We start from the raw sequence: 129,607 nt of genomic DNA, 5'->3' as shown, positions 1-129,607 counted from the left end.
ATATGTATATATATATGTGTATATATATGTATATATATGTATATATATATGTGTATATATATGTATATATGTGTATGTGTGTATATATGTGTATATATGTATATGTGTATATATGTGTATATATGTATATATGTGTATATATATGTATATATATGTGTGTGTCTGTACATACATATATATATATATATATATATACACACACACATACACATATGTATAAGCTGGGTGTGGTATCTCACAACTGTAGTCCCAGCTACTTCAGAGGCTGATGTGGGAGGATTGCTTGAGCTGGTGAGGTGGAGGTTGCAGTAAGCAGAGATCATGCCACTGTATGCAGCCTGGGCAACAGAGTGAGACCCTGTTTCAAATAAATAAATAAATAAGTCAAGAGGAGCACATCATAACAGAGCCCTTCCTATGGAGCTGAGGAAGGTTTAACGAGGAAAATAACATAATCTTGCCTGAAGGCCATAACGCTGAGAATTTCAATGAAAAGCAAAAAGATTATTAAAAATAATATTCAGAGCAAATCCAAGGAAGATGGACAAAATGGGATGAGAGAAATGGCATATCACCTTTGGTGTCTGAGTATATGGGGTGGACAATGGGTACGGGTCAGGAGAAGGAAGATGTTAGATTGTACAGCAAGGGTATGTACCTTACATTCAGTGGACATGGCAAAGCAGCAAATATTTATAAAATAGCATGATTACATAATCAAATTCATATTAAGACTCTGGCAGCGATCTGAAAGATGCATTGGAGTAAGAGAAGACCTAGGACTCAAAAGCTATTACAGGAAAGACAACAAAGACCTGAATTGAAACAGTAGGAAGAAAAAGAAGACAAAGTTTAGCTATTTCAAATGATGCTTCAATAGGATCACAGTCAGAGAATTGCCAATTTTTCTGGTCCCCTAAACTGTCTCTAAAATTTCTAATTAGTCTTGAAATTTTAAGGCAAAAAGGAAAGTTAAGAAAGTAATGTAATTATTCAATATAATAATTCTTAATAAAAGCTCATCATTAATAATAAAATTTAAGATAGAGGAAGGTAGTCAAATTGGATTTGGTCACATGAATGTTGAGGCATTGGTGAATTATTCAGAACAGATGCTCACACATATTGGATATTAAGAGTTAGGACTTAGTAGACAAGTCAGGGTTGGAAGTACAAATTTGGAGATAGTTTATGCATAAGTAGGAGAATGAAATCACTGCCAGAGAATATATGGAGAAGAGAACAGTGTTGAAGAATACATCAACAGAAGGAAGTAAGCAGAAAAAAGGAGGCAGCTGTAAGGCAAAGGTGTGGATGGAGAGGCAGAGAAAAAATAGTGCCCTAGAATCTGAAAAAATGGACAAGCTATCAACAGTGATAAATGCTAAAGGGCAGGAAGGCTAAGGATTGAGCTATCATTATGTTCAAGGATTCAACTTCAGTGGACTGGTAAGAGCAAAGTAGATTGCCTCAGGTTGAATAGCAAATGAGAAGTGAGTTTGTATCGTTATTTCCATACTTCCATAATTTCCAAAAATCACACTTTGTGTGAAAGTAAATTATAGCCTTAAGAGTGTTCAATATATTCTCTAAAGAGATGGAAATGTGTGACATAATTAGAATGTGCAAAAATGTGATAACTCTGGCTCTTGAAGAGGTAAGCTTCAGCTATCTAAAATGTCACTAAAATGAACATCTCATTTCCTCAACAGCAATGTCCAAAATACATTTCTGTTTTTAATTTTTTTAATACTGTACTTAATGCATGAGCATCAACAGTAGAAGAAATAGAAAACCACCATAGCCAGTGGGAGATATATTTAGAATCTGCAAATCAAAGGATAAAAACTGCAGTACTCAACAGATTCCAAGAAAATAGTATTTTATCTTAATGTCTATTTTTCACAATACTAAATTAAACAGCACCCTTACATTAATCTTAACACTAGTGTTCTTTAATTCATTTACTAAAAAACCAAACAGGATTTCTGATCCTGTTTTGATCTTAGAAGTAGATAAGGACACTATTTATATTAAACTGAACTCAAATCCAAACTACTGTCAAATACTTTTTGGTATTCCAAATTTGGTAAATATTGGCCAGGCATGGTGGGTTACACCTGTAATCCCAACATTTTGGGAGGCTGAGGCAGGCAGATTGCTGAGCCCTTCTGGTATCTGCGGGATACCGGTTGGGGCAACATGGCGAGACCCCCATCTCTACAATTAAAAATTACAAAAATTATCCAGGCATGGAGGTGTGCACCTGTCATCTCAGCTGTTCAGGAGCTGAAGTGGGGGATCAATTGAGCAGATTGACAGAGTGAGACTATGTCTCTAAAATAAAAAAATAAAAAATATGTCCATTAAAGTCACTTAGTGAGGCCCTGGTTGGTGCCTTAGAGTGGGAATTCCAATAAACTATAAGGATAAATGTAGAGATATTTTTATCAGATTTAGTCTCTGCTGTAGCCAAAGAATGGTACATGTAGACATTTACACATAATAATTGTTTAATGGATGGATCACAATCCACATCTGTCTGACCCTAAAGCCTGTACTCTGTCTACCATATCACAGTGTCCTAAACTAATTGATACTAAGAATCATCCGGGGTATTTGCTAAAAAATAGATAGAACCCCCCTAGGTGTTCTGATTAAAGGCCTAGAAATGTTTATTTTTAGTAACGACCCTAAATAATTATTACCATTGGGCATATCCAGACCTGCAGAAAGGTTCCTTCTTCTGCCCTCCACATTCTCCCCACCGACTCAATATCTCCTCCCGCAAATAATACACATTTACTGGGCACTGTTCTAAATGTATTGATTCACTTGATGCTCACAACTACCTTATGAGGTAGACACAATAATTATCCTCGTTTTTCAGAAGAAGAAACTGAGGTATACAGAGTTTATGAAACTTGTACAAGGTCACAGAGCTCAGAATTAAAAGAACGGAGATTTGAACCAGACTTTCTCCAGAACCTGAACTTTTAATCATTGTATTATTCTGTCCATACTCACTTATCCCTTCCTCCCCAAGGTGCTAGCCCCAAAAGTTCCCTTTGGATAATAATTTCCACCACTGGTAATGAAAACTTATTGTCTCTGTATACTTGTTTACAATTTCAAACTGGTAGATTATAAATAAAGTCCCACAAGAAGGTATTCAATTGGATCTTTTAAATATAACCAAAAGAAGTAGCCATTTATAAGAAAAGTATTACTGCAGCAGTATCATCCCAGTCATAAAAACATAATATAAAATAGTATATGTAAAATAATTTTTAAAAGGTAGACATATCCAGAAAGATAAGCAAATTATGTTGTACCACCTGAAAGATAGTTTAAAATAATAGTATATTTGGCATTTAGAAGGCTTGAAGGTAATTTGGGGGAATATATAAATTAGTTATTCATTTACCACTATGTTGCCAAGCAAGATTAAAAGAAAGAAATTTCTTATTAGACACTGTCAAACAGAAACCCAATGAATATTTAATAAATTTATTGTCTGAATAATTCAATTAAAATCTAAATCTCCTTTTAATAATGATAGCTACACCAAAAGAATTTAGGCAAATAATACAAGCTCAAGGCAACCAGATTAGATTTTTAAACACATCCACCTTATCACATATAATAGGTATAATGAAATGAGGTGAGTGTCTTTTATCACCTAATTCCTACAGCTTTTTTTTTAATGCTTTTTCTCCAGATGCTCAACTTTCCTACCCACAAAACTATGAGAACATGTATTTAGGCACTGCCTTTTTTTTTTTTTTTTTTTTAAAGTTCTTAGAATATATCTGTGTATCATTGTTGAATTCTCCCTAAGGCAGAACAGGATCCCAGTGAAGATCTTTCTGAAGTGGCTGACAGATTAAGAGCTGGGGTGGGAGCCCTGTCAAATGATTTATTATTGTGGCTAGCCTGTAAAAAGTAAAATAGTAATAACAACCTACCTGAAGCTTTAACTCTGTTCTATACATGATAGATACAAGAATGAATGTCGCAAGAAACCTCAAAGGCTTTCTTTGACATCAGCAGCAAACAGAAACAATTTAGTAGCTAAGGCCTTTGTTTGCTGTTTTGGACACTACAAATAAGCAGTGTCTTGCTCTGTTAATACATCCTATTATCTGTCTCTGAAAAATACAACTGCTAAATTAGTGACATCATGGAAGAGCCATAGAATACAATAGTACAGTGACTGTTCTTGATATTCTGTAATTGATGATGTGGTAGCTTACAGTCACTGGCCAGCGCTGGAGGCTCCAAGTTGTTTATACCTCTACCATCCTGTGTTTTCTCAGGCACTCAGAAATCTTACTACAAACCCTCCAACCACTAGCCTTAATGTGTGTTTTGCTTCCTGCCTGCACATCTCCACTTTGCAACTTACTCCTACTACAGCAATAAAGTCTTAGCTTCATTCAGTTCCTTTCTCTCCCACTCATTCTCACTCTCCCTACTTCTCCCTGCAAGTGGTCCCATGGCATACCATGCATCTAATCCTCTAGAACTGTAAGTAATAAATTATTCTTGTAAAGGCAATTGCCTCTGTGTTTGTCATCTTACCATACCTGATAAAAACAAACCCTGGGTTCATATTAAAATAGTCTAAGCATATTGTTTAAAATGTTCCTATCTATATACTCCATTTCGTTGAATATTTCAAAAACTATCACTAGTTTTTGCATCAATAGTCTTTCTTGTATATATGTATTATATATTCATTCATTTATTTATCAAAATATCCACACAATGCTAGGCCATGCAGGAGAGACAGCCATGGAAGACAAAACCCTTGCCCTTGTGGAATTTATACTCTAGGAATTACAGTGATGAGTGAGGTGAAAGAGCGTATATTTTACTTCATTTGAATCCCTACTTTTCTTCTCAGTGTTTCACCTATACAAACGTTCCATAATATTTGCTGAATAAGAAAATGATTTGGCTAGGCGTGGTAGCTCATATCTATAATCTCAGCACTTTGGGAGGCTGAGATGACAAGATCACTTGAGCCCTGGAGTTTAAGACCATCCTGGGCAATATACTGAGATCTTGTCTCTATGAAAAAAATTTTTTTTCTATAAAAAATAAAAATAAAAGGAAATGATTCATTGCCCTTGTGCATCAGAAGCCATTTTCTCTATCCTTTATTATTGAATAGTTGTTTACAGTTTAGAGACTTTCAATGGGCTTAACTCACTTGTTGAATATCATAAAGTAGATCAATGTTATATGATACAGTAACTCAAGCAGTTGGACGTCACTGAATGAACAACCTTACTCACTAATCACTAATAACGCCTGGAGCCGACATTATTTAACACCTGTCATACATATCACTAAAAAAAAAAAGAAACAAAAATTAAGAACATCTGAAGGAGGAGAAAAACATTATACTTCTCTACCCTTGATTCAATAATTTAGCAAATATTTTCATATTAAAGCAGACTGGATATGTGTGAGATTGGAGGTAGGGGAAGATGAAGGGAATGATTTCAGGGGCATTGATACAATCAAGAACACTGAAAGTTAAATAAGTCATGGAAATTGTTGGCTAAGGCCCTTAAGAGGCCCTAAGGAGGCTGTAAGGCCCTACAGCCCTACGGGGTAGTTACTATCTCAGTGGGAATTTAAACTATGTCCCAGAAATTAGCTCTAAATCTCCAGTCTACATCTTTTTGCAAGTAATTATTAATATTTTGTATTTTAAACATACATAACATAAGGAAGGACAGGAGTCTGGATTTTTTCTCAGTGTCTCACTTTCTTACCTATAGAAGGGAATCAGCTTACCTACTGAAGTGCACATTACTATTGCACACTCAACATTCATCTGTCTCCCTTTTCTGCTTTTTTAACACAGCCCTAATTTCATGCACTTTCCCCAGAGTGTCTGTGGCCTTTAGGAGAGAGTGGCCTTCTCCTTAGCCCTTGGATATAAATTTCAATTGTCCTAATCCCACCATGGAGGCCTTCTCCACCCTCTCCCCACCCCCCAGCAGGCATGAGGGAGAAATCTGCTGGGGGGAAATAGTTTCCTTTGTCTTATAAAGGGGCAGAAGATAAGAGTGCTCCCCTTCATTGTCTCTGAACATTATCTGTAATCTAGAACTGAGGGAATCACTTTAGGACCATAAAGGAGGCCAGACTAGAGAACAACACACTTAAAGATGGCAGAGCCAAAAGAAGGAAGAAACCTGTGTCCTTGACAACATTGTCCAGACACAGGGTAACCAACCCTGGTAATGACTTTATCTCCATGCATCTAGCTATTAGGATTTGTTTTAAAAAGGCGTAAACAATAAGGACATTTAGCAAGGTTCCTGTTACTGCAACCAAAAGCATTTCAACTGATAGGCCTTTTCTCTTTCAATAGTTTCACCCTTACATAGTAGGTTTCTCAATATAACAAGGGGTGTTAGGTTGGATAACTGCCAAAATTTCCTCCCATGCTCAAGCTGCTTAATGTCTATTTTCCTTTTCCACCAATCTAGTCCTTCTGTCATGAATACTGCGGAAGTATGTAATGCCAATTCCAGACTTAGGCTTTAAGAGAATTAGCATCTTTCCTCCTCCTTCACTCTCTTGGAAGCCAGTCACCATGTAAGAAAGCTTAGGCCAAACTCCTGAATGGAGAGAGTCCTTATGGAGAAGAATCAAGTTAGCTCCAGCTAAGAGGCAGCACCAAGACTTCAGCAATGTGAGTGAAGCCATCTTGGACCTTCCACCCCAGTTAAGTGAAGATAGCTGCCTCATAAAGCAGAGACTAGCCATCTCTGCTAAGCCCTGCCTGAATTTCTGGCTACAGAACTGTGAGCAATAAAACATCTGCTGTTTTTAGTCACTAAGTCTAGAAGTGGTTCATTATGAAGCAATTGATAATTTATAAACAAATTAATATTATTTGGTTTTTTGCTTTGTAAAATTACTATAGTCATTTCACAATGATAAAGAATTATTTAGTGAGTCACTAATAGCTTTGAATGTTAATAAATATTTTTCTCAAATATGTGTGTTTTAACAGCCTTGGCTCATAAAAGAGAATTTATTTCTATGTATGTATGTATCGCCTTGCTATTATCCTATGCGCATTTTAAAAAATATAACATTTTTAAAATATGTAACATTTAAACACGTAAAATGTAACCTTTTAAAAATAAATACAAATAAATGGGAAACGATTTGCAACTGAGCTGCTATTCTAACAAGCAAAAAATTGTGACAAATAAAAAAAGTTTTTTAACCCCTTAATTTTTTAAATGGAAAAAGCCACCTCTGAAGAACCATAAATGGTAAATAAACATGAAGGGGGATCATCTTAAGCTTACAAAGCTAAAACATAAGGCATCATCTTTCACCGACTAAATGGCCAAAGAAAAATTTAAACAGTAAGACTTAATACCAGCAAGCTTCCATTGCATGGGAAGACCCTGCGATAGACTCCTGGAGTCAATGGCATCAGTCTCCTTCAACTATGGGGACGTAGGCGTCCCTGGTCACAAGCTGCCTGATTTTGGGCGCTGTCTACAGCAGTAAATTGGGGATGATATAGCCACGCCACAGAGCGGTTGTAAAGACTCCAGTGATACTCACAAGCAAGAGCAATATAAGTGACTGTTCAGCCTGTTCATCCTTGCGTTTACTTTTGTCAGAGATGCCGGAAAATAACTGGAATTACAGAAAAATCTGAATATTTTAATGGAAAATCGGGACAGGGATTCGGAAATGAGTTGACACCAACAATGGTGGGTGGCGGCGGGAGCAGGACAGGGAGGGGACGGCCCAGGCGGGTTGCGGAGCTCTACGGGTGCGCCCGCTCACAAGCACCCCGCCTCCTGGCTCATCCTCGCCTGGGCTTGGAGGTTCCGCCGGACTAGCTGCCGCTGGGAGTAGGCGGTGGAAACAGTAGAGTCCGCGACTCTGATTGGCTACCTGAGACTGAGGGGCGGGGCGGCGGAGGCTCCGGAGGGCGCGAGAGCGGAACACCGAGGCGCGCACTTCCGGTCTTTGTGGCTTGCAGCTAGGGGTCGGCGGCTCGTTCCCTGGCCGCTCCTGGGCTTCGTGGTGAGGGACGCGGGCCCCTAGGAGGAGGGAACGGGGGAGGGAGCGCCGGCCGAACAGTGGAGGAGCCCAGCTCCTTGGCCTGCCCATCCCCAGGTCGCGGCCCCTTGGCCCGCGCGGCGTCTCCAAGGGACTGGGGGACTTAGAGGAGGCCAGCAATCAAACCCCTGCTTTCCAGGGGAAAACGCAGTTCCCCTGACCGCGTGACCTCGCAAATGCTCCGGGTTTAACCGAGGATATAAAAATAGAAGGCTACTTAGTGCAGCTGGACTGGTTAATAAATCACAAATTTGTAGGCTACATATTCTAATTAATCTCTAAAGTTAACCATAGGGTGAGGAATGAATTTTACTCATCTGTCCAGACAAACTCAAGGGGATACACTCCTGTCGATATCTCACCATCCTAAAATCTGGTCAAGTTTGGTCTATGTCACAAAATTTAATACATCAATATTTGTTACCATATTTTGCTTTTGAACATTTTTACTCCTTGGATATTCTCAGCTTTTTCAGAGCTGATGTTGATCATTTTGCTTCTTTTGGGTATGTGATACCTATCATGTTCTTGAACACATAGTAAGCATTTTACAGATACTTCTTGGTTCTTGGTCAATTCCTCAGTAGACTCATTCATTCATAAGCAAAAAACTTAACCTAATGCTCAGTAAGTGCCTCAGTGTTGAAGTAATTCAGTAAACACCAAATGTGATCAAATAGCCAATATTTACATCAACTCATGTTCAGTGTGAACTTAAGAATGTTACTACCTTAAATGAAAATTAACATGACCTGCTTTAGGTAGAAAGTAACTAAAAATAAACGTTGAAAATCAGTATTGCTAAATTCTGCCTAAATATTGTTACCCTTGGAAGTCTGATTCTGAAGCCTGTATTTTATTTAAAAGAGAGTTCTACAAGTTTTATTAATACATACATGTCAAAGATAGATTTTTCTCCTTGATACAATCAGAATCGAAAGATAATTGGAAATTTTCTCACTATGTGACTGATGTTAATGTTGCATTCACAGTCTGGCATCTAAAATAGTTATGTCTAACATTAATGGTAGGAATTCTTCATAATGGGAGACACTGATTGAGGTTAATGATTTTTAGTTTGTCATCTCATTATTGTTTTAGTGATAGCCCCAAATCTGCTCCCTTTCAATATATTACTAAAGTTACTCATCTTTGTTATTGCAAGTTCTTAGAGATTTTTGTTATTGCCGTAATTTAACTGCTTTTATATTCTTCAGGAAAGAAGTGATCACTCACACTCCTCAAGCACAGAACCCAGGTGTACTGAGATTATTGCTAAGCTCTTTCAGCCAAGAATGGCTGTGGAATCTGGAGTGATTTCAACCCTGATACCTCAGGATCCTCAGGAACAAGAACTAATACTAGTGAAAGTAGAAGATAACTTTTCCTGGGATGAGAAATTTAAGCAAAATGGGAGCACTCAATCCTGCCAAGAATTGTTTCGTCAGCAATTCAGAAAGTTTTGCTACCAGGAGACACCTGGGCCCCGGGAGGCTCTGAGCAGGCTCCAGGAGCTTTGCTATCAGTGGCTAATGCCAGAGTTGCACACAAAGGAGCAGATCTTAGAACTGCTGGTACTAGAGCAGTTCCTGAGCATTCTGCCTGAGGAGCTGCAGATCTGGGTTCAGCAACATAATCCAAAAAGCGGCGAGGAAGCTGTGACCCTGTTGGAGGATTTGGAGAAGGAGTTTGATGACCCAGGGCAGCAGGTGGGAACAGAGAAAAGTGATGTATTGAGGGAAAGGGAAGTTACAGCCTGGAGCGTGTAATGGTATCATGCAGTAGGATAAAAAATTTACGTCTCTACTGAACCCTAACCTGAAGTGACTAATAGAGCCATACCTGTCTATACCCTTGAATGGTCTTTTTCCCCTGTCCTTCCTCCCTGTAGATGTCCTCACTGACCTCTTTGAGATTTTTACTAAGCAAGCTTCCCTAGGAATTTTCTCACAAAACTAACCATATTTTACTGATTTCAGGTCCCAGCTAGTCCACAGGGACCAGCAGTGCCATGGAAGGATTTAACATGTCTCAGAGCATCCCAAGAATCAACAAACATCCACCTCCAGCCTTTACAGACACAGCTGAAATCCTGGAAACCGTGCCTTTCCCCTAAAAGTGGTGAGGAATAGGAAGTCATCTGGAAACCCTTGACACTTAGGCAGCTGTTTTTGAGAATACAGAATTAATTGCACTTGACAAACTTGCCACATGTGAGCATCACCTTTATTATTCTAAACCAGAGGTGCTCACTTTAGCAGCTTGGTATTCAGCACCCTTCATGAATTGCTGTCAGCCCTCTTATGACACTTTCCCTGTTATTTATTCACTTATTTCATTATTTTATAACTTTATAAAATGTTAATACATGTCTGGTGCTGTGGTAGGCCCTGGGTCTCTGTCTTAAAGAGGTTTCAGGTCTGGGTGGTGATGGGCAAGTAAAAAGGCAATTGCAATGTAGTGTAGTAAATTATAGAATAACAGTAGGCACTGGGTACTGTTGGAGTGCATCTAAAGGCACCTAACCGAGTCTTAGAGGATCAAGGAACACTTCCTGAAGGAAGAAAATCTAAGCTAAGACTTGAAGAGTAGGAGAAAGCCTATGAGTAAATATGTGGGAGGAGGAGTAACCCAAGTAAAGGCCATACCATCCCAAAGGTGGGAGAATACAACCCATTCTGGAAATTGCAGGTAGTTAAATTTGACTTGAATGGAGAATTGACAGGGGAAAAATGGTAAGAGAAGAACCAGAGAGGAAAATAGGATCCAGGTCCCCGCTTTATGTCGTGCCAATTTGTATAGTTTCTTAAGTGCAGTGGGGTGCACTTGAAGGATTTTGGACAAGAGAGTGACATAGTTTGATTTGTAGTTTAGTTTGATTTGTAGTTTAGAACTTAGCTGCAAATGAAGAATCATGTAAGGAAGGCAAGAGTGTAGTCCTATTAGAGACTGCTGTAATCCAAGTGACCACAGTGTATTCAATCAATATGTGTTATGGTGAGGGGTGGAGAACATAAAAGCTGACTCCTGTTCATCAGCATTTGTTTTTATTTTTTTTTTATTTTTTGAGGCAGAGTCTCACTCTGTCACAAGACACCAGGCTGGAGTGCAGTGGCACGATCTCAGCTCGCTGCAACCTCTGCCTCCTGGGTTCAAGCAATTCTCTTGCCTCAGCCTCCTGAGTAGCTGGGACTACAGGCATGTGCCACCACGCCCAGCTAATTTTTGTATCTTTAGTAGAGACGGGGTTTCACCATGTTGGCCAGGATGGTCTCGATCTCTTGACCTCGTGATCCACCCACCTTGGCCTCCCAAAGTGCTGGGATTATAGTGCGCCCAGCCTCATCAGCATTTAAATTGCATTGCAACATCTGGTAATTGTTAAAACTAGAGTGTGATGGAGAGGAATTAAGGATGATACTGAGGTTTCAGTCTTGAACAGTCTGGTTAATGGTAGTGCTGTTCATGTAAATGAGAAAACATAAGGAAAAACAAATACATCTGATGATGTGTTTAGATTGGTACATTTTGTTGCTTGTTAAATATTCAAAAGTAAAATGCCCAATTAGCATAAGACTCTAGAGCTTAATAAAATAGGGGTAAAATTGGGGATTTGGGCAGACATTAGTCAGACAATAGCTTACAATATAAGTTGTAATGGAAGCCAAGGGTAGAGAGTTTGTAGAATAAGGTTACCTGAGAGCCCAAAACAGAAGCTGGAGAAACGCTTGTGTTTGAGTGATTCACCCTAGAATCTAAAAATGAACAGCCACAGAAATCAGGCTAATAGCACTGGAAGAGAATGTCTCTAGAAGGAAGGTGTGATCCTTAGTGTCAGTGCTACAGAGAGATTAAGTAATAATCCAGAAAGTACCCATTGGATTGAAGAGCTATGAAGTTAGTGACCTTGATGACAGTAGTATCAGTGAAAGTAGGGGACGGGGACACAGTAAGGCAGAAACCAGATTGTAGAATGGGGATTCTTTCGCTTGAAAGGCTGCAGACAACTCTTTCAAGAAACCACTATGAATGAGAGTGAGTGAGGTTGCTTAAGAGAGATATGTAGGCAAGAAGGTTGATTTTAAAAGGTGAGAGACACTTAAGCTTCTTTAAAAGCTGATGAACAGGAGTCAGTTGAGAAAAGGGTTGTAAATAGTAGAAAAATATTACAGGTAATTGATCAATTGATGTCTCAAAAGAGGCAGGAAAGGATGAAATTCAAAGTGTAGATATAAACTATTATTAGATAAGAAGAGAGACCCTCTTTTGGCCAACTGAATAAAAAAAGATACTGGAGGACAGTGACATCTTTGTAGGTAGAAGCGTCTGTTTTCTCTCATGTAGAAAGTATTGAGAGTGACTAGAGAAAGGTAATATCTATTTTTTTGCTATTTATTGTTTCAGATTGTGAGAACAATGAAACAGCAACAAAGGAGGTCATCTCAGAAGAATCACAGGGACTCCCTCAGGAACCTTCATTTGGAGGAATTAGTGAGCATGAAAACAATTTAGAGTGGAAGCAAGGAAGTGCTTCAGGGGAGAAACTAAGATCCCCTTCCCAAGGGGGCAGTTTTAGTCAAGTGATCTTCACAAACACATCTCTAGGAAAGAGAGACCTTTATGATGAGGCTGAAAGATGCTTGATTCTAACTACAAACTCTATAATGTGTCAGAAAGTTCCTCCCGAAGAGAGACCTTATAGATGTGATGTATGTGGGCACAGCTTCAAGCAGCATTCCTCTCTAACACAACATCAGAGAATCCATACTGGAGAAAAGCCCTATAAATGTAACCAATGTGGGAAGGCATTTAGTTTGAGGTCCTATCTTATTATTCATCAGAGAATTCATAGTGGTGAGAAAGCATATGAATGTAGTGAATGTGGGAAAGCTTTCAATCAGAGCTCAGCCCTCATTCGACATCGGAAAATCCATACTGGTGAGAAAGCTTGTAAATGTAATGAGTGTGGCAAAGCATTCAGTCAAAGTTCCTATCTCATTATTCATCAAAGAATTCACACTGGTGAGAAACCTTATGAGTGTAATGAGTGTGGGAAAACCTTTAGCCAGAGTTCAAAACTCATTAGACATCAGCGAATTCACACAGGAGAGAGACCCTATGAATGTAATGAATGTGGAAAAGCTTTCAGGCAGAGCTCAGAGCTGATTACTCATCAGAGAATACATAGTGGAGAGAAACCCTATGAATGTAATGAATGTGGAAAAGCCTTCAGTTTGAGCTCAAACCTTATCAGACATCAGAGAATTCATAGTGGAGAGGAACCTTATCAGTGTAATGAATGTGGTAAAACCTTCAAAAGGAGCTCAGCCCTCGTTCAGCATCAGAGAATTCATTCTGGGGATGAAACTTATATATGTAATGAATGTGGGAAGGCTTTCAGGCACAGATCTGTCCTTATACGCCATCAGAGAGTCCACACTATAAAGTAATTTGTGAATACTGTAAATAGTGTAAATACTTCAGTCAAATTTTTATGTTTGTTAGTCAAAAGAGTTTACTTTAGAGCTAAATGCCATAAAGGTTATAAAATACTAGGTCTTGAGTCTAGCTTGCTTTGTGCAGCATTTCCCAGTGCTAAAATGTTCCTTGAAAGCTTTTCCTGTGACTAATCGGAAGACAGAAAAATCATTACTTTCTGCTCTTTTCTTATCGTTAGGAATACTCAGGAAATATGAAAAATGGGAATGTAACATTGAAACCTCATTTTCTGTGAAAATGTCATGAGAAGGATATGGCAACCCAAGCTCTGTCACTGCATCTGATTGTTAGTGTACCATCTTAGGGGGCTGATGTGGACGGTGTGAGGCACTTAGTCTCAGAACTAAAAAAAAAAAAAAAAAAAAAAAAATTACTGACCCAATAACGAATAGTGACAAAGCAGCAAGAAAAGTGGGGAAATGGCTTCATCAATGATTTGTTGAGCCCCAGGCAGGCCAGGAATTAGATAGGCATGAGAAAGAATATAAATTAATTTACCCAAAGGTTATTTTTGAGTAGCTAGTTTACGCCAGGGACTAGAAATACAGTGGAAAACAAGACCGTAATCTCTAGAGTCTAATGGGCAAGGCAGCCAAACAGGCAGTGACAGTGGAATGGTCGTTGCCATGTGACCTTAAGGAGCACCTGACTCAGCCTTGGATAAGGAAAAGGGGGAAACGGCCTGAAGGATGAGAAGGAGTTAGCCAAGGTGGTAGGCCAGGGATGAAGCTTCCCAGTAAAGAACAGCCAAAGGCCAGAAACAAAAGTGTGGAGCATTCCTTGAGCTCCTGTTGTAGTGACGTCTTGTCTGTCAGAGAAGTCTGGGTCTGGCCAGACTCTTAAGTGTGCCAATAGAGAACTTCCTGTTAACAAACAAAACCTGGAGCCCTTGGACCACAGGGTAGTCAAGAGCTTTGTCTTGGTTTATGTGACCCCAGAGAAAGGGCAACTATGTGGTTTCCTTTCCCAATTTGTAGGCTAGCCTAGAACTTCCATGAGGGTAGTGGTGGGAATGAAGAAGGGAAAGAGCCCAGCCTATACCTCAAGAGTCTGTTAGTGTTAAGACTCCCTCTCCCAGGCTTAAGATTCTTCTTTGATTCTAAAGACAATATCAGATTTCTTCTAATTCCAAGGCTCTGGATCAGAAGCTGCCATATCATTTGTTTCTGGGCCTGTATCCCCACAAATCCTAGTATATTCCCTTGGGCTTTGATGCTCAAAAAATATTTGTCAGTTGCTGGGTCTGTGACATTCTTTAGGTACCTCGTACATGTTCAGTTTTGTCTTATGTCACCAGTATTTCATACCTTTTGCAAATTTTATTAGTGCTAAAAGGAAGTGACAACTGAAACTAATGTTCACAGTCAGTCGAGACTTCCCATTTCTGGGGGGACTAGCAGGAAAAGAATATTTAGACTGATGCTGAGTGCAAGATGGAATATTGTACATGTTAACCAGCAACACAAAGACTTATTCAGAAGACCTAATAGGTTGGAGGAATAACACACCTCACCAAAAACAAACCTGTATGGAAATCTAGAATCCTGTGCATAGAAAAAGAATTTTCATAAGGATAAAAAGAAGCAAAGAGAAGTAATGCTGTTATTGGGGTATACATCAGTGGACATGTGCTGACCAGTAAGAACAGCAGGAGGCCTAAAGGCCCAAGTTTGGGGAGAGAATATGGAAAAAAATGGATGGCATCATTTGGAAAAGATTTAAGATATTAAAATACATGGTAAGAGCTACTCAACTCTTATTTTCCTCCTTTTCCACAAAGACCCGAACAAACTGAAAAGGTAGGACATTAAGTAGGGGAATTGTATGTTGCAAAAGGGAAATACTCTTTATGCAAGAAAGCTCTTCTGTATGTCAGTAAGAAATGTAATAAGCCAAGCACAAGAGGCTCACAAGTATAATCCCAGCACTTTGGGAGGCCAAGGCTGGAGGATTGCTTGAGACCAGGAGTTCAAGACCAGCCAGGGCAGCATAGCAAGAACCCCATCGCTACAAAAAATAAAATCTGCCAGGTATGGTGATGCATGCCTGTAGTCCCAACTACTTGGGAGGCTGCGGTGAGAGGTTTACTTGAGCCCTGGATGTCAAGGGTGCAGTGAGTTGAGATCACACCACTGCACTCCAGCATGGGAGACAGAGCAAGACCCTGTCTCCAAACCAAAAAAAGGAAAAAAAGAAATGTAATAGATACTTGCTAAGGGCTTTGTATACACTTATTAATGTTACTTCTCATCACAGTACATAGGTAGCAGATGAGGAAATGAAGGCTAAAGGTCATATATCTATAAAGTGGGGAAGTCAGAATTTGAACTCAGAACCTGACTGTGGAGCCACTTCAGTATACTGTCTCCCCATAAGTTCCAGTAGAAAAAAAATGCTACTTAAAAGTAGGAAAATCACAAAATAAGTGCCAATGAACAATACATAAATGTTCAACCTCACTACAGTTAAAATGTATATTAAAGCAAGAGGTAAGATGATACTTTTCTTTATAAAACTGACAGGGATTCAGGGACATTGGGACTCTAATGCTGTTGGTAAGACATGAATACATACTGTCTCTGGCAATCAATACCAGAAGCCTTAAGCATTGCCTTTTCACTTTGTACCTGGAGATGTATATTTCAGAAACCATCATGAATGTATGCAAAATCCTAAAAGCTGTTAAAACTGATTTCAACAGGCTGGGTGCAGTGGCTCACGCCTGTAATCCCAGCACTTTTGGGAAGCCAAGGCAGGTGGATCACCTGAGGTCAGGAGTTTGAGACCAGCCTGACCAATATGGTGAAACTCTGTCTCTACTAAAAATACAAAAAAATTAGCCGGGCGTGGTGACATGTGCCTGTAGTCCCAGCTACTCGGGAGACTGAGACGAGAATTGCTTGAATCCAGGCAGTGGAGGTTGCAGTAAGCCGAGATTGTACCACTGTACTCCAGCCTGGGTAACAGAGCAAGACTCTGTCTCAGAAAAAAACAAAACTGATGTCAACTAATATTAAATGAAGTATTCATGCTATATTGTTAAGTAAAAATATTACAATATGTACCATATGATCCCATGTAAAATATATATTTATGCATTAAAAATACTGAAAATATTTAAACTCAAAGTGCTATACTGGTTATCTCTGGGTGCTGAAGTTGTAGGTGATGTAATTTTTCTCTGGTGTTTTTCTGTGTGTTTTCCAAATTTTTCTATAGTAAATATCTAATACTCTTAGGAGGAAAAGTGAATGGAAGTCCAGGATACTTGAGAAAATATTTTAAAAGGCACTTGCTGGCGGGCACAGTGGCTCACACGTGTAATCCCAATTCTTTGGGAGGCTGAGTTGGGCAGATCACCTGAGGCCAGGAGTTTGAGACCAGCCTGACCAACATGGAGAAACTCTATCTCTACTAAAAATACAAAATTAGCCGGATATAGTGGTGCATGCCTGTAATCCCAGCTACTTGGGAGGCTGAGGTTGCAGTGAGCTGAGATCGCACCACTGCACTCCAGTCTGGGCAACAAGAGTAAAATCTGAAACAACTTGCTTTTCATAGCATCTCTGTTTCTTCCAAGTCTCAGGAAATTAGCTAACTTGTTAATTCCGATCCCTTCATCATTGGTAAAATGACAATGGCAAACATATCCATCTCACACATAGTATATTAAAAAGTCTACAAATTATAAATCCTGGTGCAAAAGCAATTACTTGCCTGAAAGATTTACAGTTCAGAAAAGCAATAGCTTTGAAGTGGAGATCTTTGAAGGTCTTTTATTATTAGAGCTTTTCCATGTATTCTGTAGCCATAAGCAAGTCACCTTCCAACTCTAGACTCTCACTTTAAAGAAGCTGATGTATTCAACATTCCATTTTTTATGAAATGGAAGGGGCACGAATATAAGGTGGATGTCAAAGGAAATTTTTTCTTCTTTCACCACTCTTGGAAGAAAAGTAATTCATGCCTTTCCCTTCTGCTCAGGGCTGTCCTGTTTCTCTTGGTATAGAAGCAGTCTGGGGAGTAATAATGTCTACCTTAAATGAATCTTACACAGATTTTAGAAGATAATGTGCAATTTAGGCAATAACATTGGTTTCCTGCCTTTCCCCACCTTCCTCATTTCCATAGCCTGCGACTAACACATCCAGCTGAAAGGATTGGAAATTTAAAGCAAATCTGACCCTCATCTCTCTCAGCTCATGGAGAACCTGCTGAGGGAAGAAGGAAGTCATGGCAGGTCCACAGGTCTAAGTTTGGTCTTTCTCAGCAACTAGTGTTGAAGATTCCAATCTGGTACATGTGGCCACCTCCTCTTAACAGGACGAGAAAGTCCTCATTCTGATGGACATAGGATGTGTTTATGTTTAAAGATGACCCTTCTTGCTCTCATTCCCATTGTCTTTCAACAACAACTGAATCTCAGATGCCCTCTCACTTTGGTTAACCGCAGCCCCAGAGACTGGCTATTTTAGTTTACTGACATTTTTTGGCCCAGGAAATAGAAACTGAGAACACCAATTCCCTGTCTTCTTCCCACAACCTCTTCCCCATCCTCGTATCATTAGCTCCATGCATGTTGTGTTCCCTATTCCTGAGTGAATAATTTCAAAGCAAACTTTTAAAACTCAAGTTTTATTACATCTTTCATTACATTCTAATAATAAACAGTTGAAGTATACACTCAAAAGTATAAATTTTGAAATTAGTTACCAAAAATTATTTACTAAACAGTTTTACTAAAAATAATAGGATTGGGAAAAATAAACACTAATAGACAGTACTCCAAAATGTTAACGTTTCTATGGACAATGAGATTCAGGGTGGTTTACGCTTTCTCATTTTCTGTATTACCAATATTTAGAATTCACAGTCAGGAGAGAAACCTATTAAATGATATTTAAAACATTAAATCTGATTGTCACCTATAGGAAAAGGCAACTCACTATCCATTTGAAGGATCCCTTTAGACTTCTGATCTACCTCACTTGATAACTGCACAACCTCTAGACACAAAGGGAATGAATTGTCCCCTAAATTTCACCTCCCCTATTAGCCACAACTGCAGTGATATGGTTTGGCTCTGTGTTCCCACACAAATCTCATCTTGAATTGTAATCCCCAGGTGTTGAGGGAGGGACCTGGTGGGAGATGATTGGATCACAGGGGCAGATTTCCCCCTTGCTGTTCTCATGATAGTGAGTGAATTCTCATGAGATCTGTTTTTTTGGTAAGTGCCTGGCATTTCCCCTGCACTCACTCTCTCGCCATCTTGTGAAGAAGATGCCTGCTTCCGCTTCACCTTCAGCCATGATTTAAGTTTCCTGAGGCCTCCCCAGCCCTGCAGAACTGTGAGCCAATTAAACCTCTATTGTTTATAAATTACCCAGTCTGGGGCAGTATCTTTATAGCAATGTGAAAATGGACTAATAGAAGCAGTGATTACAAGTCTTCTTTAGAAATGACACCATCTAGGCCGGGCGCGGTGGCTCAAGCCTGTAATCCCAGCACTTTGGGAGGCCGAGGCGGGTGGATCACGAGGTCAAGAGATCGAGACCATCCTGGTCAACATGGTGAAACCTCGTCTCTACTAAAAATACAAAACATTAGCTGGGCATGGTGGTGCGTGCCTGTAATCCCAGCTACTCAGGAGGCTGAGACAGGAGAATTGCCTGAACCCAGGAGGCGGAGGTTGCGGTGAGCCGAGATCGCGCCATTGCACTCTAGCCTGGGTAACATGAGTGAAACTCCGTCTCAAAAAAAAAAAAAAAAAGAAATGACACCATCTAGAAGGACATCTTAGTAGAGGAATCAAACTTTCTCTTAGATAATTAATTGCCCTCAGCAATTGTGGGTTAATTAAAAATGCCAAAATAAAAATTAGCAGAGAGACTTACAGGCAGAGGTTATAGCACATACAATGAAGATAAGATAGCATCTGGAGACACCCCTTCATCAGGACTCTTCTCTGAAGCAGGAATTAGTTACCATAAAGCCTGGCTCAGAATCCCCATGTGTTTGGTTTCCCTTTTTCTACTTACAATCACAGAGTTGGGGAGCCTATCCTAGACCCAGTGTGACCTATGAGACCCTAAAGTGCTCAGAATTAGTGTGGTGGGAGACTCCGGTGCATCTGATGGGAAAAGGCATGTATGCACACAGGGAAAGAATGCGTATCAGAGGCCCGAGAGACAGTGGGGACTGAAGTATGTCTTATGACTCTGGGACTCAGGAAGTGGGAAGCATAAAGGAACACAGTGATCTGCAGGCATGTATACACATAGGGAAAGAATGCATATCAGAGGCCCAAGAGACAGTGGGGACTAGAGTGTTTGTGTCTCATTACTCTGGGACTCAGGAAGTGGGAAGCATAAAGAAACACAGTGATCTGCCTTCCCAGGCTCCACTATTCCCTGCCCCCTCCCCTCCTTACCAGGCTTGCAGACCCTGAGCTATTATACTTGAGGGCAGTAAATATTTGTTGAATTACTCCCTTAGGTTCCTTTAAAAAAAATAGGTCTATGACAATTTCTGCAGTAGAGTCGTGATGAAGGGGTGTCTCTAGATCCTGTTCTTCTCTTTTCCCCTGCTCTTGCTACCTTCTACCCACCTTTAGGTCTAACTGCGATGTCATCACATCCAGGAAGTCTTTAGTGATTCATAGACCATGTTTAGGTATCTCTGCCATGTACTTTGACAGAATCCTGCATTTTTCCTACCAAAGCATTTATCACACTTTACTGTAATTACTGTTTAGTATATATGCATATCCTATTAGCCCTTAACTCTTGGAGGGCAATGACCATGTTCACCTCAATGCATAGCACATAGCAGGTGCTCAATAAACAAGTAGACCTGCATTGACCTCAGCAGGAAACTCAGGGTTGAGGAGAGAACTGGCAAGGGGGCAGAATGAGGCAGCATTCCTTAGGTACTATTTAACTGCCTCAGATACTATTAAACTAATAGCATAATTCAGTATTTCACAATCTCTGAATCCAACATTTCAGATAGTTGGGTAACTCTCAGCACATGCCTTCACCCGCCAAAATACAAATGCTCTTTCCAGGTACATTTGCCATCTTATAAGATGCTCTTTCAAGATCTGTCCCAATCCTGACACTACTGTGAAGATGCCCAGTGGAAACTGTATCTGAGTTGGCAGAGAGTGGAGTGAAGGGGATACTGATAGGTCTTATCTGGAAATGGGTTAGGCATTTCAAGGAAATATCTACCATTCTTTTTGGAGAAGACCTGGGTAAAGTTTTCTTCCATTCAACATGTCAATAATCATAACAAACATCTTTGTGTGGATGTCCTCTTGGAGTACTGAACTGGGCTGGAAGGACAGAAGTCCTGCTCTCAGGAAACTTCTATTTTCTGTGGAGTCTCACCCCTACAGTGAATTCCTTGCATTTCACAATTGTACAACTCTTACCCACAGAGTTAAACTCTGGTGTGTGTTCTCTGATGCTGCATAAGGCCTGACCTATGCCTAAATGTTTTTCTACATTCACTACATTCATAAGGCTTCTCTCCAGTGTGAATTCTCTGGTGCTGGGTGAGGGCTGAGCTCTGATTAAAGGATTTTCCACATTCATTACATTCATAAGGTTTCTCCCCAGTGTGAATTCTTTGATGTTCAATAAGGATAGAGCTCCTACCAAAAGCCTTACCACACTCAATACATTCATAGCCTTTATCTCCTGTGTGAATTTTCTTATGCTGAATAAGGGCTGAGCTCCGGCTGAAGGCTTTCCCACATTCTCCACATTCATAAGGCTTCTCTCCAGTATGGATTCTCCGGTGCCTGATGAGCTCTGAGCTGCCCCTGAAGGCTTTTCCACATTCACAACATTCATAAGGTTTTTCACCACTATGAATTCTTTGATGTCTAACAAGGTCTGAGCTCAAACTGAAGGCTTTGCCACATTCTTTACATGCATAAGGTCTCTCTCCAGTATGAATTCTCTGATGTCTGATCAGCTTTGAGCTCTGGCAAAAAGCCTTCCCACAGTCAAAGCACTCATAGAGTTTTTCCCCAGTGTGAACTCTCTGTTGTGTAATATCATTTGAATTCATACTGAAACTTCCTTCACTCTCATGAGATTCAAGGACACTGTGTTCTGTGGGGATTCTTTTGTTAAAGGTTGACAGAGTGAAATGTCTTTCCTGAGAAGGAAGCTGACTGATTTTGTTCCCTGCAACATTACCCTTTTGCTTCTTAGAGTTGTCCAGACCTCCCAAAGCTTCTTCAACTATCTGTTCGGAAGGTGTTTCCCCAGGAAGTTTTCCTGGAGATATCATAGCTGCTGAGGCTACACATTCAATAATTTCTTGCTTTGCCATCAACACTTTGCCAGCCACCATCTTGCCGTCTACAAATGTGAATAGAAAGTGCAGGTAGCATTTACTTCCCATGACAGAAGAAAGGAAACTGTTGTAGCAGGAACAGAAAATAAACCTAATGAAATAGATATTTATCTATTAAAAGGACAATTCTGAAAACTAGATTCCCAATCTAGAAATCAGAGAAGTAGCCTGGGGTAGCAAAATACGGCCCCCTCAGAGAGTAATGTAGACAAAGAAATGAATTAGTATTGGAGAAGAGTGACAGTGAACAAGATATTAGTTAGAGGAAATAGTGACAAACAGTAATATTGCTGATAAACCAGGAAGCCAGGAGACAATCCTGGGTTAGAGAAGATGCATTTTTAGATAATGAGATAATGGGGGGAAAAAGTAAAAAGAAATGGTCAGGATAAAGAAAGATATCTAAGAGGCTTAAATCTGTGGTCTCCTAGCAACATCAGAGAGCAGAAGATATGATTAGGAAATACTCTGAGAGTTAGCACTGAACAGAGGTAGGGGGCAGGAACTAGAAAGCATTAAAGCAATTTCAGATTCTGATAGGTTTCAAATGAATCAAATCATTATAAGCAAACAGAATAAGACACAGACCCAGAGAAAAGACATACAGGTTCCTGACTCATTCTTGAGTCAGGTGGGAATTTTTTTTAACATTAAAAATTTTTTTCACTTAAATCATCCATGGATACAAAAGAATCTTATAGTTTTACTTCTTAAAATGTATAAGTGGCCAAAGAAAGGGGTGGAGACAACTCCTTCTTTGAGCATTTATACATAGAAACATGACTGCCCAGAGCCAAATCTTCTGGCTCTCACACAACATGCCCCATCTCTAGTAGTCTCCCATTATGAGTTACTGGAAATCTATCTTGATAACTACAGTAACTCATAATAGGAGGCTACTAGAGATGGAGCATATTATATCAGCCATCTACTGGTTATATCTAGGGATTTCTAGTGACTAGAAATGGCTGATATAACTTGAATTATTTTATTCTGAAAAATTGTTAAGTTGGCCTCATCTTCCCAAAAGTCCTCTAAATGTATATGCATTTTATAGATCAGGAAACAGGCTCAGAGAAGCTAAGTGAGGCCACAGAATTAATAATTGTTGGAGTTAGGATTCAAATAAACATTCTTAACATCAAAGCTTGCAATCTTTATGCTATCTGCCTTCCCAATTGGAAGGATGCAGGGCCATAGTTGCACTGAAATGAAATGTAACTTAAAAATCATTTAAATTTGGCTTTGGAAAAGCATTATATTTTTATATAAAAATGAATACCTATTTCTGATATTGAGTTCACAACATTTCAAACACAACAAAAAAGCATCACAGCTGATACCTGACAAAAGGAGAGGGCTGTCTGGCTTCCCGTTTCCCCATTCCTTACCAGAAATTAAACACAGACAACATCACCTCTAAAATTCATACTGCCCTTAAATTTTAGATAGAAATTTGAATTATTCAGTTTCACTTATTCAAAAAGAAAACATTTATGAAAAAATATGCTTGCATACAATAAAGGCATAAAAATTAAAAGTACCAAATACGTTAAAGTCAGAGACCTGATAACCTAATGATAAATTTTCTAAAAGTAAGAAATAGGTCAAATTATTAAGAGTACCAATTATAGGGTATAAAGTGACAATATAATTGTTAGAACAAAATTAAAGGCAATGAAAATCAGAAAAGCAACGTAACTTATCTTACTTTAAATATATCTTCAAATTCTATAACTATATAAAGTTAAATTATGAGACCAGAGAAAATCTAACCTCAGATGTATACATCAGGAAGACATCAAGATTTTTATTTGTTCAACTATATATTATTATATTAAAAAATCAGAATAGATAGCTAACTAGAGTAATTCTTAGAAAAGACAAATAGAGATTACAATCAGAGGCTGGGTGTGGTGGCTCACACCTGTAATCCCAGCACTTTTGGAGGCTGAGCCAGGCAGATCACTTGAGGCCAGAGGAGTCCAAGATCAACCTGGCCAATTAGCAAAACCCTGTCTCTACTAAAAATAGAAAAATTAGCTAGGCATGGTGGTGCATGCCTATATTCCCAGCTGCTCAGGTGGCTGAGGCACAAGATTCACTTGAACCTGGGATGTGCAGGTTGCAGTGAGCCAAGATCATGCCACTGCATAGCAGAAAGATACTGTCTCAAAAACAAAGAAAAAGAAAGATTACAATAAGAAATGGTCACTTGATTATTTAGAAATACTGGCATAGTGATAACCCAATGAATCCAATTAATATCTCCCAAGAATGAAAACGGATTCATAATCAGGCCCAAGTCTGGAGGCTGGAGGGTGGGGTACAAATGTATAGAAGGCTCTTTGGAGAAGAAATAAATTACAGGTTTCTCTGTTAGAAGAGCTCTTCTGTTTTTGTTTGTTTGTTTTTAACAGAGTCTTACCCTGTCACTCAGGCTGGAATTTAGGGTACAATTATAAGACACTGCAGCCTTGAAATCCTGGACTCAAGAGATCCTCCCCCATCAGACTGCCCAGTAACTAGGAGTACAGGTGCACATCATTCCACCCAGTTAATTTTTTAAATTTTTTGTAGACATGGGGTCTTGCCAGGTTGCCCAGACTGGTCTTGAACTGCTGGGCTCAAGCAATCCTCCTGGCTCAGCCTCCCAAAGTGCTGGGACTACAGGCATGAGCCACCACACCCAGCTAGCTATTCTCTTTAACACACCTCCTGTTACTCCCACTTGTTCTCTGGGGTGGCTCCTCAGTGAGTTTTGCCAGCTCAGCACTTCAGTGAGCAATTCCATCCTGTTTGGTTTAAAATCCTTTTAATTAGGGTTGTGGTCTTCAATTGCACATTGAGGAGTATGCTTTTAGCCTTAATGCTATGTCAGTGATGCCACTGCTCACCTAGTTCCCCTTTACCAATATGATGTCTCCTTCCCTCAGCCACTGTGAATTTTGGCTTCCTATGATCTGAATGTCTCTGTCTCCCAAAAATTCATATGTTGAAGTCCTAACCCCCAAGGTGATGGTATTAGGGAGTATGGCTTTTTGGAAGGTGACTAGGTCTTGAGGGCTTAATGCCCATTTTATAAGGGCCTAGGGTGCTCATTTGCCCCTTACACCATGTGAGGACACATGAAAAGGTGTCATCAATAAGAAAGTGGGACCTCACCAAATACCAAATCTGCTAGCACCTTGAACTTCTCAGCCTCCAGAACTGTAAGAAGTAAATCTGTGTTGTTTACAAGCCATTTGGTTGATGGCATTTTGTTATAGCAATTCTAACAGATTAAAACAGCTCCTAACTACACAGAAGTGCCTCCTTCTGTAGAGTTACCCTGGCTGATGACAGCCACTTGGCCCAGGAAGTACCTTCCTCCCTCATTGCCCCATCTCTGCCTCAAGAAGAGACAATTCTGCAGTGCAATTATGCTTCAGAGGCCCATGAAACACTCCAAGGATTAGACCAAGGCTGATTGTAACTGAGACCACATCACGGCTTGCTCTTTTCCCTTCCTAATCCTGCTTCTCTCCCTCCATTACAGATTTTTCCTGAAGAACACATCCTCAATAAATCACCTGCACCCAAATCTCCATCTCAGGCTCTACTTCTGGCAAGGCAAACTATAAAGCTAGTGAAACACCTACAAGAAACTTATAATTCAAGTTTGTAAAAATGGCATGATGACTCTTACAATCATAACACAGTGGGCCCCTCCAGCAACTTAAACCTCATGACCTAGGTGAAAGCTGTAAAAGGATCCACATTAAATCTTCAGAGGCAGGGCTGACTAGGACTTTAAGACTGAAAAGAGACTAGCATAAGGGAGACTTAAGAGGAACCCAGTCAAGGCCATTCATGACCATGGGACCAGGCATAAACGGAGAATGAGTAAACCTTGTTTAGGCCAAGGACATTGGAAAGATAGAACCACTATTACTGATAAGCTGACTAAATCAATAATATACTGCCACTATGAAGTAGTAAACAAATAAAAAGTTATGGCCGGGCGCGGTGGCTCACGCCTGTAATCCCAGCACTTTGGGAGGCCGAGGCGGGTGGATCACGAGGTCAAGAGATCGAGACCATCCTGGTCAACATGGTGAAACCCCGTCTCTACTAAAAATACAAAAAAAATTAGCTGGGCATGGTGGCGCGTGCCTGTAATCCCAGCTACTCAGGAGGCTGAGGCAGGAGAATTGCCTGAACCCAGGAGGCGGAGGTTGTGGTGAGCCGAGATCGCGCCATTGCACTCCAGCCTGGGTAACATGAGCGAAACTCCGTCTCAAAAAAAAAAAAAAAAAAAAAGTTATAAAATGTAACAGATAAGGGTTGGGGGGGGTGAATATATTTTAAATCAGTCAGATCCTCATTACAGTATTTTATTTTGTCTTGATCCCCAAACCTCAAATGAATGTGGAGAAACTGAAGCATGTCCAGAGAAAAGCGGCAAGATATCCCGACAGACAGAACACAAATGGAATCAGAGGGAGTGAGAGACTTAGTTAAAACAAGATCAAAGTGCCATGTACTCACTCCATTCAAGTATAAATTGTGTTTTATGAGGACTCTGTAAACAAACAAAAGAAAGTGGATTCTTAATAAATTAAAGCTGGGAGTATTTCATATGGACACAAGAAAGAACTTTAATACAGTATGTTTGCTAGGGCTTCCATAACAAAATACCATAAAATGGGTGGTAAATAACATAAATCTCTTTTCTCACAATTCTAGAGGCTAGAGGTCCAAGATCAAGGTGTCAGCAGGTTTGGTTTCTTCTGAGGCCAATCTCTCTCCTTGGCTTGCAGATGATGGCCACTTTTTTTTTTGGTTTTTGGTTTTTGGTTTTGAGAAGTCTCACTCTGTCACTCAGGCTGGAATGCAGTGGTGTAATCTTGGCTCACTGCAACCTCCATTTTCTGGGCTCAGGTGATCCTCCTGTCTCAGCCTCCCAAGTAGCTGGGACTATAGGCATGGACCACCACGCCCGGCTAATTTTTGTATTTTTAGTAAAGATGAGGTTTCACAGTGGTCTCGAACTCTTGACCTCAAGTGATCTGCCTGCCTCAACCTCCCAAAGTGCTGGGATTACAAGCATGAGCCACTGCACCCGGCCACAGATGGCCACTTTCTTTCTAGGTCCCACAAGATCAACCCTTGGTCTGTGTTGTGCCCTAATCTTTTCTTTTAAGGACATCAATTATTTTGGATTAAGCCCACCCTAATGATCTCATTTTAACCTTTATAAAGGTCCTATGTCTAAAAAAATACAGTCATACTCTAAGGTTCTGGGTGGGGGTTAGAGCTTCAATATACAAATTTTGGAGGGACACAACTCATCCTGTAATAGCAATATGAAAAAGTCCAAGAGGCACTTAAGAAATTACCACAGTCTCTGTTCCTCAAGATCTTAAAAAAAGAAAGTAGAAATAATCTATCTAAATGATTTCAACATTTACCTGATTTAAGACAGGGGACTTAAGGAGATGAATTTTCTTTTCTTTAAATTTAAGTTCCAGGATACATGTGCAGGATGTGCAGGTTTGTCACATAGGTAAACCATGGTGGTTTGCTGCACCTATCAAGCCCCACATGTATTAGCTATTTATCCTGATGCTTTCTCTCTGACCCCCATTGGCCCAGTGTGTGTTGATCTCCTCCCTGTTTCCATGTTCTCTCACTGTTCAGCGCCCACTTATAAGTGAGAACATGTGGTGTATGGTTTTCTGTTCCTGTGTTAGTTTCCTGAGGATAATGGCTTCAAGCTCCATCTATGTCCCTGCAAAGGACGTGATCTCATTCTTGTTTATTGCTGCATAGTATTCCATGGTGTATATATACCACATTTTCTTTATCCAGTCTATCATTGATGGGCATTTGGGTTGATTCCATGTCTTTGCTATTGTGAATAGTGCTGCAATGAACATATGCATGCATATATCTTTATAATAGGATAATTTATATTCCTTTGAATGTATATATCCAGTAATGGATCAAATGGTATTTCTGGATCAAATGGTATTTCTGGTTCTAGGTCTTTGAGGAATTGCCACATTGTTTTCCACAATTATTGAACTAATTTACATTCCTACCAACACTGTAAAAGTGTTCCTACCTCTCCACAGCATTGCAAGCATCTGCTGTTTTTTGACTTTTTAATAATCGCCGTTCTGAGTGCCGTGAGATTGTTTCTCATTGTGGTCTTGATTTGCATTTCTCTAATGATCAGTGATGTTGAGCTATTTTTCATGTTTCTTGGTGCATAAATGTCTTCTTTTGAGAAGTCTCTATTCATAATGTCCTTTGCCCACTTTTTAATGGGGTTGTTTGGTTTTGTCTTGTACATCTGTTTAAGTTTCTTGTAGATCCTGGATATTAGACCTTTGTTACATAGATTGCAAAAATGTTTTCCCATTCTGTAGGTTATCTGTTCACTCTGATAATAGTTTCTTTTGCTGTGCAGAAGCTCTTTAGTATAATTACATCCCATTTGTCAATTTTTGCTTCTGTTACAATTGTTTTTGACATTTTTGTCATGAAATCTTTGCCCATGCCTACGCCCTGAATGGTATTACCTAGATTTTCCTCTAGGGATTTTATAGGTTTGGTTTTATATTTAAGTCTTTAGTCCATCTTGAGTTAATTTTTGTATAAGGTGTAAAGGAGGGATCAGTTTAAATTTTCTGTGTATGGCTAGCCAGTTTTCCTATCACCACTTATTAAATAGGGAATCCTTTCCCCAATGCTTTTGTCAGGTTTGTGAAATATCCGCTGGTTGTAGATGTGCAGTCTTATTTCTCAGATCTCTACTCTGTTCTATTGGTCTGTGTCTGTTTTTGTACCAGTACCATGCTGTTTGGGTTATGGTAGCCTCATAATACAGATTGAGGCAGGTGGCATAATGCCTCCAGCTTTGTTCTTTTGCTTAGGATTGTCTTAGCTATAAGGGTTGTTTTTTGGTTCCATATAGATTTTAAAGTAGGGTTTTTTTTTTTCCAATTCTGTGAAGAATGTTAATGGTAGTTTAATGGGAATAGCATTGAATCTACAAATTACTTTGGGCAGTATGGCCATTTTCATGATATGATTCTTCCTAACCATGAGTATGGAATGTTTCTCCACTTGTTGATGTCCTCTCTGAATTCCTTGAGCAGCAGTTTGTAGTCTTCCTTGAAGAGTCCCTTCACTTCCCTTGTTAGCTGTATTCCTAGGTATTTTATTCTCTTTGTAGCAATTGTGATTGGGAGTTAATCATGATTTGGCTCTCTACTTGTCTACTGTTGTACAAGTGTGCAGTATAGGCATAGAGATATAAGAATCTCTGTATATAGAAATGATTGTGATTTCTGTACATTGATTTTGTATCCTGAGACTTTGCTGCAGTTGCTTATTGGCTTAAGAAGCTTTGGGGCTGAGACAATGTGGTTTTCTAGACATAGAATCATGCTATCTGCAAAGAGAAACAGTTTGACTTCCTCCTTTGCCTCTTTTAAGATGAATTTTCAAAGCCCATTTTAACGTAGCACCTGCTTGGTTCCAAAGATACTTAAGAAGGCCTGCTTGACTAATGATAGTATCAGGGTATGATCCCTAGGGAAGGTTGGGAGGGAGTTTCCCAGAAGAATTCAGTGAATGGATGATAAGGATTCCTTTGGTGAACTGCTGAGGTCCAGCATCGGGCCCTTGGGCTTATGTCCACATATACCTAATTTTATCATCATACAAAAAATAGATTTATCTTTTGGGATAGATGCTCATTAACCAAGCCCATGAAACTCAATAATAAAACCAGAATGAGAATTAATGAGTAATATAACAATCACATGGACCACACTGAATGAATGCATTTTCTTATTATACCTAAGCTTCATGGGAAGTTAACAAAATTGCTTGGTGAAGACGAAATCAGAAGTGTAGTCAGATGTAACAAAAGATTAATAAGAACAAGCTAATAGGCCTAATTTATCTGCTGCCAATAAGGATAATTTTGCCAATAACATAAAGTCTTTTCAGTTCTAATCCTTGGCATCTGTGACAGCTATCAATTTATTGCCTCAGTTTCAAATCTACACTTCATTGCCCTGTATGTGATAGTGGAACATTTGCCAGATGGCATGATGTGAGCTTATCAATGGAGGGGGTTGCAGAGGAACTGGAAAAAAGGGCTTTTCTTCCTGGTTCTGGCATGTTCTTTGTGTTTGTTTCTATAGCATATGGGACACCTAGCAGTGGACACCCCAATGATTTCCAAAGACACTATCCCTATGGGTAGCTTCCCAGCGAGTTCTATACCAGGTCATCTCCCCATGAGGAGCTTCTAGCACCCCAGAGTGTGGCTCCTCAATGAGTTCTGCTAGCTCAGCACTGCAGTGGCATCTCCATCCACTGGACTATAGTGTGCCCTCTCCAGCAAGGCCTGGATCTCAGCCCTGGCAGGGAAGGGGAAGTTGTGACACCCTCCTGCAGATTTGTTCCTACCTTGTATGTTCTGCTTCAGCCCTAGAGACACTCTATATCTATTATTCCTATATTCTTTGGAATTTGACTTTCTAACACTTAGCAGTTAATAATTCTTAATATTAAACTTTCCCTGTTCAAGTGATTATATGGTTTCTATTACTGATACAGTATTCATGTCCATCTTAGGGACTGCCTTGCCAATGAAACCAAAATTAAATAACAGAATATTGATCTTTGAATATTATGGATATTTAGCCAGGCATGGTGGTGTACAACTGTAGTCCTAGCTATTCTAGAGGCTGAGGCAGGAGGATCACTTGAACCCAGGGCTTCAAGGCTGCTGCTGCAGTGAGCTGTGGTTGTACCAGTGTACTCCAGCCTGAGTGATACAGTGAGACCCCATCACAAAAAGAAAAAAAAAAAAAAAAAAAAGGAGAGAAAAAAATAATTATGGGTATTATAGAACTTTACTAAAGACTTTAATTCTTAACCCAAAGTTATAAATGATACTTGAATTTCAGATTCTAAACATAGACAAAGGAAGAATATTTCTAGGCAAAGAAGCCTTTCCACAACACTTGGTGATAACCACAAGTGGCTGTCATTAAGAATGAACCATGCCACAGATGACAGTTCTCACCTCCATCCTCAACCCCAAATAGACTGGGGCTTCTCACCTCTCTCCTGGAAAGCCTCAGGCTCCTGAGTCTCACTCTTGCACTGGTTCTGTAAGGGCTTCAGCGGGCTATTCAGAGATTTCAGTGCTCCTGTGGATGTCATTTCCTGCCAGACCATTTCTTGGCCATGAGCTGTGTCCTAGGAGTAATCAAGTACCAGCATTATCATTCTGAGGATACACAAGTAGAAAACTCCTAGAGCAACAGGGCAGCATAAGAAGAATCAAAAACTCATTCAAATGATTACAGAAAAAAAAATAGGACTTAAGAGTCCTAGTGACTTGAACCCAATGAGTGAATAATTAATAACCCAAAAAAAAGAAAACGTGTAATTTTCTGAGAGCTGAGTCAACGCCCCAGTCACAATGGATTCCCCATTACTTAACAATAGATCAAACAAACAAAAATATCTACCTCTTACCTGTTGCCTTGGCTCATCGAGTTCTTTTTCCAACTCCTCCAGCATAGTCACGGCTTCCTCTCCATTCTCTGGCCGATGCTCTCGCACCCAAGCTTTCAGCTCCTCAGGAAGGATGGTCAGGAACTGCTCCAGCACGAGAAACTCCAGGATCTGCTCCTTGGAGTGCACCTCTGGCCTCAACCACTGACAGCAAAGGTCTCGGAGCCGGCTCAGAGCTTCCCGAGGGCCAGTGGAGTCAGAGTAACTAAATTGCCTGAACTGCTGCCGTAATACCTCTTGGCTCCAGGAGTTTCCCTGAAGGCCAAAGTCCTGGCCCCAAACATAATTTTCTTCTTCAACCTTGACAACTATAAGTCCTTCCTGTTCTTCTGGGGCACGGTAAGCCAAGACTGTGGCCTCTCCTGACATTCTGGGCAGAGATAGTCTGAAAAGCCTGACCAGGTGAGGCAGGGAGGAGATAGAGATTTGCGTCTGAGAGATTCCTTCAGAATTCCAACTCTTCAGGATGCTCCTGAGGGTGAACAATGCTCCTGTAACACAGGGAAAATATGCACTTGGAATATAAATACAAGTTTTTGAAGGTCAGTTGCCAGGAAGCATAGCACTGTACAGAAAACTAACAGGGGGCTTCCACATAAATGATATACTTATAGATGATTCAGGATTTTTTCAGGATGTGAAAGAGAAAGTGTGAGTATGGCCAAAATCAATTTGACCTTTAGTAATACTGTTAGGAACAACATTAGGGATGATAAAATAGTGCTTGTAGATTATAGAACACAAGAAAAACACTACAGTATATGATTACATCTCAGAAATAACCACCATTTTATTAAGCACTGGCTGGATACTTAACATAAATTTTATATGCTTTTCCTAACTCTATAAGACAATCAAAATTATGCCCATTTTCCTAACAGGGCTACTGAAAGTCATAAGCTGACCAAAGACACACAGCCAGTGAGCAGCAGAACTGGGCTGCAACCAAAGTCTTTAGCTATTTCTATTAGTTATGGGGTATCCCAAAAGAAGGGAACTCACACTTAATAACCACCTACTATGGACCAGGCACTTTACAAATACTGTTTTACTGGAGCTTAAGAATAACATCATAAGGTGTTATCATCTCAATTTTACAAATGAGGAAACTAAGTTTCCCAAAAGCCAAGTAATTTGTCCAAGCCTACAAACTGGTAAATAGCAAAGTCGAGATATAAACCCAGGTTGCTCAACTCTACAACACTTGCTCTTTTTATTTATTTTTATTACAGAATGGGTTGATGTCCAGGACAATCTTGGTGGATACTAAATTAGAAATGATGGTGAAATGTCAGGAAGGGACCATGGAGAATGGGCAAGGTCAAGGTACAAACAAGGAAAAAATATTCTTGAGTCACAAGGTTCTGAAACAGCACAAAGAAAAATGGATTTTTTCAACAAATACTTGAGCATTTACTGTGTGCTACGCAGTGTATTAAAGAGAAGTCTCAGAATTAAAATATCTGTCCCAAATGACTCTTAGTGTAGTATTGGAAAGCAACAGGTAAACACAGTGATAAATCCAAGGACAGAGGTAAGTAGTCAAGGTAGCAGAAGGGAAAGATGGCTGACCAAGACCAAGGAGAGAGGGATGGGAAGAGCCAGAAAGAGCTGCCTGGAGACATCTCAGCAGAGTCTGGTAAGAGTGAGCTAAGTGAGATGGAGAGGAAGGTCACTCAGGCAAAGAGAACAGTAGGTATGAGAGAATGTGGCCCACTGAGAAAACTGAAGGTAGTCTGGGGAGACCAGACTAATTGGTTGTTATTTCTGACTATGGCTCAAAATCAGCCATGAAACATAAACCCCAAGACAGACTTCCTGGATCAGAATCTCCATGGGTGGGGCTTTGATAAGTGCCACAAGAGCTTCTGATGAGTAGCCAGGTTAAGGACCCTGCGCCAGAGCCTGAGCATAGTTAATGAATGGTGAGAGACGAGGTCTAAGAGGTTGTGCTACATAGCTTGCATTTGATCCCCACCACCACAGTGATGGCTGGAAGGTCTGTGTGCCTACCCACAGAGTGGTGTGGAGAAGACATGGGAAGGGGTTTGTTGCAACCATTCAGGAGAGAGACAGTGAGAGATTGAGCCATAGGAGGCAAAAGATAAAAAGATGGGTGATTTGACTGGACTTGACATACTGTATAAGGGATTGGAAGAGAGAGGGGTCCAGGACTTAAGTTTGTGGCTGGCCCTGGTGGCTGGAGGATGATTGTGCTATTTGCTGAGCTATTCATTAAGAAATTTAGAGCTGAGATGCCTACAAAGCAGCATCTCCTAAATGGTGCTTTGCCAGATATTAATAGATTTTTCATACACATCTGAACACAAAAAACCTAGGGATATTTTTCCTTTTAATTTTTTAGTGTAAAATACTAGAGACCAAGCATGATGGCTCATGCCTGTAATCCCAGCACTTTGGGAAGCCAAAGGCAGGAGGATCACTTGAGTCCAAGAGTTTGAGACCAGCCTGGGTAACATAGTGAGATGCCATCCCCACAAAACATTTACAAATTAGCCAGGTGTAGTGGCACTCACCTGTGGTCCCAGCTACTCAGGAGGCTGAAGTGGGAGGATTGCTTGAGCCTGTGAGGTCGAGGCTACAGTAAGCATGATTGCTTTACTGAACTCCAGCCTGAGTGACAGTGTGAGACTCTGTCCCTATTAAAAAAACAAAAAGAGAGAGAGAAAAGAACTTTCAACCCAGAATTTCATATTCAGCCAAACTAAGCTTCACAGGCGAAGGAAAAATAAAATATTTTGTGAACAAGCAAGTACTCAGAGATTTCATCACCACCAGGCCTGCTTTACAAGAGCTTCTGAAAGAAGCACTACACATAGAAAGGAACAACCAGTATCAGCCTTTCCAAAAATATACCAAAAAGTAAAGAGCAGAACATAATGATGAATTTACATTAACTAATGGGCAAAACAGCCAGCTAACATCAAATGGCAGTATTAAACTCACATATATTATTGTTAATCCTAAATTTAAATCAACTAAATCCCCCAATCAAAAGACACAGCCAAAACCCATCGGTATGCTGCATCCAGACCCATCTTACATGCAAGGAAACACAAGGACTCAAAACAAAGGGATGGAGAAATGTTTACCAACCAAATGGAGAGCAAAAATAAATAAATAAATAAAAAGCAGGAGTTGCAATTCTCGCCTCTGATAAAATAGACTTTAAAGCAACAAAGATCAAAAGAGGCAAAGAAGGACATCACATAACGGTAAAAGGATCAATGCAACAAGAAGAGCTAACGATCCTAAATATATACACACCCAATTCAGGAACACCCAGATACATAAGACTTATAAAGGGACTTAGACTCCCACACAATAATAGTGGGAGACTTCAACATCAATATTAGACAGATCAACGAGACAGAAAATTAACAAGGATATCCAGGACTTGAACGCAGATCTGGAACAAGTAAACTTAATAAACATTTATAGAACTCTCCACTTTAAATACACAAAATATACACTCTTATCAGTACCACATCACACCTACTCACAGGTTTAAATGAAATATTGGTTGGCTTGTTATTTTCTTCCCTCATTTTTTTTTCTTTAAAAAAAAAAAGCAGCATCATACGTTCATAAAAATACATCTCTAACAAGGCTTCCAATCCCCCCTCTACCTCACCAGAAATGCTAACTTATTTACTGATTTACTTAAAAGAAAAACATATGTTTACTCAAAAGGGTAACAGAGCACAAGCTACTATGAAGAACTGAATGATTACTAAGGGCCAGAGCTATAGAAACAGATGTAAAAACCTTATGAAAAGAATAGACCTTAAGGAGATAAATGCTCTTAACCCCATCAGTGCAAAGTTCCTTGCAGCAATCATGACATTCACTAAGAATTGAGGAGAAACAATTAGCTCCTTTACTCATGCAAAAAAAAAAAAAAGAAAGAAAGAAAAGAAAAAAAAGAAAAAAGAAAGAAAGAAAAATACTAAACACATTTCTTTAGTTCTTATGTGACAACAGACATTTAAGAAATTTCATATCTTTTTTTTTTTTTTTTTTTTTTTGAGACAGAGTCTCACTCTGTCACCAGGCTGGAGTGCATTGGCTCAATCTTGGCTCACTGCAATCTCCACTTCCTGGGTTTGAGCCATTCTCCTACTTCAGCCTCCAGAGTAGCTTGGATTACAGGTGTGCGCCACCACGCCCAACTGATTTTCGTATTTTTAGTAGAGTCAGAGTTTCACCATGTTGGCCAGGATGGTCTCGATCTCTTGACCTCGTGATCCACCTGCCTCAGCCTCCCAAAGTGCTGGGATGACAGGCATGAGCCATCATGCTTGGTCTCTAGTATTTTACACTAAAAAATTAAAAGGAAAAAATCCCTAGGTTTTTTGTGTTCAGATGTGTATGAAAAATCTATTAATATCTGGCAAAGCACCATTTAGGAGCTTTGCCCAGCCATTTCATCGTATCTTACTCTGAGCAGAGTAATAGGAAAACAAAAGTTTTTCTTAAATAAAATTTTGTGACAATCAATGCATTGTCAGATCTGTGCATGGATGTGTACATAGCATTTCTCAAGAGCTACATCACATTAATGTGCGTTTTTCATTTAGTGACCATTACTCTATGTTATGTCCCTTGCCTTTTAATGTTTGTGATATTATTCAATTTTTAATGTAAATATTATGCCTAAGCAACTAGTCCTCCATGGGTGTGTGGCTGAGGGAAGATCTTGGTCATAAAGACTCATCTCTGCTCCCTCCCCATCACCTTCACAGGTTCACCCTCCGCTACATCGGTCCATCAGGTGAACACTAAGTCCTCTATTTTCACTCTCTACTTTCCTCCTAGGCAACTTCATCCTAATCTTTGGTTACCATTCAGTCTAGACCTCCCATCTGAGCTCCTGAGCTGTTTACTCACGGTTCCTCACTCCCATCATAACTACTCCTGAATTTCTCAAAAGGACCTCAAACTCGTCACGTGCATAACCAACTCATGATTCTTCCCTGCTCCTCTCCCAGTGGTCCTTCTCAAGAAGTAGGAACATCCATTTGGCTGCATACCCAGAAACATGGAAGCATCCCTAACACGGTCCTTTCCCCTACCTCCTTCCTTCCTTTAAATCCTGTTGATTTTATTTCCTCTTAAAGAATCTGCCCTTCCCCATCTCTGCCACCATCTTCAACCCAGTAATCACCACTGGCTTCCCGCATTCACTCAGTCCCCATCAGTCTGTTATCTACATTGTAACCAGAGTGATCTTTACACATTGTAAACCTGATCACATTCTTCTCACCAGTTTTTTAAAAGTAAAAACAAAAACCTTCTAACCAAGGTGAGCTTAGATACAGCCCTTCCCTTTGGGAGAAAGTGAGTCCCCAGTCCTCATCCAAGCAACCCAGATGGAACCTCCAGGGTACTTTTGGCCAATCCTGACTGCAGCAGCATCACTGTTATTATAATGTACCTGTATTACAATGTCATGTAACAGATAATGTATCTGTTTGCTTACTTAATTGTAATAGAAAACGCTAATTGAGGCTTCACGAGAGTCAAGCTCTGTCTACCGGCTTTAAGTGTCTTATTTCATCTTCACAGCACTCTATAGTGTAAGTTCAACCGTTCACTTGAATACTAGAGAGGTTACATAATTTGTTCCAGGTCATGTGCCTTGTAAGTGATGTAGTCTGGAATGTTCTGAAACCAAATAATCTGACTCCAGAGTCCTTACTTAGACGCCTACTCTGCTAAAATGCCTTTTCACATTTGGACTCCCCACCAAATTAAAGAACCCTTCAGAAGAGGGCCTTTGTTCTCCTCACATTTGATATTTGAGTGCCTATTTGTGCAGGTATTTGTGCCAAGTGCTGAGCGAAGAGTTATAAAATAAGACAGTGTCTTTGCCATTACAGAACTTAAAAACAGTAGGAAGAGGCAGACGTTAAATAGAAAGCATACATAATTACCTGACTTCATTGTGACCAAAACTATAAGAGGGAAGGCAGGAGCTGTTCTTAGAGTGACTGAAAAACGATCTAGCCCAGACTCGGGGAGCCAAGAGAAAGGCTGAGACCCGACTCAAAAGCGAGCTTTGGCCGCGTGAGAAATGGCAGGAAGGAGCCTGCTGGCGCGCGTCCGACTCCTGAGCCTGCAGCCCGGCACAGGACGCGCTGGGTAAGTGCCTGAGGAGTCAGCTGACCGAAAAGGCGGGTGGCTGAATGGGCAAACGGATGGCGGGACTGACACACCGAGCGGCGGGCGGAACCCCAGGTACAGCCAACGCCCGGCCTGTGGCCGAGGGGTCGAAGAAAGGCGGCCGCGGAGGCCGGACGCGGGACAGTGGCAGTTTGGGAAGCACCCGGGACTGCCCTACTGGACCGCCCCACTCACTTTCGCTCTACCCGCTGAGGGCACCCACCCCGGGGAGAAACACAACACACTCGGCCGCCCGCGCGCCGGAAGTGGGCGCAGGCGTGCCCCTCTAGCAGGCCGGAGGACCGCAGCTCTGTGGCGGGCGCGGGTAGCGAGGAAGGGCGCGAATGCGGCTTAGACCTGGCGGGGCCATCCCAGAGTCCAAACGGTTGATTCGCGGCTGAAAGGGCGGAGAGCAGAAGATACATATTAAATGTCATTATATATTCGATATATATTTTAATATATAAAAATAATACGTATATATTCAAACATATTTTTCCTCCTTCTGTCGCAGGCTAGTATAGCATCGAGAAAATAAAAGCCGATTATCCTAGGTCTACATTTTGAGTGGAAAAGAAGCTGACCACGCTCACCGCAGACGTGCTGACGGCGAGGACTACAGTCGTAAGAGCTGCGGGAGGGCTGGAGCGGGGACGGGTCCTGTCCTGGAAGGCCGAGGACGCCAGGCGCTGCTGAGGGGTCGGAGTGGAGTGCTGGGCGAGAGAAGCTTGTAAGAATTTCCTCAGGGACTCTGCCCTCGAGCTGCGCCTGGCCGCGTGCTGGATGCTGACGCAGGAGGAGGAGCGCCACGGGTTTCCCGCGTAGGAAGCGGCAGGATCCAGGGCACAGCGGGCTGGGGTTCAGGGCACTCGGAATTGGCCCAGCATCTTGGCTGGCCAGAAACTAGGCTAAGGCGTTGGTTAGAGTGAGTTAGGTTGTGGAGAGTGTCAAATACCAGGCTCAGGTGTTAGAAATGCATTGAATCATCAGTGCAGGCTATTCACGTATAATATGGCTAGAACAGTGTTCAGGGCAGTGTCTATACCGTATAGAGTGGATTAAAGGGCCAAAGAGATGAAAGAATACAGGTGACACGTGAATCTAGCAAAATGTAATATAATCTGTGAAAATATGATTAAAAATAGGGCTGACATTGTAATAAAATCTGTGAAAATATGATTGAAAAAGGGATGATATCGCCATGGGAGGTCTTTTGGAAAATAAACGGGATTGTGAAATACCGTTTTGGAATAGGCGGAGGAAAAGGAGTTAGAAGGGGAGCTGCTCAGGGAGCGCCCAGATGGTTCAAACATCATAAAAGCTACGGTGTTTCAGGAGAGGGAACAGGTGACTAGCAGATGCTGCAGAGAGCCAAAAGAGGGTAAGAACTAAGGTGATGCTGGAATTAGGGGGAATGGCAGGAGGACAAGAGAGAGACGTTACCTGTGGACAGTCCTTTCCAGTGGTTCAGAAGAGTTGGTAGACTGAAAATAGAAATAATCTCTTTTTAGAATTGTGATACTGCAGGAAAGGAAAAAGGATACTGATTGAACTAAGCAAAAGAATTGAAAGTATTTTTTTTTAAAAGGGTAGTGGAGGCCTAATTAAATTTGTAGAAAAAAGGGTAAAGTTTAATAGGGACAAGAAATTGAAGATGGGAGAAAAGAGAGCCAGCTGATGGGGAGGGAATGAGACAAGATAGGCTGGTGAAGTTGTCTCAGAAAAGAAGGGAGAGATTTGTTCCTGAATAGGAGGAAAATGGAGGGTGAGTGAAGACAGAAATACTGCAAGAGAGAAGTTGAAGGTGTTTATGTCAGATGACTCTGACCACAAAGGTGTTAATCAGAAGATGTTACAACCAATGACTGAAAGAGACAACTAGGTATTTCAAGTTATGTTCTGTATCTACTATCAATATAGAAGCCATTAACCACATATGGCTATGTATAGAAAACAGCCTGTTTTCTACATGGCATGACAAGAGTAATGCCATCTTGAAGTGAAACCATCATAACGACCAGTGTTTCACTCTTGTATACCAAGGCATTCCCCCAGCAAGGTCAAGAAACAATGCCTCTAGGATAGATAACCTCTCAAAAAGAAACAATACCTGTGGCATACAAAACCCCTCATAAAAATGATTATCTAACTTTCTCACTGGTCAGAGTTTTGCAAGAGGATCTCAGACATGACCAGCTGCTCATGTTTTACCAAAAAAAAGCTTGCTATAGGAAGAATACTTTCTGCAAGGCAGGTATGGAGATCCATCATCTTAAGTCCCTACTAAACGTTTCTTTCTGAGAAGCTACATTTGTCTGTTCAGCTACCTAAACACTTAGGGGCAGGTTTACATATACTTGCTTACTTGATATATGGCTGATAGGAACTGAGGAAGTAAAATTTTCATTTCATTGAATTTTAATTAATTTACATTTAAATTGCCACATGGGATTAGTGGTTCCGTAGTGGACAGTGAAGCTAGCCTATACTGGTTAAAAACCCAATGAGTGAAATGAACAAAGTAAACACAGCAGATTTCTAATGAAGCAGATCAAATAATGAGTGGCCAAAAAAAAAAAAGACTACAAAGTTGTCTTCTATGTAAAAGTACATAAGAGCATACTCAATTTGTTCATTTCTGTAAAGGATCGAGCAACACCGTGTTTTATGTAAGTACCCAATTTCCCCATTTTTAATGAACAAATACATACCAATACCTGCTAACACTGTGGGGTGGGGAGGGGAGAGTGATACATACCTAAGAAAATTAGTGACTTCAGTAATAAATGCTTCTCTATCATTTATTTTCTTTTAAAAAATGTATTAACATCTGAATATATTAATGCATGTACTTTAGATAATAAAGTATCAATTTTGGTCAATTTTGACAAATACATCAATGAAAGATGTTAATATAAAGAAATGTATGTGAAGGTATATGGGATGTCTCTGTACTATCTATCTTTGCAATAATAGATAAATTGAATTTTAAAATATCTTAATACAAAGATGGCAGGAATGGGGGAACAGGGAACAAATACCTTTTCTATCCTTCTTTACTGTGGGGCTTCAATAAACTGTTAGACTTACACACTATATCCTCTGTATCTCTTATTTGCTTATTTTTATTTTTGTTTCTCATTTGCATATTTATCACCTATTTTCCAGATCACTAATTCTTTCTTCAGTGATAATGTGCTTTTAAATACATTTATGTAATTAAATTTTTAAATCCAGTATTTCTCTTTGGTTCAAATTCATATTCATTTTATTTTACTTTATTTATTTTTTGAGACCGAGTCTCTCTTGCCCAGACTGGAGTGCAGTGGCGTGGTGTCAGCCCACTGCAACCTCCACCTCCCAGGCTCAAGCCATTCTCCTGTCTCAGTCTCCTAAGTAGCTGGCATTACAGACACAAGCCTCTGCTGCCCAGCTAATTTTTTGTATTTTTAGTAGAGACAGGTTTCACCATGTTGGCCAGGCTGGTCTTGAACTCCTCACCTCAAATGATGCATCCACCTCGGTCTCCCAAAGTGTTGGATTACAGGCACGAGCCATCGTGCCCCACCCATGTCCATCATTTTCAAAATTTTTTTTTTTTTTTTTTTTTTTTGAGATGGAGTCTCACTCTATGGCCCAGGCTGGAGTGCAGTGGTGTGATCTCGGCTCAATCCAATCTTAGCTTCCCGGGATTCAAGCAATTCTCCTGCCTCAGCCTCCCAAGTAACTGGTATTACAGGCATGTGCCAATATGCCAAGTTAATTTTTGTATTTTTAGTAGAGATGGGGTGTCACCATGTTGGCCAGGCTGGTCTCAAACTCCTGACCTCAAATGATCTGCCCACTTCGGCCTCCCAGAGTGCTGGGATTACAGGCATGAGCCACCGCACCCTGCCCATTTTAGAGATATTTTTATGGTAAAACAGGCATGCCATTAAATTTCCCATTTTAACCATTTTTAAGTGTACACTTCTGTATTAGCCCATGTTCACACTGCTGATAAAGACACACTCGAGACTGGGCAATTTACAAAAGAAAGAGGTTTAATTAGACTTACAGTTCCACATAGCTGGGGAGGTCTCACAAACATGGTGGAAGGTGAAAGACGTGACTCACATGATAGCAGCAAGAGGGAGAACGAGAGCCAAGCAAAATGGGTTTCCCCTTATCAAACCATCACATCTCATGAGTGAATTTTACAAAAGGTTTGCTTTTCTGTCATGTATTTAATATACTTGGTATTTGTTTTGTGTGCAGTTATAAGGCAGGGATCTAAAATAACTATTTCTAGATGAATAACTAATTATCTGTGAATCACTTATTGAACTGTCCTTATCCACACTGGTCTTCATGCCAGGTCACTCACCTACATTATTCATCTTTGAGCCCACACATAGTGTTGTGATGGAGAAGGCTACAGGCTATTCCATCCATCTATAAAGTTAGCATAAGAATGATAAAGAATACATAGACTACAGGTCACTCAATATTCTTATCAAGCTTATGCTTTTCTAGTAAGCTCACCTTTGCACAAAGTTTATTTCAAGCCATCTCCTCAAGCATTATTCTCCTCATTCCTCATTCTTAAATGATGATATAACCTTCTTCTTCCCAATGAATTGGAACCACCTCAGTTTACCACTAACCTACCTGAGCTTGCAATCATTCTCTCCTGTCATCTTAGTATATAAGGGTCACTCACTCTTCCACTTGTACCTTGGATCCCATCTCCTTTCTCATCAATCATATGCTGTCAACTGTTCATTCTCTTCCTGTGTCATCTACTGTCTCTCATGGATTCTTCCTGCTATCGTTTACACATTTACACATTACATATCTTTCCTATCTTAAAAGTTATCAGGCCACCAACCAAGCAAATAAACCATCCCTAAACTCTACTATTACTCTATTTCTCATTTTCTTTTATTCATAACTGACTTATTGAAGTTGGTCTATACATTCTCTATTTCCAGATATCCCATTTTCTTCTCATGCTGGTTCTCTTCGAAGTTTGTTTTTTATCACAAAGAGGTGCTGGATTTTGTCAAATGCTCTCTCTGCATATTTTGTCCTTTTTTCTGTTGATACAGATTTGGCTGATTTTTAAACTGATGCTCAGATGCATTCCTGGGATAAATCCCACTTGGTCATGGTGTAAAATCATTTTTTATATGTTACTGAATTCAGTTTACTAGTATTTTGTCAAGAATAACAGATATTCTGTAGTTTATGTTTCTTGTGATGTATTGTACTGATTTGGATATTTGGATATCAAAGTAATACTGGCCTCATGAAATGAGTTGGAAGGTGTTCCTCCCTCTTGTTTTGGGGAGGGGGAGAGTTTGTGAAGAACTGGTATTAGTTCATCGTTAATGTTTGGTAGAATTCATCAGTGAAGCCCATGGGCTTCTCCTGCGTGGTTTTTTTTTTTTGTTTTTTTTTTTTTTAAATTACTAATCAATCTCTTTGTTATACATCTATTCATGTTTTCTATTTCTTCTTTAGTCAGTTTTCTGTCTCCATGGCATATCAGAGACCTTCATGGCAGCCCCTCCCATCACAGCCTGGAGGCCTAGGAGGAAAAAATGGTTTTGTGGGTAGGGCCCAGGGATCCCCTGCTGTGTGCAGCCTAGGGACTTGTTGCCCTTCGTCCTAGCTGCTCCAGCTATGGCTGAAAGGGGCCAACATAGAGTGCAATGGCTTCGGAGAGTGCAAGCTGCAAGCTTTGGCAGCTTCCATGTGGTGTTGAGCCTGTGGGCACACAGAAGTCAAAAATTGAGGTTTGGGAACCTCCACCCGGATTTTAGAGGATGTATGAAATGCCTGGATGTCCACGCAAAAGTTTACTGCAGCGGCAGAGCCCTCATGGAGAATCCCTGCTAGAGCAGAGTGGAAGGGAAATGTGGGGTCAGAGTCCCCACACAGAGTCCCCACTGGGGCACTGCCTAGTGGAGCTGTGAGAAGAGGGCCATTGTCCTCCAGACTCCAGAATGTTAGATCCACTGAAAGCTTAAACTGTGCACCTGGAAAAGCCACAGACAATCAACACTAGCCCATGAAAGCAGCCAGGAGGGGTGCTGTACCCTGCAAAGCCACAGGGGCAGAGCTGCCCATGGCCATGGGAGCCAACCTCTTACATCAGTGTGCCCTGGATGTGAGACATTAAGTCAAAGGAGATCATTCCAGAGCTTTAAGATTTGACTGCCCCACTGGATTTCAGACATACATGGAGCCTGTAGCTCTTTGTTTTGGCCAATTTCTCCCACTTGGAATAGGTGTATTTACCTGGTGTTTGTATCCCCATCATATCTAGGAAGTAACTAACTTGCTTTTGATTTTACAGGCTCATAGGCAGAAGGGTTTTGCCTTGTTGCAGATGAGACTTCAGATTTGAACTTTTGGGTTTATGCTGGAATGAGCTAAGACTTCAGGGGACTGTTGGAAAGGCATGATCATGTTTTGAAATGTGAGAACATGAGATTTGGGAAGGGCCAGGGGCAAAATGATATGATTTGGCTGTGTCACCACCCAAATTTCATCTTGAATTGTAGGTGCCCATAATCCCCACATATTGTGGGAGGAACCTGGTAGGAGGTAACTGAATCACAAGGGCAGCTACCTCCATGCCATTCTTATGACAGTGAGTTCTCATGAGATTTGATGGTTTTATAAGGGGCTTTTCCACTTTTGCTTGGCACTTCTTCCTGCCACCATGTAAATTTCTTGAAGTCCCTTCAGCCAAGCTGAACTGTGAGTCAATTAAACCTCCTTCCTTTATAAATTACCGAGTCTCAGGTATGTCTTTTTATTTTATTTTATTTTTATTTATTTTTTTAACAGAGTCTTGCTCTGTCACCAGGCTGGTGCAGTGGCATGATCTCGACTATGGCAACCTCCAACTCCCTGGTTCAAGTGATTATCCTGCCTCAGCCTCCCAAGTAGCTGGCATTACAGGCGCATGCCACCACGACAGGTTAATTTTTGCATTTTTAGTAGACACGGATTTTCACCATGTTGGCCAGGATGGTCTCGATCTCCTGATCTCATGATCTGCCCACCTCGGCTTCCCAAAGTGCTAGGATTACAGGTGTGAGCTGCCATGCCTGGCCCTCAGGTATGTCTTTATTAGCAGCATGAGAAGAGACCAATACAGTAGGCTATACCATCTAGGTTTGTGTATGTACACTCTACGATGTTTGCACAAAAACAAAAGCACCTAATGATGCATTTCTTAGAATGTATCCTGATCATTAAGCAAAAGATGACTACTTCCTTCCTTCTGCTGTTTTGCTGTTGTTGTGTTTAAGTTTGCTCTCATTTTTAAAGTTTCTTAAGGTGGAAGCTTAGGTTTAGATTATTTTTCTTCTTTTCTAATATAGATATATTAGAGCTATAAATTTTCCTCTAACCATTGCTTTTGCAGCATACCATAAAATATTATATGTTGTATTTCACTTTTATTCAGTTTAAAGAATTTTCTAATTTCTCTTATGATTTCTTCTTTGGATCTTGGGTTATTTACATTATGTTATTTAATTTCTGAATATTTATGGAATTCTGAAATTATGCTGACTCAATATGCCCTCTGTGTCAGTGGAATTTTCACTCTCCTCAACCTCTTGGTCTATAGAGACCCCACTTGTCCTAGCCTCTGGACTCTCAGAGGCCCCACCCTCAGCTGAGGTGGCCTGCCATATCTGCCCTTAGTAGTGTACCCACCCTCTGAGTACCCTGTTTCCTGCTTTTAGAATACCAGAAGTTGGACAGTTTTCTTCTTTTTATCCTGTCTGTCCTCTTCAAAATTAGCAGTTAGCAGTGTTTCTGGTGATATAGCATTGTCAAAATCCTTGTTGGTTTTCCATAGACTTCAAGAGAATCCACACAATTAGACACAAGGATTCCCTATAGATGCTTCCTGGATAACCCAATTTTTATCCTTGGATTCTGCTGAAATGATTAATTGGATCCATAAGTCACATGCCTAATTTCTTTTTTTCTCTCTTTTTGAGTTGGAGTTTCACTCTTGTTGCCTAGGCTGGAATGCAATAACACAATCTCTGCTCACCACGCCCTCTGCCTCTCAGATTCAAGCGATTCTCCTGCCTCAGGCTCCTGAGTAGCTGGGATCACAGGCATGCGCCACCACACCAGGCTAATTTTGTATTTTAGTAGAGATGGGGTTCACCAACTGGCCAGGCTGGTCTCAAACTCCTGACCTCAGGTGATCCATCCACCTCGGCCTCCCAAAGTGCTAGGATTACAGGCATGAGCCACCGCGCCCAGCATCACATGCCTAATTTCTTCACCAAAACATTTGTCCCAGTGCTGTCTACAGAACATGCTATCTGAGAAATTTCCAAGTCATCAAGTGATTTTTGCTGAACAGTTTCCTCCTCAGTATATCTTTTCTCTCATATTTTACCATAAGAAAGAAAGAAAAAAGCTACACCTTCTATTTTTTGCTTGGAAATATCCACAGCTAAATACTCAAATTCATTACTTACAAGTTCTACTTTCCACCCAAAAGCACAGCATGACTCAGCCAAGTTTCTGCCACTTCTCACAAGGAATGCTTGTTCTCTATTTTCTAATACATGTTCCTCCCTTCATCTGAGATCTCACCAGAAGTTATCTTTAATGTTCATTATTTCTAGCAGCATTCTCTTCATGGCAATAGATGTACTCTCTAAAATGCAGCTTTCTCTACTGTCCTCTTTACTTCCTTCTGAGCCCTTATCAGAATCACCTTTAGTTCTCCTATTTCTACAATCCGTTCAAGGCTTTTTCCATTAAGAATTTCAAAACTCTTCAGCCTCAATGACTTACTCAATTCCAAAGCCACATCTATATTCCTTTTCTCTGAGGATGAAGTTTGCAGTTTTCATCATTTTCTCAAATAAATTTACTATCTTAAAAAGATTGAGAACCACTACTCTAGAACAAATGCCTAAGTTAGACATATGTTAGTTTGACCTAGTTTCCCCCAAGTGAAATCAGAAATAGAATTCAGGTAGAATATTGGTGGTGGCCTATCAGTTTCATTCTTCAGAATTTGATATCACTTCCCTTGCCTGTATTATTACTCCTAATCTCTCTGGAAACCTTTCAATTCCATTTACTTCATTGAGAGGAACTTTTTCAGTGTCAGCTGGTATGAACCATAATTGGGTCTAGATTTGTTTTGGCCAGTCCAGCAAACAAACTCCAAGCTAGCTCATTAAACTCACACAGAATGCAACATCTCTGGTGAGATTCCACAAAGCTACAAATCTAACATAATCAGAAAAAATGGTTTGGCTTCCTTGGTCAAACGCCCAGAAAAATCTACATTCATATCATCACTTTGGGGTAAAAGGTTAACAAAACACTTAACTTTTGTACATGAGAATTAACCTTTGGTTAATTTTCTCAACCTGTTTTATTGAAAACTTACTAAAATTAATATGTCAATTATGTTACCCAAAAATATTGTTTATGGTAAAAATGATTCCTGATTACTGAAAGAATTAAAATGAACTACAAATACTGACTATACTAATGAATATTATAACTTTGGACCTCCCTGAGTACAGTGGCTCTTGTAATTGGCATGTCTCTTGCAGAAATTCTAGAAGCTATGCCCATGGAGTTGTTTTAAAACATATTAGCTCCTGTGGAAGTTTCTAATCCAGATGCATCCCCCAGCTGCCCAGTGTAAGTCTCATCTCCTTGCATCTGAGCTGTCACCTTGGAATGGGAGGGCCAAAAATTTAAAAAAAAAAAAAAATGCCTGGATACTTGTGTAAAACACTGTGAGTACCCCTACTGTGGAATAGGAATAGGTACTGCTTACTGGTCAGCTATGGTTTCTGTCCTATCTTCTAAGTGAATCTGATGGCAAGGGTAATATATAGTAGTCTTGAAGGTCTAAAAGTCTAGTTGAATTCAAGAACATTCTGGTGAGCAATGATATACACCCAGCTTCTTTTGGGAACCCCTTGAAAATCTGTTTCTTCCTTCTCTCATCTTCTTATCCTCTAACACAATTTGTTAATAATAGTTAACTTTATATGTCAGTATTTACGGTACAGGATATTAACAAAGGAGTGTTATCAGCTGGGAGCAGAATGAATGTCATTCTTGGACCAAAAAGACTTTTTCCCTCTTTTGGGAAACAGCACGTTAATAGTTACGTGATAGTAGTGTTATATAAAGTGGAAGCACAGCTTCATTATTATCATAATTTCGAGATTAAGTATGGCTTAAAGAAACATGTATGATACTAAGTTGACAAGGGGTAGACCATGACGCTTTTATAATGTGTCATCTTGGCTAGAGTGCACTACTTTTCCTACAATTATTTTCTTTATGTTGCCAGTTTGGGTGGGCCAAAAAGGAAATTCTTGGGAGATGTGTAATGTGGAAAGGAAATTGTAGCCATTTTATAGTTCACATATGTTGTTGCTGACTAGTGATTCACTTTGTTGACTCACTTTGTTGCAGCTTGCCCTGAAACTACTCTATCGTCCTCTAGCTCCTTTTTCAGCTTCTTCAACTCCTGGCCTATGTATGTGTGTTTATGATGAACAGCCCCAACTTCTGAAGGATAACCTCACCACCAAGGTCAAAGGCAACAAGAACTGACATGGATTTCAGTCCATTCTCATGAAGCTCAAGTTTGTACTTGTGACTTCCAGCAAGACCTTGATTTCCCCCACTTTACTTCCATCTTAATTTCTGACTACCCAGCCAACATCAAATTCTAGCATCAGACACAACAGCATTATAAGACTGCCTAACTAGCTCTCATAATTGTGCAAACCAATTCTCTTTAACAAATCCATATGTACATATACATATATTCAACTACTAGTTGTGCATGTCTGGTTGAAAACTCACTGATATATCAGGAATAAAGAAGGTCATTTCATGATGAAAAAGGAGTCAATCAAGAGGCGTAACAGGCTGGGTGTGATAGTTCATACCTGTAATCCCAGCACTTTGGAAGGCTGAAGCAGGCAGATCATCTAAGGTCAGGAGTTTGAAACCAGCCTGGCCAACATGGTGAGACCCCATCTCTACCAAAAAAAAAAAAAAATACAAAAATTAGCTAGGTGTAGTGGCACACACCTGTAGCCCCAGCTGCACCAGAGGCTGAGGCACAAGAATAGCTTGAACCCAGGAGGTGGAGTTGCAGTGAGCTAAGATCAATCCACTGTACTACAGTATAGTTGGGGTGTTGCTTTTCCGGTCAGAAACCTCTGTGACCAGTGGTTCCTTTGCCTGAGTTTTGCTCGGGCCCACTGGGATTGTTCCACTCACTCGGGCTGGCAGGCTGCACTCAGCTCATGCTACTAGCCTGTATCTCACACCTGCCAAGGGCAAGCTAGGTGTGGTGTGGCAAGGGGTGTGTGAGCGAGAGAGTGTGGTGTCTGGCCACTGCACACAGTCAGACATACTGGCTACTGCAGCAGGGTGGGCAGCTCCGGGTGCCAGCATGGGCTCTGGCTCGCTGCAAGGCCGTGGCTGGAGTAAGTGCACCACAGTGGTGCCCAAAGCTTGGAGACTCCAGGAAATGCAGGACCCCAAAGGGAGTCACAGCCTTGGCTCAGGGAGCGCCCTGGTTTGGGCTCCCCAAAGGACCACAGCTCTTCTCTCCTCTTTGCCTGCAAAGTGGTGAGCAAGGGGCATGTTTCAGCCCTATTTGTATTACAGCTCTTTGAGCCCCACCATTTGCTAGGTCTCAAGTTCTTGTCCTGCATCCAGAAAAAAAGGGGTACACAGACAAGTGGAGGGTGAGCAAAGCAAAGAGGAGCTTTACTAACAAGAGGAGTTTTACTGAGTGACAGAATAGCTCAGAGGAGACCCTGGAGTGGGTAGCTCCCCACAGCAGGCAGGACATCCTGCTGTCTCTGCAGCTCTCAGCAGTGAGGAGGCCCTGGAGTGGGTAGCTCCTCTCTGCAGGCAGCTTGTCCCATCATCTCTGCAGCTCTCAGCAGAGGGGAAGCCCTGAAATGGGTAGCTCCTCTCTGCAGGTTGTTCCACCCGTTGTCTCTGCAGTTCTCAGCAGGAAGAAGTCCCTGGAGTGGGTAGCTCCTTTGTGCCAGAAGGTCTTCTCCCCAAGTCTAGCTGAGTCCGGGGATTTTTATGGGCCTCAAAGGGGAGGAAGTGCATGCTGATTGGTCTGTCGGTGGCCATGGGTAGGTCCAAGAAAAAGCACCACCAGTTCCCCCTGTAGTCAGAGGGACTAGTCCCCTGGCCTCAGGCTTCAGGCCTTCCCTGGGGACCTGCCCGTTTCTGCCCCAGAGGCTGTCTGCCTCCTACCGCTTTTTATGGTGCCCAGGCTGTTCGTGGGGAGAGGGACCTACAGGCCAGTGCTGAACTGCTCTCAGCCTTCCCTCAGCCTCCCTCTTGTGTTTGTCAGCATCCAAATTCTGGAGAGGGCTGAGGTGGCAGAGGAATGGCATGTCAGCACTGCCCCAAGTGTGCGCACAACTGGCTGGGCTGCAACAGCACCCTGGCTCAGCCCCAATCTTGCTCCTAGATCGGAGCAGCCACCAGGAGCAGGGAGAGGCCAGGCAGCTAAAGCAGATACCTTCAAGCCTACTGAGGTAGGGGAGCCTTCCCAGGCGCCTAGAGTACAGAGATGCCCAGGTCCACACAGCCACATCTTGGGTGGCTACAGCTGCACAAAGGAGGTGGGGGGATGCAGTTAGGGCTCCTGCCTGCTCCTAGCCTTCAAGAACACTGTCTATAGCAAGGACTCGGGTATTTGCAGGTTGCACCTGGGAGAGCAGGGCTCCTGCCTGCTCCCAGTCTCCAAGAACACAAGGAGGCTCAGCTGGCAGCCACACTTGGGCAGCTGCAGCTATGCCCAGGGAGCTCCCACCGACCAACTTGGAAAGAGCTAGGCTCCTGCTTGTCCCGGCTCCCGCCGGCTCTTTAGAGCTTGCAGCACAGGTGGAGCCTCCAGGCTGTAGCTGGTGTCTTGGCAGTGGTCCCTCCAGATGGCCCACCATTGCCATCAACAACACTCTAGCCTGGGCAACAGAGTGAAAGATGCCATTTCAAGAAAAAAAAAGAATAACAATCCTAAACATTTATACAAATTGTGAGCTTCAAAAATACATAAAATTAAAACTGATAGACTCACAAGGAGAATAGACAAAACCACAATTATAGACATTCAATACTCATCTTTCAATAATTACTTTTAAAATTAGAAGGAAATCAGCAAAGTATATACTAAACTTCTATAATACCATTAACCAACCAACAATAATCTAATAGTCGATACAATAGCAGAATATATTAATATATCCTTCTCAAATGTGCATGGAACATTTATGAAGACAGACCATGTTTTGGGCCACTGAGTCTCAACAGAGTTTAAAGGATTCAACTTGTATACAGTATGTTCTTTGACCACAACAAAATTAAATTAGAAATTAATATCAAAAAATCTCTAGAAACTCCCCAAATACTTAGAAACTGAAATAATCAAAGTTCAAAATATTCTTAACAGAATAAAAACAAAAACACATCAGAATTTGCAAGATGCTGCTTAGGGGAAAATTTATAGCACCGAATTTCTATAATACAAAATAAGAAATATCACAAATCAGAGACCTCAACTTCCACTTAAAATAACCAGAAAAAGAAAAGCAAATTAAACCCAAAGCAAGGAGAAAAAAGGAAATAATAAGGGGCAAAGTGGAAATTAATGGACTAGAAGATGAAAGACAATTTTAAAATATTGATAAATGAAAGTAGATTCTTTGTAAAGATAAAACTGACAAACTAGACTATCTGACAAGGGGAAATGGGAGAGGATACAAATTACTAATAGCAAGAATAAAAAAGGTGTAACATCACTATCCTTTTTGTAACAGATACAAAAAGGACAAGCTAATATTATAAACAACTTTATGCCACCTTATTCAAAATTGGCTGATTCTTTAAATGATACAATACTAAAGCCTACAATAGAAGAAATGTATAACCTAAACAGCCCCATATCTACTAAACTGAATTCTAATTTAAAACCTTCCCATAAAAAAAAAAAAAAAAAAAAACCTCTAGGTCCAGATAGGTTCACTGTGAATTCTGCCAAATGTTTAAGGAAGAAATAGTACCAATACTGTATAGACTCTTCAACAATACTGAAAACAACGGGATTCTTTTTGAATTATTCTTTGAGGATCACATTACTCTGATCCCAAAACTAGACAAAGACATTACAAGAAAACTACAGGTCAATATTCTTCATGAAAAATCCAACAATATATAAAAAGAATAATACATCACAGTGAAGCAGAGTTTTTCACAGGTTTGGTTTAATGTTCAAAAATCAAACATTGTAAATTACCACATTAAGAAACTGTCTTCTCAAAAGATACAGAAAAGACATTTGACAAAATCCACCCACATCCTACATTCCTGATATAAATTCTCACCAAACTAGAATTAGAAAAAAACTTCCTTAATCTGATAAAGGGTATCAACCAGCTAACAGAGAAAGACAGTATACTTAATACTTTAAAAAAAGACAAAGATCTTCACTTATGATTTGAAAAAAGACAAAGATTTCCACTTCCTTCATTTCTACTGAACATTGATATACATAAAGATCAATTTTACTTCTTCTTTTCCAATTTGAATGCCTTTCCCCACCTCCCTTTTCCTGCTTTATTGCACTGAAAATAAGAGAGGCATCCAAATTGGAAAGGAAGGGGTAAAATTGATCTTGTATGTAGAATATCTGATAGAATCTACAAAAAAAAGCTACTAGAACTCATATGCAAATTTAACAAAGTTGCAGGATACAAAATTAATATACAATAATCAATTGTATTTCTCTATATTGCCAACAAACAATCAGAAATTAAAATAAAAGAAAAATACAATAGCATCAAAATATATTAAATATTTAGTAATAGACCTGTCAAAAGTTATGAAAGATCTGTACAATATTAAAAAGAACTATGAAATATTGGTGAGAGATATTAAGGAAGACCTAAATAACTTGAGAAAAATATTGTGTTCATGGATCAGATGACTAAATATTGCTTTAACATGTAAATTCTCCCCAAATTGATCTGCAGATTCAATCCAATCCCAATCAAAATCTCAGCTAGCTTCTTAGAAGTTGAGAACTAATTCAAAAATTGATATAGAAATGCAATGGACCTAGAATAACCAAAACAACAAAATTAGAGGTTTCACATTACCTGATTTCAAGCCTTATTATAAAGCTAGAGTAACCAAGCATGGTATTGGACTACAGACAGACAAGTAGATTAATGAAAAATAGCCCAGAAGTAGACCCACACATATATGGAGAATTGATTTTTGACAAATCTTAAAACCCAGAGGAGAAAGAAATGGCACAGAACAAGTGAATATCTATGTACCAAAAAATATAATAATAATAACTTTACCCTAAATCTCAGAGTTATATGGGTACAAAAAAATTAATTCAAGATGGATCAGAGACCAAAATGTAAAACCTAAAACTCCTGCAAGAAATCTTAGTGACCTTATTTTAGGCAAAGATTTCTCAAATATGATACCAAAAGCATGATCCATAAAAGAGCCAATTGATAAACTGTGTTTCACCAAAACTTAAAATTGATGCTGTTCAATAAATACTATTAACAGAAAGAAAACTGAAGGCACAATATAGTTGCAAAGAATTTTTTTTTTTTTTTTTTTTTTTTTGTGAGACAGGGTCCCACTCTGTTGCCCAGGCTGGAGTACAGTGGCATGATCACCACTCACTGCAAGCTCCACCTTCTGGGTTCCATCGATTCTCCACCTCAGCCTCCCCAGTAACTGGGACCACAGGCACCCACCACCACATCCAACAATTTTTGTATTCTGGGTAGAGAAAGGGTTTCGCCACGTTGCCCAGGCTGGTCTCCAACTCCTGGACTCAAGCCATCCATCCGCCTCAGCCTACCAAACTGCAGGGATTACAGGCTTGAGCCATGGCGCCTGCCCACAAAGCATATATCTGAACAAAAGACTGGTGTCCAGAACGAACAAAAGGTTTGTACAGCTACTGTACCAAAGAATATATACGGATGGCATATAAGCACATTACAAAATGCTAAATATTATTAGTCAGTATGGAAATGCAAATTGAAACCACAGTGAGGTAAATAGTGAGCTGGTAAGGATGTAAAGGAACAGGAACTCTCATGTACTCATATTATAAACGCAAAATGATACAGCTACTCTGAAAAATAGTGTGGCAGTTTCTTAAAGCATTAAATGTATAGCTATCATGAGAGAGGGGAAAAAAGCATGTGTCCATATAAAGACGTGTGTACAGGAATGTTCTTAGCTTTATTTGTAACACTAAAAACCTGGAATAACTGAAATGCCCATGAACTGGTGATGGGATTAACAAATTGTGGGATATACATACAATAGAATATTTTTCAGGAACAATAATGAACTGTTGATACACACAGCAATATAGATAAATCTCAAAATAAATGCTTAGTTGATATAAGTCTGACAAAAAAAAAGAGTGCATTCTATATGATTCCATTTAAATAAATCTCTGGAAAATGCAAACTAATCTCTAGTAACAGCTGACTAGCAGATGGGGTGTTCAGAGAGAGGCATTACCAAGGGGCAGTAGGAAACTTTTGGGGTTTAGATGTGTTTATTATTGTGATTGTAGTGATAGCTGCACAGCTGTATCCGTTTAACAAAACTTATCAGATTATAGCCTTTAAATATTTGCTGTTTATGTCAGTTATACCTCAACAAATGTTTCGTTTTTGGTTGTTTTTTTTTTTTTTTTTTTGAGACAAGAGTCTCGCTCTGTTGCCCAGGCTGGAGTGCAGTGGCACCATCTGGGCTCACTGCAACCTCTGCCTCCTGGGTTCAAGCGATTCTCTGTCTCAGCCTCCCAAGTAGCTGGAATAGCGCGCCACACACCCAGCTAATTTTTGTATTTTTAGTAGAGACGGGGGTTTTACCATGTTGGCCAGCCTGGTCTCGAACTCCTGACCACAGGTGATCTGCCTGCCTCAGCCTCCCAAAGGGCTGGGATTACAGGCGTGAGCCACTGCGCCCGTTTTGTTTGTTTGTTTGTTTTTGTTTTTTAAGTATCTGCACTCCCTACTTGGGAGGGCTGGACTCAAATTCCCACCTCTCTTTCCCCTTACGGGGTTATATTAAGGTCTCATTCATACATCTCTAAACTTCATATATCCCAACAGGGACTTGGGCTGGGCTAGGAAGCCCTCTTCTTCCACTCACTGCAAGCTCCACTCGTAGCTGGGCTACGACTTAGCCACCCACCGTTTTCTCAAAGCTATTCCTTTCCCCACCCGACAGCTTAACCCAAGTCACATGTCACATTGGTCTCAAACCAGAAATAAGGTCCTGACTCCTCATTTCCCAAAATATTTCCATGAACCCAGCAATATCCTTTCCTGCCCTGATTATCCCGCACCCTCCATTTCGGGTCCTTATCACCCTGATCAATGAGAATTGTACTAGCAAGCAAATCTTAAATAGACCTCTATTTAAGAGGTCTATTTAATCATGCCCTTTCTAGATTGCAAAGTAGATAAAAATCCAGCTCTTCGTTAATTAAGGGGTTAATTACTGAGCATCATTTATTTATTGGGCAGTGGTTCTCAATATGTGAACCCAGGACTAACAGCTTCAGGATCACCTGAGAACCTGGGCTGCCGCCGCCGCCTCCCACCACTACTAAATCATCAACTCAGGAGTTGGGGGTAGCACTCAGTATTTTAACAAGGTCTCCAGGTGATTCTGACGCGCGCCACTCTTCTGGGGGTGCAAAAAAAACAGAGAGGACAGGAAGGAAGAATGAAAGCGCATCTACGAATCAGATAAGCGATAGGGGGAGGGGTGGTTATTTTTAAAATGATAACTAAGAACTCGTATGTAGTCAGAAAACCTACCCTGCCCCAGAGAGCTTTCCCGAAAGATAATGGATTCCGATATTCACCTCAAGAACCGGCAGACAGAGCAGCAAGGGATCTGCCGCCGGCCAAGCACGTCCCTGGCTAACGCACCGCTAGGGGCAGCTCGCGGCTGTTCAGGGTTAATTCTCGGCAACCCTCCCCGACCCGGTACCCCACCGCCGCCCGGGGCCTGTGCTATGATGAACCATAGAGCTGAGCACTCCTCCCAGATTCCTAGAGCGGACAGTGCAAAGGCGGGTTGGCCGGGTATGAGGTTTCACAGCGGTCCGGAGACCACATCGGGGTACGGTGACGTCGGCTCGCGGATAGCCCAGAAATTAGAGGTGATCTTCCCTAACAAGCGACCTCACAGCCCGGAAACTGTGCGCGGTTTCTCGAGACCTCGGAGAGTGATGGCCGCCGGGATCGCTCCCAGGCACGTAGAGCCTTTCGGTTCTCGGCCTCGTGTTCGGTTGGTCCCCAGTCAGCCCAGCTGGCCTTGGGTGCAACCAAACGAATGCCGGAAACTCTGTGGGGTGGGTGGAGTCACCAAGCGTGGTGTATCCACGTGAATCAGCCGACCGTACTGGGAAAGAGCCACCTGAATTTGTGAGTGTTGGAAAAAGCAAGAGGGGAAGAAAAATGATCAATAAGTGTCATTTTTTGATAGGAAGAGCAGCGAATATCTTAGTGTTAACCACTAGAATCGATTGTAAAATTCCCTCCCCTGCTCTGTCTTTCCAGTTATACATTTATTTTTGTAGTATTAACCCGTAATTTTGTTTGAACATCTCAAGACTTCGAATGGGGAATGTGTGTCTTAAGTGGGGTAATCCCTGGCTCTTGGATTATGGGGAGGAAGCCTAATACATTCTGAGAGAAAAGCAACTGGAAGTCAAATGAGATTTTGTTTTCTTGGCCAGGCGCGGTGGCTCACGCCTGTAATCCCAGCACTTTGGGAGGCCGAGGCGGGTGGATCACGAGGTCAAGAGATCGAGACCATCCTGGTCAACATGGTGAAACCCCGTCTCTACCAAAAATACAAAAAAAATTAGCTGGGCATGGTGGCGCGTGCCTGTAATCCCAGCTACTCAGGAGGCTGAGGCAGGAGAATTGCCTGAACCCAGGAGGCGGAGGTTGCGGTGAGCCGAGATTGCGCCATTGCACTCCAGCCTGGGTAACATGAGTGAAACTCCGCCTCAAACAAGAAAAGAGATTTTGTTTTCTCCTTCTTTTATATCTTGAGGATTTTGTGGTGGTCTGTTTCAGAGATTACATCTCTAGTCAGCACATTGATTCCCTTCCAAGCCCAGTGGTGCCCAGTTGCGTCCAGGTCCCAGACCTTTAAGTGGACAAGAAAAGCTTTCAGAGGAAATAGTAATTCTCCACTTGCTCTCTGAGGTATCCAGTTGCAGCCCATGGAGATCCAGTTCAATTATGAATCTCAGGAACATAACCTTCTGTCAGGTGAGCGTCAGGGTATTATATCTTTCTTAGTGGTTTTGGCAGGGTGGGGAGGATGAGGGGGTGTCACCTGTGCTAGTGTCTTCGAATGATTCCCCTTAACTCGGTTAGGCAGTATTACCCCTTTAGTGCACCAGGCATAGTCACATGACTTTATTTCAAAATCTGGCAATCAAATTCTCATGCAGCTCCCTCCACTTTTTTGAAACCCCAAAGTCATTCATTTTTCCCTGTATAATGACCTCATTACCAATCTGTTAGTTTTGGTCATTTTTCTTATCTACTGTAAGGGTAGAGTTAAAAGTTCTGGAGTCTGACAACCTGGATTCAACAGTAGTTTTGTCACTTAACTAGCTACAGTAAGTTACTCATATATTTTATAATTCTGTTTCCTCACTTTACAAGTGTATAGTAAGTCATACCTTGAAGTTATTTTTAGATTTGTATCTCTATATTACTCCAGAATAAAGAACCCCAAAATTTAGTGACCTAAAACATCAGGCTTTTTACACCACATTATTTCTTATGTTTCTGTAGGTTATCAACTTGAGCTGGGTTCACCTGGGCAATTTTTTTTTTTCTGTTGGTCTTTTCTGGGGTTACTTATGCGGTCATCTCAGGGCTGGCTATACTGGGGCCAGGGTCTAAGATGGTCTCAATCACATTGTCACAATGTCTGACTGTTGGTGCCAGCTATGACTTGAGTCCACATGTCTTCAGCAGGCAACCCTGGACTTTTTCACACGACAGCTTGTTTCCAGTCAAAGAGAAGGCAAGCTCTCCAATATATAGCACTTTTCCTACCTATGTTTGTGTTTCAACTGTTAATGTCTCATTGACCAAAGCAGGTCATATGACCAGTTCTAAAGTCATTGTAGAAGGAGACTACACAAGGATATATGTACTGGGAGATAGGATTCACTGGGGTACATTAATACTACAACAGGCCAGTTGCAGTGGCTCATGCCTGTAATCCCAACACTTTGGGAGACTGAGGCAGGAGGAATACTTGAAGCCGGGAGTTCAGGGCAAGCCTGAGCAACAAAGTGAGACCCCATTTCTATAAAAATTTACATAATAGTCAGGCATGGTGGTACCTCTAGTCCCAGCAATTTGGGAGGCTGAGGTGGGAGGATTGCTTGAGCCCAGGAGTTCAGAGACAGCAGTGCACCACTGCACTACAGCCTGGGGGACAGAGTAAAATCCTGTCTCTAAAAAACACCAATAAAAAAACTAAAGAAAATCTTAATGTAAAACTCTGAGCACAGACTTTGCTTACAGAAAATTCTTTATAATTGGTAGCCATTATTATTTTATATAAGAAAATTTTGATCTCAGCTTTGTTCAGGTGTTCTGTAGGGTCTCATTTCCACATCATATGTTACTTCTTTTTGGTTTGTCCTCTCATTGCTGCTGTTTTTCCTGAGTCACCTTCCATTGTCCCTTTTTTCACTCTAGATCTTCTGCTTCTTATTAGTTTTTGAGGATCTTTTTTTTTTTTTTTTTTTTTTTTTTTTAGTTTTTCTCTCCTGTGTCTAGAACTTGTCCTTCTTTAATAATCTATTTTAAGACATCTAGCTCTTATCTTTCCTGAGAATCTCTGCAGAATTGTACTTCCTCCTTGCAGTTTTACATAAATTGATATATTTAGTCCTTGTGTTTATGTCTTTTAGAGTATGTATAAAATAACATTTTATTATGGAGTAATACAGTTATACTAAAGTCAATTTGTAAAGTATGAGAACACAAAACAAAATTTAAATAGCCTTCAGCCCCGCCCTCTAGAAATAGTCACTGCTAACATTCATATATCCTTAAAATCATTTTTCTAATGAATTCACCAAATATTTATTATTGATAAATGTTTGTTAATTAATAAGATCATACCTTATTAATTACTAGCCATATAATATGATGATTAGTTATTAACGCTTTGCCCTGTGCCAATAACTGTTCTAAGTGCTGGTGATATAGCAGTGAACTGAACACACAAGGCCTTTGCTGTCAAAGTGCTTACATGCTAGTGGAGGGAAGGGCAAAATAAATGAATGTTCATTATATTATCAGATAATAATAATGGTTATGGAGAAATTAAACCAGGGTATATCAGTCAGGATTCTAGCAAGAAACAGATGGCTCATGCTAGTGCAGTAATTCGAAATTTCATGAAGAGGATGGGGATGATTACAGAAATCAGCACTGGGAAGCAGTTACTACCTGTAGATCTTCAGGGACAAGGGGAAAGATTGATTACCAGGTCCTGGAAAGTATAGCTGTAGGATTTAGCCACCTGATAGGAGCTCCAGCCTTTGCTAAAAGGCTCATCTACTGGCCCAGCAAGGAGACAGCCAGGATGTAGGGTGACAAGTTCATCCCAATTTGCCTGGAATTTAGCACTGAAAGCTGCAATAGCCCCTTCAGTTTTAGGCAAACCAGTACAGTTAGTCACTCTACTATTTTCCCATTTGGGTCCAAATCTACTTGCATACCAGAGGGCGTGGAACCCCAAGTGATGCAGTCCATCAACATCAATCTCCTGGGGCACAGAGCAGGGTGAAGAGTAGATCTGGAGGGGTGAAAGGAGAATATTCATTATAGTATGTCACTTTTATCCTGCCATATCCACCCCAACATAGCAGAAAAACAGAGTCCCTTAAACTGTCATTTCATTTCAGGTTGACATAATTAAATCATATTCCCATCTGAAGCCCGGAATTTAACTGCCACTAGTGCTCTTCATATAAAATGGTGAGGGATAATTACAGCTCCTGTTTTTGCTATTCACAAAGCCTAAGCTGATAATCCTAATTATCTTCTTCCATTATCCATTTTATATCTCCCTTACTCTCTGCCAGTACCTCAGTGCTTTCCTGGATGATCTGAGTCCTCAGTAATCCTGCTTCTTTCAGGCTGCTTCAGTGTACTGTTGACTAGGCCTATGAGAGGACTAAGACATATCCCAGTGAATCCTTGAGTTCCAGACATATTCTTTCTTGACCTTCTATGTAGCAGCAACCAGTTCCCCCTTGGTAATTGGGATCAGTTATCCTGGCCAGTAAAGTGATCCCTTCTATGTTGGTTCAGCAGCATGAGGATCCCAAAATGACCAAGAGACAGTTTCATCTTTGAATTTAACAAAATCATGACTTTGTTCCATGGTGGAAACATTTCTCCTTTGAGCACTAGAACTTCAAACTCAGCATGCCACAATTACAGGGATAGTAAGCAAAAATAATACAGGCGAATAATTAGGTCTCTAATAAGAGGACCATTCTCACTCCTCCTCCACCCTTGGTTCCTGTCCCTGTGTATGTATTCTGGCCATGGAGAAAAAAAGCAATATTTATTGTCCTTTGGTTTAAGGCATGTATTGCATCTATATGACCACACCCCAGATTTACAGGGTGTTGTGTTGTTGGGTAGGTGGCACTGTAACTGAGCCTTAGCAGATCATTCCACGTATTTCTGGATGATGGGGCATATGGCAAGACCTGTGAATTGCATGTATGCGAACTCACTGCTATACTTTCTTTCCTGAAAAATGAGTTATTTGGAGGCAGCTTGCTATCAAATACCTGGTAATAAACATAACCTTATCTTACATAAATGCAAATTTGTGTCTGGACTAAGTATTTAATATTTTGTAAACAAATTGCTGCTCTCTTTTTGATAGAAGTGGTTCAGTGTGATGAATCTGCCCCCATTTCCAGGGAATGGTACCTTTTTAGGGGCTTGGTTTTGGCCTTAGCTGCTTGGGTACATAGCAGTTGTGTTAGGCATATCAGCCTTCATGAGGGGAGGTCAATATTGTTAAGCCCATGTAGAGTTTTCATTCCCACTGCCATGACTACTTTGTACATGAGCCTATTGGATAAGCATTGGAAAAGAAGCTCATTGAAATTCATAAAATAGATCACCATGTCTGTCTGATGGAAAGGCTTTTCCACAGTGGATACCCTTTAGTGAGGATTCACATGGGACACAAATATATTCATATTCATTGCCCATTCTGGGAATTCCATCCTCATACTTTTCCCCCAGAATCTTTGCTTCTAGTCCGCCAATCTTGTTCTTTCCAGGTTCCTAAATAATCAAATAACCCATTAGTCACTACCCATGAATCAATATAAACATATATCTTAGACTATGTTACCTTTGATGAAAAGTGGACAAGTAGGTACATATGTGAAATTCTGCCCACTGGGAGGATTTGCCTTCACCAGCGTGTCTGAGGCCACTTCTGAGTAAGGATATAAGTGAAAGCTATTTACTTTTGGCTGGTGCTCCCCCATCTGTAAACCAGTTCTATAATTTTTCCTCAGCTGTTAACTGGTAATAGGGAATTCCCATGAGACCATGAATATAAACTGAGGGGGAGAGGTAGTGAAGCAATAGGACCAGGTACTATGGAATCCTAGTCACTTGTGTACAGAATTTACTTGTCTTCAAGACTTTTTTTTGCAATGGAATGTTGATTTGTGTGTGATTTGGTGGAATAAGTAACAACCGATACACAATGAGTAGTCTGTAATGTGTAGTCATTTGGTGCTCTGTGTTCAAGTGTGAAATCTCTATCAGTGCCCAATAGTAAGCCAAGATCTGCTTTTCTTATAGAAAAGTGTTGCTGACAGAAGATGTAGGGTGGTCCTCTATGGAGGCTTGTGAGAGGCTCTATACAGCATCCATGACTGCCACTGGCACTTCCAATTCCGCTAGTTATCCTGGGTAATAAGAGTCTCACTCAAAAGTAGCAACCTTACAGGTTAATTAAATTGGTCATTTCAGCTCACTGAGCTGTGATGTCTGTTACCTCAAAAATGCAGAGGCGCTGCAGGTCTTGCACCTCCCTGCAATGGTAACGTTTGGGTAGAGCTATAAATGAAGTGAGAAAACAAGGCATGTGACTATCAGAGTGTTCCAAGAAGAGGGAGTAGCAAATGCCAGAGGCTCCTATATGTATCAGGAACAGAGGGAGCCCAGGGTGGGCAGGTATTAGGGGTGGCAGTGGAATGAAATGAGGGCAGAGAGAAAGAAAGGGACCAGATCATATGGAACATTATAAACCATAGTGAGGACTTAGAATTTTATTCCCAGTGTAATAGGAAGCCATTGGGGTTCTTTCTTTATACAGGATGATGAGAAAGGTAAGTTAGAAGTGTTTCAAGAAGAAAATAATCAACTATTCAAAACAATCCAGAATAAGATTGAGAATTGACCATTGGATTTGTCAAGATAGAGCCTATTAGGGACTTTACAGTTTTGACGGAGTTGCGGAGATACAAGCCCGATGACAATGAACTAAAAAGAGAATAGACTAAATGTTGGTTACAGCATAGAACAATGAACTCTTCATACATACTCCTGATGGAAGTCTAAATTGGTTCAACTACTCTGGAAATACCTAGTTGAAACCCAAACAAGTCAAAGTTATATAAACTTAATATAACTTATAGTTTATGTAACCTAGAGGAACATTTGCATATGTGTACCAAGATAGATATACAAGCATATTCATAACGGCATTGTTAATAATAGCAAAATGTTGTTTATTGAAAGAGAATAGGTAAATAAGTTGCGGTGTATGTTGAGCAAACAAAGCAAGCCACAGAATACATGTATAATTCCATAAATATATAAATTTCAAAAACATCCTGTATTAGTCTGTTACTGCTGCCATAACAAAACATCATCTACTGGGTGGCTAAAACAACAGAAATTTGTTTTCTCACAGTCCTGGAGGCTGAAAGTCCAAAATCAAGGGACCAGCAGAGTTGGTTTCTCCTGAGGCCTCTCTCCATGGGTTGCACATGACTTTTCTCTGCATGTGGGAAGTGGCTTTTGTCCACAGGCATGCCTCCTGGTGTCTCTTCATCTTCTCCCGAGAACACCAGTCTTAACTGGATTAGAACCCACCCTATGACCTCATTTAGCCTTAATTACCTTCCTAAGGGTCCTCTCTCCAAATATAGTCACAATGGGAGTTAGGGGTTCAACATATGAATTGGGGATGGTGGCGGTGGAGCAGGGAGCAGTGCACAAGCACAAGTCCAGTCTATAACACATGCAAAATGAAATAATATTTTTTTAAAGATAAAAATATTTGGTAAAGCTCTGAAGAAAGCCAGAGAAGGATAAACAGAAAATTTAGCACAGTGATTACAAAGGTAGATGGGGGAAAGGGATTGGAGGAAGAAGACAGGATCAGGGAAGCATACAGAGGGGAATTCTACCATGTCAGAAACTTTCTGGTAATTTTTTAAGTTGAATGGAAGGTTCAGTTCTGTTTGTTGTATTATTATTCATTTTTTAAATTGTACATATATACATATAGATACATACCTATTTTTGTATCTAAAATACTTAATAAACTTAAAATAGAGAAATGAGAAAGTAAAGTTTTTCAAGGAGAATTGCTATAAAGGGAAACAAAAGAAGCAATAGAAGGATGGACTATAAGGTCAAGGTGTTTTGTGTTGTTGCTGTCTAATATACTTTTACTGACTTTTATTAAATCTACTTTAGTCAGGCGTAATTTGTAGACAATAAAACATACTCCTTTTAATTGTGCATTTAGATGAGGTGTTAGATGAGATTAGAGTCTCCCTCTGTCACCCCAGCTGGTGTACAGTGGCGCAATCACAGCTCACTGCAGCCTTAACTTCCCAGGCTCAATTGCTCTCCCACCTCAGCCTCTCTCCTGTAATAGCTGGATTACAGGCGCACATCACTGTGCCAAACTAATTTCTGTTATTTTGTAGAGACAAAATCTTGCTGTGTTGCCGGGGCTAGTCTCAAACTCCTGGGCTCGAGCAATCCAACCACCACAGCCTTCCTAAGTGCTGGGATTATAGGTGTGAGCCACCACACCCAGCCTGCTTTAGATGAGCTTTGACATGTATATATACCATGTCCACTACCCCTACAAGCAAAACATAGAATCTTTATATCAACACCCTTCTCCCAATTTCCTTCTAGTCCCTCCCCATCCCTAGGCAACCATTGATATGCTTTCTGTTACTACATATTTGATATGGCTTCTCTAACATTTCATATAAATGGAATCATACTTGCCTGCCTTCTTTAGTTCAGCATAATGTTTTTGAGATTCATCCATATTGTTGCTTTATCAGTAATTCTTTTTTATTGCTAAATACTCCATTGTATGTCTATATCACAATTTGTTTATTGATTCACTTGATGATGAACATTTGTATTGTTTATATTTCTGGCTGTTTTATTAATAAAGCTGCTCTAAACATTTGTGTACAAGTCCTTGTGTGGATATATGTTTTCATTTCTCTTCGGTAAATATTAATATCTAGAAGTAGAATTGCTGGGGTGCATGATAAGAATATGTTTAACTTTATTAAAAGCTGCCAGAATTTTCTAAAATAGCTATACCGTCTTGTATTTTCACCAGCAATGTTTGGGAGTGTCAGTTGGTCCACAGACTAGTCAGTATTTGGCCATTACTATGTTAGTTGTATTGTTAGTGAAGGGTATTTACCAGTAGCTCCTTGAGGTTGAATTTGTATTTCCCTGATAGCTAGTGATGCTGAACATTTTGTCATATGCTTACTAACTATTCATATAACTTATTTTGTGATCTATTCTAATCTTTTGTTCTTTTGAGTTGTGTTATTTTTGAGGTGTCAAAGTTCTTTGTATATTGTAGATATACAATCATCAAATATATGCTTCGTGAATATTTTCTCCCAATCTGTAGCTTGACTTTTTTTCTTAGTAATGTCTTTTGAAGAATAGAAGTTTATAATTTTCATGAAGTTTAACTTTTATGATTCATGCTTTTGGTGTCCTAATACCCTTGTCTGTCCCCAAATTATGATCATCTGTGCTTTCTTCTAGAAATTGTATACTTTTAGCTTTAATGTTTGGATTTATATTACATTTCTAATTAATTTTTGTGTATAGTGTGAGGAAAAAGTTGGGGTTCATTTTTGTCATTAAGATAGCTACTTTTTTTTTTTTTTTGAGATGGAGTCCCACTCCATCACCAGGCTGGAGTGCAATGAAGTGATCTCAGCTCACTGCAACCCCCGCCTCCTGGGTTCAAGTGATTCTCCTGCCTTGTCTCCCAAGTAACTGGGACTATAGGCTCGTACCACCACGCCCAGCTAATTTTTTTGTTTTTAGTAGAGATGGGGTTTCACCATGTTGGCCAGGATGGTCTCAATCTCTTGACCTTGTGATCTGCCCACCTCATTCTCCTAATGTGCTGAAATTACAGACGTAAGCCACTGCACCTGGCCTGTGATATCTACTTCAAACTACTATCTACTTTTGTTTTGCTTGTTTGTTCATTTGTTTTTGGAGACAGAGTCTTGCTCTGTTGCCAGCCTGGAGTGCTGTGGTGAGATCACAGCTCACTGCAGCCCCAACCTCCTAGGCTCAAGAGATTCTCCTACCTCAGCGTCCCAAGTAGCTGGGACTACAGGGGTGTGCCACCACACCCGGCTTATTTTTATATTTTTGTAAAGACAGGGTTTCACCATGTTGCCCAAGCTGATCTTGAACTCTTGTACTCAAGCGATCTACCTGTCTCAGCCAACCAAAGTGCTGGGATTACAGTCATGAGCCACTGTGCCTGGCTTAATTTCAACACTTTTTGTTGAAAAGAGGTTATCCTTTCAGTATTGAATTACTTTGCCACGTTTGTTGAAGATCAGCTGTACATACCGTTTTGGATCTATTTCTGAAACCTGTCCTGTTCCATTAATAGGTATGTCTGTACTTACGCCATTGCCACTCTGCCTTGATTATTGTTGCTTTAGAGTAAAGCTTGAAATCTGGTAGTGTCACTACACCCGTTTTGTTCTTCTTTCTCAAAATTGTTTAGCATCTTCTGTGCCTTTCTACATAAAGTTTAAAATTAATTTGTGTTCCCCCAGTGGGCAGGTGGATGCATACCTGCCCCCAAAGGCCAAGGGAGCTGAGAGGCCACATAAAGAGGCTAACAAATCCAGTTTCCTAGAAAGAATCATTTACTAGAGATGAAGAGAAGTCATGTCTGAGGCAGCCACAAGATCGTGGATCCCCACCCTCATCCTCTAGAAAGCCCTGTTTATGTAGCAAGCTTTTTTTCTTTTTTTTGATAAAACATGTAGCTCCTCATGTCTCAGACCCTCTTAAAAACTCTGGCCACTGGGGAAGTTAGATAAGCATCTTTATGAGGGGTTATCCATGCCACAGGCAATGTTTCTTTATGAGGGGTTATCTATGCTTCAGGAATACCTTGGTATACAGGAGTCAAACAGGTCATTACGGTGGTTCCACTTCAAGATGGTATTACTCTTACCATGTAACAAGCTGTTTTCTTTGTCAGTTTGTACAAAAGCAGGCCTGCTGGGATTTTGATTGGCATTGCGTTGAATCTATAGATCAGTTTAGGGAGAATTACCATCTAACAATGTAAAATCTTCATATTTATAAGTAATTGTATATTCCTGTTCTTTTTTAGTTTCTTTGAGCAGTTTTTTAGTTTTCATTATGCAAGTGTTGTACATATTTTGTTGAAGTTCTAAGTATTTCATTTTGGAGTGCAAATGAAAAAATGTTTTAGACTGTTAATTGCTTGCATATATAAATACAGTTGGTTTTTGTATTCTGTTCTAATAAAATCATTTAAAAGTTCTCATTGCTTTTTTGTGATAGGTTAGGGATTTTTCTTTGTATGTGGTTGTGTAGTCTCTAAAGACAGTATAACTGTTTTCTTTCCTATTTGTGTATATCAGTTATTTTTCATGTCTTATTGGCTAGGAATGTTGAGTAAAAGTGGTACAATATTGAAGAGAAGTGATATGAGTGGGCATCCTTGCTTTATGCCCTTATTTCTAGGAGAAAGGCATTTAGTGTTCAGCCATTAACTATGTTCACTGTAGGTTTTTCTTTGCTTTTTATTGAAGTAGTCAATTTGAACATAATAAATATGCTTAGAATTAAATGTACCAGCTTCTTATTTTGTTTTCTTTGTTTTTTATTCCATCTATTTCATTTTTTCTTTTTGTCCAATTTTAGATTATCAGGTTTTTGCACTTTTTCTTATTATTTATACATTCTTCTATTATTTTTAATGGTTACTTGATCCCAGCCTTTCTCACATGTGATTCTGTGAAAGAATTAAGGCCCAATGCGATCAGGCTCTTATACATCTAATATGGTATTAACTGTGTACCATCACTGGAGAAATAAGAATAGTCACTCGTTTCATCTTCTGTTTCATTCTCTTTTGGAACTTTGGTTGAAAAAGGGCTGCCTTTTAAATTAGAACATATACACTGGATTTGTTACAGTTTAATTTACTGCTTCTAAGACAACGCAGAGACCCTGTAATACTGTAGTTCTACTTTCCCTCCTCCTCTTGTGCTGTTTTGCCAAATATTTTAATTTTATGGATTTTATAAACTCCACAAAACATTCATATTGCTTTAATCAGTAAGTACACATTTAGATTTACCCACATACTTTACTTTTTCTAGTGCTCTTCATTCCTGCTTTACCTTGCCTGCATCTGGGATATTTTTTCTTCTTGAAGAATTCCCTTTAGTATTTGTTTTAGTGCAGGTATATTTTTTAAAACCTTTCTTGGTTTTTGTTTAACTGAAAATAACTATTCTTTCAGGCATTTTATCTTATTATGCAAGTCTAGTTTGGCACTTCTTTTCCTTCAGCACTTGGCAGATGACATTCCATTATCTTCTGGTTTTCATCATTTCTATTGAAGTTAGTATTGAGAGAGAATTCTCCATGGGCTCTTGTGTGTCTGCACATATTACAAGCAAAGGAATTGCCTGCATTTGTTCTGTACTGTTTTTTAAGAATGTTGTATGGCAAGCAACCTTTGAATATAGGGATAGTGTCTCCCTCTGAAGCAGAGGACAGGTGCCCTTTTAAAAATTTGGATGTCCTTGCCTCAGGGTTCCTATCCTGCAACACAACTTACTACATGTGTCACCTTGTGGGAATTGGGGTCAGGAAGGCAAATACTGCTTTTCTGTCTAATGCTGTTGCTGGGAGTAATAAACTGTCCTTTGTTTCTTATCTAGGATTCTCATGTCTTCTGCCAAGGGCTGTGAAACTGCAGTAGATTAACTTGTTAGCTTGCAAGTAGGGTAAAGTCCCAGATTTTTCAGTTTTTGATAGTGTTGGTAATAAGGATGGGATGGTGACAGAGACATGACTTTCTGGAAGAGGAAGCATAAGGCCCTGAAAGGCTCTTTAACAGATTTTGAGGGAAGTCCATGAGTAGTGAACATGTTTACCAAATTGTATGGTCAACAGAGCAATAAATGTTTTTTCATTTTATTGCCTATTAATGAGTAGGAATTCAGGAGGTGGTTGTAAACCAAATCGAGGAAGCATGTTCAAAGACAGCTATCTAAACGGTACCCTGGTTGTTGCTAACTCTCCTCCAGGGGACCTTCAATTTAGTGGTCAGCCTCAGGTGTGTGCCATTGTAACAAATAGCAATTAAGATTCATATTGGGTGGACAAAAGTTTCCACCCACTTTTAGACAGTTACAGAGATATGTAGCTATACTGAACATGAAAGGAGGAAGATTGATGAACACTATGGACAGAAACCAGATGGATTGTTAGAACTTTGGCTGGGTTAGTTGCTAAAAGATTAAGGAAGAACGGAAATAGCTGAGCCATCTTACTACTTAGCCCCTCCTGTAGTCTGTCATGCCAGCCTTAGATCCCTTTGAAGATGACAGTAACCTTAGATCCCTTTGAAGATGAAAGTTCTTTTGCAGTGGATCTAAGGTGTGATAGAGGAACTTTGGCACCTTAGGACTGAGGGGGCTTTCCCTCAGACAGACAAAACTCCTGTGATACGGCAAGATATTAGCTCATATCCAGGCTCTTAGAGCTCCAGACTGGAATTACATTGCTGATGAAAATGACCAACTTGATATGAAGAATTAGATAAATTCTCAAGAGTCATTTGAAAAAGTCTATTAACCCTTATGTTAAAGCCAAGCAAGAATTTAAGAGGTGTTATCTTGACAGTAGGGTAGCCAATGCTACCTTTAAAAAGATTCATTACTATACAAGTCAAGCTTGAGTCAACCAAGAGTCATAAACCCTGAAGCTCCAACCAGAAACAGTATGGCTGTGGTTTTTAATTCAAGAGGCCCTAAAGCAGAAAAAAATAGTGTCAGTAATGAATGATACCTTGCCACCTATTACAGGCTTTGGTTAACCAATAACATTAGATAAGTTCATTTGGTTTACCTGCAAGCAGCCGTCACCTCACTTGAAACCAAAAGTAAAATATGCCTTATATACTAATTCAGAATCTTTTTTCCTTTTGTGCTCTCTGATTCTGTCCAATTCCTTATCCTGAACTCAGATGCTTTAAGGAGAAATACGATTGGGATGGCACTGAGGTCTTCCTGTCTCTAAGGGGCACTGGAAGCCATAACCTACCTATTCAAATACTGTGGGAAGTTTCAGGAAGAGGAAGGAATGAAACTTAGTCTCTGTTAAATATAGGATCCCAAGTTGCCATTCTGGTCAGTCCACTGTATAGAAGAAGCATCTGAATTCATCTAATGGGATTTGGGCAGGGTTCAGCAGAGGGGAGGCTAACATGGTTTGTCAGTGGGGCTTTTTAGGCCAATTCAGTGTTCTGTTGTTACTGCTTCTACATCTGAATATTTAGTAGGTACTGGTTCTTGTATTTCAGTATCATTTAAGTGCCAGAGCACATCCTCCCTATTGGAAAGAACTGCATATGGAAAAGTGCTAGAAGTCCTTTGGGACCCCTCACAAACCTAATGACTCCTTTGAACTAGTATTTATTTATGAGTAATGATTCTGCTAATTGGAACCACTGGCAAAGGGGAAGAAGCCCCCACTTAGAAGTATCCCTTTAGGTTTTAGACTTTTCACCCAAATTGAATGTGTTTTCAGCTCTCCAGACTATTTTTAGTCTGACAGTGATATGCTCTTTGTAATAAACACCACTCAGCAATGGACTGATAGTCAAGAAATTCAATGGAAATTGGTGCTGTGGCATAGGCCTGTAATACTAGCTACTCAGAAGGCTAAGGTGGGAGGATTGTTTGAGCTCAGGAGTTTGAGATCAGCCTGGGCAACTGAAAGAGACTGCATCTCAAAAAAAGAAGAAGAAGAACAGTAAAGCTTTCATGTGCCCTGCCATCATAGATATCTGGTATTGTTGAATATAGGAATGGGTCCTCAAAAGTCAACTCAAAGATATCTGACTTTTTCTGGTCCACACTCCTTAGTGAGGAAGTTTGTTCACTGAATATGGCTGTTGCCAGATAGAGATTATGTCTTCTTGGTTACTTCTGTAGAAATAACCAGGAGAAAAGAGGTACAAATTTATTATAGACCTGATTTTGAAAATTGAAGATTCTATTCTGACCATTCTTTTGCATGATGTTTCTTTCTTTCCCCTAATGGCATTCCCTGGCTAGCCTGGTTGGTGGTAGGTAACCCCTCCCAGTTATAGCCTAGCCAAAATGGAGCTTATGAGGTTCAAATTTAATTCTGGTCCAGCTATCTGGATTTTTTTGTTGGATAGCATGTCCTAAATCATAAAGATAATGATGACTCAGTTGAGTGTACTGCTTGCCAAGTACACTTACAGTGGCTCATATAGACCATAGCACAATATATTATAACCAATTTTCAGAGTGATTTATATTATCACTTTGTAGTCTGTGTTTAATACTACAAATTATCGTATACAAATATAGATCTCTTTTTTTTCCATAATTCAACAATTTTATTTACATTGGTTTATGAAAGGAAAATAAATCTCTGGACCCCAAAATCACTAAGCTAGAAGGAAAAGTCAAGCTGGAAACTCCTTAGGACAAAACTGCCTCCCATCATACCTCTGCTCACTGAGAGAAATGCATATCTGACTGCTTCCTTTGGAAGGGCTAATCAGAATCTCAAAAGAATGCAACCCTTTATCTTGTATCTACCTATGATCTGGAAGCCCCCCTCCCTGCTTTGAGTTGTCCCACCTTTTAGGTCGAACCAGTGTATATTTGACATATATTGATTGATGTCTCAGGTCTTCCTAAAATGTATAAAACCAAACTGTGCCCTGACCACCTTAGGCACATGTCATCAGGACCTCCTGAGGCTGTGTCATGGGTATGTCCTTAGCCTTGGCAAAATAAAATTTCTAAATTTACTGAGACCCATCTCAGATATTTGAGGTTCACGGATGTATTAATTTTTAAAAATAACTAATACATGGAAGTGATAAAACAGTCAAGTATTGGCTGGGCGTGGTGGCTCATGCCTGTAATTCCAGCACCTTGGGAGGTTGAGGTGGGTAGATCACTTGAGGTCAGGAGATCGAGACCAGCCTAGCCAACATGGTGAAACCCTGTATCTACTAAAAATACAAAAATTAGCCAGGTGTGGTGGTGCATGCCTGTAGTACCAGCTATCTGGGAGGCTGAGGCAGGAGAACCACTTGAACCTGGGAAATGAAGGTTGCAGTGAGCTGAGACCATGCCACTGCACTCCCACCTGGGTGACAGAGCGAGACTCTGTCCAAAGAAAAAAAAAGTCAAGCATTATAAAAGTGTATGCAATAGGAAGTTTCTCTGAATTCCTCATACCCCTGACCATGAGACTCCCAATTTTCTTCAGGTGTAATCATTGTTATCATTTTCCTGAGTATTCTTTTTAAAGACATTCCTATGGGCAGAACTAGGATGGCCCTCCATTTGGGTGAAAATATAAACCATAAATTTCATAGTAAGATGGAAGGTATGCAACATAATCCCATTTGGAAACCTATAGATGTTTTCACATAGTAAATTCAAGTAGTTGTATAAAAACTCAGTATCGAACTGATTACTGTACTTAAGGACTAGGATCATTCTTGTTTGTGGCTTTGTTAGTAAGGTATTGGGAACATAGTACATGCTCCACTGGTGTGTTAACAGTCAATCTTGTACCATTTCCAAAAATTGATAGAGAAGATGCAAACAGAGTAATTGAAGGATTTTCTTTTTTTTTGTTTTTCTTTTTCTCTTTTTTGTTAATATCATACTTTTAGCCCAGATTGCTGGGTAGTGCTAGATAAAGCCCAACCAACTAATCTTTTTCAAGATTCACACTACTTGCCTTATATATGTTAATAAAATGCTTATGCATTAGCTCTAATTTAGTCACAATTTACTACTCACTAATTAGGTTTCAGTATTCCCAGATCTCCTGTGACAAACATACAGAGCATATCTGGTATATCACTTGTATGAATGTTTAATGCGATCCATTACGTGTTGAATCTTTCTAGCTTTCCTCTTAGTGGGTAAAGTTCATTTTCTGGAAGACACATACTGTGATAATATAGGTAAATACTGATCTGTGTCAACTGAAACTTTCTTACAGTGTAGGGAACACATTCCATTTGGATTTTGTTTATTGTTCCAGATGGTGAGACCAAGACCAAGATTGGAAAGCCAGCTTCAGAGGAGGAAATTACAGCAAAAATTGAACCATTGATAGAAGACTCTAGCAGTCTCAGAGAGAATGTTCTCCAGGATTCTGAAGGCAGAGAATTCTGTGAATTTGGGGATAAATTAAATGAAAAATATCAGAACATCTTTAAAGAAAGACCACAAAACTGTGACAAATGTGGGCAAAGCCTTGTTTTTAGTACAAGCCTTTTTAGGCATCAGAGAACCCATTGTGAGAAACCTTATGAATGTGATAAGTGTGGAAAAGCCTTTAGTGTGAGCTCAGCCCTGGTTCTGTATCAGAGAAGTCATACTGGGGAGAAACCCTATCCTTGTAATTTGTATATTAAAAGTTTCCATCGGAGCTCAGACCTTATTAAACACCAAAGAGCCCACACCAGTGAAAAACCTTATAAATGTGATGAGTGTGGGAAAGCCTTCAGTCAGAGCTCAGGTCTCATTATCCATCAGAGAATCCACACAGGAGAAAAACCCTATCAATGCAGTCATTGTAGTAAAAGTTTTAGCCAGTGCTCGGATCTGGTGAAACATCAGGATTCATGCTGGAGAGACGCCTTATGCTTGTAACAGTGTAACAAATATTTTAGTCAGAGTTCTGATGTGATAAAACATCAAAGAATCCACACTGGGGAGAAACCATATAAATGTGATGTGTGTGGGAAGGCCTTCAGTCAGAGCTCAGATCTTATTCTGCATCAGAGAATCCACAATGGGGAGAAACCATATTCATGTAATCAATGTGGCAAAAGTTTCAGTCAGAATTCAGACTTTATTAAACATGGAAGGGTCTACACTGGAGAGAAACCCTTATAAATGTCATGAATATGGGAAAGCTTTTAATCAGAGCTCAGTCCTTATTTTACATCAGAGAATTCATATTGGAGAGAAACCCTATCCCTGTGATCAATGTAGCAAAACTTTCAGAAGACTTTCAAATCTTATTAATCATCAACGAATTCACACTGGAGAGAGGCCTTACCCATGTAATCAGTGCAATAAAATGTTTCATTGAAGATCAGATCTTGTTAAACATCACAGAATTCATACAGGTGAGAAACCCTATGAATGTGATGAATGTGGGAAAGCCTTTAGTCAGAGCTCCAACCTCATTCTTCATTAGAGAATCCACACTGGAGAGAAACCTTATCCCTGTAGTGATTGTACTAAAAGCTTTAGTCACGGTCCAGATCTTGTTAAGCATCAAAGAATACACACTGGAGAGAAACCATATGCATGTAATCAGTGTGAAAAGATACAGTCAAAGCTCAGATCTCACTAAACATCAGAGAGTACACTCTGGTGAAAAGCCTTATCATTGTAATAGTTGTGAGAAAGTCTTCAGTAAGAGTTTTGACCTTATTCTTCATCAGAGACTCCACACTGGAGAAAAACCATGTCCGTGTGCACAGTGCAGCAAAAGGTTCAGTCATAACTGATACCTCATTAAACATCAGAGAATCCACACTAGGGAAAAACCATGTAAATGTAATGAGTACAGGAAAGCTTCCAGTCAGTGCTCAGCTCTTACCCTACACCAGAGAATCCACACTGGTGAGAAACCAAATCCATGTGATGAATGTGGCAAAAGCTTTAGTCGGCACTCTGATCTCATTAAACATTGAAAAATACACACTGGTGAAAAGCCATGTAAGTGTGATGCATGTGGGAAAGCCTTTAGCACATGCACAGATCTAGTTGAACACCAGAAAATCCATGGTGGGGAGAAACACTAGTATGTTCAGTACAGCAGAAGTTTTAGCCAACTCTTTGAACTTACTAATCATGAGGAAGACCATTGTGGGGAATACAATCAAAATGTGATGAATGTGAGAAAACCTATATGTATATGTCACCTCTATTCAGTACCAGAGATACCATACCAGGAAAAAAATCTAATGAATGCTGTTGATTATTGATGAGTATGAAAAAGGTTTTAATCAGTGTTGAACCCTTATACTACATTAAAACCACACTGGAGCCAGACATGGTGGCTTACACCTGTAATCCCAGCACTTTGGGAGGAAGAGGTGGAAGCATCACTTGAGCCGAGGAGTTTGAGGCTGCAGTGAGCTATGATCACACCATTGCACTCCAGCCTGAGCAATAGAGAAAGACTCTATTTTTTAAAAACACTAATACCACACTGGGGAGAAAACTTTAATTCAGTTTTTATAATGAAAGTTTTAACTCAGAGCTCAGACATTACTAAAATTAAAAATTCTCCAGCTTGGCCAATATGTTGAAACCCTGTCTCTACCAAAAAATACAAAAATTAGCTGGGCATGGTAGCAAGTGCCTGTAGTCCCAGCTATTCCAGAGGCTGAGGCATAAGAATCACTTGAACCTGGGAGGTTGAGGTTGCAATGAGGCAAGATCCACCACTGTACTCTGGCCTAGGCGACAGAGTGTGACTCCATCTCAAAAAAAAAAAAAGAAAAAACCTCTTCAGAGTCCTTTTAGTTGTGGGAAAACCTTCAATGTAAGTAAAATTTTTACTGAATGTCAGTATACAACAATAAAAACAAACTTTTATCTTTTCTATAATGTTGTAAAAGCTCTAGTCTTATTCAGACATAGCCTACAAGAGGAGAGTGGTATTATTGTAAGATATCTATAACAATATTAATGCAGAAATTATCAGATATTGTAGAAATCAGTGTGGAGAGGTAGTCAGAACTCAGAAGGAAATGCATTATTGTTATAATCTCAAACCTTTAGAGAGCCTAAATCAATTGCATATCAGAAATTATTTTAGACAATTTAGGGAAAACTTAAATCACCTCTACATCTGAACTGGCATTTATCATAATATGACACCGATGACAGCTAGAGCCTTACTATATGCTAATGCTAGATATCTATTTTTAAATTCCCTGTGTGTAAACATGCTATACTATTCTGGTATTAAACTTGCTAAGTACATAATTCCAGTGCCCCTTTTTCTCAGAAGTTTTTTTTTTTTTTTTTTTGCTTTTAGTTGTGGGGGATCTAGTTTTCCAAGTGCACATTAGTTTGTTCAAGTTCTTATAATGTTCACAGCAGATATGGATTTATTTTGTTTTGAATAATGGAGCCCATAAACTTTATTGGTTTGAAAGTTCTTCACTACCATTTAATCACAGCTTCTAAACATGTAAAACAGGGTCTTTAAAAATTATTTCCCTATGTCAAAGTGTAGAGATTTTTCTATCAGGATTTATCTTGTCATCTATAGATTGAACAAAAAGTGGTAGGTGTGATATTGTGATTTATAATAAGAAACATATATTTGGTCTTCATCCCCTGGTACAGAGCTCCTAAAACCCTTGAAATTTCCTGAGTGGTAAGAGTAATTAAGATGACAAGCCCCTTTAGCCACATCTGAGCTTATGTTAATGAGATGACTTTTGGAAAGAGAAAACCACAGGATGGGGGTTAGTTGCCAGGGGAACCAACCATGTAATTAGAGGGTTGGAACTTTCAGATCAGCTCAACCCTACCTTGCCCTCTAGGTGGAGAGAGGCTGGAGACTGAATTCAGTCACCAATGGCCAGTGATTTAATCATTTATGCGTATATGATGTGGCCTTCATAAAAACCTAAAGGACAGGATTTAGAGAACTTCCAGGTTGAACCTGTGGAGGTACTAGGAGGGTGGCATACCTCCTAGTAAGGAGGGCATGGAAGGAAGCTCAATGTTCTTCCCACACACCTTGCCTTATGCATCTCTTTCTTCTGACTGATCCTTGGTTATATTCTTTTACAAAGATCTAGTCAATAAACTTTTCCTACATTCTATGAACCATTCTAGCTAATGTTGGGGACCAGCCCAGACACAACCTAGGAATTAACGAGGGTCAGCAGAGACAAATTAAGAGACAAGAGTAAGAGTGCATAAAGTTGGGCTCCCAGGGGGCAGACGCAAGTAGGAGGATGCACTGGTGATGCACACTATTGAGTGTTTAACCAGAGAAGCATGTGCTCAGGGATGTGGCGGGTGAAAAGGAAGCGAAGCATCAAGCAGATGATCTATAGCTATAGCAGTCTGGGATTTCCTTTGAAGGTATAAAGCATACTCTACTTAGATACAATCAGTAAACAGATGGGGAAAAGGCTGCAGGTAGAGCCAGCAAGTATGACCACATTCTGGTGCTTCAAAGAGGTCTTCCTTGCTTTGAGCACGGAGCATGGTCTTCCATTAACTCCCATCCTGTGCCAGATAATCAGGTCATGCATCAGCCTTTTTTTCCCAACAGCTAATGCTCACACTCAAAGAGGGGATTGTAGGAACCTTGGATTATATTATAGCCAGTTGGGCAGAAGCACCAGTGAAAACATGGACATGAGATTGATGTCTGAAATGCAGATTGGTGTCCAAAACTGACACAATTGGTATCAGTTGTGGAACTGAGCCCTTAACCTGAAGCATCTATGCTGATCTGATTCCAGGTAGACAGTGTCAAAATTTAATTATGGGCACTTAGTGGATGTCCACAAAAAATTGGAGAATTGCTTGTATGGGGGAACCTCATACACATGTGGTGCCAGAAATGTTGTGAGTATAGGGAAGACAATAAGTTTTTCCTACACAGTAGCTACAGTACCTACATGATTAATTTGTATAGTATATTCTGTTTTAAAATAAAAAGACTTTGATATTTTTTCAAGTGGCAATATCAGACGTTTTTATTTCTGACATACATACTGAAAACAGGCAACATACATGCAAAGTTTTCCAGTGAAAAATAGAAATAGTTTGAAAAAATAAAATACTCAAATTGTCTTTCTGATAAGTTCTGCTACTAAATAATACTACAACATTGTTTACTTTGTCCCCCATAATTGTCGAATTAATATTTAATTTAGTAGACATTGTTAAATTCTATTATTTTCTTAGGAGTGTGATGCTAAGGCAAGGCATTTTGGGAGGTTTTGTAGTACATAAAAAGAATATACTATCTCTTCCAATAAAGTGTATATTCTATAGTGATAGAGACTAAAATGTATAGAAAACACATGGCTGGATGTAATCATAAAAGTAGGACATGCTTGTAAGAGCTCAGAGAAGTCAGGGTTCAATTCTGATTAGAAAAAAAAAAGAAAGCTTTGTGGAACTCCTGAAATTTGAGCTTTGAAGGATGAGAAGAGAGGCATAAAGGCAGGGAGGGAATAATCAGCAAAGGCACAGAAGGAAGTGCAAGAAATGCAGAGTATAGTGGTTATCATTTATTCAATAAATATTCAGTGGCAGGCACTGTACTGGGTCGTGCTGAAGAGGGGTAGCGGAAGGGCCCCTGCCCTCAAGAAGTTCACAGAAATTATGATGCATTATGAAAATGTTTATTGAAACATACATTTCAAAGGGTAATAATAAGGTAGAAATGAAAATCAAGTGAGAAAAAGACTTTAAAATTGTGATGCTAAACAAGCATGCACTTTAATTTTCTGGGTTGTAGCTCATCTCTAAAACAAAAGTACTTGGTGTGGTTGGACTAGATTTCATGTTTCTGCATTTTATTCTCAAAGTAATGAAAAGTCATTATGGTCTTTGAATGATCTTCCTTCTTTAAAAAGAGTCTCAGATTAAAAGGGGGAGAGAAACAGCAGAAAGGAAACCCATTTTTAAAGCCTAGAAATAAAATTGTGAGGTCCAGAAGTAGAAAAGCTAGAAGTTATTGACATGGTGATTGGTTGAGAAGTAGGTAAGAGAAAGGTAAAATTTATTATCTGTTCTTTGGAGAATTTAAAAAGCAAGAAAAAATAGGATGGCTTCTAAATCTATTTCTGAAGTTTAGCTATTTCCTGAGAATACATTTTAAGAACTTACTACACAGTTCTCTATTCAGTGTCCTACAGGTAAACTCAGATTCATGAACTTAACACACACATCCATGGTTTCTTCCTCCTGCTAAACACCTTGTCATCCACGTAAAATAACTGGTAATCAACCTACACTCCTGACCTTCAGTTTTCCAAATCTAGTTGCTTACTAGGTCTTAGAAATGAGTTGCAAAATTGCAAAATTTGAACAACTGTATATATATATTTTATATATTGTGGAAGGGAAATGCAGAGAATTGGGCCTGACACTTTATGCTAGTTGATTCCTCCAGCATTTGCTGATTCTTGAACTGACAGGGCAAAGGGCCAAGAAATCTATTCAAAGAATGCTGGAAGGTTAAATGAAACTCAGCCAACTCGTACTAGGGAGGAAAAATTGGAGTATAAATTGTGCCAGGTAGGTGGTGTCCTTGTAAACACTCCACATTCTCAATGTAAACATTATATGGCTACACCCCAAGAGAGGATAAAACCTGTGTGACGAAGTCTTAAAAAGACTGAATGCAATGTCAAGTAAGGTCAGCCTTTTAGTGAAGTAAGTTATTTTCCCCTAATCTAGCTGCCAGCTAGAAAAGAGGAAAGGGTGAATTCTCTCTGGAGGATTCTGCAATTTTTCATGCACAGTGTGATCAATCAAAAATTACCAAAGCCATTAAAGTCAGAGACATCAATATGAAATCATATATACATTTTATGTACACACACAGATGCATATGCAGAAACAATTATATAACACAGATCTATACATATGTTAGTATATATACATACACTACCTAGCTCTTGGAGAGGATCTAGAAGCAATGGTACCCTAATATCAATGAGCATAACCAGACCTTGGTTTCTAAATATTCTCCAAATAAAAGGAACCAGGGTTCCTTTGAGAAATGGCTGGTTCTAGGGCTAGGGCAGGGAAAATGCAAGATGAGCCTCGAGCATCTAGTAGTAAAGAAAGTAGGTAAGAGCTCAAAAAACAAAAGGACAGGGGCATGTCAAAGGAACATAGGAGCTAAACTGAAGGAGTTCCCAAGGCCAAATAAGTATACATGCATCCATACTGATAAATAGGTATGAGAGAAGAGACAACTCTTCCTTACGGAAAAATTTCAAATTGTATATTTAGATTCTCTCCTCCTCCAGAGGAAGCTGGATCTTTTGACTTACTTCCAAAAAAAAGTATGGAAAAGGAAAAACTAACTACAGTGAAGAAATCTGACAAAAACTACCTTAAGGCAGGGCTTATCAACCTTAGCACTATTTACATTTTGGATCACATAATTCTTTGCTGTGGGGAGCTGTCTTTTGGATTTATTGGATATTTGATACTATATCTGGCATCTATCCACTAGATACCAGTAGCAGCCCTCCCCTGGTTAGGACACTCAGCCAAAAATGTCTACAGCCACTGCCGAATGTCCCCTGATGGGTTTCTCACCTGCCTAAGATGCACTCCTAGAGGATAATAGCATCAGTGAGTGATGTTATGTGAATATTATGTACCACTTGGTATGATGTTACAAGAAAGTCACTTCAAATTGTAGTATTCTTTTTTAAAACCTATAATCCCCAAATTAACTAAAATCAGATATAAAAGAGGGCATGTTACTGCTGTAATTTCAAAAATAAAAAGGATTAGAAGAAACTGCTAAGAATAATTGTACACCACAAACTGGAATAACCTATAAATAGACAAAATCCTAGAATAGTTGTACACCACAAACTGGAATAACCTATAAATAGACAAAATCTTAGAAACACATAGCCTTCCAATGAATTGTGAAAAAGTAGAAAATCTGAATAGAACTATGACTAGTACGATTAAATCAGTAATCAAATGCCTCCCTCCAAAAATAGCCCATGACCAGGTGGCTTCACTGGTGAATTCCATAAAACAAAGAAGTAACACCAACTTTATTAAACTCCTACAACATATTACAAAGGAGGAACAATTCCAAATTCATTTTATGAAGCCAGCATTAAACTGATACCACACCAGACAAAGACACTACAAGAAAACTACAGACCAATATCCTCCATCAACAAAATGCTAGAAAACACAATCCAATAACATTTTAAAATAAATATACAGCATGTTCAAGTAAGAGTTATTTTTGAAATTCAGAATGGTTCAGCATACAAAAATCAATCAAGGTAATACATCACAGTAACAGAATAAGGGAAAAAAGTATGATTAACCCAACTGATGCAGAAAAAGCTGACAACATTCAACACCTTTATGATACACTCAACAAACAAGGAATAGAAGAAGACTACCTCATATAGTAAAGGCCATATTAAAAAAAAAAAAAAAAACCCACAGTAAACATCATAATGGTGAAAGACTGAAAGCTTTTTCTCTAAGAGAAACCATATGAGAATGCCTGCTTTCACCACTTCAACATAGTAAAGTCCTAGGCAGATCAATTTAGCAAATAAAAGAGATAAAAGGCATCCAAATTGGAAAGGAGGAAGTAAAATTATCTCTATTTGCAGATGACATAATCTTACATGCAGAAAACCTTTAAGATTATAATCTTATACACACACGCGCGCGTGCACACACACACACACACACATGAACTAATAAGTGACTTCAGCACAGTTGCAGGATACAAAATCAACACCTAAAAATCAGTTACATTTCTATATACTGACAATGAACAATCTAAAAAGGAAATGAAGCAAACAATTTCATTTACAATACCATCAAAAAGACTAAAATACTTAGAGTAAACTTAACCAAGTAAATTAATGACTTGTTCCCTGAAAACTACAAAAGATGGCTGAAAAACATGAAAGAAGGCACATATAGATGGGAAGACATCCTATGTTCAAAGTACCCAAAGAAATCTACAGATTCTATGCAATCCCTATCAAAATTCCAATGACAATTTTTGCTTAAATAGGAAAACTAATTCTAGAATTCATATGGAACTTAAAGGGATCTCGAATATCCAAAACAATCTTGAGAAGCAATAAAGTTGGAGGTCTCACACTGCTGATTTCAAAACATACTATAGCCAGGCGTGGTGATGCGTACATATAGTCCAAGGTACTCAGGAGGCTGAGGTAGGAGGATCCCTTGAGGCTGGGAGTTTGAGAACAGCCTGGTCAACAGAGTGAGACCCCAGTCTTTGGAAAAAAAAAAAAAAAAACTTAATACAAAGCCACAGTAATCAAAATAGTGTGATACTGACATAAAGACAGACACCTGAGGAAGACAAGAAACTTTTAATCTGAGGAATGTTAACGTTGTTTAAATTATCAGGCTCAAATAGGCATTGGAATGTGAGAGTAGTCACCTTTTACTCCACCTTTGACCTAACTCATTATTTAAAAGTTTCCTGCTATCAGGACTCTAGACTGTCAGCACCAAATAACCATAAATTAAGCTAACAATGCTATATGCTGGACACCATAGCTCATACCCTGTAGTTCAAAACTGTATAGCCAATTTCTGTAAACCAATGAGAATTCCTGAAACACAACTTTTGTAAGTTTGTTTCTCTTTTGATTCATCCTTTTTTTTCTGCTTTTAAAGACTTGAGTCTCTCCTTTGCTCTCTGAAGCGTTTCCCAGTGGTTCCCAAATTCTAGTCCTCAACCTTGGCCCAAATAAACTCTGTACATTATTAATTTTGCCCACTTTCTTCCTTCAGGTCAATACACATAGACCAATGAAATAGAATAGAGAGCCTAGAAATAAACCCTCCCATACATGAAATTATTTTTGGCAAGGGTGTTAAAACCATCCAATGAGGAAAGGACCATCTTCTCAACAAATAGAATTGGGAAGACTACATAGTCACATGTAAAAGAATGAAGTTGGACCCTTACAATATGCTGTATACAGAAATTAACAACAACAACAAAATGGATCAAAGACCTAAACATGAGAGCTACAAATATAAAGCTCTTACAAGAAAATGAGGAAACCTTCGTGACATTGGATTTGGCAGTGATTCATTGGATATGACAGTAAAAGCACAGGCAACAACAAAACCCAATTTAAAAAATGGGCAAATGGCTTGAATAGCTATTCCTCCAAAGAAGGTATATAATAAATGGTCAATAATCACATGACAAGATGCTCAACATCCTTAATCATTAGGAAAGCACATCTTCCATAATTTTTTTTTTGAGACAGAATATCACTCTGCCACCCAGGCTGGAGTGCAATGGTGCAATCTTGGCTCACTGCAACCTCTGCCTCATGGGTTCAAGAGATTCTCATGCCTCAGCCTCCCAAGTAGCTGGGATTGCAGATATGCACCACCATGCCTAGCTCATTTTTGTATTTTTAGTAAAGAAAAGGTTTGCCCTGTTGGCTGGTCTAGCCTTGAAATCCTGGCCTCATGTGATCCACCTGCCTTGGGCCCTCAAAGTACTGGAATTACCGGCATGAGCCACTGTGCCTGGCCATTTTAGTCTTATTATACTTGGTGTGATTATTTACGTAAAAGTACAGCAAGAATAATTATTTGCCATATAGAATCCTTTTTTAAAAAAAAATTGGTTTGGCTGGAACTTTATTCCATAGGAATCTCTGGTTAGACTTTTTAAAGCCTTGAGCCCCATCATAGATGTATTTGAACCTACAAATACTTGTATGAATTGGGTGAACTCCTTTTCTTTCAAGGTCTTATAATAATTTGGGGTCTCCTGGACCTGTCAGAAAGTGACATTCTTTTCCACAGGTCAGAAACCCTGCACAGGGGCTACACAGACAAAATATGAGACCAGTTTCTCCAAGGAGCTATTATTAGTTCTCTAAGTAAACCCCAATTTTTAAAAGCAATCTGAAAGCATGCTATTCCAGTCAAAGCCTTAATAAAACAAAACAAAAAGTGTCTGTAATTGTGCCTGTTACAAAAGAAGACAGATTCTTATTGCACTTAGGCAAACAACTGTATTGCCACAAATTAAGAATACTCACAAATAGTTTTCGAATTCTAGAGAAGTCAACTAGAGAGAAAGAAATATGTTCCAAATTTTGCTTACAGAAGTATACTTTACTCAATTATTAAAAGCTGTAAATAGCTCAAAAGAGAAAAAAGTTTTCTTGATTAAAAAGAAAACTTCTTTCTTTAAAACATGAGCAATGTTTTGAAGAAAAGGTCAAAGAAAGATTATTTTAGTGTTTTTTGTTGTTTTGAAACAGGGCCTGGCTCTGTCACTCAGACCAGAGTGCAGTGGTGTGCTCACAGCTCACTGCAGCCTCAACCTCTTGGGCTCAAGTAATCCTCCTCCTTTAGCCTCTCGAGTAGCTGAGACCACAGGCGTACACCACTATGCCCAGATTTTTGATTGATTGATTGTGGAGACAGGGTCTCCCTATATTGCTCAGGCTGGTCTCAAACTGCTAGTCTCAAACTCCAGTGATCCTCTGGCCTCAGCCTCCCAAAGTGCTGGGATTACAGGCATGAGCCACTGTGCCCAGCCTATTTTGATCTTCTACCAGGTAAATCCCTACAATTAACTCTTGTTCTGCCCAATATTGGGCCAACAGTCCTCATGAAAACAACAGCTCTCTATGCAGTCCTGGAAGTTCTTTTTTTTGGTTTTTTCTATTTCAATGGCACAGTCTCTAGTTATCAGAAACCTTCATTCAAGAGCACCCACGAGAATTTTATAACTGATTATGAACCACCTCTTGAAAAGGATCAAGACAATTATCTGTGGATGACAAAAGTATTAGGACAGCCACAGTTAAAGACACAATTAACAAGGAAATCTGGCCATCTCTGTGGCACACAAAAATTTCACATCACCGTAATTATTACTGATAACAAGTATTGAGACATACCAGAATTATAGGACTCACCACAATTTTGGAACCGTTCTGTGTTCATTTTTATTTAGTTCAAAATATATTTTGAGATTTCTTCTTTGACCCATGTGTTATTTTTAAATGTGTTGTTTAATCGCCAACTATTTTGAGATTCTCTAACTATATTTATTATTGATTTCTAGTTTAATTCCACTGTGGTCTGAGAGCAGACATTGTATGATTTCTACTCTTGTAAACTTGTTAACATGTGTTTTGTGGCCTAGAATGTGGTCTGTCTTGGTGAATATTCCATGTGGACTTGAGAAGAATGAGTATTCTGCCATGTTAGGTGAAATGGTATATAGATGTTCATTATATCCAGTTGTTGATGGTGTTGTTGAGTTCAACTATGTCCTTACCTATTTTCTGCCTGCTGGGTCTGTTCATGTTTGATGTAGGGACATTGAAGTCTCTGACTATCATGGTGGATTCATCTATTTCTCCTTGCAGTGTCATCAGTTTTGCCTCATGTATTTTGACACTGTGGTCAGGCACATACATGTTAAGAATTGTTATGTCTTCTAGGAGAATTAATCCTTCTATCATTATGTAATACTCCTGTTATCCCTGATACTTTTCCTTGTTTTGATGTCTACATTGTCTGAAATTAATATAGATGCTTCCACTTTTATTTGATTAATAATAATATGGCATATCTCTCTCCTTCCATTTACTTTTAATCTATTTTGGGAGTTCTATTTTAATCTATTTGGGAGGTGGTAGAAAAATTTTAGAGGAAAAATTAAAAAGATAGTTATAGGAAATAGTTACAAAATTTCTTGGAAGGCCCAGGGGTTGCATAGCTTCATTAAAAGGTTTGGCTGAAGGCAGCTGAATTCTCTTAAAAGCTTAGGACATAAACACATAGAAATATAGAGGAGTTTATCTAAATAGCTTGTTTACGCAGGTGTTCCTAATACCAGCCTTTGATCTTATGCGCACAAAAGGTGGGGAACTGCTCTCTGGGGGGTGGGTGGTGTTGGCAAAATTAATTAACCAAAGTTAATTACTCAAAACCTTTGTCATTTAATCTGTACTAAATCAATGTGAACTTTGGTAGCTGGCTAGGGCCACGGCTGCTAACTCTTTACCAGACCCTTCTCAGTATTGGTGAGTGGCCTGGAACCTTAGCCGGACTGACAGGCAAAATATCTGTGTCAGTGTACATTATTCATTCATCATGCAAGCCTGGGTCTGTGGGTCGGGCCCTGGCAATCTATTTTTGTTTTTATATTTAAAATGGGTTGCATTGCTTGTAGACAATATGTACTTGGATATTGTTTTTTGATCCACTCTGACAATCTCTTTCAGTTGATGCAGTTCGACGATTGATATTTCAAAGTGATTATTGACATACTTGAATTACCATATTTGTTATTGTTTTCTATTTGTTACCCTTTTTTTGGTTACTATTTTTGTCTTCTACTCTTTCAATGCCTCTTGTGATTTTGTTGTTGTTGTTGTTGTTGTTTTGTTTTAATATGTGGTCTTACTATGTTGCCTGGCTGGTCTCAAACTCCAGTGTCTAAGTGATCCTCCTACCTCAGCCACCTGAGTAGCTGGCTCATGGGTCTTGTGATTTTATTTTATTTATTTATTTTTTCAGACAGAGTCTCATTCTGTTACCCAAGCTGGAGTGCGGTGGCACGATCTCAGCTCACTGCCACCTCCATCTCCTAGGTTCATGCAATTCTCCTGTCTCAGCTGGGTCTACAGACATATGCCACCATGCCCAGCTAATTTTTTTTATTTTTAGTAGAGACTGGGTTTCACCATTTTGGCCAGGCTGGTCTTGAACTCCTGACCTTGTGATCTGCCTACCTCGGCCTCCCAAAGTCCTGGGATTACAGGCATGAGCCACTGCACCTGGCTGTGTCTTGTGATTTTAATTGAGCATTTTATATGATGCCATTTACTCTTTCTTTGTGTATTTTAACTTTTTTTAGTGTTTGCCCTTAATTTTGTAATGTACATTCACAATTAATCCAAGTCCACTTTCAAATAACACTGTATCACTTCATAAGCAGTACAAGTACCTTATAAAAACAAAGTAATCCTAATTCCTCCCTCCCATCTCTTTTAACACTGGTGTCATGGATTTCACTTATATATAAGCATTCTAATATAGGCATTTTATTGCAATAAATTTCCATCTAAGTAGTTTTAGCTGCATCCCATAGATTAAAATATTTTTCCATGTCTCCACTCTCTCCTCATCTTTGGGTACTCCAGTTACTATTATGCATAGGCTTCTGAAAGTTGTAATACAGCTTTCTGATGCTATATTTTTTTCATTTTGGATAGTTTCTATTGCTACATCATAATTTTTTCTTATGTTTACTCAATTTAATCCTGCGCATTTTTAAAAAAAAAATCTCAGACATTATAGTTTTCATCTCTAGAAGTTTAATTTGATTACTTCTTATGCCTTCTCTACTTAACATGCTGAATATTGTCCGTAGTTTCTTGATCATAGGAAATAAGTTGTAATTGTTTTAACATGCTTCTCTACTAATTATTTGTCTTTTTCTGGGTCAGTTTTGATTATCTTTCATATTATTGTTATTTTCCTGCTTCTTTGCATGATTTATTTTGGATTGGATACCAAACGTGTATTGTGTCTCGTTATGTGTTGGGTATTTTAAAAATACGCACACATACACATGTTCATGTCCAATTTAGGGACATTGTACTCTTGAGCTTTCTTCTGGGATGTGTTTATCTTCTCAGGTCTTGCTTTTAAGTTTTTACACAGTGTTTAGTGTTTATTTTTCTCCACAAAGTAGGCAAGATCCTCTGTAATACTCTAACCCAGTTTCTCAACCTTAGCACTACTGCCATTTGGGGCTCTTTGTTAAAAGCTGTAGGCTACTTAGTAGCATTTCTGGTCTCTACCTACTAGATGCCAGTAGTGCCCATCTTCCCTGGTTGTGATAACCAAAAATTTCTCCTGGGGGACAAAATTGCCCTTGAGAATCACTGCTCTGATGCTCTATGAATTGTGAGGTTTTCTACTCTGGCTGATGATACCATTCCTGTCCCTTCATGAGTTCCAGTGATTTTTCCCTCTAATCCTTTCGGATAGTTCTTTCCCCAAACTCAGGTAGCCTTACATATATGTGCTTGTAAGTACTCAACTGAATACTTGAGAGGGACTCTGCAGATCTCCACTGTTCTCTTTCTGTGCACTTACCTCCTCTCTGGTACTCTGCCCTGCAAAAGCTGGCCACTTGGCCTCCAGAACTCCTTGTTCCACCTTCTCAACTCAAGAAAACTGCCAGTCTCTGCCTGAGTCCCCTCTCTCCATGCTGTGGCGTGGAACCTCTTCCCAGACAAGTAAATGGGCAATTCAAGTTTGCTTTTTTTTTTTCTCTCTCATGAATCCTATCTTCCCATTCTTTGCCTGTGTCTGCTATATTTTGTATGATATTTGTTCAGGCAGATCTGATCCCTATACTCCATCTTGGCCTGAAGGTTTTTGTGTGAGTGATAAAAATAGCATATCTATATGTTAATTAGACAAGTTCATAAGACAGAAGAAACTGATAATGTGAAAAAGGTGAGGATTGAGTATGTCTTTGAGTAGGTGTGAGAAGACAGCTTGGATCCAGTGGAGAGATTAGCCTTAGGCAGCAGTTGATCTAAAGTTCAGAGGAAAGAAGGATGCCATAAGGTTAACAAACCAACATATAGACACGGATTTTTTTGTTTTCTAAATATATATTTGTTGTAAATAATGGTGTGAATTAGATGGGGAGAGGTATATAGATGTTAGAACACTTATATAGGCATGTAGAGAACAGAAAATGTTAATGGGATGTTATTAGAATTATGGACTCGGTGACTTTTTGGGTGATTTTTATTTCTAAACTTTTCCTATTACCTTTATAAGAAAATATGTAAAGTAACATTTTAAGAATTAAGATAAACTAGATGGAGATTTTGTTTTGTTCAGATGTTCTCAGCACCTTGTCACATTACTCATTTGCTCAAAACCTCTAATGGTCTCCCATTACATTAAAAGAAAAGTTCTATTAATAGCTAACCAGGTCCTCCATGATCCAGCTTCTCCCTGCCACTGTCACCACATTTATCTTTTTGGCTTCACCTACTACCCCTCACGTTCATTCTGCTCTAGCCATACTTGCCTCTTTGCTTTCTTGAACAAATGAGGCATTGCTCCCTCATCAAGTTGCTTTGCAATTGCTGTTTCCATGCCTGGAACATTCTCCAGTCTCATGGCTTGCTTCATTATACTATCTTTTCTCCAGTGTCACTTTCTCAATGAAACCTTCCCTGGCCAACCTATCTAAATTGCAGTAACTTTCCTTCTTGACATTTTGTATCCCTTTCCTGATTTATTTTCTCCTTAACTACTTGCCATCATATGACATACAATATGCTCTTTTTAAAAAACTGTTTCTCATTTACTGCTGGTTTTCCACTGCCATGTAGTTTTTCACACAAAGCAACAGATATAAATCCCAGAACAGTGCCTGACCCAGAGTAGGCATTTAAATGTATTGATAAAAGCTGGTAAAATGGTTTGTTCAATTTTGAAAGACATCTCTTGGAAAACTCCATCTTGGGAGATGTGATTAATCAGAGGTGCCAGGTAACATAGAACATCGCTACATTTCCTGCCATAGACAAGAGCCCACAGGGTGAGGCTGCTCTGATCTGCGTTCATTCAGGTCTTAAGTCCACAGGTCTGAGAATGAAACAAAGAGCCAGAGAACCATGGAGTGGGATGGAGGTCATTGGAAGGGCTCCAAGGGTTGCATACACGGGATGCTTGAGGGGCATGCCCCAAGAACAATGGTAGGAGATGGGTACGGCACTTAGTAGTATAACCCCTAGTCTTAAGTTGCAGGTTAATGAGTCTAGAGGAAGAAAGAAAAGAATAGCCAAAGAGGCAATTGTGTAAAAAGCTGTTCATCCAGACATTCCCAACATCAATATTCAGTTACGATTGAAATGTAAAGTGTATGTGTGTGGTATGTGTTATAGGGAGAGTAGAGTAACAAATGGCAAAAGTTGACAGAGGCCAGATCATGGAAGGCCATGCTAATTTTATTAACTTATATAGTGCATAAAGTCTAAAATTTAAAATTACAAAGGTTTTCTACAAATCAATAAGAAAATACAAATAACCTATATTAATTAGAACAGAAACCCAATTCAATTATCTTAAACAAGAAAGGGACTTTATTGGCTCACAAAACTTTAAAGTCCGGAGGTAGGGCAGGCTTTAGGCACAGCTGGATCTAGGGCCTCCAGAAAAACGACATCGGAACTTAGTTCTCTTTCCATTTCTGTTAGCATCCAAGTTTCTCCCCAGACAGACTCTCTCCATATGGCACAAATTCAGGCTTACATCGTCCTTGGTTCCTGGGATCACCATAAAGCCTTCTTTCCAGTAGTTCCAGCAGAAGTTCTGTTGAGGGCTCTCCTTAGCCTGGCTTAAGTTATATACCCATTCTTTAATCACTGTGGCTAGGAAGCTATGGGACTCAGGAGGCCAGGCCTGGTCATGTGCTCACCTAAACCACAGGGAATGGGTTCCCCACAAATAAATAAGGGTTGTGTTACCAGAAGATGGAGAAAGAGATGCTGAACAAAAAAGATATCCACACATAACCCAATAAAAAGCAGGTAAAAGATACAAACAATCCACAGTAAAACTATAAATGGCCAATAATCATGAAAAGAACCCCAGTCTCACCATTTTTGGTAACAGGGAAATGCAAAATAAGAAGGGATTCTTTTTTCTTTTTAGCCCAACGGATAAAAACTATCAAGTGGAGGTATGGTTATATGAGGAAATGAATACTTTCCATACAGTTGGTGAATATACAGTTATGAAGGCCTTTGGGAAGACTAAAGGTAGATAGGGAACAAACTCTTTGACCCAACAATCCATCTTACTGGACTCCAGCCTAAAGAAATATTCACACACATGCACAAAGACATCTGAATAGGATGTTTACTTTGGCAATGTAATAGTGAGAGGAAAAAAAAAATTAAGGGAATAAATAATGGCATTTTCATAATATTCAATCCTATTCAACCGTTAAAGAAATTTAAAGACCTGTTATCTGTTTTTGAAACCAAAATTTTAAAAAGCAAGCTATGGAATATGAGATCCTATTTATGTAAAAAGTGTTTTTGTGTGTCTATATATTTGTATGGAAAGGTGACTAGAGGATGTATGTTAAACTGTAAGTGGAATGTGTCGGCAGCAATGGAGAAAAGGGTCTCTCTATTCAAAGTTTTGTTATGTTTTATACAATGAGAGGATAGTCATTAGACTTTCATAATTAAAAAAGAAAAATGGGCAAAAGCAATTCATAATAGGAAATGCAAATGGCCAAGAAACATGAAAAGATGTTCCTCCTCATTAACATTCAAAGAAAAGAAAGAAATTTAGCCTCTCAGATTGGCAAAAATTTTTAAGGATTCAGCGTTGGCAGGACAGTAGGCAAACAGGCACTCTTACTAATGATGGAGTTGTAAATTGATAAAATCTTTTTGGTAGTATTTCTCAAAATTGCAAATGTGCATTCTGATCCAATAAATTTCTAGTTACTCATCCTACAGAAATACCCACACAAGTAGCAAAATACATGTACAGGAATGTTAACTATACCTTTGTAAGAACCTAATTATCAAGCCATGGGGGAATTAAAGGATATTTATGCAACAGAAATAGCATATAGTTATGAAAAAAGAATGTCTTCATCAATGTAGGGGGAGAGGAGGCATGTCTCAGTGTAGTGCATGTGAAATGGGGTTATTCCTACTTTATATGGTAGCTGAGAATTAAGAGTTAATCCATGATAATGCATGTAAAACAGTGCCTGCACAGCAACCACAGGTGTCAGCTATTAACACATTTTTGATTAAATAAGTATATGCCTAAATCTGGAAGAACAACAAACCAAATTATTATGAGTTCTGGGTAACACTGTGAAAGGAAATATCCTTTTTTAATTTTACATTTCTGTACTGTAAAAAATTCAAACCAGCAATGTTTAATAGCTTTCACATTTGTTAACCATAAACACACATTTATAAAGGTTTACTAGTCACCACCCATGGCATGGTGCTTATGTCCCTGGAGTCTACCAAACCAGCCAGATCTGAGTTTTATCTCTAATCAGTGACAGGCAAGCCACATGATCTCTGAATCTTGCTTTCCTAGTCTACAAATGTAACTGAGACAGGTATAGTGTCTAATCCAATGCCTGGCATGCAGATTATTTCAATACATGTAACCCTCCCTTCAATTTCCATGAATATGAGACATATTGCTAAAGATCAAGTACCAGCTGGGTATGACCATAGGGAGCTTAACCTCCAAGAAAGGCAGAAGAAAAAAACCAGCAAATACTCAGTGGCTACTGGGCAGATATCAGCAGTCTGCATGACCTAAAATGACTGCTCATTTGCAAAACCAAACAGATGTTCTGGCTATGCCACTGCTTGGCACTTGCCACATCACCACATCAGAAACTAGGCACTCCCCCAAATTTCTATGACTATCTGTGTGGGTGTAAATGAATGTGTGGATGGAATTTTAAAATTACTACATAGTTATTTAAAATCGATTTGTCTAGTGGGGACTAAGCCTAACAAGAGATAGAAAGTACATATCTTATTTCCTCCTCTTATGTGCCACCATCCAGTTTTTGTTTTTTGTTTTTGGTCCAGTCCCTTTTCCCACAGAGCTTTACCTTAGCCTCAGAATCCTTTCTGAACAATGTACAGATATTAGAGTTGACAAGACAAAAACAGTATGTGCCAACCCTAATACTACTTTTTCTACACTCACATTACCAAGTGTCTTTGGTATTTATGACGAATCTATCACAGGGAAGCTTCCTTGTATATACGATCTTAAAAAGCATGACATAACAGCCATTGAGAAGTTACTCCCTTCTTACCTACTCTGATACAAGAATTCTGTCATCCCAGCTGTCTTCCAAATATGCCACCTCAAAACCTACTTGGAAAGAAGACAGTTATAAATAAATAAATCAACTCATCATTTATCTTAGAGCAGAGGAGTTTATAGCTTTATTGGACATTGACTTGTTTCCCCTCAGCCACAAAAAGACCCAAACAAAAGTCCCTACATTTTCTTATATAACTTAAAATACATTATATCATTACTACATATTTATACTTCAATAAATCTTAATCTATAAAGCACATTTCTTATAATTGTTATCAGAAAACCTATAAACAAGCTCCATTCTGCCTCATTTCTCCACCAGCTGGCCTTGCATTTATTACTATGCTTTTTAATAGGCTCATGCAAAATCTCACCTTCCGTTTTTAAACTTGATCCTAGCACCAGATATAACCAAAATCTCTGAACTAGGAAGTATTTGTATTCACATGGGCCATTTTCCACACAATGATGCCCATTATAGAAAAGCCTTCTCTCATATTCTATATTTTAACTTCCAGAGTTTTCCACTGAACAGTAGAACCACAGTACTTGGGATTCTCAGCCAAGGAGTATATAATCCTACTACTACAATGTATTACTTTAATACATTTTAAAAAATGTGTTAAGACTGAAAATTAAAAAAAATAATTCAATTCTGATAGGATAGTTAATAAACTAGTTGTTAATAGTCTAGTTGTTTATGTTTTTAAATAGAACAGTCCATTCAACTTAACATGTACGTACAACCTCAATGCTATTAGAGATTGATTAGTTCTTTAAAATGATTTACAAACTACCAAATTGTGATCCAGTATTGTGGACTCACCTCTGAAGAACACTGGAGAGTTGGCTAGCTCTTTGAGCCAAGTTCTCTTCCCCCTCCAAATACAACACCCTGGTAAGAGAACTACAGTTCTGGGAACCTTACAGGTGACCTCCCCTGGGGAATGCTCAGACAAGGGGAAGAGGCTAACTTACATAAAACAGCTTTGTACCAAACCCCTATGATTTACAGTGGAAGAAATACCTACCTATTTATGGTAGAAGTACAGTACCTAGCACAGTGCCTTGTCGGTAGAAAATGTTTAATAAATGCATGGCTGCTTTTTTAGCCTGGTGTTCAACCCTTTTGTACCAAAGGAATAAAAAATAGATAACCTGATACTTGTCCACCTGTTAGGGAATTTTCTGTCCTTAACAAAGATGAAGGCAAAATAATGATGAATTCAATCTTCATCTCTTTTTCTAAAAGCCATGACAGACCATCACCCTTATGTTTACATTTGCCCTTTAACCCTGCCATCCACTACAAAATTTTCCCCAGTGCTATAATTTCTATCTTCATTATTTTAAAATTGTTTAGACTGTATACTTTTTAATAATATATGGAAAAACATTATTTTCATTAGTAAGATAACTCCGAATTATAGAGGATGAGTAGCTTTTGAATTTTCCTGCAGGCAGAATACATTTAGATAAATTCTTGATACACTTCAATTCTAAGATCAAAGTATTTGTATATCTTCCCCAATCTAGATGTCCCATTCGCTTTTTGAGGTTTTATTACCAACACTTCTTATCTGAGATCTTATGGCTCATTTTGAGGCGTTTAGCCACTTTATCCTCTGTTTTCTCAAATGCATATTCAAATTAGGTAAAAGCAAACAAGGGTAAATTTTTTTAAAAGATGATTTAAAATAGTTTTCAGACTTTGTAATTCCTATATTGCCTTTTAATATATAAGGTAATATATCCTTATAAAGAACATTTCAATGATCAATGCAGAAATAATGTTATTTGTCTTAAAGGAAACTTTCAAGAAAGGGACAAAGAATCAAGTAGTTCATTATTTGGAAAAGTAATAGAGACTATAAACATCACATGGAAAATTTAGGCATTAAGACCTGAATTAAGTTTAAAATTTCAGTTTCTAGGCAGGTACGACACCATTTCTTTCAAGATAAAATCATAATGGTGAGTGAAGATTTTTACATTTCCCAGTGGATTTTCTGACAGTCAATTAGGAAAAAACTATTCTTTATCATTTCATATTTTAAATTTTGTCTTCATTTCTGAAGAAAAAGACCTGAGTGCTGATTCTTTTTTTTTCAATTCCTTAAACTTTCACAACATTCAGAAGTTTTTCTGCATTGTGTCTTCTCTGATGTCTAAAAAGGTTTGAGCTTTGACTATATGATTTCCCACACTGAATGCATTCATAAGGTTTCTCCCCAGTATGGATTCTCTGATGATTAATAAGCCCCGAATTCTGGCTAAAGGCTTTCCCACATTCAAGACATTTGTAAGGTTTTTCTCCAGTGTGGACTCTCTGGTGTTGCACAAGAATGGAACTTCGGCTGAATGCTTTCCCACACTCAACACATCCATAAGGTTTCTCCCCACTGTGAATTCTTTGATGAAGAATAAGGGCTGAGCCCTGACTGAAGTGTTTTCCACATTCATCGCATATATGTTGTTTCTTTCGAGAGGGATTTCTCTTTCTTTCAAACCTGCCCTTGGGGAAACAGGTTTCTCCATATTTAAAAATTTGAGGAACACCCATATTGAGAGTGCCAGGTACTTCACGGGATTCTACTGCTGAAGGAAGCTCCTGCTTTGGAGCTAGTGCTCCATTTTCAGTCCTACCATCATCATCTGAAATAAACAGAAAATGTAAATATCACTCATTATCTATTCAGGGAAAAAGGAACCTAAAAAAATTTTTTTTAGTGAACTAAAATAGCTTGCACACATCTATAAACCACTCTGAAACTGGTGTTAAGGCCTACTCTCAAAAGAGAAAAAAATGAAATTCCTCTGAAATAACAGTATAACATCATGATATAAGAGATTCTATCTGAATAAAACATAGTCAAGTGGTTTATATATAGTAGTCAGAAAACAAAGGGCAGAAAGACAGTAGATTATAAGATGTTAGGGAGACAAAGTAATGTGGCTAGGTATGGATAAAACTTTGTACAAATAAAAATCAAATAAAATTGGCCATTAGAAAATCATTATAATGTTCTTTTGCTTTGAGAAAATGAGAAATCACATCAAAATATGAAGATGTACATTAAAAAAATATGCCAGAAAGTGGCTATTTCTGAAATGAGTAAGACAAGTCAAGTCACAGTCAATATCAGATTAAAAGCAGAACACAGGAGTCTTGACAAGAAGGGCCAATGATAAGCTGGGGGCAGCCTATGTTTACTAAAGATATGACATAAAAATTCAATGTGCCCCTAATAAATGAAAGTTTTCCAATAAAAGAAGCTTGCCCTGTGTGGTATTTCTCATGGTACTTAGAAAAACGGTTATTTCTAAGCCTCGGTGAAATGTGTCCAATGAAAGAAAAGCCTGAATTACAAACATATGGTACCATCACTCCCATTCAGGCAGAGAGAACACAAGTGTAATTTAAGACTTTTCTGAAACTTCATGCCTTAAGGAGTTAAGATACAGTTCATACAGGGTTAGCAACTGCTTTCAGCAAAGAGGAAAAGAGTAAATAATTAATAAAAAGATAAAGTCAGGAGATAAGGCTAAGAGAGAGAGAATGAAAGATTAGAGGGGGTTAGTGAGGCTTGGAGACTTGAAAAACAGAGGAGTGAGTGTGAAGATTAAGTGGAGACAAACAGCACAGAGGAAACAGAAATTCCCAAGTGTGGAAGAGGCTTATGGGTGAAAAGTCATTTTAAAATTCAAATGATGAGAAGTTGAAAATATCAGCCCCATATAGCAAGGATGACGCTTCTCAAACTTTATTGCACAGAATGGCCCATGAAACATGTAAAACTGCAGATTTTCAGCAGACTTAAGCCAAATCCCCAAAGCTCTGATTGGCTGGCACTGTCCCCTCAGATGCGAAGAAAACCTGCTCAGACCTCATTCAGTGGCAAAGTCAAACAAAATTTCATTTTCGTTCACATAAACATAAGAAAGCAATCCAGCAGTTTTAGGAATATACTGGGCTATATCAAAGAATACACATAAGTATATGGTGTTAATTGCCAACATATTGGGAAAGACTAGTCTCAGTGAATTAATACAACTATGAGCTTTTAAAAAAGCTTTTCTGCATTTAGAGCATATTATAGCCAAGGAGACTTTCTTTTTTTTTTGCATAAATACTTAGACAAAGGAAAAAAATTACTCCAAATATCATTTCTACAAAAGCAGCTTCTTAGAAGAAAATGACTCTAGGTAGGAGCTGAAGAAAATCAGAAATAGTTAAATATTTAGAAAGACTTCAGTGATGCACAACAAAGAGATCAGAAGGGGCTTCAGTAAGCTTACTGTACCAATAGAATTAGGCAGGAGACTGAAAGTAAAAGGATGGAAAACAGATGACAAGTAATACTGAATGCAAAATAGAGGGACTTGGTCTGTGGGTGGGTGCTAGCTCAAAGTAAGGCAAATGCTAGCCTGACATGGGCAAGTCTTTTTAGGAAGGAGACTGAAAGGGAAGAAAAGGTTGAAGATGTTAATGTCTAGGAATAAAAGGTCTGAGGCCAGCAAAATTAACTTAATGAGAAATAAATCAAGATCTTGTATCAGGTTGAGAGTGATCTGATTCCCCCACATACCCACCAGTGAGAGCAAGCAAAGTTCTGAACAAAAGGCCTACACTCTATTTCACCCTCTAGCCCACACAGAGTTCTGGTCCTCACCACAGTGCCTTAAGGAATGGAGCTCCCAGGATGCCCACTTGAGCTGGTTCTCCACAGCATCAAGCTCAGAACTTGGTAATCCCTGAGCTTCTTCTTGAGATACCATGTCTTCTACTAGCACTTCCCGTTTCCGTCGACGGAGAGAAACCTGGAAACAGAAAGATTTGATTCACAGAAAGAATTTTAATGAGAATCAGAACTAAAAACATGTAAGAGAAACCCCATAAAACATATATTGCAGAGGCCTAAATGGCAAAGAAGCACAGATAACAGGGAGTGGTAGGGGAATGGGGGAGAAGGCATAAACATAATTCTAACTTAGTTGAGTGGAATTAATTCAGCAGCTTTCCCTACTGCGTTGCCAGTGCTTCTCACCCAGGAAATGACAGAAGCAAGCTCACCGGTTGTCCAGGGTCATCAAGTTCACTCTCCAAATCTTCCAGCACTGTCACTGCCTCCTCTCCATTCTCTGGATGATGATCTCGAACCCAAGTCTGTAGCTCTTTGGGTAGGATGGCAACAAACTGCTCCAGCACTACCAGCTCCAAGATTTGTTCTTTTGTGTGTGTCTCTGGCCTGAGCCATAGACGGCAAAGTTCTCGGAGCTGGCTCACAGCCTCACGGGGCCCAGGTGAATCCTGATATCCAAACTGCCTGAATCGCTGTCGGAAAATCTCTGGGTCAGGGAGATGGTTCCAGGGGATACTTGATCCCTCTTCACCATCAGGATCCTCCTCCAACTTCACTCTCAGAATTTTTTCCTCTTCATCTGGAGTTGGGATGATAAGTATTGAATCTTCTTCCACTGACTGTGCAGACATTCTGATTTATAATACTTCAAGAAAGGACAACTGAGGCAGAATATAAGCCTCAGGGCAATACCCCGTTTTCTTCACGGTACTCCTGAGGTACAAGAAATATAAAATATAAATGAGCAAAAAATATCCTAAGAATTTGGACTTACACTGATAAAAGAAGTAAAAGATACTTGTTCTTTGACTGAATTACAAACTTCAACCAATAACCTACACCAAGAGTTGGCAAACTACAGCTTCATGGCCAAATCTAGCCTGCCGCCCATTTCTGTACAACACTTGCATAAAGAACAATTTTCACATTTTTAAATGACTGTGGTCTTCACCACAGTGCCTTAGAGAATGGAGCTCCTTAAAATTAAATGAATACCTAATGATATGTTAGGAAATAAAGCTCCCCAAAATCAAATGAATACCTCATGACATGTGGAAATGATATGAAATTAACATGACTGTTTCCATAAATATTTGTATTTATTCATACTTCACACTACAATAGCAGAGTTGAGTAGTTTCAACAGACTAGATGGCCTAAAAACACCTAACACAGCCATGTACTACATAATGACATTGGGGTCAATGAAGGACCACATAGATGACAGTGGTCCCGTAAGATTATAATGGAGCTGAAAAATTCAAGATTCACCTAGTGACACTGTAGCTGTTTTAGGGTCAATGCATTACTGACATGTTTGTGGTGATGCTTGTGTAAACAAACCTGCTGTTTTGCCAGTTTAGCACATACAGTTATATATAGTACATAAAACTTGGTAACTAAGCAGACAAGAATGATGAGAAAAAAAAAAGGTAACAATAACAAACAACTATATTACTGGTTTATGTATTTACTATACTATACTTTTTTATACTATACTATTTTAGAGTGTCCTCCTCCTACTTATTAAAAAAAAAAGTTAACTGCAAAATGGCTTCAGGCAGGTCCTTCAGGAGGTATAATAGAAGGCACTGTTATCATGGAGATGACAGCTCCATACATGTTATTGTTCCTGAAAGTCTTCCAGTGGGACAAGATGTGGAGGTAGAAAACAATGTTATTGATAATCCAGAACCTGTGTAAGCCTAGGTATGTGTTTGTCTTAGCTTTTAACAAAAAAGTTCCAAAAGCAAAAAAAAAAAAAAAAAAAAAACTGGCCAGGTGCAGTGGCTCATGCCTGTAATCCCAGCACTTTAGGAGGCTAAGGCAGGAAGATCACTAAAGTCCAGGAGTTCCAGGCTCCAGTGAGCTATGACTGCACCACTGCATTCCAGCCTGGGCAACAGAGACACTGTCTCTAAAAATTAAATTTAAAAATAGCAAAAAGCTTACAGAATAAGGATGTAAATATATTTGTACAGCTGTACAATGTGTTTGTATTTTAAGCAAAGTATTATTACAAAAGAGTAAAAAAGTTAAAAAAAAAAACGTAAAAGTTGGCTGGATGTGGTGGCTCACACCTGTAATCCCAGCACTTTGGAGGCCAAGGCAGGCAGATCACGCGGTCAAGGGTTCGAGACCAGCCTTACCAACATGGTGAAACCCCGTCTCTACTAAAAATACAATAATTAGCTGGGCATGGTGCTGCACACCTGTAATCCCAGCTACTCAGGAGGCTGAGGCAGAACTGCTTGAACCTGAGAAGCAGAGGTTGCGTTAGGCCGAGATCAGGCCACTGCACTCCAGCCTGAGTGATGGAGCAAGACTCCAACTCAAAAAAAAAAAAAAAAAAAAAAAAAAGGAAAAGTTTACAAGTGAAAAAGTTCCAGTAAGCTAAGGTTAATTATTGAAGAAAAAAATGTTTTCTTAATAAATGTAGTGTAGCCTAAATGTTCAGTGTTTATACAGTCTATTGGAGTGTACAATAATGTCCTAGGCCTCCAAATTCACCACTCACTCACTGACTTCTCAGAGCAACTTCCAATCCAGCAAGCTCCATTCATAGTAAGTGCCCTGTACAGGCATATGTTTTTTTTAAAAAACCTTTTATACTATATTTTATTCTCTCCTTTCTATGTTTTGATACACAAATACTTAGCATTGTGTTACAATTCTCTACAGCATTCAGTACAGTAACATACTGTTCAAGTTTGTAGCCTAGGCTCAACAAGCTATACCAGATAGCCTAAATGTGTACTAGGCTACACCATCTAGGTTTGTGTAAGTACATTCTATGATGTTCACACAAGGATGAAATAGCCTAACGTATTTCTCAGACTGTAGCATTATCGGTAAGTTATTCATGACCTTATTTACTATATGAACCCTTAAAGAAAAAGTTTGCCAATCATGACCTACTAAGACAACAAACCCAATAATCAGAAGAATCCAATTAAGAACCAGACTACTTCAGTGCTTTCGAAATGTGCCTGACCATGGAACCCATTATTTGCAATTCAGGACTGGTGTTTCCTGACACACACAGGTCAACTCAAAAGGAAGATTCGCTTTATTATTACGTGCTTAAAAAAATTTTCTTTACAAAATGTTTTTTAAAAACTTAAATATTTTTAAGGTGTTTAAGAACTCCTTGGACTTAAAATATATGTGAAAAAATGTTCACTTGCTAAGTAACAGATCACATAATATTGAAAAGATCATATGTGAAAAACGTAACATAATTTTGAAAAATTATCTTGCACATAATATGTAAATATTGTCTTCCATCGCACCATAAGTACATTTATATTTATAATGATAGGCATTAATCGCAGAAAATTCTATTAAGAAAAGGCACTCACATAAGCACCTTAACTTCTTGCAGTGGTCCAGTGTCTTGTCCTTACACTGGATGACTCACTCCCCAGCTTCCACCTTCAGGAAAACTGTACGCTGTTCCTGGACCTTTATTATTTGCACTATCATGCCCGAGCTGTTGTTCACGTCACATACTAGCAACAAGCAATTCAGCCTACTCTATTTATTTATACTCAGGGCTCAGAATCTGAACAATAACAACTTAAAAAAATTTATTGTAACTCGCAAGCAAGATGAAGACTGAATCAGAGAAGCCCTTATCAGACAAATAATATATACTGGTTTAATTAAATATTCTGGAGTGTGGTGGCCTTATAAATAAGGTCTAGCCAACACTCATTCGTTTCTATTCCAAGACCTGCTTATCAATGGTTCAAGTATTTCTACACAAATTTCTCTTCCTCTTACATTGTAGCGCATACTACTTGTCCACGGTACCGACAACGTTTGGGGAGGGTACCTGGTCCCAGGTGATCGCCCACCTCACTGCTGCATTGACCCCTGTGTAGCCCGACCCAGGCCCAACGTCCTCTAGCCCCCCTTCCCAGCACTCAGGACAGCGGATTTCAGATGACCAAAAGGCCACCCTGTGACAACAGCGTCGGAAGCATAGTACTTCCGCCCGCGGCCGACTGGACTACAGATCCCAGCAGCCCCGCGCAAGTCCCGCCCCACTCCCGCCTCCTCCCAACACGACTCCCAGAACCCTCCGCGATACGCCAGGGCCTCGAAATAGAACAAAACCGGCCAGTGGGGGAGGGGGAAGGTGAGGGTCTCGGAGGACACAGAGGGTCAGAGGACTCTCCGCAGATGCCGAAGACCCAAGCAGGCCTCCCGCTCCCGCCTACCTCTCCCCGCCCCATAACTGCTAGGCGCGGAGGCCGCGGCCTGTTCCTCGCGCCTCTCGGGAAGCTGAGGAAGGTCCGGGGCAGGCTTCCCCACCGGCTCCTGCTAAGACGGCCGCATACCCTAGCCCAGTGTCCCCCTCCCACTTATAACGTCCCCGCACACCGGCGCAAACCTCCGGCTCAGGAACCGCAGCAGCTTCGCTGTCCACAGCAGACGCAGAAACGCCGCTAAGAAGCCTTTTCCCAGAAGCCCCCGGCGCGGGCTGCTTCCGGTCTGCGGTCCCGAGGAGGCGGGGAGAGGTGAAGCCCACGTTGCCATGGAGAAGCGCCCCGGGCGGGGGAGGGGCGGCCCACGACAATGACCGCATTGAGGCTGCGCTTGGCCTCGCGCCTCTCGAACAGTCTAGCGTCATCGGGACCATTTAAAAGAAAAGAAAAAAAGAGAGAACTCTGCCATTAAGATAGTCCTTACGGTTTCGCAAGCCCTTTCACACGCATTATCTTGTGGATCCTCTCAGTAATCCCCTGCAAGAAAGAATGAAAGCGAGTATTTGTGAAAGTTTATTGCATTGTGCCAGGCTGTCTCCTCGTGCTTTACATGTCATTTGTTTTTCACAAGTAAATGATGTAGGAACTTTCATTATCCCCATTTAACAGCTGAGATAGTTGAGGCACAAATACCGTAAGTAACTTGACAAGAGCTCATAACTCCGTTGTGGGTAGCAAGATTTGAAACCAAGACGTGATTCAGATCTTTGGCTCCCACTACTTATGTCACGAGCTTAATTCTGACCAATTTATCTCTCAGGAAAACCAGAATAGACAAGAGTTTTGGCAGTGATGTCACGGTGAATTTGTAGAATGCATGGTCATTTTCAAGCTGGGCATCTTATACCATAAAATAGCTGCTGACGCGATCATTTAAAATTATGAATCAGACCACTTCACTCCCCTATTTAAAGGCCTCCAAATTATGCCATAATAATTTATGGCATAAAAACTTTTTTTAATGATCTGTAAGGCCCCTGTGGTCTGTTGCCTGCCCCCCAGTCCCTGGCGCCCTCAATCACCTCAGCTCTTCAGCTCATTGTGGCCCAGAATCCTCACCCTCACAGTCTGCCTTTCATGGCACATGACCCTTCATGGCACTATTATTGATGGAAGTGATTTCATTTATTTACTTGTTTTTTGTTTTGTTTTGTCTGTAAGTCCTTTAAAGGCAAGTACCTTGACTGTCCTGTTCACCACATATCCCATCCTAGTCCCAGAATGCTGACTGCCTTTGGTAAATAGAAAACTCGATAAATATTTGTTGAATAAATAAATAAATTGTGAGCTGATTACATTACTGCCTTTAGGTCACATGTCTGGCATAAGACACCACACAAAGGAGCCCTGTTGTTTAAGGACGTGTCAAAAGTGTAGGTCCAGCCTTCTATAAGCATTCCAGTATCCTCAGGCTTTGACTTTTTGGTTCATTCGGGAAAATGCCCTCCGCAAAGTGCCCTCAGACTCTGCTGGATTCATGAATGAGAGAGCAAGTGAGCGAGCAGCTGATGGTATTGCACTGCTTTTCACTCTGACCAGAGCTCTTCTCACAACCCCTGCTAACACTCTTCATTGCAGGAAGCTTCAGAAATCCAGCACTTTCATTCTGCTTCTTGGATAGGACCAGTAAGCAGCTTGGCTCCTCTTCCCAACCTTTCCCTCTTTTCTGATTCGTAAAGGCTAACTGAAGGCATCTTTGTTTTAAGAGTTTTTACATCTAATTAATGTTGGAAGACAAAAATGATAAATCTCAAAACGAAACCTTGGGGAAGTTAAAAATGCTGCAGAATTTTACGGAACACTTTTCCTGTGATTATATTCTGTTTGTTTGTTTTTGAGACAGGGTCTTCATCCATCACCCAGGCTGTAGTGCAGTGGTACAGTCTTAGCTCACTGCAGCTTCGACCTCCAGGAGTGATTCTCCCACCTCAGCCTCTTGAGTAACTGGGCATTTTATACCATAAAATAGCTGCTGATGTGATCATTTAAAATTACAAATCAGACCACTTCACTCTCCTATGTAAAGGCTTCTATTTTATGCTGTAATAATTTATCTTGAAATGCTTATGGAAGACTAGACTTATGCTTTTGACAATTCCCTAAACAACAGATGTGCTCCACTATGCCCAGTTAATTTTTTTGTTTGTTTTTCACAAACGAGGCCTTCCTATGTTTCCCAGGCTGGTTGCCAACTCCTGGGCACAGTTGACCGTCCTGCCGTGGCCTCCTGAAGTGGGCACAGGTGACCCTTCTGCCTTGGCCTCCTAGATTGCAGGTGTGAGCCACTGTGGCTGGCCTCCATTATATTATTCCTAATTCCTTCCAAAATACTAAATGGAAACCACAGTGAGGTTTTCCTCACTAAGTTACTCTTTTGAGGTCAGAGGCCAATAATACCTGCTTTGAAACACTATCCTTCTGAATTTTTCCTGAATGATGGCCCTTGATGCCATCTTAAAGATCTAGTCAAGATAGAACATCATGTTCCTCTGGGCAACCTGAATGGAGGGAGCAGATTCATACCAGGGCCTGACAACCTTGCACATATCCGCATAGGCCACATAGGTAATGCGTGAACCACAGCTGATCTGAGTCTTGGCAGAACACCTTAGGATCCTCCCAGAAGATGAGCGCTTAGGAGGCGTGTAAGCAGCTACTGCAAGGCCGTTTTCCACTCAGCTCCTTGTCTTCCACAAAGACTGTCATGAGGCAGTTTATCATTGCTTCCTGGGTTCCAGTGAGCCATTCTGCCTTACCCACTTAGAGTACAGCTGCAGGTTATAACAAGGCTTAGCTGCAGCATGGCATTAACCCCTCAGCAACAAGGTGTCCACAATGCATGCTGTAGTCATCCAGCCCCTTCTGTTTTGGTGTCATCATTTTGGTATCTGAGACAAAAGCTCAAGGAGAGCTGGCATTGTATTTGCTTTCAATGTCTGTGTAAATAATAACATGTCTAAATTCAAAAAGGGCTAATTTCTTTACCAGCCAAATTTTTCAACCTTGGCTTGCCTTGATAGCAAACATCTGATTCATTAAAATGAATAAAACAACCAGATATATACTACCTGGCTACCAGAGATATAGAGATAAATAAAATGAAGTCATGATTCCTTCTTCGTTTTTCCCTTTAAAAGAGATGGGGTTCCACTCTGTTGCCCAGGCTGGAGTGCAGTGGTGTGATTACAGCTTGCTGCAGCCTCAAGCTCCTGGGCTATAGGGATTCTCCCGCTTCCTAAAATGCTGGGATTACAGGTGTGAGCCACCATGTCCAGTTTGATTCCATCTTTTAACATTACCATCTTGTTAAGGAAATAAACAAAAACAACAACAACAACAAAAAAACAAGTATTCACAAGGCAGTGTAGAAATGCTACACTAGAGAAGAGCAGAATGCTTGTAAGGGCTCCTAAATGAGGTGGTGTGCTAAGAGGGAAGAGAGGCACCTTGAAATGGAGGAAACCAGCAAGAAAAGTTTTCAGGCTGGGCATGGTGGCCTGTGCCTTTGGTCCCAGCTACTCAGGAGGCTGAGGTGGGAGTATTTCTTGAGCCTGAGGGATTGACGATGCAGTGAGCTGTGATCGCACCAGCCTTGTGGACAGAGCGAGATCCTGATTAAAAAAAAAAAAAAGTGTTCACATTGAAAGAAAAGCATAGACCTTCAGATTTGGTGTTATCAGATTCCATCCAAGATTGATTTTTTCCAGGCTTTGGAGCTCTCAATCCTTCCCTTCAGCTCAAAAGTCTCTCCCTCTGGGCACTTTAAATACATTGCTTAAAGATTCCATTTTAGCTAGTAAGTGTACAGTATGAGGAGTCTTTTGATTGCATATGACTGATAACCTAACAGGCAAGCATTGTTAGTTTCCTACACAAAGTGCTTCCCCTTATTTCTAATACAATCCTGATTTTTTGGATGGAGTGGGGACAACAGTGTGACCAGCTGTAAGCAATAAATTGTAATTGAGTTAAGCTATCTATGACCATTCTGCTTCCCTTAGGCAGATAATTGCTTTGCCTAGCTGGCAGCTAGGAAAGAGTATGCAATTCAATTCTGGTCAATGAGATATAAGGAGAAGTAGTTTCTATCTTTGAAGAAATTTATCTAATTCATTTAAGTTGTCAGATTTATTGGCATAAAGTTGTTCAAATTATTTCCTTAATATCTTTTAATGTCTAACAATACTAAATATTTCCTTAATATCTTTTTATTGTTTGTAGGGATGTCCCCTCTTTCATTCCTGATATCGATAATTTCTTTTTTCTTAATCAAGACTTCAAGTTTTGCTTGAGGCTTATCAATTTTATTAATTTTCCAAAGAATCAACTTTTGGCTTTGTTTATTTGTTTCATTATTTGTTCTCTGTTTATGGAGTTCTTCTCTTTTAATAAAATTAACAGACAGCAAAATATGGCACTTTGGGGGGACAGATATTTCTGAGTTTTAGATTTGTGAAATGACCACCAAAATCATGATACAGGATAGTTCCATCATTCCATAAAACTCCATTAAGTTGTACTCACACCTTCCCTACATCCCTAATCCATGGCAATCACAGATTTGTCATCTATCACAATAGTATTGACTTGTGCAGAATGTAAGAAAAATTGAACCATAAAGTAATATCTTAAGGCTGCTTTCTTTCATTTGTCATAATGCCTTTGAGATTCATCTATGTTGTCACACATATCAATAGTCGATTCCGGTTTATTGCTAAGTAGTATTTGACTTCTATGTATCATAGTTTGTTTATCCATTCAACTACTGAAGGACTTTGGGGTTGTTTCTGGATTTGGGTGATTACGAATAGAGCTACTATAAATATTCATGGACAGAGGCTGGGCACGGTGGCTCATTCCTTAATCACAACACTTTGGGAGGCTGAGGCAGGCGGATCACTTGAGGTCAGGAGTTCAAGGCCAGCCTGGCCAACATGGTAAAACCCCATCATTACTTAAATAAAAATTAGCCTGCCATGGTGGCACACACCTGTAATCCCAGCTACTTGGGAGGCGGAGACAGGAGAATTGCATGAGGTTGCAGTGAGCCGAGGTTGCAGTGAGCCAAGATTGCACCACTGTACTCCAGCCTGGGCAACAGAGTGAGACTCATCTCAAAAAAAAAAAAAAAAAAATTCATGGACAGGTTTTTATATGAACATAGATTTTATTTCTCTAAAGTAAATATCTAGAAGTGGGATTGATGAGTCATATGGTAAGTACATGGTTAACTTTCAAGGAAGCTGCTGAATTGTTTTCCAGAGTGTTTGCACCATTTTGTACCACCAGCAATGCATGAGAGCTCCAGTTGCTCCTCATCCTTAACAGCACTTGGTATTGTCTTTTGCTGCTGTTGTTGAGCCATTCTAACGTATGTGTAGTCATATTTCATCATGGTTTTAATTTGCATTTATCTAAAGGCTAATGATGTTGGACAATTTTTCAGCTGCTTTTTGCCACCCATAAGCACTCTTTTATGAAGTGTTTGGTCAAGTCTTCCTCTCTATGAAAATTTTTTTTCTTACTATTGAGTTTTGGAAATTCTATATTGGATATAAGTCATTTGTCTAATTTGTGATTTGAAAATATTTCTGAGTCTGTAGCTTATATTTTCTTCTCTTAATAATGTGTTTTGCAGAGCAAAACTTGTTAATATTTATGAACATCAATTTTTTTTTGAGATGGAGTCTCACTCTGTAGCCCAGGCTGGAGTGCAGTGGCGTGATCTTGGTTCACTGCAATCTCTGCCTCCTGGGTCCCAGTTGAAGTATTTCTCCTACCTCAGCCTCCCAAGTAGCTGAGGTTACAGGCACAAGCCACCATGCCCAGCTAATTTTTGTATTTTTTCTTTTTTTAGTAGAGACAGGGTTTCACCATGTTGGCCAGTCTGGCCTTGAACTCCTGACCTCATGATCTACCCACCTTGGCCTCCCAAACTGCTGGGATTACAGGCATGAGCCACTGCACCTGGCGAACATCAATGTATCTATTTTTCAGTGCTTTCAGTGTCATATCTAATAATACCTAATACCAGACCATGAAGACTCTTATGTTTTCTTCTGAGAGTTTTATAGTTTTACATTTCACATTGAATATATGATTTAGTTGCATTAATTTTAGTATAAGGCATGAACTACAGGTTGAGTTTTGTTTTTTTTTTTTGCATAGAGATGCCCAATTATTCTATTTGATAAAAAGTTCATCCTATGTCCATTGAATTACCTTTGCATCTTTATAAAAAAATCAATTAGTCATATTTCTGAATTCTCTAATCTGTTATATTATCAAGCATGTTATCTCACATGTGATTACTGTAGCCTCATGGTAATTGACCAAACTCTGGGGCAGGCATGGTGGCTCATGACTGTAATCGCAGAACTTAGGGAGGCCAAGGTGGGAGAATCACTTGAGGCCAGGAGTGAAATTTTGAATTTGAGAATGATAATTTGGAGTATCTGGTAGAAGAGACTTCTAAGCAGCAAAGCATTCATGGGTGGTCTGGCTGCTTCTACAACCTATGATCACATGCATGAGGAAAGAAATCAGCTGAAGCTGGAAGTTACATTTAAAAGGGAAGCAGAGAGTAAAAGTTTGGAAAATTTGTAGCCTCACAATGTTGTAGAAAAGAAAAGCCCATTTTCACAGGAGGAATTCAAGCAGGCTGCATAAGTTTGCATAAGTATAAAGGAACCAAGTGTTAATAGCCAAGATAATGGAGGAAAGGCCTGGAAGGCATTTCAGAGACATTTGTGGCAGCCCCTTCCACCATGGACGTGGAGGCCTAGGAGGACAGAGTGGATTCCTGGGCTAGGCCCAGGGCCCTGCTGCCCTATACAGCCTTGGGACACTGTTACTTGCCTTCCAGCCACTCCAACTCCAGCCATGTCACATAGGGGCCCAGATACAGCTTGGGCCACTGCTTCAGAGAGTGCAAGCCCTAAGACTTGGCAGCTTCCACATGGTGTTAAGCCTGTGGGAATGCAGAGTGCAAAAGTTGAGACTTGGGAGCCTCCACCTAGACTTCAGAGGCTATCTGGAAAAGCGTGGACATCCAGGCAGAAGCTTGTTGCAGAGGTGGATCCCTCATGGAGAACCTCTATTAGGGCAGTGCAGAAGGAAAATGTGGGGTTGGAACCCCCATGCAGAATCCCACTGGGGCACTGCTTAGTGGAACTGTGAAAAGAGGGCCACAATCCTTCACACCCCAGAATGGCAGATCCATCAGCAGCTTGCACTCTGCACCTGGAAGAGCCACAGGCACTCAGTGTCAATCCTTGAGAGCAGCTGTTGGGGCTGAATCCTGCAAAGCCACAGGGTGGAGCTGCCCAGGGCCTTGGGAGTCTACCCACTGCATCAACATACCCTGGATGTGGGATGTGGATTCAACAGAGATTATTTTGGCACTTTAAGATTTAATGATTGCTCTGCTGGATTTTGGGCTTGCATGGTGCCTGTAGTCCCTTTCTTTTGGTGGACTTCTCTTTTTTGGAATGGGAATATTTACCCAATGCCTATATCTTCATTGTTAGTTACAGCCATGGCTGTAACTAACTTGTTTTTGATTTTACAGGCTTATGGGTGACAGGGTCTAGTCTTGTCTCAAATGAAACTTTGGGCTTTTGAGTTAATGCTGGAATGAGTTAAGACCTTGTGGGGGGTGTGTTAGGAAGACGTGGTTGTATTTTGCAATGTGAGATGGACATGAGATTTTGGAGGGGCCTGAGGCAGAATGATGTGGTTTGGATCTGTGTCCCTGCCCAAATCTCATGTCAAATTGTGATCCCCAATATTGGAGGTAGGGCCTGGTGTGAGGCCTATTGGATCATGGGAGTTCTCACGAATGGTTTAACACCATCCCCCTTGGTGCTTTTCTTGTGATAGAGTTCTCAAGAGATCTGGTTGTTTAAAAGTGTGTAGCACCTCCCTACCCCTCTCTTGCTCCTGCTCCAGCCATGTAAGAGGTACCTACTTCCCCTTCATCTTCTACCATGATTGTAAGTTTCCTGAGGCCTCCCCAGAAGCTAAACATATGCCAGCATCATGCTTCCTATACAGAAACAAGTTCCTGTTGTTTAAACTAGTCAACTTATGGTATTTTTCTTATAGCAGCCCAAACTCACTAAGATAACTTAATATTCTACAACCTTGTTAAATTCCATTATTATTATTAGGAAGTTTTTAGTAGATTCAGTGGGATTTTTTAGGTAGCTATATATGTTACCCTCAAATTGGGAGCACTTATTTTTAAAATAAACAACCTGTATAATTTTCTTTTTTAATTTTTAAAATTAGAGACAGGGTCTCATTTTGTCACCCAGGCTGGAGTACAGTGGCATGATCATGGTCCACTGCAGCCTCAACCTCCTGGGCTCAAGTGATCCTCTTACCTCAGATTCCTGAGTAGCTGGCACTACAGGTGTTGCCATCACATCTGGCTAATTTTAAAAAATTTTTGTAGAAATGGAGTCTTGTTGTGTTGCCAGGCTGGTCTCAAACTGCTGGCCTCAAGTGATCCTCCTGCCTTGACATCCCAAAGTGCTGGGATTATGGGCATGAACAACCATGCCATGCTGTGCATAATTTTCATATCTTGCCTTATTGTACTGGTTAGGGCTACTAATACAATGTTGAATAGGAGTGCAGAGTAGACGTCCTTTTTGTTTTTTTCTCAATCTTAAAGGGAAAAACATTCAGGCTTTTAGGTTTTTAGTAGATACTTTTTATAAGTTTGAAGAAGCCTCCTTCTGTTCTTTTCATCCTTTCATCAAATGGATGTTGAATTTTGTCAAATACTTTTCCTGCATCAGTTAATATAACCATGTGGCTTTTCCTGTTGAGATTATTAATATGGTAAATTACCTTGACTGATTTTTGAGTACTGAGTCAACTGTACAGTTCTGGGATAAATCCTACTTGGTCGTGATGTTTTATCCTTTCTATACATTGCTGAATTAAATTTGCTAGTATTTTGTTGAGGATTTTTGTGCCTATGTTTATGAAGATATTGGATTGTAGTTTTCTTGTACAATCCAATACCATCTTTCTTTGTCAATCTTTTAATCTCTGTCTCATTTAGATTCAATAATTTCTATTGATTTATCACTATTTCCTCTATCATTGAGTCCATCAGGTGAATATTTTATTGTGATTGTTGTATTTTTCACTTCAAAAATTTCCATTCGTTTCTTCTTTATATCTTCCATTTCTTTCCTGGTATATATCCTTCCATTCATTCACCCTTACCTTCAAAGCATGGTTATAAAACTTGCCTTAAAGTTTCTTCTGTTAATCCTAACATCTCTATCATCTAGGTGTTGGCATCACTTGATTTTCCTTTCTCTTGCAAGTTGAGATATTCCTATATTCCTGGTTCTTTCTGTGCCTAGTAATTTTGCATTGTGTCCTGCACATTTTCAATATTATGCTGTCAGATCCTGGGTATTATTTAAGTCATAAGAAGAATGTTGATGTTTTTGTTTAACAGACAACTGCCCTAGTTATCAGGTAGCAAGTTCTGATTCACATTGTGTGGGCTGTAGTTCCAATGTCAGTTCAGGTTTCAAACATTTCCAGTTCAATTTGGGTCTTTGTGTGTGCCACCCAGTGGCCAATCTGGGGCCTAAGCGATAGTTTATCTTGTAGCTCAGTTCTCAATGCCTGTGATGTGCCAGGTAGGGTCAGCTTTACCCATGCTCAGTTTAGAGGCAAGCAGATGGGGTTCATACAAAACTTCAGGAGACCTCACTCCTCTTTGCAATAACTTTATCACTTTTCTGGCTCCCTGGGATCTCCTTTAGTAGTTCTTCAGCCAGAAAGCTGGGGTTTTAGTTTCCTGGTTTAGTTCTGTGTTTGCTTCTCCCAACTGCATTCTGTATCCTGGTCCAAGCAGCAGAGGACACAGAGATAATAAAAGCAATGGGGATTTGCTCTGTGCTTCTGGGACAAAAGCAACTCTGTTCAGAACAAAGTGTTTCTCTCCCTCTGAGTTTAAAGTTTCTTCCCAAAGCCTGGGTGACAGAGTGAGGCCCTGTCTCTAAAATAAATAGATAAGTAAATTAAATTAAATTAAATTAGATGCCTTCCCAAAGACTGCTGCCATTGCAGTGCTGCTGACGCCACTGCTACTGCCATAGTATTGCCTGAAGACTGGGGTAGAAGAGAAGGGAAATAAAGTAATAAATGCTGTATATGGGATTTCCCTGTTCTCTGACTCTTAGAACCCCTCTTTCCCACTCCAGACTTTATTAGGGCAGGGATTTTTTTTTTTTTTAAAGCAGCTTCATTTTTGTTTCTTCTTATAGTTTTGTTTTTCATTGTGGTAAAATATATGTAACATAAAAATTTGTCATTTTAACCATTTTAAGTGTACAGTTCCTTAGGCCAGAAACAGAACTCTTGTCTTGGAACCCTTTCTATTTATTCTCAGTATGCACTTCTGGGTTTCAGGCTGTCTTCGAGTCTAGGCAATGACATGCCAAGGGGGGTAGATAGTAAATTCAATGCTAGTTTCGTAGATTTCAAATTCTGCTCTTCTTCCCCAATCTGCTTGCTGTCATTTACTTTGAAGAGGCCTCAGATAGGTACTCCATGCATTTTGTCCAAGCTTTCCAGTTAGTGGGAGAGATGGGGTTAGGTAGAGTGTGCTTATTCTATCTTCCCTGGAGCCAGAGCTTCTGTTCTTATTTTTATCATTCTACTCCCACCCCTGCCCCACCCACTTAGTTTAAATTGCTTTTTTGTTTTTTTTTTCCCTAGTTTCTTAAGGTGTATGATTAGATAATTGATGTTAAACATTTCTTTTCTTCTAATATAGCTACTTAAAGGAATGGTACATTAGGGCTTCAGTCTTCCTTGTCTGTAGTTTTCTCTTTTATTTTTTTCCATTCACATTTATCTGCTTAAAATCTTGCACTTTTCATAGCTCTTTCTTCCACATGTGTCAGCTTCATCTTCCAGCTGATGCAGCATTTCCTGGCATTGTTACCAGTCATAGTAACATCTGGAAATAGGACAATAACATCTGTATGTCTCTTTTTTTTAGAAGAAAGCAAGCTTTTCCCAGAAGCCATGGGGCAGGCATCTCCTGATGTCTTATTGGGCTGGATTGGGTGTAATACTCATTTCTAAACTAAAAGCAGGAGGGGGAATTGTTTTTTTTTTTTTTTTCCATTTTAAAAAGATGGGGTCTTGCTTTGTTGCCCAGCTGGTCTTGAACTTGTGAGCTTAAGCAATCTTTTGGCCTTGGCCTCCCAAAGTGCTAAGATTACAGGCATGAGCCACCATGCCTGGCCCACAGGTAGAATTGGATGATCATGATTGGCTTGGACTAATAATTTGGAGTGGAAAAAATATTGAGAAGTCAAACTGTAAAACCACCTAGATGACAAGATTGCTAATAGCCAGAAAATAAAAAACAAAGTTAATTAGGCTGATACAGTTCTGATGCAGCATGTTAACATGTCCAACTGGAGATACTCTACCTAGAATCCCAACAACTACTTCTAAGATGGATAGATTGGAGCCAGCAAAGCTATGTAGGAAAAGATAGCAAATGTCTATATGGTTGATTATTAGCTCTGACACTAGCATTCCACACCTTATGGAAGCTGTCTCTCACTGTCATTGTCGCCTTTGAATAAAAATGACCCTTCAGTTGAAGACAAACCATTTAGCATTTAAAGACAACTAAGATTAATACATCTAGACAATAAGGTACATCCAATTGAGCAAAATTTCAGGAATCAGCAGTCATTAAACACATAGCTTTAAACAAGAAAGTAATTTTGAATCTAAGAAATTATAACCAATTTTAATATTATTTCCTAGCCATTCAGGATTTGTGGCCTATATGGTCTATTTGAATATTCTTCCAGGGCTCCTTAGATAATGTCATCATCTCCTGTCCTCAATGTTTAGTGGCAAAGGAACCATTATTTGGGCTTATAGTCAGTCAGTTTTTTCACCAAGCACTATCTGGATTTTTATCTTTCAGATTCTTTGGTTTTGAACAACGTTCATTCCACAGGGTTTTTTTTTTTTTTTTCTTCTTTGCTAGGATATAAGCTTTATTATGGCAGGGATTATAAAAAAAAAAAGCAGCTTCATTTTTATTTCTTCCAATGCTTTTGTTTTCCATTGTGATAAAATATAGATAACAGAAATTTATCATTTTAACCATTTTTAAGTGTACAATTCAGTAGTATTAAGAACATTCACAATGTTATTCAACTATCACCACTCTAAATTTTCAGAAGTTTTTTATCATCTCAGACAGAAAACATGTATCCACAATAACTTGCATCCTCTGTTCTCTCTATCTCCTGGTAATCACATTTGACTTTATGTCTTTACGAATTTGTCTTTTCTAGGTACCTCAAACAGGTGGAATCACATGTGTCCTTTCTCATCTGGCTTATTTCGCTTAACCTAATGTTTTCAAGGTTCAACGTTGTAGCAGGTATCAGAATTTCATTTGTTTTTATGGCTGAATAATATTACGTTGTATGTCTATATCAAATTTTATCCATTCATATGTAGATAGTCATTTGTGTAGTTCCCACCTTTTGGTTATTTCAAGTAATGCTGCTGTGAACATTAGTATACAGATACCTGTTTGAGTCTCTGCTTTCAGATCTTTTAAGTATCTACATAGAAATGGAATTACTGGATCACATAAGAATTTTGTTTAACTTTTTGAGGAACCACCGAACTGTTTTCCATAGCAGCTACACCATTTTACATTCTCAACAGCAATGCACAAGGGTCCCAATTTCTCTTCATCTTTTCCAATACCTGTTTCTTTCTTAAATAGTAACCATCCTAATGGGTGTGAAGTGGTATCTGGTTGTGGTTTTGATTTGCATTTCCATAACGATTAGTGATGTTGAGCATCTTTTCATGTGCTTATTGGCCATTTATGTATCCTCTTTGCAGAAGTGTCTGTTCATGACTTTTGCCCATTTTTGAAATTTCTGGTTGTTGTTGAGTTGGAGGAGTTCTTTATATATTGTAGGTAGTAATCCCATATAAGATATATAATTTTCAAATGTTTTTGTTCCACAAGTATTTGAGTGACAATTATGCACCACATACTGTACCAGATGCTTGGGAAACAACAGTGAATGAGGCAGCTCATGCTCTCAGGCAGCATGAAACAGTGGAGTCAATATAGAAATAGATATAATCTCCATTTAGCAGGGCAGAAGGTTATCATATTGATTCTGAAATAAGCAAAGAAAAATGTAGTTTATTTTTTATAACTGATAATCTTTTTTTCTTGAATCCCTGCAGCATTGGGTGGATGGGTGGTGAAAGAGCTGAATTAAATTGTTATATTTAGTTATTAATTATTAAATTGAATTATTCAGTCCATTTTACATTCAATTCCCTCTCACTCTGCCCTTTTCTGCCATCTGCTTGGGAATCTGGGGCATACATTCCCTGTGATTAGGTGCTGCTATGGATTGGGTGTTAGGTGGGCTTGCTGTTCCAATCTTCCCTGGTTTCTATTCTGGGCAGCTGGTCTGCTGTGGTGCTTGCTCACCAAACCTGCAGGAACAAATCATCTGTTCTTTTGGTTGGGCTGGAGGCCAGTGTCTCTTCCTTGGTGATTTGTCTTCACTTTCTTTCTAGGAAGAGCTATAGGCCCCCAGTAAGGTCTGGTGGGCCCTGTAGCTCTTAGCTACAGGATCCACAAGGTTACTTTGCTCAACTATCCCAACTTACCAGCTCTATAGTCAGCTATTTTCCAAGGTTCCTGCTGGGCACAGAGAACTGCCATATATCTTCCAAGCCACATATTAGCTGATAGAGGCCCTCTACCTAACACTGAATTGCCATTTTTATGAGAGTTCAGTGTTGGGGCACCAGCAGTGTGTTCAACAATTTTCCTCCCAATGTACTCAATGGCAAGGGGGCGTAGCCCTCTCCCCTTGATTCTCCCCCAATCCCCTCCACAATTCAGTAGGGGTTGGGCATCAGAGGTGAGAGGACATCTGGGCCTAATCCTCTCATTTTCTCACTCACTCTTCCCAGGACTAGGAGAGCCTTAAAAATTTTTCTTTTTGCTACTCCATAACTTTTTCCATCGCAAGGTGTCATTATTTTCCTCTTCCTTGGGGCCATATTTGCAATTTAATATTTTAAAAATGTTTTATTTCACGAGGTAAATGTAATGGTAAAAATAAGAACAGACTGATAATGCAATTAAAATAACAGAGTGGTGTTACTCCCCAACCTACTCTTTGGGTATAAGGAAGAAGTGGTACCTAAACTAAAACATGAAGAATACACAGGAATTAGGTAACATGTGAAAGCTAGATAGGAGTTCAAAAGGAGTACATGGAAAGGCCCAAAGGCTGGAGGACTTCCGGTAATGCAGAATGGCTGAAACATAAAGGAGGCAATGACAAGAGCTGAAGGTGAAGTGGTAAGCTGTGGTGGTCAGATCACAAAGAGCCTTGAAAATCTTGTTTAGCAGTTCTGACTTTATCCTAAAAGCAAGGGAAAGCCTATGTTTTAGGCAGGGAAAGGACATGATAAAATGTATGCCGTAGCAAGATTACTTTGATTGAGAGATTAATGCATATGAAGAGGGCAACATTAAGGGCCACAAATTTCCCCTCACTCAGGGATTAGCCACAATCTTGAATTTTGCCAGTATAAGCTGGAAAAATATTGGTTTGGAGGTAGGGTCACAACAGCATATTTAAGTGTTGATGGGTTGGATGCAGAAGGAAGGCAGAGAGTGAAGAAACAGAAGAGAGGAAGAATGACTGGCAATCAAGGCCCTTCAGAGGTGAGAATGCTGAGGCTCAGAGGGGAGAGAACCCTCTCTCATTCTCAGAGGAGGGAGAGGAAATGATGGGTAAAGTGTAAATAATTTGGCAAATTGAGTAGCAAGAAGTTGTAAGAGCTCTTATCTTTTTTTTTCCTTTAATGCAGGAAGCAAAAGCATAGTTGTTTGCCCATAAGAAGGAAGGTGACAAAGGATTAGTATGGCAAACATGGTTGGCAAACCCCATGTTGTCCTCAGCTCCCATCTGCCCTGCTGTCCCTCTAGAGTTTGAAAATGCTTACCCTACCAGACACACCAGCAACAAGGAAGCATAAGCCCGATTTTGGTAGGGTTTTTGGAAAGCTTTTGCTTAGCATGGCTGACTGTCTCTTCTTCCTGACTTAATCCCAGTTTCTAGAGCTGTCACAGCTCTCTCAAAAATCAGACAAAATAACATGAGATAAAGCTAAACCAGTTGTCATCCAGCTGCTGATTGAGAGCCAGCAACCCATCTTCCAGATTTCAGGTTGAAAATTCCTATTTCTTTAGACCACCAAAGATGGGTTTTGCATCCAGAAGCATTCCTAACACAGAAAGGCTTGCTATGTTAAGCCACTGTTGCAAGGAGTGGCTTAACTCCTTACATCTTGAAGGTCCAGATGAAATGAAATCCATAAATCAATACTAATTTCATTTTGGAGTATTTACTATCCCTGAAAATTAATCAGTATAATGGGGGTGCTAATAAAATGTTAATTTTAAAAATTGAGGTTAGCTCAACTAATTTTCCTTTTACATAAACTAGTACCATTAACATATTAGGATACCCACATAACTGCAAAATAATTCGAGGTACACAGAAACACCCTTTAAAAATTAATCATATACTTCGATGATATGATTCACACCACTTTCTGGTGGATACATTCAAATTATTCACAATAAAGAGAGTGCAACCTTACAAAGTTGATGGCAGCATCAAGTGAAGATGAGTGCTTCCTTCAAAATACTTGATTTAGATTCTGTCATCTTATTCACACAGAACCTAAGAAACTCTGTAATTAAGCAGTAATTCACAATATACACATCTCTGAGGCATTTGCTATTTCAATAGATTGTCTGTTCCTCTCTTTAATTACAAAGAGAATGAGCCTCAAATTAAAAAAGTATCCTACATTTTTAATGACTGGAAATACAGGGAACTCAATATATATTCATATTCACTAAAGCTACAAATCATAATCACTATCAGAAAATTCTATAATAAAATTTACATTCACTTCTCCTCCTACTAATCTTATATTTATCAGCATACTAACTAAGCAGAGTGTGGTAATTCCACATATCTGAAGCTCCTCTAAGCCAATTTCTGGAGTTACTCTAAGATATGGTTGGAATTTCTGAGAATGATGAGTTTTACACTTTGTGAGGAACCCAACCAGGAAAAGAAGTTGACTATGAGCCTCTATCCTATTCCAAGGACTTTGATTTCTGATGTTTGCCTCCATACTGGGTAACTATAGCACCATGGAAAACATAATACAAGTATTCTTGTAATAACATTACAGAGTTTTATCAAGAATCTCTGGAAAAGAGATCATTATGTTGTTTGTATACTGTCAGAATAATTTTAATAATGTATTAATCAGTAATTTTAAACAGGGAATCTGGCTGACTTAAATACATATAAAAAATATAGCTACTCATATCCCATAGATAAGCCAAATAAAATATCCCATAAATGTTGTCTTGACACATATAAACTATAATGGTTAGGTTCAACAGTTGTTTATAAGGAACTGCAGTGGACCCTTTGAATTGAACTTCAGTGATTTGTTCATATGTACAAGAGCATCAAAATCCAGGGTCTCATTTCATAACAGTGTGTCTAGAAGCTCATCTTACTAAGAATACAGAAGACTCTGAAAAGGTAGTCTTATGATGCTTGTAACATATTCATAGGTAATTTAGTCCAGAAAAGGGAACACTGAAGCATTGTCATCAGCAGTTAAGGGCTTCCTCTTCCAGTTAAGCTGTGGTACATTTCTCCATCACACACTGCACCTGCCAACACTTGTGGTACAACAGTCTTGTTAGACAATTTCATTCATCTCCCTTTTTTCTTTACATTAAGATGATCATTTACCTTATAGAAGTACCCATAGAATAATATTGTTATGAAAACATTCCTTATGTTTAGCGTGTTTAGACTCCTTGTAGGCATGCAGTCTTATAGTGTTTCCATTGAATTATTTCCAAATTACATTGTGAACAAGATTATTTTTTTCCGAAACGAGAAATTAACTTGGTATCATGAATAGTACAGAGGCTCTTGTGACCTTTCATAAGCGATTAAGGCCCTTTCTCTGCCTCCTGAAAGTGACCTGAGACATGTCAGCCTAGTCTTGAAGTACAAATTCTTTTGGGCCTCTGCAATCCTATGTTCATATTTTGAATCTGGTAACAAAAGACAAAATAGGATTTTTTTTTTTTTTTTTTTTTTGAGATGGGAGTCTTGCCCTGTCTCCCAGGCTACTTCAGCCTGGGAGTGCAGTGACACAATCTCAGCTCATTGCAACCTCTGTCTTCTGGTTTCAAGCAATTCTCCTGCCTCAGCCTCCTGAGTAGCTGGAATTACAGGTGCACACTGCCATGCCAGGCTAATTTTTTTGTATTTCAGTAGAGACGGGGTTTCACCGTGTTTCCCAGGCTGGTCTCTAACTCCTGAGCTCAAGGACTCTGTCCACCTTAGCCTCTCAAAGTGCTAGGATTACTGGTGTGAGCCATTGCATCCAGCCAGGAATTTTCTTTTAAGAGTGCTTTAATCTTTGGTCTTTAGAATTCTAGTGCTCAAGTTATGAAATGGAGGAGGATATCTATTTTTACACTGAGTAACTCACACATTCCTTCTCAATGAGGGAAAAAATGTATTTGTCTAAGAAGATATATACTAGTTCATTATATGTGTTAATAATGAAAATAGTAGAACATGTCTGAGAATGTCTTTTCAAGGGCTGTATAGCGATGGAAATCTCAATTAAGCTTTGGAATCCGAAACATCAGAATTGACACAGCATTGATAAGCAGAAAAGCAAATAATGCTGACATGAGATTTTCAACCTTCTCTCCTATGGCTTTTATGACCCTTGAAAGGAGACTGGTGTCAACTAAGACCACTGATTTGTACTAAGGAGTGTTTGCACCTTGTGTCTTCCCTTGTGCTAAAATAGCTCTGAGTAAATGCTTTGATTCCCTCAAGGTACTTATGGGACTTTTTTCCTCATGTTTCTTTTCCTATGTCTGAAAAGATTCAAGCTCTGACTTAAGGCTTTGCCACAGTCATGACACTTGTAGGGCTTCTTGCCAGTGTGGGTTCTTCAATGTTGAATCAGAATCGAGCTTCAACTGAAAGCCTTTGCACACTCGTCACATGCATAAGGTTTCTTTCCACTGTGGATTCTCTGATGTAAAATAAGGGCTGAACTCTGACTAAAGATGTTGCTACATTCATCGCATTTGTATTATTTTTTCTGAGAAGGGTTCCCTTGTCTTCTTTCAAACTTACCATCTTGTTCACAGGTTCTTCTGTATGTGGAACTCTGGGAGGCATTCATATGAAGGCTGTTGGAAGCATCGTAATGCAGTTCTATGCCTGAAGAAGTCTTTTTGCCTTGAAGCAGATTTCACAATTATAGTTTTGATGTCTTCATCTGAAATAGAAAAACAAATGTCACCAGGAAAGAGAGAGAATGATCCAAGTTAAATATACATGATTATTAGCTAGCAGATTTATAAAACAACACACATTATGGAGGATGGAGAGTGTATGACAAAATATTGAGAAAATTATATAAGACAAAGAGAAAGGTTTACATACTGAGGAGGCAGTCAACTAAACTATAAAGATGCAAAGCTCTGTGGAAAAGACAGAAAAGGGAATAAGGATTAAAAGGTATGTCAGAGACTAAGGAAAGTCTGGAGGAAAGAAAGGGCTTAAAAAGAAGGAATGATTGGAGATGCAGACAGACAAACAGAAGTAGAGGAATCCGATGTGGCAGTGGGAGTAAGAAATGAGATTTAGTACTGGAGTATCAATAAACAAACAAAAGCTTAATAATCATAAAGGATTCAATAACTATGCCAAGAAATGAGCTGAAGAAAGCCAAGGGGCCAAAAAGGAATGTGGAAAATAAAGTAAGAAAATATAAGTTAGGCAAATAAAGGGAAGATTATAGACTAGGATAACTAGCACCTCAAAAGATCAAGTACCCATCGAAGAAATATCTCTGCTCCTGTATGGATTTGATATTACTGGTTGAACAGCTGTCTGTTGTATTATTCTATATTACCTTTAACGTCTACGAGAAATGTACGTGGCTGCTTATGGGCTGTGGCCACTCAGGCAGCACACAAATCTGGCTTGATGCAGAGGCCCTTATGACTCAGGGTGCCTGAAGCTCCAGCAGAACTGCTAACTCGGATGTGAAAATGCCAATGTAATTTGGATGCATTACCTGAAGAAATCACTTCAGTTATCCTCATGGTGGCATTTTAACTGAAGCTGCTGAAAGATAGGAGCTTAAAATGAGTTTATAAAAGCAAAGTACAACAGTTTTGGACATGTCTGGGGACATGACTTGGCTGGGGCTGTGACTACTGGGGATGCCTTTATCTGAAGTAATTACATAAATAAGATTAAAAGGAACCCAGAGAGGTACTGATGATAAGTGATCCTTTGGGCCCTCCTGAGGCCAAATAAAAATGATGGGGTGAGAAAGGAGGTCTGGGGAGAATAGTCAGTGACGGAGTGTGATACTGAGTAAGAAAACTATGAGTTGTTGTTGTTTTACTCTTTAGAATTTAATTGAAAATGGCTCTACCTGCTGTCTCTACAATCTCCTTAGAATCACCCAACACAAGCTCAAATCTTAACATGAGCCCTTCCCAATTCCTTCTTAATAACAAACCCCATAGTTTCCATGGCGTGTTCTCTTTTCTGCTGCAGCAAACTAAATAAACCTAACTGAAAAAGCTACATAAAAATCAAATCAAATGGACCTAAATAGTTATTACAAAAGGAATTTAAAATTATTTCTTGTATTTATTCACAAAGGTGGTATCTCAGTCCATTTTCTGTTGCCTAGAATAAAACACCTGAACCTGAGTAATTTATTTATAAAAAGAATTTATTTCTTATAGTTATTGAGGCTGAGAAGTCATAGGTGAAGGGGTATATCTAGTGAGAGCCTCCTTGCTGGTGGAGACCCTCTGAAGAGTCCTGAGGCAGTAGAGGGCATTTTATGGTGAGAGGGCTGATCACACTAATATGCTAACTCAGCCCTTTCTTTCTCGTCTTATAAAGTTACCAGTTTGACCAGTATGACTCATTAATCCATGAATGAGCTAATCCATTCATGAGGACAGGGGTGATAATCCAATTACCTCTCAAAGTTCTCACTTCTCAATACTGCCACATTTGGGATTAAGTTTCAACATGAGTTTTGGAGGAGACAAACACACAAACCATAGCATATGGCATACTCATTTATTATTACTAGTTTAAGTGGAAATCATTTTATAAATGGTTCTGTCTCAAATTCATTTTCAATTTATTCCAAAGTGACCTCAATGATTAGTCATTACTATCAAAATCCTGGCATCAATTAGTACTTTACAGCACTAAGACCGAGGTCATCTCCTAGAAGCTTTGATAAGACATGACTCAGTACCACAGAAGTCATTTTGTGGCCTTAAATGGCTGTATTATTCTATCACATGATTCTGGTTCTCTCTGCCTTGTATTGCAAGATCCTGGACCCTTTGCATTCTGTTTCAAATTTCTATGAATCTTAGAAAAATGTAGGAAAGGGCTCCATGAGGACATTCACAGGTAGAACGTGGTTCTTGCCACACCTGGCCTTCAGGTTGGTCACTTCTCTAGTCACCACCACACCAAGCTGCTGAGTCTGGGATGGTCTCCCTTTCTTTCCTGATGAAAAATACTTTTTCCTGAAAAGACTTTCACTTTTCTAAGTAAACCAAGACAATTTCTAGACTGGAGGTATTAAGTGTCCCAGTATAAGCCTTTTGAGAGCCAGTACTTGCCAAGTAAAGGTGAACAATGTTTTCTAAATCTCTTTTTAAATTACTGCATTTTCTTTGTATAGTTTCTTATAAAAATTCCCTCAGAAAAACTCTAACCTTGCTTAGCTATCAGCTATGAACTATGGAAGCAGTGCTGGAGAGGGGAGGAAATCCTCCTAAGTAGGATTTTCCTCTTAATCTGTGGCTCCTATTTTATGCAGGATAATCATCTAGAAGGAGCGTTTCTGCTTAAATGTTACTTCATCAGCGAGGCCTTCCTACCACTCTATGTAATAAGATCTTATCCCCACTATTCTGTTTAAAGTAGGATGGCCCTTTTATCAAATGAAATTTTACAGAGTTCCAATATATATAAAACAGATGAAAACACAGCTACTCTGTCTGACGCAGGAGCAAGTAGTTCCAGCCTACAAGGCCTGTAACTCAGCCTTATTTCCACTTCTTACCTTCATCTAACCCCCTTATTCTTTGTTTTGTTTTTGTTTTTCCCCATAGCTCTTTATTTGTTTAGTATCTGCAATGGAAGAACAGATTGCTACACAGCTATTTTGGAGCACTTGTAGAAAGTGATGCAAAGAGGAGTTGAGGCCAGTTGAGGATGTGAGGAAGTTGAGAAATGTATTTAAAGCACATAAGACAGCAAAGTCACCTTAGCAGCAATATAGGCAATTTTGCTACTAGATCCCACCAGTAACTGAGCAGTTATATAGGAAATGATGATGAGGATCAGTGGTCTCTAGACTGTATACCTTAGGGTCCCACAGAAGGGCCTCAAGGGCTGCCTGAAGATAAAGGGCTACTTTAAAAAGGCTTGAAAACCCTGCTGGAGATGATGTCAAGGATTTAAAATCTGAAGACTTTATAAGAATCTCTGAAAAATAAGCCAGAACAAAATACTGAAGATCTTCATTTAGTAGGACAAATAACAGAAGTTCCCACAGTGAGAAGGAGATGAGAAGGCGGGATTTGAGGCTTCTTGCATAAATCATCAGAGATGTGTGTGGTGAGCAGAAGGCCCCCACACCTTCCACCATGAACTGAATTCTCCCCCTCACCATGTGGTCTTAAGGACTGAAGCTTCCATGATGCTCCCTGGAGCTACTTCTTCACAGGCATGAGCTGGCTACTTGGCAATTCCTCAGTGATTTCTGAAGGTGCTAGCTTCTCTGCAATCATGTCCTTCCTTTGTCCATAAAAGACCTAACTGAGGCTGAAGAACACTATCAGGTTGGGACTTGAGGATAAAATAACAAAGAAGACACTATGCAAAAAGTATCCTGGACACAGGACAATGGAGGAAAAAAGTAGAGCCACCTTCTATTTGCTGGGACACCCATGAGTACTTTCACCCCTAAACATCCAGTTGTGCTGAGTCGGAATACAGTTTGAGAGCTCAACTCCCAGTGATGTGCCCGGGCTCTTGATTCAGCCTGGTGGTTCATCTCCACAGGCATCCTTCTTATCTGCTCTGGTCCATCAAGCTCTCTTTCCACATCCTCCAGCATAGTCACAGCTTCCTTTCCATTCTCTGGATGATGGTTCTGCACTCAGGCCTGCAGTTCTTTTGGAAGGATGGCCAGAAACTGCTCTAGCACCAGCAGCTCCAGGATCTGCTCTTTGGTGTGCATCTCTGGCCTCAGCCAGAGATGACAAAGTTCCCAGAGCCGCCTAAGAGCCTCCCGGAGCCCAAGTGAATCCTGGTAGCTAAACTGCCTGAACTGCTGGCAGAAGGTCTCTGGGCTGTAGCTGCTGCTCCAGTGGAGGATAGAGTCCAGATCACAGGTCTGCTTTTCCTCTTCCATCTTCACTGTCAGAATCCCATCACATTCTTCTGAAGTTTGTGTTAGGAGTGATGATGACTTTCCCAATTTTGTAGACATTTTGACAGGCAAATAGCTCAGTACTGTTAGGCTTTAATCCTCCAGGAGGTGGAGCTCTCCTTATGGACACTCCTTAAATATGATTAAAGAAACAAATGGAAAGAAGACAAAGACAAATACTTCTCCGAACAAAACAACTAAATTTGAAATGTAAGACTGCATAGGAAATACTGACCCTAGTCTTAGGCTTTAATCCTCCAGGAGGTGGAGCTCTCCTTATGGACACTCCTTAAATATGATTAAAGAAACAAATGGAAAGAAGACAAAGACAAATACCTCTCAGAACAAAACAACTAAATTTGAAATGTAAGACTGCATAGGAAATACTGACCCTAGTCTTAACAGAAACCATGTTTATTTTATTTTTTTCAGACGGAGTCTCGCTCTGTTACCTGGTGTGTAGTGGTGGGATCTCCGCTCAGTACAACCTCTGCCTCTCGGGTTCAAGCGATTCTCATGCCTCAGCATCCTCAGTAGCTGGGGCTACAGCTCCATGCCTGGTTAATTTTTGTATTTTCAGTACAGATGGGTTTTCACCATGTTGGCCAGGCTAGTCTTGAACTCCTGACTTCAGGTGATCCACCTGCCTTGGCTTCCCAAAGTGCTGGGATTACAGGCATGAGCCACCATTCCTGGGCCTGAAACCATGCTTTTAAATAATATTTCTTTAAGAGAACCAAACAGCTAAGACTCATTACTTCATATACATAGTGATTCACAATTCATTCTGAAAACCATACACACAAGGCTACTGAATATTACAATAAGAGATCAGCCAGGATTGCACAGAAGCTCCCAGATAAAGGGAAGCCTGGGAAATGCTATGACTCTGGAGCCAGTTCAAAGACCCCATCAGTTTTTAGTCTGCTACAAAGAGCTCAAAGTAATAGTCTCATGAGGGAAGTACTTTTGTGTGAGTTTTTTCAAGTTTTACTGTTAAAACATCATTTCAACGTTAAAGGAACCATTAAAAAAACACACACACAATCAGCTGGGCACTATGCTCCTGCCTGAAATCCCAGCACTTTGGGAAGCCAAGGTGAGAGGTGGGAGGATCACTTGAACCCACGCATTCAAGACCAGCCTGGGCAACATAGTGGGACCCCATTTCTACAAAAAAAAAAAAAAAAAAAAAAAAAAAAGAAAAGAAAAAGGAAAAAGAAAAACAACAATAATAAAGGCAATCACACTTTCCTCAATCTGAATGTATTTCCATTTTTCTTCCATATCCATATTATTTACTTATCTATTTTAAAAATTTAGGTTGTTTCTAATTTCACTATTACAAGTAATGCTGTGAGGCACATCTTTATGAATATATTATTTTTCTCCTTTAAAATTATTTCTTCAAGCATGTCCCAAGGCATCTGCTTGTTGGGGATCAAAGGAGAATAGCAAATTCTGTCTTGCTATGTGTTATCAAAATAAAAATTGCAAAACACTGTATCAATTCACAATTCCGCACAATCATAGTGACTTGTGAAGACAATGATTTCTGCAAGTATTATTAGCTTGTTAGCAAGAAAGGGGTAAAGATGGCACTTTATTTGGTATCATTTTACTTTTAAGTATCACCAGTAACTAATTGCATTTTTTTTTTTTTTTTTTTTTGAGATAGAGTCTGTACTTCACCCACGCCGGAGTACAGTGGCGTGTTATTGGCTCACTGCAACCTCCACTTTCCGGGTTCAAGTGATTATCTTGCCTCAGCCTCCCAAGTAGCTGGGATTACAGACATCCATGGCCACGTGGGGCTAATTTTTGTAATTTTAATAGAGACGGGGTTTCACCATGTTGGCCAGGCTGGTCTCGAGCTCCTGACCTCAGGTGATCCTTTTGCCATGGCCTCCCAAAGTACTTGGAGTACAGGAGTGAGGCACCGCGTGCGGCCTAAACACATTTTTAAAATTGGGTAGCAGGTATATGATAGTGTTTGCACAGCTTCAACAAATAATGACTACTTTAAAAATCTTACATCCGCCTCTATCTTCCCCTTATGTATCCTGCCATTTGATTTATTTTCTCACTTCAAGTACTGTTCTAGGTATTAAAGAAACAGCAGTGCCTGTATAAAGCTGTGAGTTCATAAAGCTTGTTAACAAATTAATGATACAATTTTATGCAATGATGTGCTATGAAACAAATAATAGCAGACACACGTATTAATTTATTATGTGCCAAGCACTGTTCTGAACACTTTAGTAAAAATAAAAGTTAAATCCTCATAAAAACCCTAGATTTTTATCCTCATGTTGTAGACGAAGATGCAGTCACAGCAAAGCCAGGTACTCTGGCCAAGGGCAAAGCTGGGGTCTGAATCCAGGCCATCCACACTTATCCATGGTACTACGTGGTTAAGAGGCCAAAGGCAGCAGCGGCCCCTGGGGTGACCCTCTGCGCTTTGTCCCAGCGCAGAGGAGGAAGCAGCAGCAAGCAGCTGCACTCCCAGATGAAATGGGGCCAGAAGAGTCTGGGGGGCGAGACTCGAGAGTCGGGAAGGGTTGAGGTCACCGGTTTGGAGCTGTCAGGTACCCTAATGGATACATGAGGGATCCCGGCCTAAAGCAGCCTCTGGAAGAGAGTGGCTGCCCTGTCGCTTCAGCACCAGGAGCAGAATCTGCTCTAAATCTGAGCACGGAAGGAACCCTCGACACCGCACAACGGGGTCCCTGGCGGGGAGGCTTCGACCAAAGCCCGGGACGCCGGGGTCTTTCCGCGGGGGAAGCCGCCCTTGGCTTGCCTTCGCTGTGGCTAGGTGGCTCCGGGAGGGCTGGCGTCCGACAGTCTCCTGACCTCCTGCGCCCACCCCGCCTCCGGGGCTAGGAACCGCCAGGGCGAGGCGGCGGACGACGCGTGGGGCCGGCAGGGGGCGCGGGTTCAGCTGGGAGGGAAGACGCCGGTGGTCCGCGGAAAAGGACAAGGGGAAGGGGTGAGCAGACGCGAGGGGAGGAAGCGAGGTGGCGGGAGCGGAGAGGAGCGGGCTGGGGAACTGGGACGCGTGTGGAGGGCGCTGCACTGGCCCGCGGAGGGAGGGGTGGCGCGGAGTCCGCGGCCGCTTCTCCGCGTCCCGGCTCCGCCGCCCGGGGACCACCGCTTCTGACCGCGGCCTGGGGCCCCTCAAGACGCCTCTGCTCTCACCTCCCGGCGGGGAAGAGCGGACCGGACGCCGTCGGGAGAAACCAGGTAAGTGACCGCTTCGCAGCAGCTTCCGGTCTTGGCGGCGGGTGGGGGCGGGGCCGGGAACGCGGGAACGTTGTCACGGAGACGAGGCGCCGCGGTCCCGCACTTGGGGCTGGGATTGAGACCGGGTGGCTTGACCGGTGGGAATCCTGCTGTTCTGCTCAGTGTTCCGTTCAGTAAGCTGGCATTATTGCTTCGGAAAGTACTTTTCCTTACATTATTCCTTTACTCCGATAACTCAGTAAGGTTATTCCCATTTTACGGAAGATAAACTCAAATATCCTGTGACTTGCCAAGGATTACAGAGAGGGTCGAACGGTGTACCGCTGAGTACAGTCCCTAATACCATTCCCACTCCTGAAGTGGTTACACTCCAAGTACTGACGTTTTAAGGGTCAGGTTTGACATCTGCAACCCCCATGCTTTCGCAGGAGAACACAATAGCTCTTGAAAAGATGAGAACCGACCCACATAAATTTTGTCACAATATATACGCATATATTTCCTCAGATAATCTTAAACGGAATTGAAAAATAAGTTTGAGTCTGGGTGCGGTGGCTCATGCCTGTAATCCTAACACTTTGGGAGGTCGAGTTGGGCAGATCACATGAGCCCGGGAGTTCGAGAGCAGCCTGGCCAACATGACGAAACTTCATCTGTACAAAAAATACAAAAATTAGCCGAGTGTAGAGGCGCGGCATGTAGTCCCCGCTACTTGGGAGGCTGAGGTGTGAGGATCACCTGGGTCTGGGGAGATCGAGGCTGCAGTGCCATAGCTAAGCCACTGCCCTCCAGCCTGGGCGTCAAAGAGAGACCCTGTCTTAAAAAGAATAAAAAATAAAAATAAAGTTTGAGCCTAAATGCACCACAGCCCCATCTAGTGGCTTCCTCTTCTAGCCCCTTTCCCTAGGGATTCCCGGAAAATGTAACAGGAATTAGGGAGAGGTGCTTGAAAACCACTTGCTAATTAATAACAATAACAACAACAAAAAATACCTTTTGGTATGACAGCTCCCCAAAAAGTATGTTACTACTGGAGTCTGAAGTGAAGAAAAAAGAGGCTGGTTCACTCAGTCGATGACCCTAGGGAACTAGGGAGAGGTCTGGATCCCAACTAATGTACAATGAAACTAAATTTGAAGAAATTCTTGCTTCAAACAAGGGGCTTTCACAGGATAAGACTTTTTACTGAGGCACCTGCCAACACAAATGGCAAACAGCCCAAAAGCGCAGGTGGGAATGTGTTTCTGGTGCTGGTGGGTAGGGTAGGTTAAATGACTCATGGCAGTGGAGAATTTGAAACAAGGATAATGCTTGGCAGTGGCGTGCAGTCACAGGAGACAATTTAAGGGGAATATGAACAACAGTCAAAAGCTTCAAGAAGGAGGAACTGTGGGAGGTGGCAAGAGGTCATGGATGATGAATTCATGGGTATGGTCCACCAAACAGCTAGATATCAGAGGCCAAAGTTAAAAACAACAACACAAAAAAGGGAACAGACATAAAAGATTGATTAGAAAAGTTTCACAGGTAGGTAAAGCAAGAACAGGTTTTGTTTGCTGTTTTAATTTTTTTTTTAATGTTTGGGGGTAGAGTGGAAAGAAATTAGCAGGAACAAGGTCCTAGTAGAGTGAGCACCTACTACATACCAGTTGTAAACACTGGGAATTTTCAATGGTAAAATATAGATTCTTGCTCTTTAGGGGCTAATAGATTAATTAAAAAGAAAGTTGTGTCATCTGACTTTTCTAAACAATGTGGCAATGTTCTGATGGTGACAACTGCAGGATACTATAAAAGCACAAAGAAAGGGAGGTCCTGGGGGAAGATTGGGATTGGAGTTGATGGAGAAAGCTGGTGTTGGTACGTTTGAGACTGAGGTACCAGTGTGGGGTATTAGATTTGATGGATTAAAGTATGGCAAGATAAGTGGCTGGGGAGGCTGAAGAGGCAAACAACAGGTTGGTTTTAAAGAGTTTGACAGGCCAAGTAAAGGGCTATGAACTAAAATTTAAACTTAGTGGCATGTGCAGATCTGCAATTCAGGTAGGGCTCTCTGGTTGCAATGTGAAGGGCAGATCTGAAGGGAGGCAAAACTCAAGACAGAGTAACTAACTCTGAAGCTGTTGCGAAGATCCAGGCTGCAGCTGGTGGAGGTCTGAACTAGCACAGAGGGGGCGAGAATGGAGGCAGATTCTGGAAACACTTGGGAGGCTGGTGCTTGCTTAGATGGAAGGCTGATTGGGTAGATAGTGTGTCATTCA

At 39.9% G+C, this 129,607-nt stretch overlaps 4 protein-coding genes, 1 long non-coding RNA gene and 1 pseudogene across 11 annotated transcripts; 3 read left to right on the top strand and 3 right to left on the bottom strand.

Moving 5' to 3' along the window:
• The first annotated feature begins 7,975 nt into the window (after window positions 1-7,975).
• Window positions 7,976-15,787, top strand: LOC116528182 (zinc finger protein 397). Of its 2 annotated transcripts, none has more exons than XM_032245324.1 (4): window positions 7,976-8,082; window positions 9,336-9,827; window positions 10,098-10,239; window positions 12,523-15,787. In XM_032245324.1, the coding sequence occupies exons 2-4, from the start codon at window positions 9,414-9,416 to the stop codon at window positions 13,566-13,568; spliced, it is 1,602 nt and encodes a 533-aa protein (XP_032101215.1). In that variant the 5' UTR covers window positions 7,976-8,082; window positions 9,336-9,413; the 3' UTR covers window positions 13,569-15,787. The 2 variants fall into 2 exon arrangements, with proteins under 2 accessions (XP_032101215.1, XP_032101216.1); XM_032245325.1 differs by having other exon boundaries at window positions 8,026-8,657.
• Window positions 15,788-19,408: 3,621 nt separating this feature from the next.
• Window positions 19,409-56,096, bottom strand: ZSCAN30 (zinc finger and SCAN domain containing 30). Of its 4 annotated transcripts, none has more exons than XM_032245326.1 (4): window positions 55,698-56,096; window positions 31,543-32,053; window positions 31,122-31,260; window positions 19,409-21,995 (listed from the first exon to the last, which is right to left on the bottom strand). In XM_032245326.1, exons 2-4 carry the CDS (start codon window positions 31,948-31,950, stop codon window positions 21,064-21,066), a joined length of 1,479 nt encoding a protein of 492 aa, XP_032101217.1. In that variant the 5' UTR covers window positions 31,951-32,053; window positions 55,698-56,096; the 3' UTR covers window positions 19,409-21,063. The 4 variants fall into 4 exon arrangements, with proteins under 4 accessions (XP_032101217.1, XP_032101220.1, XP_032101218.1 ...); XM_032245329.1 differs by lacking the exon at window positions 55,698-56,096 and adding an exon at window positions 37,539-37,619; XM_032245327.1 differs by lacking the exon at window positions 55,698-56,096 and adding an exon at window positions 34,119-34,154.
• LOC116528186 lies at window positions 37,646-39,987 on the top strand. Its single transcript, XR_004258911.1, has 2 exons — window positions 37,646-37,746; window positions 38,282-39,987. It is a non-coding gene; the product is annotated as an uncharacterized LOC116528186 (long non-coding RNA).
• Window positions 56,094-74,945, top strand: LOC116528185 (annotated as a pseudogene). The gene is made up of 3 exons (XR_004258910.1): window positions 56,094-56,309; window positions 56,970-57,167; window positions 72,618-74,945. The product of XR_004258910.1 is annotated as a zinc finger protein 271-like (transcript).
• A 14,416-nt stretch (window positions 74,946-89,361) lies between these two features.
• On the bottom strand, window positions 89,362-101,639 carry ZNF24 (zinc finger protein 24). 2 transcript variants are annotated; one of them, XM_032245322.1, is made up of 4 exons: window positions 101,528-101,639; window positions 97,341-97,842; window positions 96,940-97,087; window positions 89,362-94,921 (listed from the first exon to the last, which is right to left on the bottom strand). In XM_032245322.1, exons 2-4 carry the CDS (start codon window positions 97,758-97,760, stop codon window positions 94,383-94,385), a joined length of 1,107 nt encoding a protein of 368 aa, XP_032101213.1. In that variant the 5' UTR covers window positions 97,761-97,842; window positions 101,528-101,639; the 3' UTR covers window positions 89,362-94,382. The 2 variants fall into 2 exon arrangements, with proteins under 2 accessions (XP_032101213.1, XP_032101214.1); XM_032245323.1 differs by having other exon boundaries at window positions 101,518-101,611.
• Window positions 101,640-118,992: 17,353 nt separating this feature from the next.
• ZNF396 (zinc finger protein 396) lies at window positions 118,993-124,265 on the bottom strand. The gene is given in 4 exon segments (XM_032245321.1): window positions 118,993-119,843; window positions 119,845-119,888; window positions 123,339-123,483; window positions 123,732-124,265. Coding segments are annotated over 4 exon segments (1,023 nt in total). The 5' UTR covers window positions 124,164-124,265; the 3' UTR covers window positions 118,993-119,441.
• Window positions 124,266-129,607: the final 5,342 nt, after the last annotated feature.

Source organism: Sapajus apella, unplaced genomic scaffold (assembly GCF_009761245.1).
Source record: "Sapajus apella isolate SASKATOON/1434 unplaced genomic scaffold, GSC_monkey_1.0 scaffold57, whole genome shotgun sequence".
NCBI classification, from domain to species: domain Eukaryota; kingdom Metazoa; phylum Chordata; class Mammalia; order Primates; family Cebidae; genus Sapajus; species Sapajus apella.
This window is presented reverse-complemented; position numbering and strand designations above follow the sequence as displayed.

What these genes read in the sequence shown, in the direction of transcription:
- LOC116528182 (XM_032245324.1), top strand. Translation starts at nt 9,414, where the DNA reads ATGGCTGTGGAATCTGGAGTGATTTCAACCCTGATACCTCAGGATCCT. An exon ending in TTGATGACCCAGGGCAGCAG is followed by an intron (nt 9,828 to 10,097) that starts GTGGGAACAGAG and finishes TACTGATTTCAG; the next exon opens with GTCCCAGCTAGTCCACAGGG. An exon ending in GTGCCTTTCCCCTAAAAGTG is followed by an intron (nt 10,240 to 12,522) that starts GTGAGGAATAGG and finishes TTATTGTTTCAG; the next exon opens with ATTGTGAGAACAATGAAACA.
- ZSCAN30 (XM_032245326.1), bottom strand. Translation starts at nt 31,950, where the DNA reads ATGTCAGGAGAGGCCACAGTCTTGGCTTACCGTGCCCCAGAAGAACAG. An exon ending in TCGATGAGCCAAGGCAACAG is followed by an intron (nt 31,261 to 31,542) that starts GTAAGAGGTAGA and finishes GATTACTCCTAG; the next exon opens with GACACAGCTCATGGCCAAGA. An exon ending in TGAGGCTTTCCAGGAGAGAG is followed by an intron (nt 21,996 to 31,121) that starts GTGAGAAGCCCC and finishes TCACATTTGTAG; the next exon opens with ACGGCAAGATGGTGGCTGGC.
- ZNF24 (XM_032245322.1), bottom strand. Translation starts at nt 97,760, where the DNA reads ATGTCTGCACAGTCAGTGGAAGAAGATTCAATACTTATCATCCCAACT. An exon ending in TTGATGACCCTGGACAACCG is followed by an intron (nt 97,088 to 97,340) that starts GTGAGCTTGCTT and finishes TTCTGTTTCCAG; the next exon opens with GTTTCTCTCCGTCGACGGAA. An exon ending in CCATTCCTTAAGGCACTGTG is followed by an intron (nt 94,922 to 96,939) that starts GTGAGGACCAGA and finishes TGTTTATTTCAG; the next exon opens with ATGATGATGGTAGGACTGAA.